The sequence below is a fragment of the Macaca mulatta genome, chromosome 12 (genome assembly GCF_049350105.2).
Source record: "Macaca mulatta isolate MMU2019108-1 chromosome 12, T2T-MMU8v2.0, whole genome shotgun sequence".
NCBI classification, from domain to species: Eukaryota; Metazoa; Chordata; class Mammalia; order Primates; family Cercopithecidae; genus Macaca; species Macaca mulatta.
The window spans coordinates 17,986,382-18,104,578 of record NC_133417.1 but is presented as its reverse complement, the minus strand read 5'-3'; the positions used below and the strand labels follow the sequence as shown (position 1 = coordinate 18,104,578).

Sequence of the window (118,197 nt, the reverse complement as noted above, 5' to 3'; positions counted from 1 at the left end):
CTGCACCCACCTGAGCATCCCCCAGCTGGAAACACCAAAGAACAAAGCAAGACTAGATGTTAGACCTCACGGTTCCTGAAGTCAGGCTAGGCCCTCCCTAGGGCTCCCCTACTGGCCAGATGGATGCAAATTCTGTGGGCTTATACAATCTGGTGGAGTCTCCTTAAAACAGAGGTGTAAAATTATTTATCTCATATTAGGTTTGAAAGCTAATATTTATTTAGAAGAGACCCATTCGAGAAAGAGGTCTTGAAGCTTGAGCCATGCACCTCTCTGGCTCCAAGTCAGCTGTTTTTGAACTGCAGTCTTCTTTCTTAGTCTAATTGTGCTTCTATAACAAAATGCCTGAGACCAGGTAATTTATTAAAAACAAATTTATTTTCTCATAGTTCTTGAGGCTGGGAAGTCCAAGATCAAGGCACCAGCAGGTTCGGTGTCTAGTGAGGGCCTATTCCTCATAGATGGCACTGTCCAGGTGTCCTCATGTGGCAAAAGGAATGAAGGGGAGCAAAGTCTCTCCCTTTGGCCCTTTTTTAAGGACAATAATCTCACCCATGAGGACAGAGCCCTTGTGGCTTAATCACCTCCTAAAGGCCCATCTCTTAATATTGTTGCTCTGGGGATTAAAGTTCAACATGAATTTTGAAGTAGACATGAACATTCAAACCATAGCCCTTCCAGTCCCTCAAAGTGCAGAATATGAGCTGGAAGTGGGAGGGGTCAAGAAATGACCCTTGACTAAGGGAGCTGGATCACCACCACACAAGCAGCAGCAGGGGTGGAGAGCTGGACGTTGGCCTGGGAAGGGGATCCAGGAACATGGCAGGCCCTGGATGCTGGACCTCCAGGGCAGAGCAGGACCAGACGCCCGGCTGACTACCATGGAGGGAGGAATTCCTCCTATTCCCTGTATGAGAAATGGGAATTTTACCATCATCCCTAGAATGCAGAAGCCACATTAGCGACATTAGCGTTAACATTTACACTCTTAATTGTTGTTACTGCATTTGGGACTCCCAGCTCTAGGCGATATGATTGCCAAGCCATTGCCATTTGTTACTCCACTAAGGGACATTTGGGAACATCCTGCCTGCATGGGTTCCAGTGTCACTGCAGCCAGAGGCTGTGTGGGAGATGGGGAGAGACCAGGTGTGCTCCTGCCATAGGGCTCCCCCATCGCTGGGTAAACTGAGGCTCGGCCTGATGTCTTTCTAATTTAAAATCACAAGACCAGGACCCGCACCACTGGGTAAAATGAAAGCACCTGCCCCTGTCCAGGAGACAGTGAGAGAGCTTGGCAGTTGGGATGGGGGTTGGGGGGGGTGGAAATACACAAAAAGATGTACTTAAGAAATGGCTGAAAAACAAATAAAATGAATGCTAACGAATACTGTACAGACTGACTGAGTATATTCCCAGGTACAGTGACCAGTGTGCGCAGCCAAGTCCACATGCTCAGTTTCGATGGTGGTCAACTCCCTAGCGAGCCCCCAGCTTCAACGTGTGGGGCTTTTTTTTCTCCGCTTCAGTTTCAAGTCCCACAGCAAGCTGGTTGGCCCAGTGGGCCTGGATCTAGGAACATAGATCCAGGGTGTGGATCTGAGTGTTCCTCCAGCCTTCTCTCCCTTGGATGTCTCTGTGCCGTGGCCTTGCTCTGTCCTGCTGGGGAGGGACTTTCTTAGGCAGAGAGGAGGGCAGTGGCCGCTGACTGCCCCACCTACGGAGACACCAGAGGAAGAAGGGTATATGTATACACCAGGTGTATACATAATGCCCCAGAACTGTCCCATTTGGGTTGGCCAGGCACCCACCCCTCAGACCCATCCATTACTGTCACCACCCCCAGGCCATGTGCCCCTTGCCACAGCCAGGAATGACAGGCTTCTGAGATTGTGGTTCCGTTGGGAACAGGTAACGTGGGCAAGGGGAGAGGGCCAGTCTCCCCCCAGAGAACAGGGCAGTGCTACCAAAAGAAGGGGGAAAGAGACACGGAGGCACTAAAATCTCTTATGTCTGCAAGATGTGTGTATGTTAGAGGCAGTGGGGTGCCAGACTTGGGTGGGGGAATAAATCGATTCTTTGTCTGTAATGTCAGGCAGAGGCCAGCAGAGGGAGATGTTGGAATGTGTTGGGATTTGAGGGCCCTCTACCCACAGACAGGACTTGGGAAGCCAAGTTTATTCTCGGCTGAGACATTTCTGTGGGTGGTGACCCGGGTGTTTCAATGTACACTAACTTTGTCTTATGTACAAAACTATTTAAAACACTGTATAAAATTACCTTCAGACTACATGTATAAGATGTATATTTAAAAAATGAATTTCATGTTTAGACTTGGGCCCCATCTCCAAGAGATCTCATTCTGTATATACAGATAGTCCAAAATCTGAAGAAAAAAAAAATCCAAAATCCAAGCATTTTGGGTAAAGGACACTCAATCTGCATTGAATTAACAGCACCGCCCAGCCCAGCCAGGCTGCCAGGGGCGTGAGAGCCCTGCATCCACAGTCGCCTGCCAGCTCCAGTCCCCACTTCGATTTTCCCCAGAGGGAGGCATTTCCTGGTGCTTTGCTCACCATCTAGGCAGCTGGCCATTCTGAAAGGTCTCCAGGAAATGCCACTGGGCGCTTTCTGAGACTCTTTAATCAAACCCAGGCCTTCACGGAGCACCCAGGTTGCAAGTGGTGAGTCCAGAGTGCGAGTGTTGTGCTGAGAGTGCTGATCCTGCAGAAAGCCCTGGATTTGAAACCCCAGCTGCAAACGAGCCTGGGTCAGCTGCCTGACTTCCTTGTGCTTCTGTTTCCTCTCCCTAATATGGAGATATAGTACTACCTGCCTATAAAGGTTGATGTGGGCCGGGCGCGGTGGCTCACGCCTGTAATCCCCACACTTTGGGAGGCCGAGGCGGGCGGATCACTAGGTCAAGAGATCGAGACCATCCTGGCCAACATGGTGAAACCCCGTTTCTACTAAAAATACAAAAAGAAATTAGCCAGGCGTGGTGGCAGGCGCCTGTAGTCCTAGCTGCTCGGGAGGCTGAGGCAGGAAAATTGCTTGAACCTGGGAGGCGGAGGTTGCAGCGAGCCAAGATCATGCCACAGAGTGACTCCATCCCCCCCCAAAAAAAAAAAAAAAAAATTCTAGCGTGCCTAGCACAGTATCTAGTGTATCTAGTACACAAGCACGCAACAAATATTATAATAATATTATAATCCCTAACACAGACACATATAGGAATAACCTACTTAACTGGTTGCACGTAAATCTGTCTCAAATATTTGCAGCTGACCCCTTCAGGCAGGAACAGCCCATCACAATGGATAGAAAGCATTTTAAATGCCTGTGGGCTCCCTGCCTTCTTAAGGACACCTGACCCAACTTTTCCAATTAACTTGAGGTCGCAGAACATCAATCAGTATATTATGTATTTTTGTTTTATTTTAATTTTTGTGGGTACATAGTTGTTGTATATAACTATGGGTTACATTGGATGTTTTGATGCAGCATGCAAAGTGTAATAATCACATCAGGGTATATAGGGTATCCATCACCTTAAGCATCTATCTTTTGTGTTTCAAACAATCCAATTATACTCTTTTACTTATTTTTAATGTACAATTATTATTATTATTATTTTTACTATCATCATCTTGTGCTAGCAAATAGTAGGTCTTATTTATTCTTTTTTTTTTTTTTTTTTTGAGACAGAGTCTCACTCTGTCACCCAGTCTCGTCCCAAGTGCAGTGGCACGATCTGGGCTCACTGCAAGCTCCGCCTCCCGGATTCACAGCATTCTCCTGCCTCAGCCTCCCGAGTAGCTGGGACTACAGGCGCCCGCCACCACGCCCCGTTAATTTTGTGTATTTTCAGTAGAGACAGAGTTTCACCCTGTTAGCCAGGATGGTCTCCATCTCCTGACCTTGTGACCTGCCTGCCTCAGCCTCCCAGAGTGCTGGGATTACAGGTGTGAGATACCGCGCCCAGCATATTTATTCTTTCTATTTTTTTGTACCCTTTAATCATCCCTCTTTCACCTCCATCTTCACCCTGCCAAGGTACCTTTCTCAGCCTTTGGTAACTCTTTCTACTCTTCATCTCCATGAGTTCAATTGTTTTAATGTTTACCTCCCACAGATAAGTGAGAACATGTGATGTTTGTCTTTCTGTGCCCAGCTTATTTCACTTCACATAATGACCTCTAGCTCAATCCGTGTTGTTGCAAATGATAGGATTTCATTCTTTTTTAAATAGTTGAATAGTACTCCACTGTGTGTACATATCACATTTTTTTATTTCTTCATCTGTTAATGGACACTCAGGTTGCTTCCAAATCTTGACTATTGTGAACAGTGCTGCAACAAACATGAGAGTGCAGATACTTCTTCAATATACAGATCTCCTTTCTTTTGGGTATACACCTAGGAGTGGGATTGCTGGATCGTATGATAGCTCTATTTTTAGTTTTTTGAGAAACCTCCAAACTGTTCTCCATAGTGATTGTACTAATTTACATTCCTACCAACAGTGAATGAGAATTCCCTTTTCTCCACACCTTGCCAGCATTTATTATTGCCTGTCTTTTGTATAAAAGCCATCTTAACTGGGGTGAGGTGATATTTCATTGTAGTTTTGATTTGCATTTCTCTGATGATCATTGATGCAGAGCACCTTTTCATATACCTGTTTGCCATTTATATGTCTTCTTTTGAGAAATGTCTATTCAGATCTTTTGCCCATTTTAAATCTATTATTATTATTTTTTTCTATAGAGTTGTTGGAGCTCCTTATATGTTCTGGTTACTAATCCCTTTCAGATAGGTAGTTTGCAAAGATTTTCTCCATTCCATGGGTTGTTTCTTCACTTTGTTGTTTCCTTTGCTGTGCAGAAGCTTTTTAACTTGATGTGATCCCATTTGTCCATTTTTGCTTTGGTTGCTGTCCCTGAAAGCAAAAAGAAGTCTTTTCCCACTCCAGTGTCCTGGAGAGTTTCACCATGTTGTTTTTAGTAGTTTCATAGTTTAGGACCTTAGATTTAAGCCTTTAATCCATTGTGATTTGATTTTTGTATATGGAGAGAGATGGGGTCTGGTTTCATTCTTTTGTATACGGATATTCAGTTTTCCCCCAGCACCATTTATTGAAGAAATGGTCTTTTCCCCAATGTATGTTCTTGGAAACTTTGTCAAAAATGAGTTTACTGTAGATGTATGAATTTATTTCTGAGTTCTCTATTCTGTTTCACTGGTCTATGTGTCTGTTTTTAGGCCAGTACCATGCCATTTTGGTTACCATAACTCTGTAGTATAATTAAAGTCAGGTAATGTGATTCCTCCAGTTTTGCTCTTTTTGCTTAGGATAGCTTTGGCTATTCTTGGGTCTTTTGTGGTTCCATATTAATTTTAGATTTTTTTCTATTTCTGTGAAGAATGTCATTGGTATTTTGACAGGGATTGCATTAAATCTATAGATTGCTTTGGGTAGTATAGATATTTTAATGATATCAATTCTTCCAATCCATGAACATGGAATATCCATTTTTTGTGTCCTCCTCAATTTCTTGCATCAATGTTTTGTAATTTTCATTGCAGAGATCTTTCACTTCTTGGTTAATTCCTAAGTATTTTCTTTTTATCTACTGTAAATGGGATTGCTTTCTTGATTTCCTGTCAGATTGTTCGATGTTGACATTTACAAATTTTTTGATTTTTTATGTTGACTTTGTATCCTGCAACTTTACTGAATTTGTTTATCAGTTCTAACAGATTTTTTGATTGGGTCTTTAGGTTTTACCAAATATAAAATTATATCATCTGCAAACAAGGATAAATTTGACTTCTTCCTTTCCAATTTGGATGCCCTTCATGTCTATCTCATCTGATTGGTCTAGCTAGAATTTCCAGTACTACATTGAATAACAGTGGTGACAGTGGGCATCCTTCCAAATCTTAGAGGAAAGGCCTTCAGTTTTTCCCCATTCAGTATAATACTAACTGTGAGTCTGTCATATATACCTTTTATTGTGTTAAGGTATGCTCCTTCTACACCCAGTTTGTTGAGGGTTTTTATCATGAAGGGATATTGAATTTTACCAAATGCTTCTTTAGCATTCATTAAAATTATCATTTTTTTGGTCCCTCACTCTGTAAATATGATGTATTGCATTGATTGATTTGTGTATGTTGAACCACCCTTGCATCCTTGGGATAAATCCCACTTGGTCATGATAAATGATTTTTTTTTTAACATATTGTTGAATTCAATTTGATAGTATTTTGTTGAAGATTTTGGCATCAATGTTCATCAGCTATACTGGCCTATAGTTTTCATTTTCTGATGTGTCTTTGTCTGGTTTTGGGATCAGGGTAATGCTGGCCTTGTAGAATGAGTCTGGAAGTATCACCTCCTCTTCTGTTTTTCAGAGTAGTTTGAGTAGCATTGGTACTAGTGCTTAACTATTTGGTGGAATTCAGCAGTGAAGCCAAATATGCTATGTTAATTCAATACAGGTCGAGTATCCTTTATCTAAAATACTTGGGACAAGAAGTGTTTCAGATTTCAGATTGTTAAAAAGATTTTGGAATGGCTGGGCGCGGTGGCTCAAGCCTGTAATCCCAGCACTTTGGGAGGCCGAGACGGGCGGATCACGAGGTCAGGAGATCGAGACCATCCTGGCTAACACGGTGAAACCCCGTCTCTATTAAGAAATACAAAAAACTAGCCGGGCGAGGTGGCGGGCGCCTGTAGTCCCAGCTACTCGGGAGGCTGAGGCCGGAGAATGGCGTAAACCCGGGAGGCGGAGCTTGCAGTGAGCTGAGATCTGGCCACTGCACTCCAGCCTGGGTGACAGAGCGAGACTCCGTCTCAAAAAAAAAAAAAAAAAAAAAAAAAGATTTTGGAATATTTGCTTATATATAATGAGATGTCTCGGATATGGGGCCCAAGTCTAAACATTAAACTTATTTATGTGTTATATACATCTCATACACATAGTCTAAAGGTAATTTTACACAATTTTTTACAGTAATTTTGTGCATGGAACAAAGTTTGTGTACAGCGAACCATCAGAAAACAAAGGGGTCACAATCGCAGCCACCCACGTGGACAATCTGTGGTTGTTTAGCACCGTCATCACTCCTGACTCGGAATTTATATGCCACCAATAGGCAATCATTTTCTTACCATTATTCACATGTAAGTATTTAAGAGTAAAAAGTCTTACGTATCATTAATAGAGTGAAAAAATAATGTGCTCATGGTAATTAAGCAGCACAGTAGCATCACCAGAACAGCTGCAAAGCAACAGCAACAAACAACGGCAGGCTTTTGTTGCCATTTTTAGTGGGGTTTGTTTTTTGTGTTTTGTGTTTTGTTTGTTTGTTTGTTTCTGAGACAGGGTCTCACTCTGTCACTCAGGCTGGTGTGCAGTGGCATGACCATGGCTCACTGCAGCCTCAACCTCCCCAGGCTCGGGTGATTCTCCTGCCTCTGCCTCCCATGTAGCTGGGACAACAGGCACATGCCACCATGTCCAGCTAATTTTTTTGAATTTTTTGTAGAGATGGTTTTTGCTGTGTTGCCCAAGCTGGTCTCCAGCTCCTGGGTTTGCCATCCTCCCACCACAGCCTCCAAAACTCTGGGATTAAAGGCATGAGTCACCAGGGTCCAGCTAATGTTGTGTTTTGAATACAAAGTTACTGTGTGCTGTACTTTATTTCGTAGGTGAGTAGAAACATCAGAAGCAGTTGAGGGCCCAGGAAGTGGGTCTTGTAGAGATGAGGAGGTATTCTGCTGGATGGTTTCTAGAATATTTCCTCCAGAGTCCTCTGCCTTATTCACAACTGTTTTTGTCTTAAAATCTCTCTTGGATTTTATAAACTGACATGATTTCTTGCTCTGTTAAACTGCTCCAGCCCTTCAATGAGCCCATCACACGTTTTCACCACATGGTCTATAGGCAGTTTTTCTGCAGTGTTGCATTAACGACAACATCTTCATATCTCTGTTATTATAATCAACTTGATTCAGAACCATTTTGGCTTTTTTGCCATCAGTAAATGAATAAACAACTAGAGCCTCCTTATTGATGTTGAAAACTTCTTCAATAGCCACTTCTCCCAGCGTACAGACAGATTCTGGAGGGTTTTTTGTTGTTGTTGTTGTCGTTGTTTTTGTTTTGTTTTTTGTTCTGTTTTGTTTTGTTTTTGCATATGTAAGGCGGTCAGACATTGCTTTTGTCTCACTTGACATACGGAATCCTTCAAAATCACCACCTTGTTCATTGTCATCACTGAACATAGTTGCAGGGCAGATGTTGTTCCAGGCATGCACAAATGTCTTCAGTCACTGTGTTCCAAGCATTTACAACAGCATACATAGCATCCTTCTTGCTAAACTTCTTTTGAAAACCTTTCACACCCACACTTCTCTTCTCATGCTAACAGCAGTTTTTATATTTACTCTTTATTGATTTAAGGACCCTGGTCACATGACTAAATTAATAAAGCCATGTTTGGGGAAAGTACATGGCATAGACATTATTTTTTATGAGAATTTCAGCCAGAGAATGAGCAGAACAGTTGTGAAGAAATAACAAAATCTTGCAGTCAACATCTAGTCCAGCTTCCTGGCAGTGAGCACAAGCCACTGGTACAAAATGTTTGTGAAGACAATCAGAAAAGATGTCCCTAGTGATTCATGCCTTTCTGTTAGCATAATAATAAACTGATCATAAATTATTTTTTATTTTATTTATTTATTTTTTTTTGAGACGGAGTCTCGCTTTGTTGCCCAGGCTGGAGTGCAGTGGCACGATCTCGGCTCACTGCAAGCTCCGCCTCCCAGGTTCATACCATTCTCGTGCCTCAGCCTCCTGAGTAGGTGGGACTACAGGCACCCACCACCACGCCCATCTAATTTTTTGTATTTTTTAGTAGAGACCGGGTTTTCACTTTGTTAGCCAGGATGGTCTCGATCTCCTCACCTTGTGATCTGCCTGCCTCGGCCTCCCAAAGTGCTGGGATTACAGGCGTGAGCCACCGCGCCCGGCCACAAAATTCTTTCCTTGTAAACAGCAAGGATGCAAGCCTTTTCCTATCACAGCAAGTGTACACTTAGCATGCCTGCCGCATCAGCACACCCCAGCACTTATTCTGTCTGTGGCATCCTTAATTCCCGCAAGGTCTGTCTCATTAGCTGTAGTCAGTGTCTTTTGGGGGCAATAATACTAAAACAATGATGCTTCATCAGCATTAGAGACTCATTCTGGCATCAGACTTTCATCAGCAATGACCTTGGCAAACTCATCAGTGAATTCCTCCACTGCTTTGTGATCAGCAGATGTTTAATCACCAGAAATCTTAAAAAATGTAATGTTAGGTCTTTTCTTACATTTCTGCAAACAATCTGTTGAATATTTACAGTTCCCTTTAATTTTTAGTTCGTTGTGACACATTTTTACTTGTTTCATGATCAGCATACCATTAAGGGGCACGTGTTCATGGCAGTGCTGATAGATCCACTCTTTCAATACACAATTGGGATCTTCACTTTTAGCTTTATGTAGGGTTTTTCTATGTTTCATTAACTTCTTCCGTTCATCACTCTCAGTGTAGAGCCTCGACAGTTTATCCCTCTGTTTCTTCAGGTCATATACAATGGCCATTCGAACACTATACTCTTCTGTAAGATGTTGTGCATTTGCACTGCTGTCCAGCTTTTTCAACAGCTTGACTTTCTGTGCTATACATATAAATATTTTCTCTTTTACTTTTGCTCTTACGCATAAACGTATCTGCAGGCCTTTTTAACATTTTTAAGAACATCTCTTCACTACAGAGAAGAGAATTTAAAAAAAGAAAAAACAATGAATAATGCACACACTGTCAGGCCTTGTCCCCATGTTCTGCATTGTGGGAAACCTGCCACTGGCACATCCAAACTGCACACATATCATTTTGTTACCCTTCGTGGGTGTGCTTGTGTGAAGGAATCTGGGCATGGGCAGAAAAGATGCATTGCAGCTGAAGGGAACTGGGACTGTCTTTTTTCCCTTGGGGACTCCAAATAAACAGTGTGTTGTATACCTGCATTTTAACTGTGACCCATCACATGAGGTATAAAATTTTCCACTTGTGGTATCAAGTCAACACTCAAAAGTTTTGGATTTTGAGCAAAGTGTGGTGGTGCATGCCTATAGTCCCAGCTACTCAAGAGGCTGAGGTGGGAGGATACTTGAGCACAGGAGATCAAGGCTGCGGTGAGCTATAATTGCACCACTCACTGCACTCCAGCCTGAGCAACAGAATGAGACCCTGTCTCTAGGAAAATAAAATTGAATAAAATAAAATGTAGAAGTTTTGGGTTTTGGAGCATTTCAGGTTTTGAACTTCTGAATCAGGATTGCTCAACCTGTAATGATTTCAGGGACCCTATTTGATGATAGAGGAACCTTTGGGGTGTTTGTTCCTTGATTCTCATTTGTGATGGACACATGTGAAATTACCAAGTGAGTAGCATGTGGATAAGCAGAATAGCTTCTCTCTCAAGGTACATGTGTAGACTGATGCAGCTACATAGATCTCCAGCACACACACACACACACACACACAGACACACACAGACACACACAGACACAGACAGTCTCTTACTTACCACATTTACCTACAGGAAGAGCAAACCCCAACCCTCCACTTCTGAGCTCATGTTGCTCTGGGGCAATTATAAACCAATAAATGAAACTCCAAGATCAAAACATCTCCTTGGAACCCAGAACAGAAGAAAAGAGTAGAGCAAGAAATTAAGGAAAGCACAAAGCCTTGAGGGCAGAGGTTTGCAACCTCAACTGCAAATTAAAATCGCCTACAGAACTTTAAAAAATGCCCTTGTCCAACCACACCAAAATTCTGAGTTCTTTGGTCTGGGATAGGGGTTTGTTGGTGTTTTCTAAAGCTCCCAAGTGGGCCAGCCATGGTGGGTCACACCTGTAATCCCAGCCCTCTGGGAGGCTTGAGGTGGGAGGATCATTTGAGGCCAGGAATTCAAAACTAGCCTGGGCAATACAACGAGACCTCCTCCCCCATCTCTACAAAAAAAAAAGTTTTAAAAGTTAGCCAGGTGTGGTGGTACACACCTGTAATCCCAGCCACTTGGGAGGCTGAGGCAGGAGGATGGACACCTTGAGCCCAAAAGTTCAAGGCTACAGTGAGCAATGAAATCATGCCACTGCACTGCAGCCTGGATGACAGAGTGAGACTCTATCTCTTAAAAAAACGTAAAAATAAAAACAAAAAAGCTCCCAGGTGATTCTAATGTGTGGTTAGAGTTGGCAACCCTAGCTTAGAGTCTGGCCTCAAAAGTTTCACTTTACTCTCAGAGTAAATTCCCTAGAGGTTCACTTTACATTTCTATACTGCCAAATAGTCTGAGAATTAGAGACCTGTTATTGTTCACCAATATCTTCACATTAAAAGTACTTCCCTCCACTTCTTGGAGGGGAGTAAATCATCCATTTACAACTAAGTGTTCATTAGTTTCTCACTAAATGAGTTCTAGGTCAATGAAGGAAGAAAAGTTGGCAAATGTGGTAAAGGGCACCTGGGTTGATTGTGCCACAGCCACAGCTGAAGAGTCTAGGACAGTGGTTTTTAATCAGCCAGCCCAAACTATTAAATCTGATCCTCTGCAGCAGGGCCCAAGGGTCCAAGCATCACCCTCACCCTCCTCCCCACCTTTTTTTTAAAGAGAGACGGAGTTTTGCTCTTTCGCCCAGGCTGGAGTGCAATGACATGATCATAGCTTACTGTGACCTTGAATTCCTCAGCTTAAGCAATCCTCCCAACTCAGCCTTCCAAGTAACTAGAACTACAGGCATGTGTCACCATGTCTGAAATATATACATACATATATACACACACACACTGGCACGCACACACACACACACACACACACATATATACACATATAGCTTGAGAGAGAGTCTCGCTATGTTGCCAAAGTTAGTCTTGAACTCCTGTCCTCAAGTGATCCTCCCACCTCAGACTCTCAAAGCAAGCACTGGACAGCTTCCATAGTTTTAAAAGCTCCCCGTAGGATTCCACTGAGCAGCCAAGGATGGTGACCACCAATCTAGTGGGTGAAAGTATCAGGAAGCAGAACATTAGTAAAGGAAAGTAGAAGAAAGATATCACCTGTTGTCAGTGTTGAGGCTGACAGCACAATACCCCCAAAATACAGTGCTTTGGCATGCTGAGCACTTTTGAATGAAAGGACACTAGAAGGCCTCAGAAGCTCTCTCAGAACCAAGGATTTTTTAACCTTCTCTTTTTTCTCACCCACCAAACTCCCACTATGAAGCACAGGCAGGAGCTCCCTCTGGAGTTCCCTTATGTGACTAGGGAAACCTTCTTCCAAGAGAAATGCAATTTCTTAAGACCCTCTCCTTAGAATGTCATCAAATATGCAGGAAATACTAATTACCGGAGAAGAGAAAAGACTAAAAGTAGTCACCATGCCCAGGGGAATGTTTTTTGTGTTGTGGTGTGTGTGTGTGTGTGTGTGTGTTTTGAGATGGAGTTTCACTCTTGTTGTCCAGGCTGGCGCGCAGTGGTGCAATCTCAGCTCACCACAACCTCCACCTCCCGGTTCAAGCGATTCTCCTGCCTCAACCTCCCAAGTAGCTGGGATTACAGGCATGCACCTCCACGCCTGGCTAATTTTGTATTTTTAGTAGAGACAGAGTTTCTTCATGTCAGACTGTCTCAAACTCTTGACCTTAGGTGATTCACCTGCCTCAGTCTCCCAAAGTGCTGGAATTACAGTCGTGAGCCACCATGCCTGGCATGGACGTTTTATCTATTTTTCTGAGGGTAGCTCCAAGAGGTTACCAGGGAGACTTTATCTGCATAGTAAGACAACCTTTGTTCACAGTGAGATTCTGCCCCTCACCTTCCCACCATGTGGCCCAGTACCCAGAGGAACTTTGTCCCAGACCATTATCTATCTTCCAGGCCCATTTATTCCCCCTGAAAATCATTTACTAACCTCTCACAATTTCCTGCATTCTCCAATGAAGAGGGCACTATTTAAGCTTCAGCCATCTGGCCCTTCTTTGAGTCTCATGTTATGTATGGCTCCTGTTCTTACACATATCAATACATTTGTATGTTTTTTCTTCTCTTAATCTGTCCATTGTCAGTTTGAAGGAAAATTATCTTTGCCACTACTTTGAGGAGGAAAATTTTTTCCTCTGCTCTCTTAGCTTTGCTGATTGTGGGTCTGCAAATTAAACTGACAAAATACAGCTTAGAAAGAGAAAATGTAGATTTTCATAATATACATACAGAGTTCACAAGAAGAAATGTGCCTCAAGGAGATGGTTAGAATTTGGGGTTTATATACCATCAGAAAAATAAGTGGGCCTTTAGGAGAATAGATGGTAGATATGACAGTCTTGTGGCAACATTTGTTTATATGTAGCGCTGACTTCTAGTCAGTGATTGTAAGAATCAATCTTTACCTGAGTGTAGTGGCTCATGCCTATAATCTCAGCATTTTAGGAGGCTCAGGTTGGAGGATAGCTTGAAGCCAGGAGTTCAAGACCAGCCTGGGCAACATAATGAGGCTCTGTCACTACAAAAAATAAAATAAAATATTAGCCAGACGTAGTAGTACAAGCCTGTGGTCCTAGCTACTCAGGAGGCTAAGGTAGGAGAATTACTTGAGCCCAGGAGTTTGGGGCTACAATGAGCCATAATTATAGTGCTGTACTCCAGCCTGGGTGACAGAGTGAGACCCTGTGTCTTAACAAACAAACAAACAAACAAAAAATCAACCATCCCTGTTATTTCTGGGGGAGTAATTTATGACAATTGAATATGAATAGTAGTAGAACATACCACTCCAAAATGTGCCAGTTTGGCATAGAATTATTTTGACCTGAAGGCAATTGAGAAGAAGCAAATCCAAGAAAAGCTTTCTGCCCTCCCTCTATTTGCCTAAAAGCAGGACAGAAATTTGTAAAGATGTCCTCCCTCCCCTTTCTACCAGGAAAGACAGAAGTTAGTCACCAGAGAGCTGGAGATGACCCTAGATTCTTATCATCCTGGAGATTCCCCAAAGGAACCTACATAGCAAACCTTACTAACTAGCCCTTATGTACCATTAATCTCCCTATATATTTCCCTTCCCACAAATCGCTACTCTAGAAACTCAAAAGTCTTACTCAAAAGTCTTTTTCCTTTGTCTTGTCACTTCTCTAAGAACTTATTGCTCTTTCATTAAGATGCCATTTTAGTCCATCTGTGTTGATATAAAGAGTATCTAGGCTGGCTGCGGTGGCTCACACCTGTAATCCTAGCACTTTGGGAGGCCGAGGTGGGTGGGTCACAGGGTCAGGATATCGAGACCATCCTAGCTAACATGGTGAAACCCCGTCTCTACTAAAAATACAAAAAATTAGCCGGGCATGGTGGCGGGTGCCTGTAGTCCCAGCTACTCAGGAGGCTGAGGCAGGAGAATGGCGTGAACCCGGGAGGCAGAGCTTGCAGTAAGCTGAGATGGAGCCACTGCACTCCAGCCTGGGCAACAGAGCAAGACTTGTCTCAAAAAAAAAAAAAAAGAAAGAAAGAATATCTGAAACTGGGTAATTTGCAAAGAAAAGTTTATTTGGCTTACAGGTCTGCAGACTGTACAAGAAGCATGGTGCCAGCATCTGCTTCTGGTGAGTGCCTTAAGAAGTTTACCTATTGTGGAAGGTGGAGGGGAGCCAGTGTGTGCTGAGATCACATGGTGAAGGAGGAAGGAAGAGTGAGAGGAGAGGGGCTGTCGAGCTCTTTTCAATAACCAGATCTTGCAGGAACTAAGAGTTGGAACGCACTTGCTCTGGTGAGAATGGCACCAAGGCATTCATAAGGGATCTTCCCCCCTCAATCCAAATACCTCCCACCAGCCCCACCTTCAACACTGGGGATCAAATTTCAACAGGAGAGTTGGTGGGGCCAAATAAATCATATCCAAACCATAGCATTCTGCCCCTGGCCCCCCATGTCTCATGTCCTTCTCACATTGCAGAATACAAGTATTCCTTCCAATAGTCCCCAAAAGTCTTAACTCGTTCCAGCACTGACTCAAAAGTCCAAAGTCCCATCTGAGACACAAGGCAAGTTCCTTCCAGCTATGAGACTGTAAAATCAAAAACAAGTTGTTTACTTCCAAGATACAATGGTGAAACAGACATTGAGTAAACATTTCCACTCCAAAAGGGAGAAATCAGCCAAAAGAAAGGAGTAACAGGCCCCACGCAAGTCCAAAACCCAGCAGGGCAGACATTAAATCTTAAGGCTTCAGAATAATCTCCTTTGACTCTGTCACCCTAAAGGAAAAAACTGAGGCAAACTTAATAGAAATAGGGAGTTTATTTGAGCCAAGCTTGAGGATTGCAACCCAGGAGCATAGATTTGCCCTGAATATACACTCTGAGAAGCAGCAGTTACAAGTGGATTTTTAAAGGAAAAGAAAGGCAATTCCTAAGTTGTTTACCAAACATTTGATTAAAATAAGATAAGATATTGATTGGCTGTACAGTGTCTTTTGTATCATGAATTCCAGGAACATGAAGGTAATGAGTGAGACAGCTAGTTAGGAACAAGATGTCTTTCAACAATTGTCCCTGTCAGGCCTCTGAGCCCAAGCCAAGCCATCGCATCCCCGGTGACTTGCACATATACGCCCAGATGGCCTGAAGTAACTGAAGAATCGCAAAAGAAGTGCAAATGCCCTGCCTCGCCTTAACCGATGACGATGACATTCCATCACAAAAGAAGTGAAAATGGCCAGTCCTTGCCTTAAGCGATGATATTATCTTGTGAAATTCCTTTTCCTGGCTCATCCTGGCTCAAAAAGCTCCCCCACTGAGCACCTTGTGACCCCCCACTCCTGCCTGCCAGAGAACAACCCCCCTTTGACTGTAATTTTCCTTTACCTACCCAAATCCTATAAAACAGCCCCACCCTTATCTCCCTTTGCTGACTCTCTTTTCGGACTCAGCCCACCTGCACCCAGGTGAAATAAACAGCCATGTTGCTCACACAAAGCCTGTTTGGTGGTCTCTTCACGTGGACGCACATGACAGTCCCTAGGGATGGGTGCTGGGGAATGAAAGGGAGGTGAGAAGTATGATGGGATGAAAGTCCCATGCTCATGTCTCTCTGTGCCTGATACATTTTGCATACCTCACACAGCTCAGACTGCTCTAAGCTATTTTACTTTTCTCAACTCTATATCCTGCATCCTGGGCACACTGGTGCAAGGGGTGGGCTTCCAAGACTTTGTGTCCATGGCTTTGCTAGGTAAAGCCCATATGGCTGTTCTTACAGGTTGAGGTTTAATACCTGTGGCTTTTCCAGGCTGAGGTTGCAAGCTGCTCTCCTACAACTCCACTAGGGAGTGACCCAATGGGGCTCCTGTGGGGACTCCAACCCCACACTTCCCTTGGCACTGACCTAATAGAGGATTTCTGTAGGGGCTGTGTTCCTGCAGGAGGCTTCTTCCTGGGTACCCAGACTCTCTCATATATCTTCTTAAATCAAGATGGAACCAGCCAAGCCTCTACCACTCTTGCATTCTTCATGCCTGCAGACTTAACACCATGTGGAATCTGTCAAGGTTATAGCTTGTGCTCTTTCAAGTGGTGGCCCAAGCAGTTCCTGGGACCTTTTGAGCCATGGCTGGAGGTGGAGCAGCAGGGATACAGAGAGCACCATCTTGAGATGGTGCAGGGAAGTGGCATCTTGGGCACAGCCCCTGAAACCATTCTGTCCTCCTATGCCTCTGGCCCTGTGATGGAAGAGGTGGCCTCGAAGATTTCTGAAATGTTTTGGGGGACTTTTTCCTATTGCTCTATTACCACCTGGCTTTCTTTTATCCATGCTAATCTCTATAGCAAGTGATTGCTCAGCCAGATTTCTCACCTGAAAATGCTCTTTTTTTCTGTGCCACTGGCCAGGCTATGGATGTTCCCAGTTTTTATGCTCTGCTTCCCCTTTAATTGTAAATTCCAACTTTAAGTCATTCCTTTGCTCTCAAGTTGATTTAAGTTGTTAAAATCAACTTGTCACTAATCAAATACTATGCTGCTTAGAAATTTCTTCTGCCATAAAACCTAGGTCATCACTGTTATATTTAGCCTTCCACAAAGTCCTAGGTCATGAACACAATGTGGCCAAGTTCTTTGTTAAGGCATAACACGGGTGACCTTTGCTCCAGTTCCCAATAAGTTCGTCACTTCCATCTGACACCTCCTCAGCCTAGATTTTGCTATCCATATTTCTATCAGCACTTTGGTGACAACCACTCAATTAGCTGCTAACATTTTAAGTTCTAGATTTCTGTCATCTTCCTGTCTTCTGCTGAGCCCTGCAGACTCTTCCAACCTCTGCCCCTTATCCAGTTCCAAAGCCACTTCCATATTTTCAGGTATCTTTATAGCAATGCCCACTCTCAGAATCAATTTTCTTAGTCTGTTTGTGTTGCTATAAAGGAATACCTGAGGCTGGGTAGTTTATAAAGAAAAAAGGTTTATTTGGCTCATGGTTCTGCAGGCTGTGCAAGAAGCATGGCATCAGCATCTGCTTCTGGTGAGACCTCAGGAAGCTTCCACTCATGGTGGAAGGTGAAGGGGACCTGGTGTCACACTGTGAGAGAGGATGAAAGAGAGGGGAGGAGCTGCCAGGTTCTTTTCAACAACCCGTTCTTGCAGGAACTAAGAATGAGAACTCACTAACTCCCATGAGAATGGCACCAAACCATTCATGAGGGATCTGTCCCCAGGATCCAAACACCTCCCACTAGGCCCACCTTCAACACTGGGGATCGTATTTCAGCATGAGACTTGGAGGAGCCAAACAATCCCTATCCAAATCATAGCCGATGCTGTACAAACCCAAGTTGTATCCACCCTTTTGAGTTTGCCCACTCAAGCGTAATGCACATGTTAATAAACTTTTGTTTGCTTTTCTCTTGTTAATCTTTCTTTTGTCAGTTTAACTTATGGGGGCCCAGACAATGAACCTAAGATGGGTAGAAGGAAAACAGTTTTTCCACCTCTAGAAGTTTTTCTTGGAAAGCTCTGGTTTTAGGCTGATAAAAGGTGTAGGACAAACAAAAACAAAACCATTCTCATATGCCTTCAATTCAAAATAACGTGTATGCCATAGTGGTGTGTTCTGGGCCCCTTCACTATGAAACAGCTGTGGCCAGGCCTACTCTCCTTTGACTGTCAAATAGAGCAAATGTGTGTGTTTACCCTGGGGCACCATCTGTCTGCTGAGCACCCCTTGCTCAAACCTCAACTCTAGGCCCCTGATTCATCTTCAGTGGGGAAGGCTGATGCCACAGGGGAGGACAGAGAAGACATTTGAGCATTATGCACCTGGGACACAAGTCATGCACACCTTCCAGCCCACTTGTACCCTATCCTAAGCATGTTAACACACTCCCTATGTCTTCCCCTGCCTTCCTGCTGCGTGTTTTCAATTGATCTAACACTCCATATGACTCAGGCAGCCTAATTTGCCCTATGAGCCTTTCTATTTTGTGACCTCTGCTTCGGCCTGTCTGGTGCTGTGCTTAGAGGCTTCCATAGCAAAAAGATAATTCTCTACATGACAGAACTTGGACAAAGATATTCATCAGTGTGGTTGGCTGGGGGGGGACTCTGAAGCGACCTAGTTGTTCACCACTAAAATGAACAAATAAAATGCAGTGGATGAATAGCAGGGTAATCACAGCAGTGAGAGGCAATGAACTAGATTATGAGCTTGCAAACTTCTTTTATCATGAGTCACAACATAGAAATACCTTTTATATTGTAACATGGGATCTATCTATCTGTATCTATCTATCTATCTATCTATCTATCTGTCTATCCATCCATCCATCCGTCTTTGAAAAAAATTCGTAAAAATACATTTAATTATGTCTGAGGCACTCTGACATTTTCTATTCCTTTTTGATAAATGCTAGTGATGCTCCTACCAAATTCGTTTCACTAGTCACTAGTGGGGCCTATACTTTCATTTGCAAAGCATTGACTTCAATGTATATCAACAGAGATGGTCTTAAATCATGCTGTTGGGTAAGAAGAGTAGGAAACAGAACAAGATTTATAGCACAATGCAACTCAGGAAACAAAATCCACACACACACACAAGGATACACACTTGGTTACAAATATATATCAAACACATTAGAGGGCGTGCCTCTATAGGGAATGAAAATAGAGTCTGAGGAAGAACATGAAAAACCAATCCTAGAAGGACCTTGAATATGAGGATTCTGTCAATATGCCATGATCTGAGAAGAATGGTTAATGAGCTCTGAACCAGCTAAACAAAAAGATGGGATGGAGGTGGGTCTCCTGCTGGAAAAGAAGTTTGAGAATCACGTAAATATTCACAAAGTACTTAGGAGCTGGAGAATGTTGTGTTTAGAATTCTTTAAATGTATCATTAAAATCAGTTCATAAGGATACAGTATCTTCTGGTGCAAAGTTGGAAGACAGAAGCGTCCCCTGGCCATCAGTGTAGGTGAGACCAGCTGAAAGGAAGTGTCGGCTTAGAAGTTTGCAGTCACAGAACAAGGCTGGCCAGTGTACCTGCCACGTGCTTCGGGGAGAGGGCCTGGGACCAGGGCCACCTGCCCCCAAGGAAGAGCTCTGTGTTGGGTGGACAGCCCTGCCTCAGTGCTGGCCCCTTCTTGTCCATAGTCCCTGTGGCCCCGGAGACCATGCTTCATGCCACATGACCCTGCACCCAGTCCTTGGTCACAGCTTTAGGGGACAGCGTTGGGCCCCTAGCTCTGGAGGAACTGGCTCTCAGACTGCCGGCTTATCATTAAACTGAGCAGCCTAGCTCTACTGGGCTATAGAGATTCTCCCTGAGGAATCTGAGCCGGGAAGTGGAGAGGTCATTTGCCATGAGGGGTGAGGGCTGCTATAGAGCCGCCATGAGCTGGAGTCCAGAGCTGCAGTGGATGGCGAGGTGGGGAGGCAGATGGAGGTGGGATAGCGAGATGCGGATGTTGCAGGTGTGGCTGGGTTATCTCACCAGCACAGCAACAGGGCTGGTCTTACAAGTTCAACTCTTAGAAGGGCCAGCAGGTGACATGGAGGACAGACAGAGCCAGGGGTAAGACTGGTGGGGCCCACAGAGCATAGCCTGTCCATAGGGCAGCCCTGCAGGGCTGTGGCCATTGTTCCCATCTGGCCAAGGGATCCTCAGGGTTCCAGATTGTCTCATTTTCAAAAGAAGTCAGGGTTGGGGCTCAGAAAATGATACCCCAAAATGTGGTGCTTTGACTTGCTGAACTGAAGAAAAAGCCTCTGACCATCCCTCTGATCTTCCCCGGCTCCATCCTTCCTCTCCCAAAGAAAAGCACGAAGTTGTTCTCTGAAGTTTCCTAATCTGCCTAAAGTCTGGACCCACTGAAGAAGAAAACAATGACTCCTGGTCCTTTCCCTAAGTTTTCATTAACCAACTCATATGGCAGGAAGACCGAAGTCTGTCCACATACCTGGGCAGGCTTTTGTCACAAACTATTGTCTGCTCTGCAGGCTCAACAGACTCTGTCCCAGGCCATTGTATGTTCTTCAAGACCATTGAATTCCCCTAAAGATCACTTAGCACCCCTCTGAAATCATTCACACTTCTCCATCTCCCTCTCCCCTAGAAAGAACAGTACAGAGCCATCTGTACCCCATCGTATGGTGGGGCGACCACGCTGTGATTCACCCCCTTGCGTGCTAATACATTTCAGTGCCACAACCTCCTTTTGCAAGTTGACTTTTCAGCAAACCCTCAGAGGGTAAGGGAAGTTTTTCCTTGACCGACCCCTACACCAGAAATCCAGAATTTAGCATAAAATCCTCAACTTTTTCTTTTCTTTTCTTTTTTTTTTTTTTTTTTTTTTTTTTTGAGACGGAGTCTCACTCTGTCGCCCAGGCTGGAGTGCAGCGGCGTGATCTCGGCTTACTGCAAGCTCCGCCTCCCAGGTTCACGCTATTCTCCTGCCTCAGCCTCCCGAGTAGCTGGGACTACAGGTACCCGCCACCACACCTGGCTAATTTTTTGCATTTTTAGTAGAGAGGGGGAATTTTTTTTTTTTTTTTAACTAAAAACACTTTGAGGCCGGGCATGGTGGCTCATGCCCATAATCCCAACACCTTGGTAGACTGAGGTAGGAGAATTGCTTGAGCCCAGGGGGTTGAGGCTGCAGTGAGCCATGATGATGCCACTGCACTACAGCCTGGCCAACAGGGTGAGACCCTGTCTCAAAAAAAAAAAAAAAAAAAGCCACACCCAACACTTTGTGGAAAAAACAATACAGGACTACAGGCTGAGGATGATGGGCAAGTGCTGGCTGAAGGTCCGAAGTCCCTCCCCTTACCCTATTCTCATGGGGAGGCCACCCTGCCCCGAGTAAATTCCCCGAGAGATCCCAGTTTCCCGTATTGCTCCTCCCAGACCCTTTGACCCAGACTGCTTTCCTTATAAACATCTAATCTAACAACCTAAGTGGTGGGGTGTTTCCTGGGTTTCCCCAGAGCTTAGGCAAAGCCCTGTGTAAACCATTTAACTTCCATAGTCATCAGCCCAGTTATGCCCAGTACTCATGCCCACGCTGTTTCTTCTTTGCCCCTCACTGGTCATTCCGTGCTCACCAACCAACTCCTGGTGCCTAACTTTGCTTCTTGGGCATTTTGATCCCAGCAGGGGTACCCCGAAGAGGAAAGAACACAGATCCACTCTGGGGAAGAGATGATCTGGCAGTCTGTGCTGTACAATAACTCTGGGTGCATTTGTTTACTGTCTCCAAGAGACTGAGTGTCCCAGCATATGTCCCAGACATATGCTGATGAGTACAATGTCCAAGTCTGCGAAGAAAAAGTTGATAGAAGTCTCTTCCGTGGGGGTTCGGCGTGTGCCTGGAAATCTGTGGGGTCCTGATGCCTCCATCTGTCTTGAGGGAGGACTTGACTTTGGAAAGGGAGGCCCTACAGAAAGGCCACCCTCAAAGGTCCCATCTACATCATTCTCCCTCTCCCCACCTCTCTGGTACCACCTCTAAATACAGAAACACCTTCAAAAAAACTCACGTGGGGGAAGTTTCCCATATATAGAGACGTTTAGGAGAAAGTTTCCCATATATAGACACATTTAGGAAAGATTCTAGTTCCTCGTTTCATTCATCGCTTCAAGCATAGCCAGCCCACCCCTGCATTCCCCCTTAGAGGTTGGGTGTCCCCGATGAAGCTGCTGACTGACAGGCCCTTTCTTCAGTTGCAGGGTGAACATCATACCTGTGATCCTTCCTCACCCAGGGGAAAGGCAAGAAGGAAAGACTCAGGGCAGGGCGGGGAAACTCTTTGGCTCCCAGCCAGCTCACATTAAAATGCGGTAAACAAGGTCTGTGTTGCAATCAGGCGCCTGAGAGGAGGTCAAGGAGGTTGAATGCTGGGCTGGGGCTCAAGGCAGGGGAGGCAAAGGGCACGGGGTGGCCTGGCTGGAGGGAAAGGAACCAGCCTGGGAAGGTCTGGAATCAGGGAAGCCATGGGGTGGCGGCTGGGAGAAGAGGAAGACCTGGTGGGTAAAGGCGGGGCAGCAGGAGGAGAGGAGAGGGAAGAGGCCATGGGCCACAGACAAGGCAAGACCTGGGGAGGTCAGAAGTACAAGGCACGGGCAGCAGGGAGGGCGGGTCATCCTGGCACCACGCAGCTTGCCCAGTGAGCTTCAAGACACTGCTCCTTGCCGACTCCCTGCTATTACCTCTGGGTGTTTGAAGTGTGTCTGCCCCACCTCGTCCCTCCCACCTTCCAACTCCTCAGAAGAAAAACCTCCAGCGCTGGGAACTACCTCCAAGACTAAATCTCCGCACAGAGGAGTCACCTCTCAGATCTAAGTTTCCCCAGGAGCAGGGACCACCCAAACTTAGAGCCCCTGGAAACCGGATGGTCAAGATCATGAGTTATTCGGACTTATGCATATGCCGGCCAGGACAGTGCACCTGACACCTTATGCACATTGCCTCATGGGATCCTCACGACACCAGGAGGGAGATGCTTCCCAATTGACAGAAAACCGAGAAGCACAGAGGGCAAGTATTTGCTCAGAATGCATTCGAAGCCTGGTTCCTCTGTAAGCAAATCTTACTGACCAACCCCTATTTAGGGACTGGGCATGGAGTGGTGAAAGAGGGAAAAAGTCCCAGCTCTCATGAAGCTCATGATATTTTAGAGAGGGAAAGAGACAATCTAGGAAATAGACAAATAGCCACATTCAGCGAGTGATCAAGAATTTACAAAGGTAAAAGGGTGGCAAGTGGCGGGGGCGGGTGTTATTCTGGCTGGGAAAGTCAAGAGATGTCCCTGAAAAGGCCCTAAGGCCCTGCAGACACCCAGGGGGAGGTCTTGGCAGGAAGGTGGGGGAATGGGAGGCCAGGAACCAAAGCTTCATGAGCCTTGGAAAAGAGGGATGGGAAGATGCTTGAAGGGACAGAGGAAGTGAGAGTGAAGGCTGTTCCACAGGCATCCAGGCTAGAGAGGAGGGGATCTGGGGTGGGCTGAAGTCAAGCAGGCGCTGGAGAGGCAGAGAGGAGAGGATGGAGTATATGGAGGGTGTGAGGGCAAAGAGAGCAGGAGGATGCGGAGCCTGAACTAGGGAGGCCCAGGAGAGAGGAGAAATGGAGAGGTAGGTTTTGACTCTAAAACTCAAGCACTGTTCCATTGACAGGGACTTTGTCTTTTTCTTCTTTGTCCCTCATTGGTCAGGACAGTGGTGACAACACAGTAGGTATTCAATTACTTCATTCATTTAGTCAGTGAATATTTATTGAGAACCTACTACATGCCTGGCTCTGTCATAGGCACCGGGGATACACCGGTGAACAGGACAATGTCCTTGGCCTCTTGGAGCTTACATTAAAAGGGGGAGACAGGACAAGTAAATATGTGTATGTGAGCAGAAGGGAAAAGAGAATGGAGGGGCTGTTTTAGATGTGGGGGTCATGATAAGGTGACATCTGATCCCAGACTTTAAAGAAGTGAGCTGGTGAGTCTTAAATGAGAATCTCGGGGAAGAACATTTCAGGCAGAAGCAACAGCAGGTACAAAGGCCCTGAGATGACGAGTGTTTGTTGACCGAACAACAGATCTAGTGCTTGTTGACTGAATGATCAGGAATTGTGTCCCTACCAATACACTTGAAACTCCCTAAGGAACATGCCTGGGTCTTCCTCATCAGAAAAGAGTGGTCAGAGGGGTAGGAGGGAGCCACTTCCTGCCTTTCTTTACGCAATTCCTCTTTCCCCAGCCCTGGCCAGGCCTAGAAGCAGGGGTCAGGGAGGGTCAGGTGCTAAGTCTGTCACAATCTGGAGAAAGGGCAGAGAAAGTCAAAGAATAGGCAGGCTGTGTGCTGTCCCACGGCCCAGCACTCATGCCCACGCTGTTTCTACTTTTAACACCTGGGGGTCCACCCGGTCATCCAAACCCCACCTCTGCCCCTGCCATGACCCCCCTCACACTAAAACTCCTTACTTCTCTGGTCATTCTCCTGGTGCGTTATTTGTCTCTGCAGGGTTTAAGGGAAAGCTTCTTCACCCTCTGAAGTTTCAATGAAAAATAAACTCACAAAAGGCACATTAAATGGAGAAAAAGGTATATCCATTAATTCAACGTGTATACCCGGGGAGAATGAGAGAGTTGATGCCCACCCCTCAGCAGTGCTCAGAAGCTTCTATACTATCCTGGTAGAACAGGTGATGGGAGAGGGCAGAAGAAGAATTCTGTAGAGGGCTGAATGGATCAGGGAATAGAGATTAACTTGCCGGGTGTGGTCACATTCTTGGTCCTACAGGGAGGAGGAGAAAAACAATTGTTCCTTTTGGTGGGTCTGGATGTTAGGCAGATAAAGGAACTTCAATTTCATCCTGTGTTTTGGGAGAGATGGTGAAGGGAGGGAAGGTCTGAGAGACCTTCAGACTTCTTCGGTTGGGTAAGTCAAAGCGCCACGCTTTGGGACTTCTGACCCCAGTACCTCTCTGGCTATCGCACCAGGATTTGAGAGGGCTGTGGATGCTGTCACTCCCCACACCACCCCAACCCCCTAAGACACAGAGGGACCTAGGAGACTCCAGGTCTTAAAGTCTTAGCTCAGATTCCACCCGGATTCTGGCCATATTCCCAGTCCTCATGTGAGCATAAGATGATCAGAACTGGATAGTCACTTCCTCTTTATTATTCTTAAGTCATTTCTGCTTCTCCAACTATCTTGCTGACAAAGACATGTTGCTCTAAATTCTACTGATTCAAGACTTTTCTATTCTTACCAGCAAAGCATAACAGGCTGCGAGAAACATGCCTGACCACACACAAAATTGGAAAAGGCATGCAGTGGGTGCAGATGACCCGACCTAACTGTTCCTTCTGATTTTAATTCCAGGCACTTCCCTCTTGGCCAGGTGAGATGCTATGATCTAGAAGGTCTCTCCCACAGGGCATTCTTAGGGCTCAGTGAAAGGACCCCCACCCCCAACAGGACAGGTCTTCCTTTCCCATGTGGGCTCTTTACCCAGAACCCACAGCTGCAGAGGGTCTGGCTTCTGGGACCCTTGACTGGGGAGAAAGCAGGTGGGGGCCACGGAGGGAAGGCCCCAGAGCAGAGAGGCACCAGGCTGGCTGAGCCTGGCCAGCTGCCCTTTGCCTTAGCTCAGTGGTTATCAAAGCCTGGCCCCCAGGCCAGCAGCACCAACATCACTTGAGGCCTACTCAGCCAGAAACTCTGCATTGGAGCCTCCCAATCTGTTTCAACAAACCCTCCAGGTGACTCTGGTGCAGAATGGTGGCAAGAACTCAAACCTGGACTAGGCCTGCCGGGTAAGTGGAGTCCCGGCTCTCCGGCAGACTCAAGTGTGGGTGGCCTGGGCCAAGCCCTCCTGTGCCTGGGCCATTTCTCCGTTTGTCAAGCCCTAGGACTGGGGTAAAGGATTTGACAAAGTCTCTTGGGCAGGGATGGAATCAGATGAATATCTAAGTGGAAGATACATAGACAATTGTAACTACTCCTCTTTCTCACATGGCTCTACAGGGGAAAACAGATGAGTGCAGTTGCTTTGTCTTTGGGTAAAGTCACCAGGAGCTGCCTGCCTGAGTGAACCAGACAATTTAATTTATGCCATTTAGTGAAGGGTCTTGCTTTATCACCACATTTGAGGAGGGGCGGCAGGGAAGCCTCTCTGTTGGAATTTGTGACCCTTGGACGCTTCTCCCACCTCCATCCTTTTTGGGCGGTAAAAGCTTTTAGGTGCTGCCTCTTTAAGAACTCAGATCTGGCCGGAGGCCGTGGCTCACACCTGTAATCACAGCACTTTGGGGGGCCGAGGTGGGCGGATCACCCGAGGTCAGGAGGTACAGACCAGCCTGACCAACATGGTGAAACCCCGTCTCTACTAAAAATACAAAAATTAGCAGGGTGTGATAGGGCGCGCTTGTAATCCCAGCTAGGGAGGCTGAGGCAGGAGAATCGCTTGAACGGGTTTGGGGTTTGAACCCGGGAGGCGAAGGTTGCAGTGAGCCGAGATCGCGTCATTGTACTCCAGCCTGGGCGACAAGAGCAAGACAATGTTATAAAAAACAAAAAAAACAAAACAAAACAAACCCCTCAGTTCCTATCGAAGTGGAGAAAAAATAACCACATTTGTTTGGCGTATTTGCACTTTTAATAGTCCCTGAAGAGTTCAGGAGGAAAGCAGAGTTTTACATCCCCTTTGAGGGACGCAAGTAGGATTGCCCAAAAGGTTCCACTCCGTTTACACTTAGCGAGGGCCCGGCAAGAGCCCCACCTTTCACATTCATTTCCCTTACTAACCGAGGCTCCGAGACGCTAAACAAGTAGCCCAAGGTCACCCCGCAGGCAGTAGAGCCCCGGCGTGTGCCTCCTCCCTTCGGACCCTGCCGCGTTCCCAGAGGCTCGACTCAGCAAGCTGGAACAGGAACCGAACCCTCGGGCCCTCTGTCGCCTTCCCGGCCCTCGAGGAATCTGCGTCCCAGGCGAAGCGGTCCTCGGAGGTTCCGGAACGTCGGAGTGACTTCCCGATCCTTTACCCTGGGACCCGAGGGATCCCTCCCCCCGAGTGCCGGGTCCTCCCCGCGGCTCCCCAGGGGCTCCTCCGGCCGCCCTCGCTGACTCAGCGTAATCTGAGCCGCGGAGCCCGCCCGGGGTTAATTGCCGAGCTTTGAACGCCCCCTCCCGCCCCGCCCGCCTCCAGCAGCCGCCCCGCCCCCGCGGAGAGGTCCCGGGCAGGCGCCAGCGGCCACAGCAGAGCAGCTGGAGGGAGCGAGGCTGCAGCGCGGCCGCCGGGCGCAGCATGACTGCCATCGGCGTGCAGGTAGCCGGCCCCCGGCGAGGCGCTGACCCGGGGTGCTGCCCCGCCGTGGGAGGTGGGGGGGTGGCGGGACGGGGGGAGGGGCGTACCCACCGCGAACTTCAGCGTCGGCCCGGGGGTGTGAGCGCCCCCAGTGCCCGCCCCCTGTTGCAAACCTGGGTCCGGAGGAGGCTGGGCGGGGAGCAACCTCGAGGAGCCTGCCTCGCATAGCTGCTCCCGGGGCGCGGACTCTGGCTGCCTCTCTTCGCGGCCTTGCAAGCACCCGAGGCTCCCAAACTTCACTGAGAAATATTTCTTCTCTTTGGGGTCACCGGTGACTTACTGGTCGGTTTACCATAAGGGTTCCCCTTTGTGAGAAATGAGGCACATCTGGGGTGGAGGAACACAATCGATTTGCAAAGTGAGGCTTATGTAACAGGATGCGTCTCTTGGGAAGCTAGACTCTTCTGGGGGTGGAGGTTAGGAAGACCGTCTCCCTCCCCAAAGCTGCTTTTGGGGTGCTGGGCTGGGGGTGGACTCGCTGAGGCGCGAGTCCTCTGAGAAAGGCTCTGGGGAGGGAAGAAGCCCGTGTCTCCGAAGGCTTGGCTTCTCCTTAGCGGAGTGCGAGATGTTTATGTTGGCTAAGAACCTACACATTCCTACCCGCTCCCTCGGGTCTGCTGCTCCCCGAAGGGAAGTCAGTGGGTGGCGGTACCGCTCCCCAGCGGGCGAGCTTCCTTTCCGCGCAGCTCGCCCGCTGCAGAGTCTAGCCGCCGGACTGTCCCCGGGATTACAGAGGCCCGTTGACTTCGTGTAGAAACGCTCAGCCACAACACTGACCTAGTAGATACTGTTCCGCCCAGTTTATACATGAGGTAACCGAGACTCGGAAGTAACGTGCCCTCAGTGGCTGGCCAAGGAACAGAATCAAGATTCAAACCCAGGGCTTTCTGGCTCCAAATCCCACTGGCTCCTCCTGCCTTTACCTAACGGGAGAAACCCTATCCACAGGCCACCCCCAAAACCTCTTCTATAGCCAGAACCTAGGCACCTGGGCGAAGCTGGGCATGGGACGCAGGGAATTCCTCCCCTTTGTTCTGGAGCATGTCTGGAATCCTGGCCAGGCAGCGTGCTGGGACAGACCAGGTGCCGTCCCTCCCCTCCAGGAGCTTACAGCCCTTGTGGGGAGAGAGACTTGGAAACAGGGCATGGAGGGAGCGAATGCTCAATTAAGAGAGGAGGAAGCCTGGTAGCAAGGTGAGAGCTCAGCTGGGGAGGCCACAGGCTCCAGGTGAAGGGTGGGTGCTCCGGCCACTTCTGGGGTAATAACTCTTCATCCCTGCAACCATGACTTGCCAGGGGACAAACACAAGGTAGGAAGCAAGTTCTGGGTCATGCAGGCAGGGGTGGGCCCGGCTGGGGCTGAGAGGAGCAGAGGCAGGCCCGCTCATCAGAGGCTGTGAACTTCCAGGATGTTGATGATGGTGACGGCCTCACCTGGGTGGCGGGGGGAAAGTGGGTGATGAGGGGGAGCAAATACGGGAGACATGTTGGGGATGTGGTGAATGAGTTGGGAGGAGCTTAGGTTGTCTACCTGGGGGTGCTTTGGTTAAGGGGAACACATGAGGCCCTGAGTTATAGGAGGAAGACCATGACACTGGACTCAGTACCCCAGTAGTGTCAGGTGACCCTATTCTATAGGTCACAAGAAATCATTCAGGGTTACAGATGAAAAAGGAAAATGCTTACATTTTTAGCAGAGAAGTTAAGGCTCAGAGAGATTTAAGTGATTGCCTAAAGGTACCCTGCAGGGGTCCTCCAGGTCAGGGGCAGGACTTGACCTCCCCGTCCCTTCTTTTCCACTGCATACCTGTCCAGCTGCCCTCCAGGAGCCGTTTCAGGCCCTGCATCACTGAAAGCTGGCGGAGGTGCGGGGTGGTTAGGAATGAATACTTCAATATGTGTTATTGTTACTAATATTAATAGCTACCATGAGTTGGGAGCAGTCCCTGTACCATGCATCTTTATATGCGGGATCTCATTTGATTCTTGGGAGTTTCAGCGGTGGCCGGAGAGTTTAAGTGAAGCTCTACTTTGGGGCAGGAGGGGGAGGAAACGAGATGAGGTCAGCTGTCTTCACTTTCTGATTCTGACGTGACATCTAAGGGCCTGGAGATTAAAGTCCAGTCTGCCTAGGACAGGTGGGGCTGGGGAAGGGACTGGGGACGTGCCTGTTTTCCAGCCAGCATGCTGTCTAGGGTTAAAAGGTTTCTGGGTCCTTTGACTCGTTCTCTGCATGTGGTGCTCCTCCTTTTTAGGACCACTTATCATTCTCTAGGGACCTTGTAACCTTGTCAGGTGCCTTCGTGGCTACTACGACTTTCCTGCAAGTGTCATTAACTTCATTTTCTAGATGAGAAAACAAGGGCTCAGTAAGTGAAGGAACTGCCCAAGGACAAACACCTCTAATGGTTTGTGGAGTAGACATAGGTTTTCAAATTTTCCTTTGGTTTCTTTCTTACCGGTAGATTTGTTTTGTGTGTGTAATAAAATGCAGTACAGACCCCTGGACCCCCAGTGTCCCGAGCAGGTACAGGGCTCAGTTGAAGTGAGGAAGGGGATGCAGTGCCAGCCTGCTCAGCTTCCCTGCCCACCTGGCTTCAGCACTGGAAGCCCCACCAGGCGCAAGGGGACACAGTTTGAGAAGCACAGCCCATACGCATAGCTCTGTGTTTTTGACTGCACCCAGGCTGCCTTCATCTCAGCACCTGGTCCTAGCTCTGGCATGGCCCTTGAGGCATCCCTCTGCACGCACCTTTTCCTCACCAAGCCGGGCATGGGGCGCAGGGAATTCCTCCCCTTTGTTCTGGGGCATGTCTGGAATCCCCGCCAGGCAGCGTGCTGGCACAGACCAAGTGCAGTCCCTCCCCTCCAGGAGCTTACAGCCCATGTGGGGAGGGCTGTAAGGGCTCAGTACTGAGCCCCTAGCACAAAGGCCCTGTCCTTAGAAGGCCCTAGTCAGTATTTATTCACTGAATGGATTCCACCTCCTGTATATCATACGATTGTCTGGGCAGCCGTAACAAGCTTCATTGCGATTTAGGTGAGTGATCTTGGGCAAGTCACCTGCCCTCTGCATAGTTTCCTTCTCTGTACACCCACCATGGAGCCTCCTACTTTATCAACCTCATAGGTTTGAGAATAAAATAGGATCCTACTTAAGGCAGAGGTGCTAAAAGCAAACTGCATCCTTATTCCTGTACCCCTGAGGTTGAAATTAGTGGTAGCTCCTGTGTCTGGGGCATGTGAGCAGATACCCTTGCCAGGCTCTTTGACCAGGAGTCTCCCAGAAGCAGGGCTTTATTTTATGTCTCACACAGACAGGAGTGGCCCAGACCTGCCTCAGGAAGCCTCCATTCGCCCATGGCATAGGACACACCCTGTGTTCCTCATTGCTCCATTCTCCTGGGTCCTAGCAGTGACCGTCATGCGTGCCTGTTTTGCCTACCTCCCAAATCAAGGTGTAACCTGGCAGCTTCTTCTTCTTTTTTTTTTTTTTTTTTTTTTTTTTTTTGAGACGGAGTCTTGCTCTGTCGCCCAGGCTGGAGTGCAGAGGCGCGATCTCGGCTCACTGCAAGCTCCGCCTCCCGGGTTCATGCCATTCTCCTGCCTCAGCCTCCTGAGTTGCTGGGACTACAGGCGCCTGCCACCACGCCCAGCTAAATTTTTGTATTTTTAGTAGAGACAGGGTTTCACCGTGTTAGCCAGGATGGTCTCCATCTCCTGACCTCGTGATCCGCCCGCCTCGGCCTCCCAAAGTGCTGGGATTACAGGCGTGAGCCACCGCGCCTGGCCAACCTGGCAGCTTCTAAACACACTTCAAAGCAGGTCATTTAATGTATGACTGTGCAGGAGACTCGGTTTAAAGGGAGCTTCAGACGGAAGTGACAGTGGTTGCAAACGACCTTTGACTTATCTCACAGCTCTCCCTTGAGCACCCACTGAATGCCCAGGTATTGGGGACACCGCAGTGCATAAACACAGAATGTGGTGTTGTGGTGGTTGGGGGCTGCCTTCCCAGAGCACATAGTGTTGGAATGAGACAGAAATAATATGTAACTACAAACTGTCCTCAGAATGGTGAAGAATTTGAACAGGTGCCTGACACAGAAATACCAGGAGGGGCCTGACTCTGGGTTGAGGGGGCAGGAAAGCGCTCCCAGTGGAGTAGACTTTAAGCTGAGACATGAAGAATGGAGAAGAGGTGTTGCCCTGGCGGGGTGGCAGGAGCTGCGGAAGAGCCTCTACAGGCTGAAGAGCCAGTCATCTGAGGAAAGAAAGTTCTAGACATGGGGAGAGGGGAGTGTGCAGGGAGTTGAGGTTGGGTGGGGAGGCGGAGCGGATTGTGAGGGGCTTGTGGGCAGTGTAAAGAGTTCCTGAAGTCTTTCATTTGCTTTCTGGGTCAGGGCTTGGGTGCAGTGCCCGGGTGGTAACCTTGAACTGTGAGATGAGACACCTCACTGGACACCTAGCCTGGCTTGCCAGGAGACCGGGGTGGGGGCACCTCCTTCCAGGGCTGAACCGGAAGCGGAGGAGAGCTGCAATGGCCTTCCCATGCCCAGACGCTGCAGGAACAGACAATGGGGCTGGCAAGCTCTGGATAGGGTACGGGCCGCACAAGTCTGAGGGCAAGGTGCAAGCATCACTTTCAGTACCAAGAAAAACAAGGCGATAGCCTTGAGTCCAGGGCTGCACGTGGACAGCTCAGAATGATCAGGTGGGTGGAGGTTAGGACAAAATCGTGTGTCCTGGGCAGATGGAGGGAAACAGAACCGTGTATTGATGTGCTAATGTCTCAGTGCTTGGTACAACCCTGGCAGCTCTGCCAGGCCGTATTCTTGTTTTTCATACAAAGAAACCGAGGCAGGCTGCATGCTCAAGGTCATGGGAGGCAGGCACGACAGGTTTTCTGAACTCAGAACTGACTCAGATTTGTCGGTCGGTTTGGACTTCTCACCCACTCTAAGATCACGAAAGAAAGCAAGCTCAGGGAACTCTTAGTGCCTGGTGAATACTGGATGGCAAATGCTCACAGGTCTAGAAGGGTGGAAGGGTTCCCCAAAATGGTGGGTCTGGTCTGTTCCGGGCTTCACAGGAGACCGGAGCAGAGAAAAGACTGTGGGAAGCGGGAAGGAGGGCGCAGGGGTGTTCCCTGCAGAGGTTCCTGGGGGCATGGCAGGGCTGTGGCTGACAGGGTGCTTCCTATGGTATTTTCCAGGCCCGGAGGCCTTTGGGCCAAAGGCAGCCCCGCCGGTCCTTCTTTGAATCCTTCATCCGGACCCTCATCATCACGTGTGTGGCCCTGACTGTGGTCCTGTCCTCAGTCTCCATTTGTGACGGGCACTGGCTTCTGGCTGAGGACCGCGTCTTCGGGCTCTGGCACTTCTGCATCACCACCAATCTGAGTGCACCCATGTGCTTCAGAGACCTGGGCCAGGCCCACGTGCCCGGGTTGGCTGTGGGCATGGGCCTGGTGCGCAGCGTGGGCGCCTTGGCCGTGGTGGCCGCCATTTTTGGCCTGGAGCTCCTCATGGTGTCCCAGGTGTGCGAGGACAAACACTCACGGCGCAAGTGGGTCCTGGGTTCCATCCTCCTCCTGGTCTCTTTCGTCCTCTCCTCCGGGGGACTCCTGGGTTTTGTGATCCTCCTCAGGAACCAAGTCACACTCATCGGCTTCACCCTGATGTTTTGGTGCGAATTCACTGCCTCCTTCCTCTTCTTCCTGAACGCCATCAGCGGCCTTCACATCAACAGCATCACCCATCCCTGGGAACGACCATGGAAATTTTAGCCCCCTCCAGGGACATCAGATTCTACAAGAAAGTGTGGTCAGGATGGGACTTTTCTAACAGGTGGCCTCTGGTGGGGCTGAGGTGGGACAAGGACCTTGAAACGGCTGCCTCTTTGCCAGTGACTTGTGGGTGATCAGCCAGAAATGGCCGGGGGACCTCTGCAGCTGATGTGCAGGGCCAGAGGCCAGGAGGGCGCCTCAGGGCCACCAGCTGCACAGACCTAGCCAGATGCTGATTTTAGAAGAAGAAAAAAACATTTAAAAACTCCTTCTTGAATTTAATTCCCCGGACTGGAACAGAGTTGGAAGCAGCGGCGTAACTGGTGCCTGAGCTAGCTGCACAGCCAAGGATAGTTCATGCCTGTTTCATTGACACGTGCTGGGATAGGGGCTGCAGAGTCCCTGGGGCTCCCAGGGTCATTAAGAATGGATCGTTCTTCCAGCGAAGGGTCCAATCAGTGCCTAGGACTGTCTTCCACCAGCTCAAAGGGCCTTTGTATGTGTGTCCCTGGCTTTAGCTTTGGTGGTCAGTGCCAAAGAGGCAGAGTTCAGGATTCCCTCAAAATGCCCTGCACACTGTAGGTTTTCAAACCATTTGACTCGGTTTGCCTCCCTGCCCTTTGTTTGAACCTTACAAACCCTGGATAACCCCAGCTTCTAGCAGCTGGCTGTCCCCTCTGGGAGCTCTGCCTATCAGAACCTTACCTTAAGGTGGGCTTCTTTCTGAGAAGAGTTCTTGAGCAAGCCCTCCCAGGAGGACCCACCTGACTGCTAATACACAGCCCTCCTCAAGGCCCGTGTGTGCACGTGTCTGTCTTCTGTGAGGGTCAGACAGCCTTAGGGCACCATTTGTAATCCCAGAACACATTTCACAGAGCAGGTATCTAGATCTGCTGGACTCCACAGGAGGTGAGGGGGAGCAGTGAGAGCCTGGGTAATGATTAGCACCCATGCTGGGGATGCATGGAGGTGAAGGGGGCCAGGAACCAGTGGAGATTTCCATCCTTGCCAGCACATCTTTACTTCTGTTCATGAAAGTGCTCCCTTTCTAGTCCTTTTTCTGCCCAGAAGTAGGTGAGGATATTGAAGTAGGTGAGGTTATTGCCCTCAGCCCATTTCTTTCTACACAGACTCCTTGCCCCTCCCTCACCTGGTGAATTCTGGCTCCCAGCAATTGCATGGGTTTTTGGTCTCTGTCCCGCTCTTGTCACTGCTCCAGGTTCCTTTCCTGGTCTGGGCTGAGCACCTGTACCTACCTCTATTGTGATGTTTTAAAATTCTTATCCCAGGATGCATGGAGTCATGAGGCAGTCTGCTTTGTAGGATGTAAGGCCATGGACTTTAAGGTTGAACTACCAAGATGCCCAGAGTCCACGGAGATCATCCCAGAAAGGTTTCCATGAATTGATCGGTTTTATGGAGTACGGAGCTCACCAACCACACAGGCGGCATCTTAGCCTGGGAAATGGGAACCTGGAGCAATCTACAAGTTTCAAAGGGGATGCGTAACCCCCTTGTCTCTTCACGGGGAGGGGATGTATGGCGGTGGGGAGTCAGGGCCCAGAGAGGGATGCACTTGTCCAGCGTCACCCAAAGCCAGGAGTAGAGCTGACCCACCCACCAGCAGGATGCCTTTTCCTTGACACGGAGGGGAGTTTCTCTACTTCTCTCCAGAACGCTACCCCCTGAGCACTAGTAGGTTTGGTTTTGTAGAAGCATTCAAAAATTGAGTCCTTTTTCATCCTCACATGGGGGCAGGGAGCGCAGATATTCAAAGGAACCGAGAGCAAGAGTGGAGGGTGAGACTGAAGTCCCCAGGAGCTTGGAGGGGCAGCAGGGAGAGCACAGACACAGCCTCGGAGCATGGGCATTTGAAGTCAAAGGCCCTGGACTGAACTTCCGCCATCTCTTTGCTTAGTAGCTTGGGCAAGTCATAGGGCTTTAGTGGACCTGTCTTCTATGAAATGCGATCATGCCCCATTTCCTGCTGTGTCTGCCTCAGGCTGAGGACATCTGTGTGAAAGAGCAGGAAAAACAGGGGTGTGCCCCTCACACCCTGTTGGGGATAGTAAAAGGGACTGGGGGCCCTGGGGCTTCCGTGGCCTCCATGGTGACTTCATCCTATTATTTTAGCTGTTGTCCTGAAGGTTTGGGTGAGAGCTACTAACCAGGTGAGTTACAGTAGGAGACAGACAGAATCTGCTGAGGGCAAACATTTCGTGTTGACTGGGCCTTCTAATCTTGTTCCTGAGTAACTGAGCTGGGGGACCAGCGAGGAGCCCTCCTCCTGCAGGAAGGGGTTGGGAGCAGGCCAGAGCATACACCCTCACCTTGTGTCAAGGCAAAAGGATGGACAAATACAGATCAAATCTCATCCCAGGCACCCTTTATTTCCTTGTCCCTTTCTGGGACCCCTGAACTCTTCCCAGAAACCAAATCCCAGGCCCTTATCCTGCCCCACAGTGCCCCACATCCCTTTGGAAGAGTCCAAGACCTGGGAAGGGGCTTCTACAGCTGAAGCAGGGTATATTATAGGGTGTCTGCTGGGAAGACGCGCCCTCCCGCAGCAGTGCCCAGCCGTCTCAGGACCTGTCTTGGTCTCTGTCCGTAGGTGGCCCTGCCCCAGCCTCTCAGATGATGCTGGTCCTGCAGGTGCCCTGGCTCTGCTCCAAGTGGCTGGCCTTAGTGCTGTTGCTGAAGGAGGAGCTGAGGGCCATGGGGTGCAGTGGGAGCTCACGGAGGTGCCACTGCTGCCACTTCTTCTGAACCTCCAGCTGCACCTGCCCGGGAGACCAGCCATCAGCCCAGGAGGAGAGGACAGTTCTGTGCCTGGATCCCTGCTCACGCCCCCGGGGACTCCACGCAGTGGCAGGACAGCCGCTCCTGCCCAGCTGTCCTGTCCCCTACCCTGCAGGCCACGCAGATTGACTGTTTCCAGCCCCAATGTCCAGTAGTTACTGAGGGTCACCTCTCTCCTGGGCACATGCACCCACAATCTCATTACATTGTGTCCTGAAGAAAGGACTTGTGCACCTTGGAACAAGTGGATACTTATTCCCATGAAGCCACCCAAGCTCAGAACTTACCTGGGACCCAGGGAGTTACTCTAAATTTCCTTCACAAGTGCCAGCTGCAGCAGCTGAACGTTTGAAGCTAGGCTTGATGTTTGATTTTTGGGAAACATCAAAGGTCATTCCCATTCAAGTGCAACAAACCAGATAGATGGTCAGTAGTCACAGAAAGGCTTAGCTCATGTTGACTACATAGCTCTGTATGCCCAGAGCCTGGCGTCCTGACCCAAATGCTCTGTGTGAGGCTCGAGTCCTCAAAGTGAGTATGCAGTCTCCCAAGGAGTCACTGCTCATCTGGAGGTCCCTAAGGATTAAGCTGCAGACAGTTCTGAGTCACCCATTTTACATATGGGCAGACTGAGGCCCAGAGCACGGCAGTGACTGAGATCGCCCATTGAGCAAGCAGCAGGGCAGTCAGGAACCTGGGTTCTGCCGAACTTTCCTCCTGCATTTGCTGAACAGATCAACGTCGGCACCAGGAGTGCTTGTTAAAACACATTTTCTCAGACTCCAGCCCAGACCTATAGAATTTATTTCTGTGGAATGAGAAACTAGGAACAGGGTCCAGCCATGGTTTTAACAAGCCCTCCAGGTGATTCTGTTGCTCCCGTTAAGACTTGTAAAAGAACTGGCCAAGCTCCCTGCCACCATACCCAGGACTCCCTCTGACTCTTTCCATCCCCCTTCCTACCACCCCTCCCAGGTAGCTCCTGACCCGGAATCCAATGGCTAGGAGCTCTCCTGGGTACCTGGGTGACCCGAGACTACTCACCTCCCCGTTGAGGAAGCAGTAGAGGACGGCCACCACCAGTCCCTGCCAGACGAACAGAGGCAGCAGGATTAGCTCAGGTGCTCAGCATGTGACCTGAACCAGCTGACCAGCTGCACCCTCCCCAGGTCTCTTAATCACCAGCTACAGGCTCATTTCCCCACCTCTCTTGCCTCACTGGGAATTAGGCTACCTCTTGTGGGCTGCCCACGGTGCCCCTGGCTGTGCTGGCTCACCCAGCGTAAACTGTGAACTCCTTGCAGCCAAGGGTAGGCTCCCTTTCGAACACATGTGGTATCAGGGACAGGTCAGTAGGGGCTGCTAACCCAGTCAGCCGGGCTCAGGAAGTTCACCTGGGAGCCACAGGGATGGGTGGCACCTGAAGTGTGCCCACTCTGCTGGGAGGGGTGTAGGCGGCCCAGGGTTGCACCCTGGGCCGTGCATGGTCTTGTTTCAAGATAAGCTGGAAATTTGAATATGTTTAAATGTAGATAACTAATTCAAATTGAAAAACAAATGTGTAGGCAGAACAAACTATGTACAGGCCCCAGCCAGCCAGTGGTGAGCAGGGTTGGACCTCCCTGCTTAATGGACAGGTGGCTGCACCTCCATGCTCAGAGTTTTATGTTTCCTGGTGTGGTGAGGTCTATGCCTGTAAGATCCTCCCTCCCTGGTATTTGGAGCTCGCGATTTCCTGATGGTGCCCCCAGGATCCCGGTGTGGAGCTCTGTCAGGGGAGGGACTCCAAGCAGGCTGGGGTGCCTGCTTGGAGCCTAAGAGGCCTACAGGTGAGCAGGAAGCGGTGTCGCTGCGGTGTATTCGCCCTGCTCCTCTCCTTTCTCAGGGACCCACCTCAGGCCACCCTTCTCTCCCTTACGGGCCTGCCCTCCCCACACAGAGGCCTGACCTCAGATGGCCCAACTCCTCCTCCCTAGTCCACCCAGGCCTGCCTGTAGCTACTTACGAGATTGGAAAGGACCTCAAAGGGTGCAGAATCAGCTCATCGATGGTGGGCTTAACATGTACAACTTCTCAGGGATATTGGCATTTTAAAAAGAGTTAGAGGCAAAGCTGGAAGGGTTTGCTTTAGAATTTCAGGTATCAATGACTGCCACATAGACTGGGGACTATTTGAGGGGCAGAAACACTCAGGGCATTGGTTTCCAAGTTTTGCTGCACATTAGAATCACCTGGGACCATTTGTCCATGCTGCACTCCCCAGATCCCAGTAGCTGGGGGCATCAGCAGCTTTTAAAGATCCCCAGACAGTTCCAACAAACAGGCATCATGGTCTGGGAACTACTGTCAGAGAGGCAGTGAAAAGCATTTCAAGGCAGGCTGTGAAATAAAACAGACCTGGATCGGAGCACAGCTAGGCCTGAGTAATTGTAGGTCCCAGGTGCTTCATTTAATTTCACCAAAGCCCTTGGAGGCAGGTGAGAGGATCTTCACCTTACACGTGAGGGAACTGAGGCACGGAGGGGTTTAGGCATGCCTGGAGCTCTGTGTGCTTGGCCCAGAGCCACGAGCAGGCCGACGGTGCTGCCCATTGCGTGGGCTAGGGTTGCCTGGCCTCCGCTGCCCTGGGGTCCAAGGACACATTTTCACTGTTCAGAGGAAGGAGTTAGCTGTGCTCCAGGGTATATAGGGCAGACCGCACATAAGCCAGCAAGTTTACTAATCTCCACTGTGATTCTGCAATCATTAAGAATGAAGACTTTGAAGAATTTTAATGACATGAAGAAATGTTCGTGATGGGCATGATAGAGAATTAAACAAAACAAGCAAGATACAAAACCATACACATCATGATCCCAATTATGTGTGTGTGTGTCTTTGTGAACAGAAAAGAGACGGAAGTAAACACACCAACATTTTAACAGAGGTTATTTCTGGGTTATGAGATTCTAGTTTTTTTTTCTTATTTTTCTTTTTTAAAAAAAATTTCCTTATTTCCCAAATTATTCACAATAAGCAAACATTATTTGTACAACCAGAAAAAGTAAATAAATTTTTTTTTTTTTTTTTTTTGGAGATAGAGTCTCACTCTGTCACCCAGGCTGGAGTGCCATGGCACGATCTCAGCGCACTGCAACCTCCACCTCCCAGGTTCAAGCGATTCTCCTGCTTCAGCCTCCCGAGTAGCTGGGACTACAGGCACACGCCACCATGCCTGGCTAATTTTTTGTATTTTAGTAGAGACAGGGTTTCACCATCTTGACCAGACTGGTCTCGAACTCCTGGGCTCAGGCAATTCGCCCGCCTCAGCCTCCCAAAGTGCTAGGATTACAGGCGTGAGCCACCGTGCCCGGCTGTAAATGTACTTTTAAAGAGTATGTGACAGTGATGGTGTTATTACAGTTGTATGTGTTCTTCTTAAGCCCCGCCTTTTAGAAATGCATACTAAAGTGTTTGCAGATGAAATAACATGATGTTTTGAATTTACTTAAAAAGATGGGGGTAGTAGGTAGGGACAGAGATGAAACCAGACAGGCCATGAGTGGATACTGCTGAGGCTGGGGATAGGTAATGGGATTCACTATCCTACTGTCTTCACTTTCGTATATGAAAGACATTTTTGTGTGTGTATATAAGAATATATATACACACACATATATATTTATAAAACTTTAAAAGATCCTTTTCCTTCAACAACAATCCTATGAGAACATCAGAAAAGTGCTTTTGGTTTTCTCTTGACAAGACATTTTCCCAGGGAGGTAGTCCACAGTCCCAACCATTAGCCCCAACTCTGAGGGACAGGAAGTCTCCATCCATGGCCAGGCAGACCCAGGTGCAAGCTCTCAGCATAGTCCGTTTTCTGAGCCAGGTCAAGTCCTTCCACCCGACTGGTCCTTAGATCCTCTACCTGCTAGATAGGCCATCGTCTGCCCAGCCTCCCTGGACGTTACAAGAGCAGTGGTGGGGAAAGCTAGCTCCCTAGCCCCCAGGCCGAGAGGAAAAGAATCCTGGATTAAGCCAGAGGCTGAGTTCTCTGAAGGTCTGGGGCCCTGACAGGGGCTACTGGGCAGAGAGCCAGCTTAGAGGAGGGTGTGGTCTGAAGGTGTGGGTAGGGCAAGACCTGACTCCACTCGGTGGGTCCCCAGTGACGCATCCTCCCTAGAACCTTTAAGTAACAGGAAGACCCTACCCTGAACAGAGCTCTGGGGATGAGGGGAGGGTTTGAGCCCCTACTCACAGGCCGAGGCCACCCCACTGAAGGCTTGGCTGGACAGTCTCACCCTACTGTGGAAATGTTATTAAGGACTAAGTTCTTTAAAAAAAAACCAACTGGGAGAATTTTGTCTCAGGCCCTAGAGCCTATAATCACTGGCTTCTCCTGGCCATTAGTTTGATTTTGTCTTATGGATATGAGAAATCCTGAAACAATTGTTTCGTCTTTGCTTTGGCTACTGGGAAGCTCCCTACCACACTTACGACCCATCTCTCCCTCCTGTATAGAACTTTATCATATTTGTTTCTGTGTAGCAACCCAGGCAGTTGTATATTCTTTTTCTCACTGATCCTTCATCTGCTTATTTTTTGTCCTTTGTATGTTTTTCCCAAAAGCGACACTGCATTATTTTTGGAAGGAAATAGCTATGAGTAAATAAACAAACGGCATTGTGAAGTTTGGGATTCATGTTCAGGCTCCCTCTGTCCAAACACGTATACTGTTGTTGTTGTTTTTTAACTTCACAACATCTTGTTGAATTAGTAGGTAAGTGATTTTCCACCTCACTTTTTTAAAGTCAGTTTTTAGTTTTAATAATTTGCATATGCACGTGGTTTCAAAGAATCAAAAGGATTCCTGTTACGGAACCAGCAGCCACCTGACACCCTGCCCTCACTTCCTGTTCCTCAGATGCGACTACTCCTTGGAACTCTCTTAACTGCTCCTAGAAATTATGCTGATGTCGCTATTTGAGGAGTTTTCAGTCTAAGGAATTTTCTACGGACTTCCCAGTGTGAAGATGACGACAGTGTTCTCTTCCAAACACCCGCCCCGCACTCTTGCAAGGCTCATCTTCCTGCCTCAGTGTTTGATGACTCAGCCATCGCGGTTACGTTATTTTGACCATGCATATGCTGTTGAGAGTTGTACAATATAGTGTACTGGGGCTACTTTTCCTTTTTATTTTCCCTGAAGTCAGTTTCTCTGTCTCTCTTAGTTTTATCTCCCACTTCCATTTGACTGGTGGGGACTTGTAGCACTGTCAGGTCCGACCCCTTCTTCCCCTGGGTCTCCGCCAGATAAGGCATCTGGCTCGCTGTCTCTACGCCCTCCACTTCTCCCTAAGCACACAGAGAACTCCTCTTTTCGGCAGGCAGCCCCAGTCCCGGAAGCTTACCTGGAATGAGCCAAGGGCCAGTTCAAAAAACAGCTGCATCTCCATGGCGTCCTCTGGGGAGAAGGCGAAGACGATGTAGTGGATGCCAAAGAGGGGGATCAGCAAGAGAGTAGACCTGGCCAGGCGCCTGGGGACACACAGAGACTGCAGCCTCCACTCTGCCTCCCTGTGCCCTTCTCCTCCTGCGGGCACACAGCTGTGCCACTCCCCAGCTCGGGACTGACTGCTGAGGCTGGCTAGCAGTGCCCCACACTTTTTTGTTTTCATTTTTTATTTAGAACATTTCTAACTCCCACGTATCTATCACTCAGATACAACAATTTTTGACTCATGGAAAAGCCCCAAACTTTCTGATCATGCAACTCCATCCGTAAAAAGAAAAAAAAAATCGGTACCTACACCATTAACTTTATCAATTACGTGCCTATATCACTGCTGCTCTATGTCTAACATCATCTAAGCAAAGCCAGGTTTCTCATTTGCTAGATAATAAATATCTATAAGGATAAATTCTTGTATTTGCTTCCCAGGTTAGAGTTGCCAAACTTAGCAAATAAAAATACAGAATCCCCAGTTAAACTTGAATTTCAGATAAACAGTGGACACCGTGTGGGGGTATAAATACTGAAAAACGATTTGTTGTTTATCCATAATTCAAATGTAACTGGGCATCCTGTATTTTACCTGGCAACTTCATCCCAGGCCTCCAGGAATCTGACACCAGGTAATCCAAGCCACTGCCAGATTCTCAAACACAAAACACCATGGAGAAGGTCTCTGGGGGACACTAATTTGTCCTGTTTTTGTTTTGTTTTTTTCTTCATTTTGAGACGAGAGTCTTGCTGTGTTGCGCAGGCTGGAGTGCAGTGGCGCAATCTCAGCTCACTGCAGCTTCTGCCTCCCGGATTCAAGCGATTCCCCTATCTCAGCCTCCTGAGTAGCTGAGATTACAGGCACCCTCCACCATGCCCGTCTAATTTTTCTATTTTTAGTAGAGACGAGGTTTCACCATCTTGACCAGGCTGGTCTCGAACTCCTGACCTCAGGTAATCTGCCCACCTTGGCCTCCCAAAGTGCTGAGATTACAGGTGTGAGCCACCGCGCCTGGCCACTAATTTGTCTTTAATATAATTTATGGGCTGAATTATGTCCACACCCACTGCCAAATTTTTACACTGAAGTCTTAGCCCCCAGTACCTCAGAATGTGACTGCATTTGGAGAAAGGTCTTGAAAGAGGAGGCTAAGTTAAAACGAGGGTGGAGTGGGGCCTAATCAATCAACTGGTGTCCTTAGAAGAGGAAACATGGACACACAAAGGGACATCAGGAATGCCCACACACAGAGCAAAGGCCCTGTGAGGACACAGCCAGAAAGGCCAAAGAGAGAGGCTTCAGAAGAAACCAAACCTGTTGCCACCTTGATCTTGGACTTTCAGCCTCCCGAACTCTGAGAAAATACGTATCTGCGGTTTAAGCCACCTAGTCTGTGATATTTTGTTATAGAAGCCCTAGAAAACAAACATATTTCTCTCTAACATTTGAAAGGTCTTAAGTATTTTTGGATCACACACTTCCCTAAAATCCGATGAAACCGAAGGTCATCCTCCTTTGAAAAATACACATACTGTTCCTACACACATTTGTGTGAATTTCAGTCTTTAATGCACATGTGGAGACTCCCTAGCCTTGCCCTAAGGATAAGATCTCTCTGCCTTCGGGCTTCCTGCCTGAGATTTCTTAGTGTTTCCATCCCCATACAGTGTCTGAAGCTCTACAGTCAGACCATTCCCCCCAACCGCCCCCATGCACCTGGTAAACTTCTTAGGACTAGGTCTGCAACTTTTCCTCCATCTCCAATAGCTAGCACCAGTTGAGTACATAGTAGGTGCTCAGTAAATGCTTGCTGACTGACCATGCCTCAGTCTTCGCCCTTCACTTACTTATAATGGCTGACTTCATTTCCTCTTGTTTCCTGGGTTCTAAGTTTTCTCATCAGGATTCTTAGAATGTTTATAAAAAGGATGAAATTAATCTGCAAAACACAAGGCAGAGGTGGAGCTGAAGGTATCTTGCTTTTCCAGCCACCTCTCCTGGCCCTGTCACCCGGACCTGAGGGCAGAGAAGACATTGCAGACATCACAGCCAGGATGGCTCACCACTGCTGCCCGCCCTTCCCATCCCCAGTCCTGGTGAAACTGTCTAGAGTCCATGGCTGGAGGCAGGACTCCCTCCTACCCTGGGCTGCAGGGGCTCTAAGGTCTGCTCAGTTGCAGGGCAGATCACTCACCCTTGCACAGCATTGGACGCCCCTGGGGATACTGTTAAAATGCAGGTCTGGGGTGGACCTGAGAGTCTGCATTCTAACAAGCTCCCAGGTAATACAATGCCAAAGCTGACTGACTTTACAGCAGTGGTTCTCAAAGTTTAGGGTACCCATTGCTGGGCTCTAACCCCATAGGCTATGGTTCAGTAAGTCTGGCGTGGGGTCCAAGAATTATTATTTTTAACAAGCTCCCAGGTGATGCTGAAGCTGCTGGTGTGAGGACCAGTTTGCAGGTCAGTCGCCAGCTTCAAGAAGCCACCCTTGATTACTTCCCTTTCCTGATTCACTGTATTTAGGGATAATATTACTGTTTAAGAGCACTTAAAATATCTTTTTTTTTCTTACCAACTATGATCGGGAGATAAAAATATCTTAAAAGCTCAAATGCATGTGCCTGTCAAACATGTATGTGCCTACTTATCTGCCAATTCAACTGCCAGTTCCTGAAGGTCAGGAACGCAGTCTTTTTATTCATTTTGGTGTCCCCTCCCCCAACCCCAGTGCCCAGGGCCAACAACATTAGGAAGTTGCCCACGTGGTAGCATCTCTCCCTCCCTCACCCACCTGCTCCATTTTATAGAAACAGGGATCAGTGGAATCACCCAGCCTCACACCCGCATTGTCCACACAAGCAGCCTGGGGCCTGGGAACACTTGCCAAAAGACACAGGATTAGTGGCCATCTAGGACTCCTGGCCCAGCACTGCTTTTCGGGGAACCCTGCTTCTCTGCAACTTGTTGTAAGCTGGCTATGCATGCTGTCAGCTCATTGAGGCTATTTAGTTTAATTTTGTTTGCCTTAGAGTTGTATTTAATTTAATAGGGAGCACTGGAAGGCAAAAAAGAAAGAAAGGAAGAAAGAGAAGGAAGGGAGGGAGGGAGAGAGGGAGGAAGGAAGGAAGGAAGGAAGGAAGGAAGGAAGGAAGGAAGGAAGGAAAAGGAAGGAAGGAGGGAAGGAAAAGGAAGGAAGGAAGGAAGGAAGCAAGGAAGGAAGGAAGGAAGGAAAGAAGAGAAAAGAAAAGAAATCTTTAAGGTCCCAAGAATGAGTCTATTTTGAAATAGTGGAATTCCAGGCCCCATGCTAGGTTGGTAGGGAGATACTTTGCATCAGGAGTGCTCATCCAACATCCTCAATTGCTGAATAAACTACAGTCCTCTGAAACCAGCCCCAGACACTGGAGCTGGCTGTCCTTCATCCAGGGTTGTCCTGGACTGGGCTGTCCAAGTCCCAGAATAACAGCAGGGCTGGCTTAACTAAATGAGGAAACAGCATCCGGCATGAATATTATGAAGCCATGGCAAATCAGTTTCTCAAGGAATTCCACATGAAACAGGAAAGCTCACATCTATTGCTAAATGAAAAACAAACAAACAAAAACCTAATTAAGGCTTTTGAAAAAGAAAAGTATGTCTGCTCAAAGAAAAAGATAGGAAGAAAAACACATGGTCAGAACATATATGTAGCTGGGAGAATGATGAATGATTTTTTTCCTTTTTAAAAAATACATTCTGTGCCCGGCACAGTGGTTCACGCCTGCAATCTCAGCACTTTGGGAGGCTAAGGCAGGCAGATCACTCGAGTCCAGGAGTTCAAGACCAGCCTAGGCAACACAGTGAACGCTCATCTCTACAAAAAATTAGCTGGGTGTGGTGGTGGGAGCCTGTAGTCCCAGCTACTCTGGAGGCTGATGTGGGAGGGTCACCGAGCCCAGGAGGTGGAGGTTGCAGCGAGTCATGATTGCGCCACTGTAGTCCAGCCTGGGTAACAGAGACCTTGTCTCAAAAAGTAAAACCAAAACAAACACTTTGTATTTTGCATTTTTTGCTCAGATTATATAATTATAAAAGAAGGTTGTCATGGAATGGCCCCCTCCTCTCAACCAATCCCAAGATGCTACCCAGGCAGCTACTGGAAGAGAAGGGGCCCTGTCCTGTGCCCTCTCCCCCTACCCCACGCCAGCGAGCCTGGCAGGGCATTTGCTTTCAACTGGTTCTGCAGCCTTGGGCATCCCTGAGCTGTCCGTGTGGTCGTTATTTCCAGCCGAGGCACTGCTTCCATCCACGAGATGATTCCCATGTGTCGCCATGTGCCTTCCCTCATCTGTCCCCGTGCTGAACCATACCCATGGGCTGGGCTACAGGACTCGACCCTGGTACACAGCAGAATCGCCTGGGGACCAGTACCCAGGCCTCTTGCCAGAAAAAGAAATAGAATCACTAGCTATCAGTATTTTTAAAAAACTCCCAGGTGATTCGAAAGGGCACCAGGATTGACACCCGCAAGCTGCTGTCCAAGATGGCCACCCAGCATCTCTTCCCTGGGCCCCCCCCTGCAGGCCTGAACCCACTCGCAGCATTGCAAAGTCCCAAGACCATGGCCCCACTGAGCTTCCCCAATCTGCACTCCCACCCTGTTCAGATCTCAGCTTAGCGACTCATCCCAGGTTAACGAGCAAATCCCTAGAAAAATGCTCAAGGCCCACAGGTCTGAACCAGTGAAGGTGGAATTTCAGGCCAATGGGAGCCAGCCCGTTTAGAACAAGGAGCTCTGCTCACCACACTTGAGCTGCTGCTCGTGGGAAAGAACCAGGTTCGCAGACTCTTGCCTCCAGCCTACCCCTCATCCCACTCCCCGACATTCTGTAGGGGGCAGAGCTTCCACACCCCACGCTGCTTACCAACATCACAAACACTGTGGTTTATCCCTCCTGGCACCTACAGGGAGCCCTGTCCCTCCGCCCTCTGCCCCTGTGGGCTGGTCACCATTTCTGTCTCTCCCACTGATCCCCAGTTCGGGAGAGGAGGGCCACTCACCAGGATGGAGAGGATCACAGGCCCACGAATGATCCACCAGATGGATGCGTTGGCATTGATGTCCCAGCACCTAAGGGAGGGACAGCTGGGCATGGTTACGAGTGGGAGCTGGGCTGACCAGCAAGGACATGTTCCCTGAGGTGGCCCTTGGTATGAAGGACCCATGTTTGTGGCACTGAGCCCCTGCAGTGGTGTGCCCAGTACCATTAGAACCCCGCCCCTCCTGCCACCCAAGAGCACTGCTGGGGCTGAGGGAATGGCCACCTGTCTCCCTGCGAGAACCTGAGAGCCGGGAGACTCCCAGATCCAAAAGTTAGCTCACTGTCAGAATTCCCCAGCGAGCACGGCGGCAAACTCAGCTACCGACAGAGGCCAGGAAAATGACATCAGTAAGGGAAGTGATGGATGGCTGACATGTGACCTCAGGATGCAGGGACATCAGGCCTGGAGAGTACTTAGCAAACTGGGGAGTATGTACCCTGTCCCAGACGGCCACAGCTCTGCTCCAGCTCATTTTTCCACGAGGAAAAATGGAACATGTTAAAGGACCTCTCCATTTTTTTTCTAGACGAACTGAAAATCCAGACCTTTAAAAAAAGTGAGTTCACCCAACACAAAAATTACTTTGAAGCAATGATTTCGGGCTGAATTTGGACTATAGACACTTGGATGTCTCATTTGACCTCATCCACTTATTGGCCTGGTTGTGTCATTATGCTCCTGAGAAATCAACTCTCACGCTGCCCCGCTGCCTCACCGCTGCCCTGCTGCCTCTCCTCTTCCCCAGCTGCTTTCACACTTGCTTCCCATGTACCTACTCCCAGGTGCATCCCCTGGGCTCACTGCCACCCTCAATGCCTGACTTCTTTAGAGCCTGGCTCTGCAGGGCTCCTAAACACCCAGGGGTGGAGAGGCATCCAGGAGGGAGATCCTAGGAGGAAGAAAAAGCTGGGCTGGCCCTTCCTTGAGCTTCCTCCGCGGAGCAACACCTGCCTGGAGCCCCATAGCTCTTGTCTGGCATCTGACCCACACACAGAGCGGACGGGCAGCAAGAAGACAGGACGGCCAGGATGGTGCAGGCATGGCCAAGGCTGCTCAGCCCACCTGGAAACTCACACCTGGGAAGCAGTGGGCATTAGTCCAGGGAACTCATCTGTGGCTTCTATTTTGAGAAAAAGGCCTTTTCTAGATGGCTCCAAATAAGTAACTACGCTGTTTGAAAAGCTGGACGACGTCAGAGACGTTCTTGTTATCCTCCTTCCATTAGCTTACCCAACGTCCTCCAGAAGGTGTCTGGCAATAGCCCACAAAGCAACAAAAATGGCTGGAGAACCTGAGGATTAAAAAAAAAGGGAGGGGCAGAGGAGACAGGACTCAATTTTCAACACACATATGAGAACAGGACAATCGGTTACCCCGGCCCAGCTACTGAGCAGGTGCCAAGATTTGGTTTCCACAGAAACCCCTCTGCCATCTTGTGCCATCTTGTATAAATGTGGCGCCGTGTGCCTCAAGGGTGCCAGGCATGCCCTGGGGATTACGGCAGAATCAAAAGGATCCCAAAGGTCACTTGGTGTTAGGGGTCTCCTGGTAACCCGGGCCAGACTCCAGAGGACCACTGCAAAGTATAGAGGGGCTGGGACTCCTGGGCAGGCTCGTGGACTCATGGAGGCAGCTGGTAGATCCCCCTTCTCATACTGCGATCTGCCTGGCCATGTGCAGCGGGGAGGAGGAAGCGGAGAAGGGGTAGACGCAGCTCATGAAAGAAACGTTGATTTTATTCAAATATTGGCTTGTAAAAAGCTTGGCCATTTAACAGCTAAGGTAAGTCATCACTGTCATGTTTAAACAAAAATATATTTCGGACTAGAGATGAGATCAAGTCCACAAGAATTTAGAAGAGAAAATACAACATTTCCTGACTTCTAGTTAAACATGGCAAACTGAACTTATACATTTATCCCTACTTGCCCTGTAGCCCCTCTAAAATGATAATAAAGAAATAGAAACGGTAAAAGCCTATAAGGACAAAGACTGAGAAGGAAGGGCAGATAGAGGAGAGATGGCAACAGGCTTAGGCACACAGAAGGTTGGCAGAGGAGTGGCAGCTGATGTCCCGAGCAGAGGAAGCTGAAACAGAAGTGTTGTCTGGGGCAATGCTGCTAGAGAAGTACCCAAGGATGCTCTAGGGCCAGGGCACTCGGTACCCAGGAGGCAGGTGGCAGGGTGGGGCTGGGGCAATAGAATGGTTTGAAGTCTGGATAAGAAACAGATAAGCACCCCAGGCGACCAGCACTACCCTCACGAGACTGAATAGTTAACTTCCAATAGAGTTTATTCTCTGCAAAAACTGAGCCAAGGAGAACAGGGCTGCAGCCCAGCAGAGGGCTGGAGGGGGTGCTCAGCCGAGCAGGAATGGAGTGATGGTCTACACCAGCACTCAAGGTGGCGCTTGAGCACCTGGTATGCGGCTGGTCCCTACTGAGTTGTGCACTAAGTGCAAGATAGATACCAGATTTTGAAGACTTAGTACAAATAAAATAATGTAAAATATGGCCAGACGCAGTGGTTCATGCCTGTAATCTCAGCACTTTGGGAGGCCGAGGAGGGGCAGATCACCTGAGGTCAGGAGTTCGAGACCAGCCTGGCCAACTGGGTGAAACCCTGTCTCTATTAAAATAAAAGACAAAAATTAGCCAGGCGTGGTGGCTCATGCCTGTAATCCCAGCTACTCGGGAGGCTGAGGAGGGAGAATCGCTTGAACCCCGGAGGCAGAGATTGCAGTGAATCGAGATTGCACCACTGCACTCCAGCCTGGGTGACGAGAGAGAAACTCCGTCTCAATTAAAAAAAAAAAAAAAAAAAAGTAAAATATGTCATTACCAATTTTTATATTGATTATACATTGAAATGATACTATTTTGGTTGCATTGGGTTAAGCGGAATAGATTATTGACACAAATACCGCCTGTTTCATTTTACTGTGTTGATTGTGGCTACCAGAAAATTTTAAGCTAGATGTATGGCTCAGATTCTGTTTTTTTTTTTAAGCAGAAATACTTAAATCAGATTCTATTTCTAACGGACATGCTCAAGCTGAATGGTAAAAGCCTCAGGTCCGGGGCCGCTCAGTTTTCAGGCCTCTACTGAACAGGCTTCTACGCCTACCCCAACCCTCTACCCTCTGCCCGCCTCCCTGCCACTGCAGGCTGGAGATGAAAGGATTCTCTAGAGGAACTGAACAGCCCCAGACAAAAGGCCTATAGATAGCCATGGGGGGACCCTCCAACACTTCCAGCCCAGTGTCCCTTGAGAGACAAGCCCCACACCCCTGACAGCCATTAGCCGGCTCTGAAGTGATTCATCCTTAAATAGGAACAGACAGCCAAGGTCACCAACATCTTATTACATAAAAGACAAAGACCAAAACAATCAGAGAAAAGGAACTCAGAGGAAACAGACCATACAGGAAGCAGAAGGAACTTGAACAAAACAATTCTAAGGAACTCCGTAGGAGAGATAAATGGAGAGATAAAAGGTCGCATCTACAAGACACAAACAGGATGCTGTCAACAGGGAGTACTCGGAAAACAAGAAAGGGGGCTTAGGAATGGAACATATGATAACCACAACTCAACATGCAATAGATGGGTTGGAAGATAAAGACTAGGAATCTCTCAGCAGAAAAAACAACAGCAGAATGAAAAGCAGGAAAAATAAATTCGAACATTAGAGGTTATTCCAGGATGTACAACATTAGACTAAAGGGAGTTTCAGAAAACAGAGGATAAAAAACAGAAGGAAAGAAATAATTAAATAGATAATGTAAGAACATTTTCAAGAAATGAAAGACATGAATTTTCAGATGAAAGGGACACCGTATGCCAGGAAAAGAGATGAAAAAAGACTTGCATCACAGCACATCCCTGTGACATTTCAGCACACCGAGAGAAGATCCTGCAGTTTATGTAGAAAGGAGTAAAAAGTTCAGGAAGCAAAATGGCATGGCACTCCCAATAATGCTGATGCCAAAACAAAAGACCCTCAAAATTCTGGGGAAAATGATTGTTCAACTTTTCTTTTTTTGAGATGAAGTCTCACTGTTTTGCCCAGGCTGGATTGCAGTGGTCTCAGCTCTCTGCAACCTCTGCTACCAGGGTTCAAGCTATTCTCCTGTCTCAGCCTCTTGAATAGCTGAGATTACAGGCATCCACCATCACGCCTGGCTAATTTTTGTATTTTTGGTAGCAACAGGGTTTCACCAGGTTGGCCATGCTGGTCTCGAACTTCTGACCTCAAGTGATCTGCCCACCTCGGCTTCCCAAATTGCTGGGATTACATGTGGGAGCCACCATGCCTGGCCTTCAACTTGTTTTATGTCCAGCAAAATGATGAATTATGTGTGAAGGTTGAACAAAGATATCTTCAGACGTGCAATTTAAAAAAGATTCCTTCCAGGTGCTCTTGGTTAGACAGATACTGGAGGATGTGCTCCAACACAACTAGAGAGTAAACCAAAGACAGGGAGACGAGAAAGGAGGGAAACAGGATTTGTGGAAGAAGGTGAAAGCTAAGGGAGCTGAGTGAATCTGGAGAACAGCCAGCCCAAGTCAAGCAAGAAGGCAGAAAGCTCTAGAAAAAACACTGGCAAGTATATCAGGTTGAATAGTGTCTCCCCAAAATTCATGTCAACCCAGCACCTCAGACTATAACCTTACTTGAAAATAGAATATTTTCAGATGTAATTGGTTAGGATAAAGTCATACTGGAGTACGGTGGGCCCCTACTCCAATATGACTGGCATCCTTATAAGAAGGCCATGAGAGACACACAGACAGAGAAGACACAGAGGAAGAAGTCCATATAAAGACATAAGCAGGAATGAGGCTGATGCAACTACAAGCCAAGGAATGCCAAGCATTGCCAGCCACCACCAGAAGGTAGGAAAGAGATATGGGACGGATTCTCTATCAGGGCCTCCAGAAGAAACCAACCCTGCCAACCCTTTGATTTCAGACTTCTGGCCTCCAGAACTGTGAGACAGTAAATTTCTGTTGTTTTAAGCCACCAAGTTTGTGGCAATTTGTTAAGATAGCCTTAGGAACTAATATAGCGGAAACAAATAAATAGGAACTGATAGATTTCCTATTGCATCTGATGATTTGGAAAATAAATAGCTTTGGAAGGTTGTCCAGAGAATTTGAGAGAATTGATGCTAGCAATATATTTAAAAAAGAGCAAATGAAAAATGATTCCAGGAAAATAAAAAGTTAAATAAGATTGAAAGTAAAATTATTGTACACCACTTGTCTCAGTAGTAAACACTATTTACATAGATATGATAATGTATACACTGAATCTGATTTAGCCAAAAATTATAAGAAACTGTAATGGAAGAATGGAGGTAGAGGATTAAGAATTTTATATTCTTGGTTGGGTGCAATGGCTTACAACTACAATCCCAGCACTTTGGGAAGCTGATGCAGGAGGATCGTTTGAGCCCAGGAGTTCAAGACCAGTCTGGGAGACATGGCAAGACCCTGTCTCTATAATAAATGTAAAAAATCAGCCAGATGTGGTGGCATGCACCTGTAGTCCTAGCTACTTGGGAGGCTGAGCCAGGAGGATCGCTTGAGCCCAGGAGCTTGAGGTTGTAGTGGGCTATGATTGCACCACTGCACTCCAGCTTGGGCAAGAGAGTGAGAGTCTCTCAGAAAAGAAAAAATAATTTTATATTCTTATCTTCCACCATAAGGAGTCAATAACTAATGCTTCAAACAATCAAGAAATAGTAGTGTATTGTTTAGAAACACGAGAGTCAATCTTAGGAGGAACAAGTTAAAAGGGTGAAAGGGCATTAACTCTGGAGGCTGAGCTCGGGAATAAAAAGTGAAGGCAGGAGATAGCTTTTGTTTATTATAAACCTTGTAGTCTTTTGTTTAATTATTTAAACCAATTACATGAGTGACTTTGATAAAAATAACAATTAAACAAATGCCTTGGGCTGGGTGTGGTGGCTCATGCCTGTAATCCTAGCACTGTGGGAGGCTGAGGCGAGAAGATCACTTGAGGCCAGGTGTTCAAGACCAGCCTGGGCAACATAGTGAGACACTGTCTCTACAAAAAATAAAAATAAGTAAATAAAAATTAGCTAGGTACGGTGGTGCATACGTGTAGTCACAGCTACTCAGAAGGCTGAGGCAGAAGGATCACTTGAGCCCAGGAGGTTGAGGCTGCAGTGAGCCATGATTGAGCAGTTGCACTCCAGCCTGGGTGACAAAGAGAGACCCTATCTTACAAAAAAAAAAAAAAAATCTTGCCTCAATTCTTGGTGCTTTGGGCAAAGAACATGGGTTTTGAGAGGCACTTCTTCATTATCTTCCATCCTTAGTGCCAAGTTGGTGGGAATGTTTGGAAAATTTGTAATGCTTTAAGTCGATGGCTCAGTGTGGCCCCCGGACCAGCAGCATGAGCATCACCTGGGAAAATGTCAGAAATGCAGTCTCTGGCCACCCCAGACCCACTGCTTCAGAGTCTCTGGGCAGCGAGTGCAGCAAGCTGGGTTTGGCAGACCCTCACCCATGCTCTCAGTCACTGAGTGGCAGCCTGGCTCACCAATTTTTTTTTTTTTTTTTTTTTTTTTTTTTGAGACGGAGTCTCGCTCTGTCGCCCAGGCTGGAGTGCAGTGGCCGGATTTCGGTTCACTGCAAGCTCCGCCTCCTGGGTTCATGCCATTCTCCTGCCTCAGCCTCCGGAGTACAGGCGCCCGCCACCTCGCCCAGCTAGTTTTTTTTTTTGTTTTTTTTTTTTTTGTTTTTTTTTTTTTAGTAGAGACAGGGTTTCACCGTGTTAGCCAGAATGGTCTCGATCTCCTGACCTCGTGATCCACCCGTCTCGGCCTCCCAAAGTGCTGGGATTACAGGCATAAGCCACCGCACCCGGCCCTGGCTCATCTATAAAGCCTGCACTATCACTCTTTTCTGGGCACAGAGTCAGACCTCAGCCGCTCTGAAAAAGTCAAAGCTTTGAGTAAGTATTAAAAACCTTAAACGTGCTCACTCCTTTCCACTCAGGAATCCATATCCTGGGATTCTGTCTTACATACAGAAAACGCTTTGCCCATAAAGGTATTCATCACTGTGCTATTTATAATAGTGGGACAACCTAAATGTCCAAACGGTTGGTATGTGGTTAAATGCATCTATATTACATCTATCCATCTATATGGTAGTTTAAAATGTTTATGAAAGAGTTGAAATAATATAGAACATGCTTATGTGTTAATGGGAAGAAGCGAAATTCAAAATTCTTCATAGAGAATGACCACAGCTATGTGAGGAAAAACTGCAAGTAGAAAAAAAGGTTGGGAGGAAATCTCAGAAAAAGTTCAATCTGTGGGACTAGGGTAATTTTTTTTTTCTACTTAAAAAAAATTTTTTTTGCAAGGTTTTACAGTAGGCGTGTACCCATTTAAACAACCTATCTTTGGGGAAGTCAGTATAATTTCAAGCAGGGGTCGTTACCTTCGCATGAAAAAAGCTTCTCACAGATAGAGGGGCTTCAGGCCTTCCAGGGACCCCTTTGGTGTCTCGCAGGCAAACAGGACAGGAGCAAGAGAACCACTGCTGTTTTATATGTTACTCAACTCTCAGCACCCAGCGCAGGGCTGGCGTATAGTAGATGCTCCATAAAGATTTGAAGAAGAAAGGAAGGTTCTTGTTATTTCATTCAAACATCTTAAAATCCCGTGACAGAGATGTTATCACAATGCAGCTTTGTAATAATCTCTGAACACAGGGAGCGCTCAAAGAATGTTGAATAAATTACGATCCTGGTATTATAGATGGGGAAACTGTCCATGTTCATACAGCGGAATCCTGGCATATCTGGGACTTAAAGCTTAGTGAGTTGGGCTCAGCGAGTTGGGTGCTTTTTTTTTGGCAGAGTCAGCTGCATAAGGCAAGTCCCTGGTCCCCAGGCTCTCTGGGATTGCTGACCTCTGGAGACACTGGCATAACCCAGCAACCTCCCGCTGGCCAAGGGTCAGGTGCTAATTGGGCTGCCAAGGTTCAGAAGCAGGAGGGCTCAGCAAGCTCTGCCAGCTCAGGCAGCTTCCCTGATGGGGAGACAGGGCCCTTGCAAATAAGGATTTAGACCAGCAGCAAAGGCAGCAGAAGGCACTCCTGGCAGGGACACTTCTTAAAGGCACTAGGACGAAACCAAAAGAAGCTAATGCCGGGTGTACATGACTATCTCTGTAAGCCTCTGAGTCACTCACAGGAACCTGGCTCTCTGTCTAGAACTCCTTAGGGTAACTTTCACGTTTATCAAATGAACAACTAATGGATGAATGGATACAGGAATGGATGGAAGGGTGGGTGGATGTGTGCATGGGTGGATGGGTGGGTGGATGGATGGATGGATGGACAGATGGATGGATGGATAGATAGATGGATGTTAATGGCAGGGTAAAAGTTACAGGGCTTTGGAAACAGACAAGTGTTGGCTTGAATCCTGAGGTCTGTCTTTGTTTACTGTGTGAGTCGAGTATGTTATGTTATGTCTCTGAGCTGAGGTCTCTGAGAGGCCCCTGGAGATCGCTGCGATGATTAAATGATACATGTAAAGTGCTGAATCCAAGGCCTGGCACACAGCAAGTGCCCTCAAAATGGAAGTTGTTTATCGTCTTCATTGACGGGAAAGGAAAAGGGAGAGAGATGGAATGGGGGCCTGCACTTGGCTGTCTCGCTCTCATTTCCCCTCTTTCCTAGACGATGAATCCTGAGTTTCCTTCGGGAAGTCACGTGGTTTCAGTAGCTTAGGCCAATCAACATATTTCATTCTCTCAGGCCTCTGTGACTAGTTCAAGGGTGTCTATAAGATTTAAGCAGTCCAACCAGAGTGCGCCTTAGAATATTTGCTGTGAATGCTGGACAGAGTCTCTTCTTTCTCTCACTGGAGTTTGGTTCAAGGAAGTCTCTAGCCCAGAAGCTGCTGGCCATTCCACTAGAAACAGCAGCCTAACTATAAAGCCGATGTTACAGAAGGCAAAGTAGAGACAGAAAGAAACAGTGTTAAGCTGCTGGATTCGGCCTCTCCTGAAGTTGGTGATCCCTGGACTTTTCAGTTATATGAGCCAATTGATTTCGTTTATGTTTAAAGCTTGACAGATTTTCTGATGCCAGCAGTCAAAAGCATCGTAATACAGAAAGGAAGCAAGAAAGAGGATGTAGGAATGGACCGTCTGAAGGCAGATGAGGCAACGAGTATTGGGTAGGAACGAACTGTAAAAAGATCTAGATGCCAGAAACTGGGGCTAAATTTGAGCTATGATTTCCCACTTGACAGATAAGTAAACTGAGACCAGAGGGTTAAACATCAAGGAGATTCTCTAAGATTACACAAGTTAGCTGCACGCGGTGGCTCACGCCTGTAATCCCAGCACTTTGGGAGGCCGAGGCAGGTGGATCACCTGAGGTCAGGAGTTCAAGACTAGCCTGACCAACATGGTGAAACCCTATCTCAATTAAAAATACAAAATTAGCTGGGTGTGGTGGCACATGCCTGTAATCCCAGCTACTTGGGAAGCTGAGGTAGGAGAATCACTTGAACCCGGGAGATGAAGCCGAGATCACACCATTGCACTTCAGCATGGGCAACAAGTGCGAAACTCCAACTCAAAAAAAAAAAAAAAAATTCACAAGTTAGTTAATTGTGGAGCTGGAACTAGTAGCCAAACCCTCTGACTCTCGACTCAGCGCCCCTTCCCACATACCATGCAAGTACCAGACCCAGGGAGAAACATACCCCATCCGAGTGCCACAAATGCCTGGAGGTACTTTCTTTCGGAGAAGAAGGAGATGGCGAGGAGTGTGTGAAGGTAGAGGCCTTCCACCAGCAGCCAGGAGTAGTTGGCCATGATGCAGTACTGGAACAGCACCATGACCAGCTTGCAGCCCGCCTGGACAGAGAGAGGCAGCTGAGCCCAGGCCGGGTGGCAGTGGGGCTCCCTCTGGTGAGTGGCCCCAAAGAGAGCAAGAGGGTATTGTAGGGGCAGGAGCCAGGCCACAAGAACAGGCCTCTGGGGTTCAAGGCCATCTTCTGTGGCCTTCCTCCATCAGGCCTGCAGCATTCTCTAGAGAGTGGGAGTCCACAGACCTGGTGGGTTCAGTCAAGCTGGCCAATGAGCCATCACAGGAGCAGGAACTAGGTTCAAATGCTAGCACTGGCTGCCAGGCTAGATGAGGAGACAGTCCTTCAACCACAAAACTGTGCCGGATACTGCCCAATCCCCTCATTTTTTCAGATGAGGAAACCAAGGCCTAGAAAGGGAAGAGATTTCTGAGGAAAGGGTTAAAAAAAATGTTTTCTAAGCTCAGTTCCCTTGCAAACACATAATGATGGGATGTGCCAACTCTGTTAGGAGGCACCACTGATTATGGCAAAAATGGCCCTGGCTGGTACATTGCACTCTCCACATATCTGATGGGAATGTCATAGAGTTGGACTTCCCCGATGCAGTGACTGACTCTTTTAACAGGCATGTCCCCTGCAGGGATCCCTGGAAGTTATGCTGATAGAATTGTGGGGCACCAGGCTTCTACACCAGCACAGCTCCTGTACCTCTGCCATGGTAGGGCCTTTGTCCTTTTCTTTGCATTGAGCTGTCCCCTGAGGATGGGACAGCTCCTGGGATAGCCCTAGGGCTGCCGCAAAGACAAGCCCGAGAAGGAGGAGCACCCAGTGCTGCCTGTGAGACAGTGGTGGTTCCTGCCTTATGGCCTTCCCAGAGGCTCTGACTCCAGGCAAGGCCCATTGTTGACTTGTGAGTCTGATGTTTAGTAAAACTTGAGAAGGTTCCCTGCTGGGGCGTTGCTGGCCTTGTCCACTGCTGGTCAGTAATGAAGCGTGGCTAGGATTTAAGGCTCCTGACTCCCAGCAAGTACTCTTGTTTCATCCTGGAGACCTCCTTGAGAGACATGGATCCTACCTGAAGAACCTCTCAGTCTGAGTCAGAAAACACACACACACGCGCACACACACACACACACACACACACACAACTATGAACAATACAAACAGGTGAGTGGTAGGAAACGGCAGGCAGGCTGGCTGAACTAATCTCAATTTCCAATCTGTTTTCTCCCTTGCTCGCCTCTCCAATAGAGACTGTGACAGTAAAAAACTCAATCACCCTGCTTCCTTTGCAATTAAGTGTGGTTACATGACTCAACTCTAGCCAATGAGATGCAGGATAGGAGTTTCTGGGGAGGGTACCTTTTCTCAATAGAAAGGCAAAGCTGCCCAAAAGAAAAAAAAATGTTTAACCTTTTACCACGTAAAGCATGACATCAAAGGCCTACTCTAAGGATGGCAGTGCAGAAACAGGGAAAAAGACTGTGTCCCTCATGGCATCGCACAGCCATTGCGCCACCTCATCTGTGGACTGTTTCTGTAGGAAACAGTTCCCATTTGTTTAAGACTCCAATATATAGTTTTCTGTTATTTGCAGCAAAGGGAATCCCAATTGACACACAGGGTGATTGCAATGAATTGAGTCATCTGGGCATTTGGAAGGAGAAAGGGGGTTAGATTTAAGAAAACACAACTGCTTTATCGCAAACGCGTTTATACAGACATACTGGCCCGTGCTCACTCTTTTCTTTTTATGACCAACCCCCACCCTCTACAGACCGGGTCATCTTTCTTCAGCTAGGAACTGGCAGAAGTAGGGAGAAGAGGCATCTCCCTCTATACCTAATTCCTAGAGTGGCTAGTTCACTCCTGGACACTGCGAGTTTACGGCAACCCCCACAAGCTTCTCTCCTACGTGACCCAGATTGTGCACATGTGGCTGTGGAATCTCCCTGAACCTCCTGGCCCAGCGTCAGCACTGGCCACTTCATCCTTGGTATTAAGTGCAGCCTCAGCAGGGGCTTGGAGGAAGGATAACTAGGCTACTTCCCTCTCCAAAGTTAGGCTGGGGAAGGTAGGCAGGCCTGGCGACACCCCGGGGCACCCAGGCATATTACCCTGTGGGCATCGCAGTAGGCGATATCATCTGAGGAGAAGAGCACAGCGTCCTTGATGAAGTTGGACAGGGCGCGAAGGATGAAGGACACGAACAGGTGCATGTGGATGTAGTTGCGGGTGCAGTGGAGCCTCCTGCAGGGAGAGAATGTAGGGCCATAGAGGCCAGAGTCCGCTGAGGGGCTGGGACTCAGCCAGGCCCACCTGCCTCTAGTGCACTGGGGAAACTGAGGCCCTAGACTTCAGCTCTTTCTGGGTAACACATTCTGTGAGCATAACCTGAATGAGGACGAGGGTCCCCAGATGGCCAGTCTAATTTGCTACATGCTGTAGTGAAAAAAAAAAAAGGCCAGCCACAGTGTGGCTCACACCTGTAATCCCAGTACTTAGAGAGGCCAAGGCAGGAAGATCACTTGAGGCCATGAGTTCAACATATTGAGACCTCTGTATCTACAAAAAAAAATTTTTTTTTTAAATTAGCTGGACATGGTAGTGCCTGCCTGTATTCCTTGTACAAGAGGCCGAGGTAGGAGGATCGCTTGAGCCCAGGAGTTCGAGGCTGCAGTGAGCTATCATTGCCACTGCACTCCAGCCCCTGCAGCAGAGCAAGACCTTGTCTCTAAATGAATAAATACAAAGCTGGGGCTCTAGGGGCAACATTGTATTCTGCCCTGAACTACCACCATCTCCAGCTCCCAGAATTGTTTTGCGGGAGGGGTGAGGATGGCAACCAGAACGAGAGAGGGCTGGGGGCACAGAAAGAACACAGGCTGCGGGAAGAAAGCAGACCTTGGCTCTGCCACTTAGCAGCTCTGTGACCTTGAGCAAGCCTTTCCACTTCCCAGAGTTTCAGCTTCCTCCTCTGCTGCAGGGGACAGAAGTCAGTTACTTGTTCTGCTTCTTCTGGGACCGGAAACAGGCTTTCTTCTGGGAAACCCATTCCACTCCGGATTGGAAAGGCTCCACCCTTCTCACCCCTCATGACAGACTTGACCAATCAGAGTGCTCCACCGCTGTCCATAGTGATTGGCTCAGAATTGAGCATGTGACCTAAGTCTGGCCTATGAGAACTCGGAGGACTTTTACTGGAACCAAGAGGGAAGAGGCTCTGGTTGGCCCTGGTGTTGCTGAGCTAGCGGTATGAATGCCAGTGACTACTGGTGGTTGTCTCTGCCACTTCTGCAGAAAGACTGCCAGAGGATGAGGCCAACCTAGAGCAGAGGAATGGAGGGAGACAGACCTAGTGCTGCTGATGCCGCTGAACACCTAGATCCAGCCATGCCTACAGCAGATGCCTCTGAACTTGCCACTTATGTGGGTCAGGTCGCCTTTGTTTTTCTTACGCTGTTTCGAGGTGGATTTCTGTCTCTTGCAACAGAATCTCGCTAGTACTCCTGTAAAATGGGGTTCCTGTTATCTATCCCATAGCATTGTGTGAAAATTAGAATAATACATATAAAGCGACCAGCCATAAATTCTCAGTAGTGCTTAGTAAATGTTGAACAAATAAAGGGATCAATGAGGTGACAGGAACATCGATGTTTTGCCATAGGTCAGCTTTAGATCAAGAGATGACAAGGTAGTTTACTCAGACCTTCCTCTTTCTGTCCTGGGTGGCTGAGACCCAAAGTCTGTGCCTGGGGAGGGCTGGGGTATGGAGAGCTGGCAATGTGTTCTCACCGGAAAGCACAGAGGATGCCAAGGGCGACCAGGAGCATGACCAGGGAGGAGCTGTAGCCCACGGTGTACATGACTTTCAGCTTCAGCAGGTAGGAGTGCTGCAGAGAGAGGCACGTGTCAGCCCCGCCGGCCCTCTCCTGGCTAGCTCTGCCCTTCTGTGCCTCACTGCACCCGCTTCAGGCAGCTTGAACCCCACCAACGCTGCTATTCTGTCCATACCCCCAGGACGCCAATACACAGACACATAACACCGTAACATCTTGGCACTGGAAAAGCCCTTAGGGATCATCTGATGCCAATTCAAACTTCCACCTTATGTATAGGGCCCCTTACCAACTCTCTGAATTCAAGCCTTTGCTTGAATACCTCTAGAGACAAAGTGCTCACTGCCCTTTGAGAAAGTTATTTGGTGTAAAACAGCACACAATATTAGATTTTGTTTATGTGAAGTTAAATTGGCCGGGCACGGTGGCTCAAACCTGTAATCCCAGCACTTTGGGAGGCTGAGACGGGCGGATCACGAGGTCAGGAGATCGAGACCATCCTGGCGAACACGGTGAAACCCCGTCTCTACTAAAACATACAAAAAGCTAGCCGGGCGAGGTGGCCGGCGCCTGTAGTCCCAGCTACTCAGGAGGCTGAGGCAGGAGAATGGCGTGAACCCGGGAGGCGGAGCTTGCAGTGAGCTGAGATTCGGCCACTGCACTCTAGCCTGGGCGACAGAGCGAGACTCTGTCTCAAAAAAAATAAAAATAAAAATAAATAATAAGTTAATTACTTGCACCACCTATTGGTCCATTTTGTGTCTTCTGGAGCCACTTAAACTGGATTTGTCTTTTATATAAGGCCGGTTTTATAGAGAAAAGTTACAAAGGTCATACAGGGAGGCCTGCCATTTTTTAACACAGCTGTTCTGCCTATCTGTTTCTCGTTCATTTTCTCTATGTCAAATACTCGTTCATTTTCTCTATGTCAAATACTCCCTGTGTCAGGTCAGGTGCGCTCATACCTGTAATCCCAGCACTTTGGGAGTCTAAGGAGGAAGGATTGCTTGAGCTCAGGAGTTCAAGACCAGCCTGGGCCACATTGTGAAACACTGTCTCTACAAAAAAATTTAAATAGCCAGGCATAGGAGTGCACACATGTGGTCACAGCCACTCAGAGGCTGAAGTAGGAGGATCACTCCAGCCCGGGAGGTCAAGGCTGCAGTGAGCTGTGATCCAGCCACTGCACTCCAGCCTGGGTGACAGAGTAAGACTCTATCTCAAGTAAATAAATACATACATACATACATACATACATGCATACAAAAATATTCCCTGTGTCTTCAACCTCTTTCCACAATCCTTCAACCATTAGTTAAATTAATATGCTCCAGTTTGTTAATGTTCTTCTTCAATAAGACCCCCAGAACCACATAGCTGAAAAGCTCCAGAAGCATTCTCTGACCAGGAAGAGGTAGAAGGGGTCCATCACCTCCCATCTCCCCTGATCTATACATTGCGCGCCTATGCAGCCAAGCAGGCATTCACTTATCCAGCAGCCACTTCACACTATTGGCTCATCTTTGAGTCAAAATGATCTAAGTGGAATATTGGTCAGAAAATTAAAAGATCTGACCAGGCGTGGTGGCTCACACCTGTAATCCCAGCACTTTAGGAGGCCAGAGTGGGTGGATCACTTGAGGTTAGAGTTCGAGACCAGCCTGGACAAAATGGAGAAACCCTGTCTCTACCAAAAATACAAAAATTATCCAGGCATGGTGGCGTGCACCTGTAATCCCACCTACTTGGGAGGCTGAGGCAGGAGGTTTGCTCGAACCCAGGAAGCGGGGGTTGCCGTGAGCTGACATTGCACCACTGTGCTACAGCCTGGGCGACAAAGTGAGACTCTGTTGCATAAAAAAAAAAAAAAAAAAATTAAAAGATCTGCATTTAGGTTCACAAAATAAAGTGGTATCAAAAAGAATCAAGGGAATAAAAATTAAAAGAACAATGTTTACCAACCAAACTAACAAATATTTAAAAGTAATAATTTTCTCTGCAGGTGAGGGTATAGTGGGACTAAAAACTGGTTCGATCTTTCTGGAAGATAATATAGAAATATGTATCAAGAACCTTTGAAATATGACCCTTTGACCTCCCTTCTTCCTCCAGGAATTGATTCTAAGAAATAATCAGAAATTTAAAAGTGTATTTATACATGAAGACGTTTATCACAAAAGTATTAGTGATTTAAAAAACCCAAATGTCCAACAGTAGAATAGTTAAATCCATTATTTTAAATACAAATGACTTTCACGCTAGACCACTAATAAAATGTTGTTTACCAAGAGTTTAAAATAAGTCAGGACATGCTGATACATTATTACATGAAAAGGCAGAATTCAAACTTTACACGTGCAATGTGATTCCAGCTGTATGTAAAAACATATTAGGTTGAATTATATGAAAATGGATTCTGCTGACAATTAAAAAAAAAAAAAAACATTTTAGGCCAGGCGCGGTGGCTTAAGCCTGTAATCCCAGCACTTTGGGAGGCCGAGATGGGCGGATCACGAGGTCAGGAGATCGAGACCATCCTGGCTAACACGGTGAAACCCCGTCTCTACTAAAAAAATACAAAAAAACTAGCCGGGCGAGGTGGCGGGTGCCTGTAGTCCCGGCTACTGGGGAGGCTGAGGCAGGAGAATGGCATAAATCCGGGAGGCGGAGCTTGCAGTGAGCTGAGATCTGGCCACTGCACTCCAGCCTGGGCGACAGAGCGAGACTCCATCTCAAAAAAAAAAAAAAAAAAAAAAAAATACATTTTAAAAAGAACTATATGAAATTACCTTTTTTGTAGATCAAAAATGATTGAATATCAACACAAAAAATAAAGAAAGTAAAAAAATTGAATATCAGCCATCCCATGTGTTTCAATCTCATACGTACAGAGAAACCAGATTGTAAAGAGATATGGTCGATGTTAACAGTGGTTAACTTTGTATTATAGGCTTGCAAATAGACTTGTTATTTTCTTTTATGATTTTTCTATACTTCTACTTTTTCTACAGTAGATAAGGGCTATTTATAACCAAAAGAAAAGAGTAATTAATGTTTTAAGAAGGCACAAGAATAAAATAGGGGAAACCTGGCTGACAGTCTTCATGGGAAGATAACCTTGAGGTTAGAAAGGCCCAAGCTCCATGGTGTCACGCAGTGTACTGTAGAGAAAGAACACAGGCTTCAGAGCCAGGAGACAAGGGTTCCAAACCTGGACTGTGACTCACCAGCTGTGTGACCTTGAGAAAATTATTTAACTCCTTTGAGCTTCATATTCCTCATCTGCAAAATGGGAATAATAGTATCTACCTTGCAGACTTGTTGGAAGAACAAATACGGTGTCAGATAGAGTACCTAGACAATGCCTTGGCATGTAGGAAACACTCAGTATATGGTCATTTTAATTTGTCCCCACCCCACCATCCTCCTTCAAAATGAGTCAGCAGTTTGAGATGGTATGAATTCTGAGGCATGAAATAGCTCAAAAATTAGCTCTATTCTCAGTTACACTGATGGAGTGCTGTGGGCAGCTGGCCACATGGGAAGGTTTGGAGAGGCTGGGCATGTTATTTTAAGAGTCACATTAATAAACTGAAGTATTTCTGGAGGAGGGTGATTGTGTCATCTGAAGAGTACAAGAAAAAACTGGGTCCATGACACCTGGAGGGGAAAAATACACACTTAGAGGAGAAAAGTGTTAGACTGAATGACATGTAGAAGAAGGGCCGGCCGGCCCTCATGTGTGAGCTCCAGTTGGGGGAAATTTCCACAAAGGAGGTAGATTTTTGACTCGGGGTGACTGAAAATTTTCTTTTTTTCTTTTTTTTTTTTTTTTTTTGAGACAGAGTCTGGCTCTGTCGCCCAGGCTGGAGTGCAGTGGCCGGATCTCAGTTCACTGCAAGCTCCACCTCCCGGGTTTACGCCATTCTCCTGCCTCAGCCTCCCGAGTAGCTGGGACTACAGACACCCGCCACCTCGCCCGGCTAGGTTTTTTAAAATTTATTTATTTATTTTTGTATTTTTTAAGTAGAGACGGGGTTTCACTGTGTTAGCCAGGATGGTCTCGATCTCCTGACCTCGTGATCCACCCACCTCGGCCTCCCAAAGTGCTGGGATTACAGGCTTGAGCCACCGCGCCCGGCCAACTGAAAATTTTCTGACAGCGGGAGGTGGCCTTGGATGGGAAGGCTACCATGTGACACTGAGTTCCTCACTGATGTAACTGCTCTCCTGAGAGCCAGGAGTCACCTCTCAAGGATGAGAGGAAGACCCTTGAAGGGCAGTGGGTTGCTTTGAATTAGTGGTTCCTGGGCTTTGGGACATCAAAGACCTGTGAAATGTCAAAAAATTGAGGACCACTGTGTTAACCTATAATCTCGCCATCTACAGATGAGCCGCATTGCGGAGGGCATCAGCCTCACTCCTGGGGATGCCCAGACCAGCCTGCAAGAGCCTGAAAAGGCACAGGGTGACAAGGGTGGGGTCAGGCAGAAGATTCTGCACTGTCCTGCGGCTGTGGCCATTGCCTGCCAGGTGACCAGCCCGCCTCTCATGTAGACCCGTTGCTGCCTTGTAAGGTAGGAACCATAAGGCCTCAGCCATCCAGAAACAGCCTTGCTCCCTGGAGGTTTCATGTGACCTTTGGTCCTTAGTTTTTTGTTTGTTTGTTTGTTTGTTTTTGAGACAGCGTCTCACTCTGTCACCCAGGCTGAAGTACAGTAGCACAGTCATGGCTCACTGCAGCCTCAACCTCCCTCAACCTGATTGCTCCTGAAGCCCATTCTCTGCATTTCCAGTTACGCAAGCCACATGTGCTTATTAAACCAGTTAGAAATGCGTGCTATTTGCAGGACAAAGCCTTCTTACGAACCTTCATCCCGCCACCCATCAAGATACCATTCCTTTTTAGTTTTATGGATTTTACAAATTTGATACAAATAAGTCCCGTCTCTTCATATAAATCGATGATAGAACTGTTCCTCTTCAAGACAGAGCCCACTCACCATCCCTCCAGGACCACAAGTGCCCACTCCTTGTCGAATCTCCTTATTAAATCATCCCACTCTGACCAGATCTGAAGACCTCATGTATGTTCCCAACGGGATGACAAGCCCTGGGAAAGGAGGAACTGCATCCTCTCTCTTGGAGCTCGTCCTTCTTCACGTAGAGCAAGGCTGATGCGCTATAGAGAGAGGGGTCTTTGCAAAATGCAGAAGAAGGTGTGCTCTGCTACCCAACTTCCTCCTTTCTCCTTGAATTCTGCCACTCTCCACCCGTGCCTTCTCCCATAACCTCACCTTACCCTCCCAGGGACAAGCGAAGCTTGCCCATATTCCTTCTAGGAAGTTTAGCTAATGGGACCTGCTGAATGTACTCCTTGGGGGGACACACACCTTATGGGGAGGCATCAGAAGACAGAGGATGGAGCACTGGCGCTTTTGGAGCTAGACTCGGTTTAAATCCTACCTCCACTACTTTATAAGCATGTTCCTTAATCCCTGAGCCTCAGTTTCCTCTTCTGCAAAGTGAGAAAAACAATGAATGTACAGGGTTATTTTGAGGATTTCATACTAGCCACCAGCCAGGAAGGCACTCAGTAGATGTTTAAGTGCACAGCAAATATTTACTGGGCCCCCATAGGTGCCAAGCATTGTGCTGGGCACTGGGACCTGGAAACGAACAAGACTCTGATTTGTCACCATGATTTTGCCCAGACCCAGCCCTGGCTCACAGCAGGTCCTCAGTGAGCAGAGTGAGTGAATGCCTTTAAGGAGCGTGTATTGTAGTGAGGGAGGTGGAGGCGTGTGGCACACGCTGATCATTTTAGTGTAACATGGTAGGTAATAGTTGGAGGCCACCGGCGAGCTCTAAGGGAGCCCTTCCCGTGGGGAGGGGAAGAAAGGGCTGGCACTGATGGGCTCGAGTGGAGTCTCGAAGGATGTATAAGAATCAGGAAGGAAAAGAGAGGAGGAAAGTGCTCTCCAGGCAAGGGGCCCTAACAGGGACAAAGGCCCAGGTGGCAGGCAGGATGGCATGGTGTGTATGAGATTTGAGAGACAGGGCCATCCTGGGAAAGGACAGTGATGCAGAGTGAGCTGAGCCCAGACAGGGCCCTGATGGCCACCCTCAGAGGAAGACTCTGGAGGTCCCCAGAAAAGGTCAGCCGATTGCTGAAGGCAGCATCCTCTCAGCTCGGGTAGCTCTGCAGCCAGACTCCCTCCTTGCTTATCAGCCAGGAGACTCTTTCGAATGCTGTAAACATTTTTTTTTTTTTTTTAAAGAGACAGGGTCTCACTCTGTCCCCCACCGCCCAGGTTAGAGTGCAGCGACACAATCACTGCTCACTGCATCCTCGAACTCCCCAGCTCAGGCGACCCTCCTGCCTCAGCCTCCTGAGTAGCTGGGACTATAGGCACGCACCACCACGCTCAGTTAATTCTTTTTTTTTTTTTTTTTTTTGAGACGGAGTCTTGCTCTGTCGCCTGGGCTGGAGTGCAATGGCCGGATCTCAGCTCACTGCAAGCTCCGCCTCCCAGGTTTTTACACCATTCTCCTGCCTCAGCCTCCCGTGTAGCTGGGACTACAGGTGCCCGCCACCTCGCCCAGCTAGTTTTTTGTATTTTTTAGTAGAGACAGGGTTTCATCGTGTTAGCCAGGATGGTCTCAATCTCCTGACCTCGTGATCCGCCCGTCTCGGCCTCCCAAAGTGCTGGGATTACAGGCTTGAGCCACCGCGCCCGGCCCTAGTTAATTCTTAAACATTTTTTGTAGATACAGGGTCTCACTATGTCACCCCACTATGTTGCCCTGGCCTCAGGCAATCCTCCCACCTCATCCTCCCAAAGTGCTGGGACTACAGGTGTAAGCCACCACACCCAGCCAAAAGCAAACATTTACCGCGCACTTACTGTGACCAGGCACCCATCTCAGCATGCACATATATTAATTCACTTAGTTCTCTTGACAAGCTTACGTTGTCAGCATTATCAACACCATTTCCCAGATGAAGAAACTGAGGCACATTGTGATTAAATCTTCCCCAGCCCCACTAAGGTCAAGGTCGGAATTCAGACGCACCAGCCTGGCTCTGAGCATTTAGCCACCATGTTAGTGTCTCTTTCAGTTGAATGAAACAGCACCTCCAGTCTCGTGGTGGTATGTGACAGTTCCTACCTGTGCCTGGGGTCCTCCTAACCCTCATCTCCGGGTTGATAGACCAGGGCACTGAGGCAGACCCACTGACACCTGTGCGAGTAGGAGGCGGGGGGACAGGGGGCAGCCCTTACATCCTGACCACTGTCCCAGGCCTGTGCCACCCTGTCCTCTCCCAGGGCCTCCTCACCCCACAGGTTCCTGTCCCCGGGTTTGTGGGGTGGAGGTTGACAGGCTTACCCGCTTCTCGTTGGAAGAGTCGTTCACGTTAACACCACAGGCCAGATTAGGCCTGGGGAAGGTTTCTGACCAGCCATCCTGTGTGCAGTTTCGGAACAAGGAACCTGTGGGTGCCAAGAGTCCTGTAGGTGAGCCGTGGGCCCAGGCGCTGTGATTTTCACAGTAACATCTATTGTAACATGGAGCTGCTACAACCACTTTATAGTGTGGAAACCGAGGCACATAGCAGTTCTGGAACTTGCCCCCAAACCACACCCTAGTGAATAGGGGGAAAGTGATTTGAACCCTGGGGCTCGGGCTCCAGAGCCCACGCTCTTAAGCACACACCACGTGCCAATCCCCCTTCTCACCCCAGCCAGGTGCTGCTCCTGACCCCAGACCCTGCCGCCGGTTAACAGGCGGGTCCCCCGGAGAATCTGTGGTGGCTGCCCAGCACCTGACCGCTCCTATCGTGATTTTTTTCTCAGGCTCCTATTTTTACTCATCTTGCTCCACGGAAGTTCTGTTTTAAATGGAACTTCACGCCCTGCTCATGCAGCCATTTGAAACCCACCAGAGTGCCATTGAGATGAACCCCTCCAGGCAGCGCCCCTCACGGAAGGGTGGAGGGTCCTTCAGCCAAGACCTGTAGGCCACCCCTCTGCATTTCTCTGCATAATAGATCGTGAGACCACCACAGTCCTCCAGTTCAGTTGCTCACTGCCCCCCACCCCTGGCACGAGGCCACATGCTGGGCCCTCTCACCACGTGGGCCGTGGTTTCCCCGCCTCCCCAGTGCCTGGCCCAGAGCCTCTGCTTATCAAACGCGGGCTGGCTGGCTGGACAGAAAGGCAAACTGAATGGGGATGAAGAGCCTGCCCTGAACTCTTCTCCTAGGGAAGAGGAGAGCGCTTCCCCACTGGAGCTTTTACAGCAGGAGCCCAGCCTGCGGAAGGGAGCCACCAGCCAGGAAGGAAGTATTGGAAGGCCACCGTGAGGAGTTTCCCTCCTCGGGCGGAATGGCCCGGCTGCATTCTGTACTCTAAGCTGCCAAGGAGGGCTGGGATCTGGCTCCCCAGCTCGGTTCGGTGTAGGCGTTGCAGCGTGCGGGGTGCTGATGGCCGAGTCCTGTGGGTGGGAGCCCTGCCACCCCTTTGCTCTCACTGAGCGTGGCATGCTTCTTTACACAGACCCCAGGGACTGGGCCCCTGGCTCACAGGGTTTAGGGTCTAATCCTCACAGTGCCCCACTGAGGGAGGTGCTGCTGCCCATTTTACAGGCCAGAACATCAGGGCCCAGAATTGAGTTATGGTGCCCAGCCACAGTGTATGCCATCACTGTTCTGCCCTCCCACCGGGCCCTCTTCCTGAAGTCTCAGGGGCAGTGTTAGTACCAGGAAACCATGTCCTCTGAGATCTGGGCATGCCTGCCCTGTGAAGCCTCAGGAGGCCTGGAGCCCAGGTTTAGAAGCAGCCAGATCCGAGTTTGAAACCCAGTGCAGCCTGTTGGTCGCTGTGTGACCTTCGGTGCGTCATTTCTCCGTGCCACAAAATCATCACCCACACTGCAAGAGTGAGCAGGGAACATGAGAGCACACGGAAAATGCCCAGGCTGGTGCCAGGCACAGAGCGGGCACCGAGGCATCATTCCCCTCTCTTTTTGGCCTTTCTAAAATAGGCAGGAGTGGGTGGGGCTTGGAATCTTGGAATTTAGGGGAGGGGTGGGGGAGGTTTCTGGAATTAAATCAAGGGAGTTAGGTTGTCAGATGGGAAACAACGGTGGTCAAATTTAGGCTGGGTGGACGGGAAGGCGATTTAAGGGAACACAAACTCCCCCAAGGCCAGAATCGAAGGTTATCAGACAGTGCATGCCTAGAGGCTGGGCTCCCTGTGGGCTCGCCCAGGGCAGCAGGCCTGCCTGTTTGGGGCCCTCTCCTCACTGACCCAGCAGGACTCCCAAGACAGATGCTGCATGTGACCCAGGCCAGGTGCCCAGAGCTGCTAACAGGGCAGGGCCCCCGCCTTCCACTCTGCAGAGCTGCAAAGGAGCTGCCTCCCCACTTCCCCAGGGCTGAATTCCTAATAGGTAAGGGAATTAACCAGGCACAGGCCAGTGTGCACCGCAGGGGAACCCGAAAGGATGTTTGTGTGTGTGTGTGTATATATATATATATATATGCAGTTTGGGGAAAGCCAGTCCAAAGCTTTTATCTGATTTTCAGAAGGCTCCGGGGCCCTAATTAGGTTGGAAAACATGACCGCTTTAAGGCCAGATCCTCACTAAGTAGGAAGAGAAAGAGGGCCAAGGGGACACCGCTGGGGAAATGTGTCTTTTGATAAGGAACTCTGGAAGACCAGCGTCCTTTTCAGAATCAAAGGAACACACCCTTGAGGGAGCGTTCTAGGCCTGGCATGAACAGAAACATCTGGGGGCAGAATTGGCCTGCGGTTTCTCCAGTCACATGGACCCCACCCCCCCCCCCGTCAGGACCCATGTAGTAGGTGCTCCGAAGGAAAATTAGTTCATTTTCCAGAGCACCTTGTCCTCACTGGTTGCTCCCCCTGGGGTTAGGGTTGGGGGCACCACCTGGGGAAGCCTGCCTTCCTGCCGGGAGATGAAGGGGCAGGGGTCTAATCAGACCCAGAAGTAGATCTATGGGGAGGAAGGTGGGGTGGGTGGGAGTTCTTGGTGACAAATTGAGGCCAGACAGGTGTTGACCTGTGCTCTGGGCCACCCACCCCGAGGCTGGGTATGAACAACGTGGCCCCCACCACCCTGGAGCGAGCCCAGAGCCCAATAGTCAGGCCTTGGGAGTGGCCCTGCAGCCCCACAGCGACACCATGTGGCGACAAGAAGAAACTGCAGCAGAGTCTGCACAGGACCCCAGCTTCCATCCTCACGTTGTGCGGACATATCGGGACCCCCTGAGCTTCCTGCGGTGGACCATGAGCAATCCAAGGGTGGGGGAGCCTCAAGAGGGAGACACTGAGCCTTTACGTAATGAGGCAGGGAGGGGTTCAAGCAATTAATTGAGAAAAAATGTGACAGGACTGGCACCTGGTCCCTTTGCGGCCGAGAGCACCAGCTGTGCCTGTCCCCTCTGCAGAAGGGCAGAAGGGACGGTGCTGGGGGAGGCGGAGGCACTGTGGCTCTGGGAAGGCTGAAAAGGGAGGGCTGTAAAGGAGAAGAGCTTCCAGTCCTTTCCATCAGGAGAAAACCCTGTCAGCTGTGGAGGAGCACTGCATGGGAGTCAGAAAGCCGAGTCTGGACCTGACCAGCCTGGGGCTCCAGGTGCCCCACATCTGGACTCATCTTCTGTGTCCTGAGCTCCCAGGACCCCAGAGGCAGGCATGGAGGGGCCACGCTGGCAGGTAAAGTTGGTAAGCTTGCAGGGGTGTGTGTGGCAGGGGTGAGGGAAGTAAGGTGGGAAGGAGAAAAAGGAAAAGAAGGGAGAGCAGTAGGGGAGAAGGGACAAAATTTATTTCCAAGCACAGCCTTACAGGGCAGGTCTACTTATTTTCCCCATTTTACAGTCAAGAAAACTGAGGCTCAGCAACAGTGAGCAACTTGGATCCTGGGGCTGACTGGCACCCAGCTAAAAGACATTTCCCCAAGTCCCTTGCAGTTAGATGTTGCCATGTAACTGAGTTCTAGCCGAAGGAATGTAGGCAGAGTGGGGTCCTTCCCAGGCCGGCCCCTTATGAACCTCTGCCATGTGGTCCTCAGGGTCCTTTCCCCTCTGCCAGTCAGCCTGGAAACTGTGTGACGCCACAGTTGTGAGGTATGGGGTGCTGGAGTCACCGTGTGGAGGAGAGCTGCATGCTCATCAGGAACACCTGTTTCCTGTTTTGGAGGGTTTTTTTGTTTGTTTCTTGTTTTGTTTTGTTTTGTGTTTTTGAGACAGAGTCACTCTGTCGCCCAGGCTGGAGTGCAGTGGCACGATCTCCACTCACTGCAATCTCAGCCTCCCAGGTTCAAGTGATTCTCTTGCCTCAGCCTCCTGAGTAGCTGGGATTACAGGTGTGCACCACCACGCCTAGCTAATTTTTGTATTTTTAGAAGAGATGGGATTTCACCATGTTGGCCAGGCTAGTCTCGAACTCATGACCTCAGGAGATCCACTCACTTCGGCCTCCCAAAGTGCTGGGATTACAGGCATGAGCCACCGCGCCCGGCCTGTTTTGGACTTTCTGTGGACAAATTTGCATGAAGGCTTTGAGATATGGGGCATTGTCTGTTACAGCAGCCAGCACTACCAAGCCAGGAAGTGGAGGAGCGGGGTTCAAGCCTGTCTACCTCAACCTCCCCAATTCCCATAGCGTAGGGTGTTGAGTGAGGCTTCGAGGGAGCAGCATGTTCCCCAGATATGTGTGTGAGTGTGCACACACGTGCATATGTACAACAGAATTATGGCGAGAAGAATCTGCACTGCCTTCCCACAGTCTCTGGCCCATGGTCATCTTTGCCTTGCCTGACTTTGAAAGGCTGGTGGGTTTTAGTGTTAAATCACCTGTTCTTGTTCAGGCTTCATCAGGCAGCTTTCCTGTCCTGCATGGACCAGGAAAGAGGGGCAGCTGCACAGCTTTTCTAGTTCCTGTTATTATTACTCTTTACCGGATCAAGGGAAAAGGCCTGTGATCTTCAGGGTGGTTTATGGTGACTAAATGAGCCCATGTGTTAATATAAAAATGCCCAGTGCATGGTCGACTTCTAATCAATATGAGTCAACTAGGAAAATTCTTTTTTTTTTTTTTTTTTTTTTTTTTTTTGAGACGGAGTCTCGCTCTGTTGCCCAGCCCAGGCTGGAGTGCAGTGGCGCGATCTCGGCTCACTGCAAGCTCCGCCTCCCGGGTTCACGCCATTCTTCTGCCTCAGCCTCCCGAGTAGCTGGGACTACAGGCGCCCACAACCGCGCCCGGCTAATTTTTTGTATTTTTAGTAGAGACGGGGTCTCACCGTGGTCTCGATCTCCTGACCTTGTGATCCGCCCGCCTTGGCCTCCCAAAGTGCTGGGATTACAGGCGTGAGCCACCGCGCCCGGCAGGAAAATTCTTAAAACTGCAGTTGTTCTCGGGTAAGAGAACCCCCTGCTCCAGGAGGCCAGGGGCTCCCAGGGAGCCAGTTTCTCAGCAGGGCCTGACAGAGGAAGGAAGAATTCGGGAAGGCCAGGCCATTAGGGAGCCTGCCACTGCCAGGAGGGGATCCAGACATGGGGACTGGAACAAGGCCCCTAGTTGCTAAGGGGGCAGAAACATGGAAGGAAGGAAGAGAGCTCCTAACTGAAGGGCCTGGGGAAGACAGAAGCAGGCCCAGGCTGGCTCCCTTACTGCCTTCCCCAGTGCACTGCCTCCCGCCCCCTTGCTTGAGACCCTGAGAATTGAGTCCACCCCACATTCCCAAGCAAGGCTTCCAATTCTTTGCAGTGATCTCCCCCCATCATTGTACCCATACTTGTCCTCAGAGAAGGTTCCTTGGCCTCCTGCCTCTAAGCTGAGGCCCCACCCAGAGGGCCACCCCCCCAGCCTCTCCACCAGGCCCCATGGGCTGAGTGGTTACCATTTCTGCTGGTGAGCATCCGGAGGAATCTCGGGCACTCCACCTCCACCATCCGGCCCGGCACAGAAGAGGGCCAGCAGCTTATGTTGTCCCACATCCCCTCACAACCTGCCAAGAAAAGCAGCATCAGACAAGGATGGGGGATGGACCGAGGGCTGCCCTACCATGCTGTCCACATCACTGACACCCTCGCCTGCCTGGAATTCCCATTAGACTACTTCCAAAGTTCCCAGTAGGTGCTGACTCCTTGGAATCAGGAACCAATAGTGTCTAATGCACCTTTTCCTCTTCGGACCCTTGGACTCTGCCATCTACATGGTAGTGCTCAGTGTTGAAGATAGAAGAGAGTAAGAAAGGGAGGGAGGAAGGGAAGAAGGAAAGAAGGAAGGCACCCTCTCCTATAAGCTTTGCAAGTGAAGGTCTGGATTTCTCTGGAGCAGATGGCACATCTGTTGGCCAATCAGTTTACATTAAATGACTAAGCAGCAGTGGGCGTCCCTCCTAGCTGCATGGTATGACTACCTGGGGAGCTTTAGAAATAGACATAGCCGGTGTGGCACACAGCGATCCTGCACGAATTGGTTTGGGTGGGCCCAGGCATCATGTCCTTTAAAAGCCTTCCAGGTAATTCTAACGTTTGACTGCAGGGTTGAGAACTCTTGTCCCACGGTTCTCAAATTTCAGCTTGCATTAGCATCACCCAGAGGGATTATTAAAACACAGATTGTTCAGTAGGTCTGGGGTGGGGGCTGAGTATCTGCATTTCTAACAAGTTCCCAAGTGATGCTGATGCCGTTTGTCCTGGGACCACACTCAGAGCCACTGCCCTGGCCTATGGACACAGCTCCACAAGGGTCACCACTTATTTGCGGCAAGAATATTATTGAGGATGTTGCTTTCTACATCACTTGAGTTCCCTTGATGAGGCCCCTCCCAGAAGGAGAATCTGGTCTCAGTGCAGTGAGAAGCTGAACTTATTGTGAACAGCTAGTATATATAGACACTGCATTTGAAGCTGGTTTCTTCTTTGATTTGGCTGCTAGGAAGCTCAGAGCTAGATGTGTGGCCCACTTCCGAAAACTAAAAGACTTTAATAAAATTAAGACTGAAAGACTTGAATAAAAAAAAAATCACTAGGTGTTTTCAGTGCAAAACTAGGCATTGTCTAAGTACAGCTTTCTGGATTATCTGATTCAATGGGGTGCCAGGCCTTTTGTTGTCTTCGAGCTTTTCTGCAACTCTGTAACTTCTAGATGATTGGCAGCAATGCAAATGATTCTCGTCCATAGGCACAATCATTATTGTCCAGTTGAAATACGATTAATTTCACTTCCCTCCCTGTGTATTCAGCCAGCTTTGCATCTATTTGTAAATTCATATTACCATTCTGTCTTATAGGTACGGTACTGCATTAGTCTGTTTTCATGCTGCTAATAAAGGCATACCTGAGACTGGGTAATTATAAAGGAAAGAGGTTTAATGGACTCACAGTTCCACATAGCTGAGAGGCCTCACAATCACGGCGGAAGATGAAGAAAGAGCGAAGGGACTTCTTACATGGCCGTGGGCAGGAGGACACGTGCAGGGAAACTCCCCTTTATGAAACCACCAGATCTCATGAGACATATTCACTATCGCAAGAACAGCATGGGAAAAACCTGTCCCCAAGATTCAATTACCTTCCACCAGGTGCCTCCCATGACACATGGGAATTCTGGGAGCTACAATTCAAGATGAGATTTGAGTGGAGACACAGCCAAACCATATCAGGTACTTTGAATTCTATGAACCAGTGATAAGATCTTACTGACTCCCTCACAAATTAAACAAGCTGTTCGGCAGGTATTCTTTTGACATTTGTGTGTGAGCTGTGACTGTACTGTCTTTTAAGACATCATTTCACGTAACCACCCACCAATTCTCCCAAAGTTGATCCGAGGGCAGCCACGCAGGGAAACTGCTTCCTGCGACAGATTTCTGGAACCCGTGCCCTCTGAGAGGTCAAAACTTGGGCCAGGCTTGGAAGGGGCTGGAAATGAGCTGAGGGACACCCATGAGGTGAGCCGCAGTCAGTGGTCCTCCAGTTTGGGGAACATGGCACAGGGCAGAGCCCAAAAAGAAAGAGCCAGGACTCGAGTCGGCTGACCCGGGCTCCAGGCCTGCCCCACCTTGCCAGCTGCCCTGCTCACTTGCTCGTCTCTTCCGGGAGGACCAGCCCCTCCCTCCTGAGGCTATCCAGAGGAAGAGCTCAAAGCCCACCTCAAAAGCCTGCCTGGAGCAGGCACTGGGACTGGCAACCCCTTTCCCACTGGCCTCCCCAGGCCTGTTCCTTTCTCATCTGGACTCAGGAGGTTGGACTAGGCTGGGTCTCCTGAATGGTGGCAATCCTTAGCTCTGGGGACTGGGCGATGGATGCGGTGTGCAGACGTCGCGGGAGTACCCAGATGGCAAACGCTCAGCTTTTTAAGGAGCAAGAATCTATTTTCAGGCATGAATCTGACCAGACCCAGAGCATCCATAGTGTCCTTGACTCCGTCATCCCCTCTAAGTGAAATCTCCCTGGCGACCTGTCCCATTGCAGAAGCGTGAGCCTCCAGTCTACATCAGAATGAGCTGGGTGCCTGTCAGAGATACGCAGACCTCTAGGCCCCAGATCCTCCTTGTGAGGCCAGACCCAGGAATCTGCATTTTAAGAATTCCCCAAAGACGCTGCTGCAGCGGTCCCAGGACTCGCTTTGAGAATTTCCACTCTGAGCCTCCCTGCTCCTCACCGCTGAGCGTTCCTCATTTCTAGGCTCAGCGCTACCGCTGGCTCCCAGGAGTAATTCACAGGCAGTGAGACAGGCGGTCACAGACCCACCAGTGGGGGTCACTGCTAGCTGTGTCTTCACCTTGGTGCCTGGGTACAGATGCCTCCCCCACCACCAGGCAGAGAGCCCAGGAGAGCAGGCTCCTGGGGCTATGATGGGCCAGGCATAGCACAGGTGCTCAGCAAACAGCAGATGAACAAATGAAGGGACGCCAGCTGGAACCGCTGCCTCCCGCACCAGTCCCCGCCAGGCACCCCTCGTAAACGGGCTTTCACCTTGACACCCAGTTGACTTCTACATTCTGCATTCAGGGCCTGCCAGCTCTGGTGTGGTGCCGATGGGGAAGAGCTCTGTGCGTCCCACACTTGAGTTCATGTAATCCCATGGCAGTGCCCCCCAGTTCCCGAGGTGCCTGGCTCTACCCCCACTTCATAAACGCGGCAATCAAGCTGAGCCAGAAGTGGCTTCCCAGGCCACACAGCCAGGGAATGGAGGGGATGAGAGCTATCTTCACCCAGCCCTCCAGCCACCTGACCTGTCTCCAGATGACACTGGCCCCAGCTGCCTAGTGCCCTCCTTGTTCAAGCCAGGCTCTGGGAACTGGAGAGAGGTGGGGGGGTGGGGAAGGGTAGGGTGGGCAGGGCCAGGGCCTGGGTCAGGGAGGATGCTGGCCTAGAGCGGGGAAGCCACAGCAGGTGTGGCCTGTTTCTCCCTGAAGAGAGGCCCAGCCCCCTAGTGGGAGAGGAGAAGTGGGAGGGCCCAGAAAGGAACCCAGTCCTGAAATCAGGATGCCTGTGGGGGCTTTGGAGGTGGGGCAGTCCCAGGAACCACAAGGGCAGCCATGAGCAAGGGCGTGGTAGAATTGGAGAGGGACACAGAAGGCCGTGTGTGGGCGGGGCTTTCATAGGACAGTGGAAGCATTTATGAGGCCAAGGAGCAGGGGTCTGTGTCCTTGGAGGCATATGGGAGATGAGGAACCCCTTGGATATTCCAGAAGCTTCACCTGCAAGAGGAGGAGCGGGAGCTTCTCTCTGCTGCGCACTCCCCAGGGAGGGCTGCGCCACTATCCCGAGGCTGCTTGTTCCCATTCCAGCTGTGGACGCTGCTGGCTGGGCCTGAGCAGGGTCTCGGGAACTCGGCAGGCCTGCCAGGTAACCCTGGGCCTACCCAGATGCCTGTGGGGTGGGGACTCAGTCCTGAGGACCCTTTACGGACAGCCCACTATTTGTCTCCATGCTGACCTAACCTGGCACCTGGAGTTTCGGGGGGCAGAGGCTGACCCAGGGCCCTCTTTCCCTTTGCGGCCATCTCAGGGTGGCAGCAGGATGCGCAGGGCGCCTCGTTTCGAGTTGCAGCTCCCCTGCCGGCTTGGGTCAGCCTCTCTTGCGTTGGAAGCAGCTGGGGCATTTCCAGAGCATGGAAAAAGGCAGGAACCTTTGCCTCACTTGGGGAAAAACAGATTCAGCGCTGGCTGGACTGGCCAGGTCAGCCAGGGCACCAGCCGCAGGCTGGCTGTCTGGCTGGTTGGCCAGACAGATGTGGACGGTGCCAGCACGTCTGAGAGGCTTCCTAACTTGGGTCATGTCAGGCAGGGCCCCCAGGGATGCCTGGGGACAGGCCATGCCAGGCCTGTGCTGGATGCACATCACACGTCCCGGAGCTGAGGTTGACCGCAGCCCAAGGGTCATTAGGGTCACTGCCCCACAGCAGAGATGAGGGAGCTGAGGCTCCAAGAGGGGGAAGTGACAAGTGTGGGTGCCAGAGCTGGTGATAATGGAGCTGGGATCCCACTCAGCCTTCCCATCTCGGCAGCCTGGGACAGGCTGCCTCCTCCAGGCTGGCCTCGGTGGCAAAAGACCTGACTGCCAGCCCCACACAGCATTGCTCATTTCCTGAGAACCAGTGACACTACCTTGCTCTCTTCCAGCCCTGGCTCCACCATCTGGGCACAGAAGGCACAGAACAGACCCGGGGTTTCCCAGCGTGAGGTGAGCTCACCACTCACTGGCGGCCTGTGCTTTTGGCTTGTATATAGTTGAACATTTTTTCATAGTTGCACTTTTTAAAAGAAAATTTAATGTGTATTAGAAACATTATAAAACTAGCATATCACAGCTGTGATTTTATAGCTACTGTTGTTTAGGATGAGGCTAAGTTTTTTAAAAGTCCATTGATTGAAAGGAAAACATGCGAAGGAAACCACAGTACAGGAGGTGTGTGGCTATAGCCGCGCTGCAGGGAATGTGGCTTGGGGGAGCCGGGCAGTCCGTGTGGCCTCCTTGGTGCTTGTGGAGGCTGCCTTGCACTGTCTCCAGGCTTTGAATGCAGCATCTCGGACCCCACTCTTGGACTCCCCAGTCCCCCAAGCCAAGCATGAATGGGAGGCAAGGGAGAGCGCTCCTGGCTTAGCTTCGGATAGCTGTCCTGGCTCTGGCCTTCCCAGGCAGCCATGGCAGGGAAGGGACGCAACCCAGGACTGGGGTCTCCCTGGGCAGTTTTAGTTCCAGAGCAGCACAGTTCACTGCCTGACTCGGGGGTGAGCAGCATTCATTGAGATAGGGGATGGGGGAGCTTTGTCAATAGTGCCACACTTACTGAGCCACGAGGGAGGGGTCACCGCCCCAGGAGAGCCAGGGCTAGAAGAAATATACATTAGCTGTGTGGGCAGGCACATCCAAAGCATGAGAAGAGCAGACCTCCCCACCCCTTGTTGTCTCTGATGGCCACCTCCGCCACCAACTGTCTGGCTGGAGGGGGTGGGATGGAAGGCTGGGAAGTTTCAGTGGGGAACCAAGAGAAGACAATGCCAGCCCACAAACACCGCCTGGGGAGGAGGGGCTGCCTGCCCCAGTGCCCATGGCCCAGGAGGACGGCATGGGATACCAGGTTGAGGGAGGTGGTGTGGTGGAGATAGAATGGGCTTTGGACCCAAGCCTACCTTGGGTATGACACTTAACCTCCGTGAGCCTCAGTTTCCTCATCTGTAAAATGGGCACAGTAATATTTCCCAGGATTTTTGAGAGAATTAAATGATACGTGGGTGCAGTGGAATACTTTCTGATCCATCCATCTCTTCTTTTTTCTTCTCCTGTGTTTTTGTTTGTTTGTTTTTGTTTTTTGGTTTTTTGGTTTTTTTTTTTTTTGCCTTTCCTCTCTCCTTCCTCTTCAGATTGAAGTCACAGAGAAAGGCAGGAAAACTTCCTGGCTTGGGTTTCCGAAGGCCTCTGGGGGATGAAGAGGTGTTCTGGAATAATCAAAGCACTAGGGAAAAACTGAAAAAGAGCAAGAATTCCCACAGGCTGGGCAGAGATGGAGGGGAAGTGATGAGTTGGGACATGGAAGGTTCCAGAAGGGGCGCAAATACCCAGCTGCCCAGCCAGCCCTGAGGAGGTAGGATGGCCCAGAGGAGAAACGGCTGTGGGGGCAGGTCTAGACAGGCAGACCACACACAGCCTTGCCGAGCCCATGTCTCTCGGCAAAGCACAGGAGGGGCCAGTGGCCCAGGATAGATGGCCCTGCCAGTCCCCACCTGTGACTGACAGCATTGTCAGCCGCAGGCGAGATCCCCCTGAACACGGTGGTGCTACGTGAATCTCTAGCCCCCTGGGAAAACTGCAGGGGAAGATTCAGAAATGTCTGCCATCCCAGGAGAATGTAATCAGAATTAAGGTCAGAAAATGGAGAAAGTTCTAGTTTCACCCAAAGGGGTTTATAGGTAAAGATTCGTGGTCTTTATGTTTGTGGAGCCCCTGGTCTGAAGCAGACCCAGCAATGTCAGCTTCTTCTGGCCTGCCCACAGGGATAGAGAGGTGGCCCCAGAGGCAGGTCTGGGTGGGTGGGGGGAAGGCTGAGAGAGGGGAAAGTGCCATCTGAAAGGGCAGGACAGTGCCTGGGAGTTTGCCCTGTGTCTACCCGGCGTGGAGCCTCCATCCTACAGTCCTCTATTTATAAATAAGCTCAGATGGCCTGATAAAAATCTGGGGCTATTTCTGGAGCAATGTGTCAGGCTGCAGTGGCATGGGGCCAGGCCGGGCCATGCTGAACTGGGCCACTCACACCCCTCCATGTCCGTGGTGCTCACTTCATCGGCTGATGGGGTCACCAGGGAAGCCACAGCTGCTCTTTGTCTTGCCCTTGTGTCTGTCCTCTCCTACCTTCTGGTTCCGCTGGTGTTTGCTCTTTCCTCTGCCTACGGACTGCCACATCCATCTCTCAGGCACCTCCACCCCTGCTCACCCCCACTCATCCCTTTCTCCTCCCCAGAATCCACAGTGGCTTAGGACAAGCTCCTGCACAGCGGCCTGTTTCCCAGTTGCATCGTGTCTCCCTTTGCCTCTCTTGGCTCAGCCCTGGCCCCATCCCCAGGCCATCCAAGGGGCAGCCTGGTGAGTTTTCCTCAACTTTGCTAATGGCTTGACCTACAGTCTTAAGTCGAGAAGGTGTCGCTGTCATTTGTGATGGCTGGACACACAGGAGCTGTGGTCACAGGAAAAACAGCTGAAGAGTCTTGGAACCAGGAATCATAAGCTGTTTGATGGGATGAACTCTTTTGAGAGTGATGAGGTGCCCATCACTGAAAGTAGTCAAGCAGAGAGTCATGGAATTAGGAGACTGGGAAGAGCATCAGACACTGAATGAAGTCTGCACTAGATGAGATGAAGAACCCTTCCAGCCCTGAGACCGAGCAGCCACTTCTCTGGAGCAGGCTGGCCCATCTATGTCCAGAAGGCCAGCCCCAGGCCAGCTTCTGAGCACGGGGAGCTAAGTCCTTCCCCTTCCAGAGACTGCACAAAGTGTGTGCCACCCTCACGGAACCCTCCTCATCCACCGAAGAACTCTTCCTCACCTGATCTAAAGCTCTTCATTTCACACCACCTTTCAAGCGAATTAAGGATTAATTGCCAGCAGCAATCTCGTCTTTTTTGTTTGTTTTCTCTAATGGAAAACCCTTAACTCGGGAGGGTAAGGTTATCAGTCATTCACAGCTCAGTTGTGCTGTGTTTGATTAGACTGGATGGCAAAGCTGAGTCCTGTGTCAGCTCTGTGTGATCCTGGGCTGCTTGGAGCCTGTTTTCTCATCTATGAAATGGGAGTAATTATAGTGCTTATTGCACAGCTGTTTTAAGAACTAAAAATTTAAATTGTCTAGAATGTTATACGAACATAAGCTAACATATTTTGGAAAAATGAGCCAAGATCAGTGGTGCCAAGGGAAGAATGGGCAGAGGTGAGCTGTGGGCAGCCGTGGAGGATGGTCCAGGGCGTGGCTGCCAGAGGGCATCGGGGGCCAGGAGACTCCAGAAAGGAGCTAGGAGCTAGGAATGTTAGAGAAAACTGCACTAACAGCCAGCACGCGTGAAGAACTGATTCATGCTACACCGTGGATGAACCTAAAGAACATTATTCTCGGCAAATGCAGACAGACACAAAAAGTCACGTAGCAAATGCTTCCGTTGATATGAAATGTCCAGCATTGGCAAATCCACAGGGACAGAAAGCAGATTAGTAATAGCCAGCAGCTGGGGAGAGGGATGGAGGGGAATGATGATTTAATGGGTACAGGGATTTTATTTTGGGGTGATGAGGAGATTTTGGAATGAGATAGAGCTGGTGGCCGCATACAGCATTATGAATGTGCTAACTGCCATTGAATTATTGACTTTAAAATGGTGAATTTCATGCTATGTGAATTTCACCTCAATAAAAAAGGTACAAAATAAAAAACCTGTTTTCCTGGACCCATGCCCTGGGGAGTGGGCAACCAGCAGGCAGAGACAAGAAGAAAAAGGGGATGGCATGACCCCACTTGAAGGCAAGGACACTAAGGCTCCGAGAGGACCAGCGTCTTGCTCAAGGTCACAGAGCACCTGTGTGACAGAGCAGGACACATGCCCAGGTCTGTCTGACTGTCAAACCCACACCTTTCATGTCACCACATTGTCCTTCTGGAACATTCTTTCCCTGGGGAGAGCCATGGCCCTTCCACCAGCCAGCTCTGAGGGGGTATTGACTTCTGTAAACAAAGTAATAAATAGCCCTGTGGGGCAGGCCATGCAGTTATTAGGGTGACCGTGAAACGTTCCCACAAAATGCCAGTAAGACCTTGGCCACCTAACCCGGAATAGCTGAAGAGTTAATTTTTTATTTGTGATAAGTGTGGCGGGCTCGGTGACAGCTCCTTGAGTGGTGTTTCCTGTAACTCGTCTGGCGTTCAAATATTAACCTCTACCCCAGGGAGCTTAACCATTAACCCTGCACTCTCAACGGAGAGCCCCAGCAGTCCCTTCCTCCACACAGGTGCCAGGATAGAGCCTCGGTGCTGAGAGAGGCCCCCTGGGCACCAGATCTAGGCCTTGGCCATTTTTCCTCTTAGTCTTTTAGGGGATTTTTCCTCAGACATCACACCCGCTCCACAGTCCCAGATGGAGCCCTTGGCCCCGGCTTCTGACCCCCTCAGTGCGGCAGACCTGAAGACTTTTCCAGCAGGCAGAGTCCTTGGACATCTTTAGGGCTTTAAAACCATGTTTTCAAAGTAACAGATCCCCTTTCCTACATGCACACTGCAGAAGACCAATATGCAAAACAGATCCCAGTGACAGCTGTTTGTGATGCAAGGGTCAGCTGAGCCACCCTTTCACCCACCTGCATGCTGGCCCTCCTTGGTTCTGCCACCAGGGCCTGGCCAGACACCGCAGCTCTTGCAAAGCCAGGGGAGCCCTTTTCTCAGGGAGAGTAAGGTCCGGAGGAGAGGGGTGTGGTCAGGGCTTGCCCAGGTGCCCCCAGTGAGTGTGAGGCAGAAGTCAAGCAGGAATCCCCAGTGAGCTTTCTCGGCCCTGGATGCAGTCAGGACCTGGCAGAAAGGGCTGTTGCACTGCATGGGGTGCCTTAGGGAAGAAAGATGACCGACTCTGCTCAGATCAGTCAACCCAGAATTGAGACATGGACGTGGGTGCAACTTCCTGGAGTAATATGGATGTGCACTTGGCATTGGTAAGGTGACTGGGCAAGAGGTTCGCCGAAGAGGCAGCACCCACAGGCAGGGCTGAGCGCCTAACTGGACCCCAGCCGTTCATGGCAGAGGTCAGCCTGGCTGCACCAAAGGGCTGGGACAGAGGCCGTGAGGGGAGCTTCTGCCTTCTTCAGGTAGTAATTCACTTATTCCCCACAACAGCGTCGTGAAGTTGATCCGATTACTTTCCACACTTTAAAATGGGCACATTGAGGAGTGGGGAGAATCCTCTACCCAAGAGCCCCAGAAAGGAAGAGTGGCACCGACTCCAGCTGACTCTGTCTGCTTCCTGCCTGGCATTCAGCCCTGCTCATCTCACCAGATCCAGCCGTGAGTCCCACCCCGGTGGGGAGAGTCTCTTCCTCGAACTGTGACAGCCCAACAGGAATTCCGGGTGCCCAGAGGGGAGCGGGAACCCCAGCCAGCATGGTCACTAGTCAGGGCCTGAGTGAGGCAGGCAGAGCCAGCTCACCACTCCGTAGCGGAGGGCCACAGAAAACAGGGACTCCCCTCTGTCCCCCAAAGCCAGACCCTGGAGAGCATCCCTCCACCGGTGACCAGGACCACATCGCTCGCCTCAGCTAATCTGTGACAAGTTGGGCAGCTGGGGGCATTTGTGTCCTCTGCAGGGGCCTCGCCTGCCTCCAAGGCTCCATCTCATCTCCCACTCTCTCCTTGGGGCTGGCGGTCTTTTGTTTTCTCTTTTCTCCCTGCTCTCTGTCATGTATCTGCCCTCATTCACTCAGTAAGTCAGTCAACAAACACACACTGAATATTCAGTCTGGCAAGACCTGTGTCAAAAACACTGGGGAAGAAGGAAGGCGACACTGTTGCTGCCTCAGGCTGGGGCAGGGACAGTCCAGGAAACACACGTTTACAGTGCAGTGCAGAGGTGCGAGGAGAAAGAAACAGTCTCCTGCAGGAGTCGGGGTGACTCACTTGGCCAGAGGAGCTATGGACACTCAGACATCATTCCTAGAAGAGTCTGAAAAGACGGGTGGTTTCAGAGGGAAGAAGATGGAGAATGGTGTTGTAGCAGAGGGGTCTGCATGTGCAAAAGCTGGAGGCAGGAAAGAAATGGACAGGCAGGAAATTGCAAGCAATTTGGTTGAGAGTTGAGCTGATTGGCAGTGTTTGGGGTGGAGATGTGGACAGGGGCCACGTCAGGAGCTGGGCCTCATCCTGGAACCACTGGAGAACAGTGGGACATTTTAAACACATCTCATGTTAAAATAACCATCCCTTACTTCTCAGTATAAACGAAAGTTCACCATCAGCCCCCAGAGAGGCTCCGCATTCTAGGCCCTATCTCATAGGGCTGCTGTCATCGGAATTTCAGGCATTGTCCTTGGGGAGACGAGGTGGGGGGCACCCACGACTCGGCTGCACCTCAGGCTGGCCTTGTTGGTGCCTTGCTTCTTCCTGTCCCAGACACAGTTGCTGGGGGTAGCAGGAAATCAGAAGGCTCTCTTTGGTGCCCCCATGAATGCCGTAAGACCATGGTCTGGCTCCCCAAGTGCAGTCAGAGCCAGAGGGAAAGTGCAGTCAGGTAGAGGGAAAGCAAAGGCTCACACTATGGGAGAGATGTCTGTCCCTGTCCCTGTCCCTGTCCCTCGCGCAGTGGTCGAGTGCATGGGCTAAAGCACGTTTGCAGCATCCACGTTGCTGCCTCTGCTGATCACACGCCCTCATGTTCCTCTGCTTCCAGCTGCTCCTGACAAATGGGGGCCGGGAGGGCTCCAGACTGGCTCCTGGGTCCTCTTCCCTTCCCGCTCCTGTACTCTCCTGGTGCAACCTCAGCCTCACCTGCGCCTATGCGGAGGTTTATCCCCAGCCCTCATCCCTACTCTGTAGTCTCACCTCTACATGTCTAAAACTACATTTGTGATTTTTAATCTCCTCTCCTCCAAAATACTGATTTTCCTTTACTTCTTCCTCCAGTTGCTCAAGTCAGACACCTGGGGGCCATCCTGGATTCTCTGTCTCTCACCTCATTCCCAATCCAGCTCATCACCATGTGTGGTCAGTGTCTCCCACCCACACAGCTCTGCTATGGGTGTACGCCTCTCCAGCCCTCGCAGCGGAACCTGCTTCTAACTCCTTAGCCTTAACCTTTTCTGGGCATACCCAATCTCACTTTCACCCACTGGCCCAGTATCCCTTTGTCTGGGGGCTTTCTCTATCTACTGGAGGCAATTCTGTCACTAAGCACAGCAGGCTGGCAGTGCAAGGGAATGAAAGCTGCGTGTCCTGAAGCAGCCCCACCTCTGACTGACGGGACACTGGTGGATGCATCCTCCAGCTCCTGTGCGACTTGGAGGCGTGTGTTCCACAAGTGCCCACAGTGATGACGCAACATTTACCAGCTTTCTTCCCTTCCCTGTCTTGGTTCCCAGTCACACTGATCTGGCCTGGAATCACCTGCTTCTGGGGAATCCAAACAATGACATCCTATCCAGTCCCAGTGATCATATCTCTTGCCTAGCCCACCGGGCTCCCAGCGGGTCTCTCTGAACTACTCGTGTCCTTTTCCAGTTCACCTCCCACACTGTGGCAGAGGTGATCTTTCATAATGCAGACAGTCACACCCCTGGCCTCCTAAGACTCTCCTGGGCTTTTGGCCGCCCTTAGGATAGGATGAAAATCTCCCAAGGGCTGATGAGCCCCTGTGTGCTCATCCTGCAGCAGGATCCTTCATGTCCGTGCTCAGTAACCACCAGTCAGGCTCAGGCCTTGGCTCAAACATCATTTCCTCAAGAAAGCCCTCATGGAGGCCCAGGCTAGGTCAAGCTTCCTGATTAGACACTCAGGCAGACCCACATACTGCTTTTATCTCATTTTTTTTTTTGAGACGGAGTCTTGCTCTGTCTCCCAGGCTGGAGTGCAGTGGCCGGATCTCAGCTCACTGCAAGCTCCGCTTCCCGGGTTTTACGCTATTCTCCTGCCTCAGCCTCCCGAGTAGCTGGGACTACAGGTGCCCGCCACCTCGCCCAGCTAGTTTTTTGTATTTTTTAGTAGAGACGGGGTTTCACCGTTATCTCATCATTTTATATGAGTTTCTTTCTTTCTTTCTTTTCTTTCTTTCTTTCTTTCCTTCCTTCCTTTCTTTCTTTCTTTCTTTCTTTCTTTCTTTCTTTCTTTCTTTCTTTCTTTCTTTCTTTCTTTCTTTCTTTCTTTCTTTCTTTCTTTCTTTCTTTCGGCAGACCCACATACTGCTCTTATCTCATCATTTCATATGAGTTTCTTTCCTTCCTTCCTTCCTTCCTTCCTTCCTTCCTTCCTTCCTTCCTTCCTTCCTTCCTTCTTTCTTTTGACAGAGTTTCACTCTTGCTGCCCAGGCTGGAGTGTAATGGCGCGATCTTGGCTCACTGCAACCTCAGCCTCCTGGGTTCAAGTGATCCTCCTGCCACCGTCTCCCGAGTAACTGGGATTACAGGCGCCCACCACCACACACGGCTAATTTTGTATTTTTAGTAGAGACGGGGTTTCACCTTGTTGGCCAGGCTGGTCTCGAACTCCTGACCTCAGGTGATCCACCTGCCTCGGCCTCCCAAAGTGCTGGGATTACAGGCATGAGCCACCGCGCCTGGCCATGAATTTCTAATCACTTGATCCATGTCTCCCTCACCAGGCTGAGTCGTGGTGACAATGGCAAAGCCTGCCCACTGCCATCCTTCTCTTCTTTCTTACGAGGAGGACTTGGTTTTGCTCCAGGTGGTTACATGCACAGCTATAAACTCATCCTGCAGTATCCATTGCAGCTGGGGTGGCCATGCAGTCCTATTCCGGCTGATGCAGTATACGCAGAAGTCACCGGGAGAGTGTCAAGAAAGTCTGGCTTACAGTCTATCTCATCCTTCCTGCTAGTGACTTTCTTCTTCTTCCTGCCAGAAATGCAGGTATTCTCCTCTCCTCCCTGGAGGTACAGCAGCCATTATATGACCATGAGAACAGACGCCACACATTCAGGCAAAAGAGAGGAGGAATCCGGAATATGGCGACATCTTGGAACTTTGCTCCAGCTCTTTTTGTAATATGCAACAAACAAATTGCTATCTGGTGAAGCCAGTGTATCAAGCTCCTGCCACGCACCGCAAAACACATTCCTAAATGATGAGAGCACAGCCGACAATGCTCCTTTGTCACCACTCACCTGACACCACTAAGTGCTAAATAAGCATTCTTTGAATGAATGCTTTTCATTTCACACCAACTCCATAAAATAGATGTGAAAACTGATAAATATAAAATGAATGCTTTTCATTTCACACCAACTCCATAAAATAGATGTGAAAACTGATAAATATAAAATGAATGCTTTTCATTTCACACCAACTCCATAAAATAGATGTGAAATCTTGTTCAAGATCAGTCTGTCTAATTTAAAAGCCTGGGCTCTGTTTTTCTTTCCCTCTCTCTTTTTAAATTGAAGAAAAATCATATAACATAACATTAACCATTAACGATTTAAAGTGCACGATTTAGTGGATTTAGTACCTTCACAATAAAATATTGTGGAAACATCACCTCTATCTAGTTCTAACACATTTTTACCAATTCCAAAAGGAAACCTGTGCCCCTCAAGCAATCACTTCCCATCGTCCGTTCCTTCAGCCCTGGTAAGCACTAATCTGTCTCTATAGGTTTGGCTCATCTGCACATTTTATATTAGTGAAATCATACAGTGTGTTCCTTTATTTTTTTTAATATTTATTTATTTATTTTGAGACAGAGTCTCACTCTGTCACCCAGGCTGCAGTGCAATGACGTGATCTCTGCAACGTCCACCTCCCGTGCTCAAGCGATTCTCCTGCCTCAGCCCAGCTGGAATTACAAGTGCCCGCCACCATGCTGGCTAATTTTTGTATTTTTAGTAGAGATGGGGTTTCGCTATGTTCGCCAGGCTGGTCTTGAACTCCTGACCTCAAATGATCTGCCCACCTCGGATTCCCAAAGTGCTGGGATTACAGGCATGAGCCACCATGCCCACCCACAATGTATGTCCTTTTGTATCTGGCTTGTTTCACTTAGCATTGTTTCAAGGCTTGTCCATGCTGTAGAACGTATCACCACTTCATTCTTTTTAAAAGCTGAATAATACCCACTGGATGGATACACCACATTTTGTTTATCCATTCATCAGTTCATGGGCATTTGGGCTGTTTCCACCTCTTCATCCTTGTGAAGGGGGCTGCTATGAACATCCGTGTACAGATGTTCGTTTGAACCCTGCAGTGGGTTCTTAATGCTATACCCCTCCTTATGCTTAGACGACAGACAGCAAAAACAAGACTTTTAGGAAGGGAATAAAAATAAAGTTAACATTTAAATATAACATTAACTCTTAAAGTGTTGATTAATAATAACAATTAACATTTAAATTAGCAATATTTACAAGGCATCTGTATTTAACACACTTTATCTCATTTATCATTATAATCCTGAAGAAGTTATCACCTCCATTCTTTTTTTTTTTTTTGAGACAGAGTTTTGCTCTTGTTGCCCAGGCTGGAGTGCAATGGCACCATCTTGACTCACTGCAACCTCTGCATCCCGGGTTCAAGCAATTCTCCTGCCTCAGCCTCCCTAGTAGCTGGAATTACAGGCGTGCGCCACCAAGCCTGGCTAATTTTGTATTTTTAGTAGAGGTGGGGTTTCACCATATTGGTCAAGTTGGTCTCGAACTCCTGACCTCAGGTGATCCACTCACCTCAGCCTCTCAGAATGCTGGGATTACAGGCGTGAGCCACCACACCTGGCCACCTCCATTCTATAAATCAGAAAATAGAGACTCCGAGGGCTAAATAATATGCCTGTGTTCACACAGCCAGTGAGTGTCACCCAGTAGGCGGCCCACACTATTGTGGACCCAGGCTGCCTTTCCTACTACCTCACTCATGGAGCTGGCAGGGAGGTGGGAGAATGAATGAGAGGAAAACTGCCTTGCAAAGAAATTCCCACCAAGCTCTTAAGTTGGCCAAGTCAGCACGCAGAAGCTGATGGTAGGAAAACACTGGCTATGTTCACTTGCCCAGGAAAAGAAGAGTAGTAAGGATCTGGCTTTGGGGTCCATGTGATCTGCTCACCAGAACCACTCCAGCCCTGGCCCCCCCAGCTGATTGAGTAAATAAAGCTAGATCAGCCTCCCACATCCAATCCTGGCCCAGGACAAGCTCCTCCTGCCCAGCGGGACTGGACATGCTCCACCCCCAAGAGAGGACATGGGCTGTGGCAAGCCTCATACCTGGCACTGGCTGCTCCGTGCCCAGGTCTCCTGTCTGCTCTCTGGAGAGTTCCTGCAGGCACTGGTCTTGCTCTTCCCACAGCACTTGCAGCACGTCACATAGTCGGGGAAGGGCTCCAGTCTGCAAGTCCAAAACCAGGGATGCTCATCATTGCCACTAATTCAATCCTGTCACACAAGGACTTTTCATGGGGGAGAATGGGGCAAGACAATGGGGATTCAACGGGGATTCGAGTAAAGCAAAGCCCTTGCCTGTAAGGATCTCCTGGTCCGCAGGAAAGGTGGAGGCAGCCACTCCTGGGGAGAATTCAGAACACATCTGGGAAAGCTGGGATGTGTAAATCATCTGTGGCTTGTCCACTGCAAATTTTGCTCTTAAGTTTATCGAGGCTCCTGAGCCCAACAAGCTGTTTGCTTTCTCAGCACCTTACTCTTTGTCTGTGGGACTTACTTTATGCTACTCCAACTGTGTGAGTCTTTTCTTTTTTGAAAGCTTAGTGTTTTTTGTTTTATTTGGTCTTGTTTTCTGTTTTTCTAGAGACAGGGTCTTTGTCACTCAGGCTGGAGTGTCGTGGTGTGATCATAGCTCACTGCAGCCTTGATCTCCTGAGCTCAAGCAATCCTCCCACCTCAGTGTCCCCAATAGCTAGAACTACAGGCCAGGTATGTGCCACCACACCTGGATAATTTACACACACACACAAATGCACACACACACACATATGTACACACACACACGCATACATAATAGAGAAGGGGGTCTGACTATGTTGCCCAGACTGGTATCAAACTCCTGGGATTATAGGCATGAGCCACTGTGTCCAGCCTGAAAACCTACTTATGATTCAGACAAGTTCTTTGAAACGTACACTTAACCATCTTCTCGTCCCACAGAAGACAGCATACATCCCTCCGAGAACAGCGACTGCAGGGAGGAGTTGGACAGGAGGATGAGGGAGGGACTGGCACTCAGCTGTGACTTCCTCACTCTTTCCAGTGGCACACAGCTCACGCACTACTGCTCTTGTCCTCTTCCTTTTGGGGTCTCACCTGGTTCTTGCTGAAGCCCATAGTCTCTGGAAATTCCAACATAATGGAGCAGGGAGAGAAGTCCTTGGAGACAAAGCCACCCTCCAAATTGGCCCACGTAAACAAAAGCTCTGAGCCAGAGAAGGGCAGCTAAGGTAGCACTATGGTCAAAAGGCTAGAGGCAAACAGAAGTCATTCACTACTCTTTCCAGAGTAGGCTTCCTATCATGGCTCCATTATTTGGTGCCTGAGACTTGGGAAGTATAATGAATGAATATATGAATGCACAACTGAACAGATGAATACACTGCACTCCTACTTTCCTTACAAAGTACAGATGTGGCATTTTAATATTAGAGTCCTTTTACAGACACTAACTTAATCAGGTCTCAAAATAATACAATAAAAAAAGAAAAGGAAGGAAACTGAGACCCATGGTGTTAGGGGATATGACCAGGGTCATCCACCCAGCCTTCCAAGAGGTTGAGGGCCAGGTCTTATACCCCCTTGTCAATCCTCCACTAGCGATTTGCAGATGGAAATTCCAACATAATGGAGCAGGGAGAGAAGTTTCTGGAGACAAAGCCACACTCCAAATTGGCCCAAGTAAACAAAAGCTCTGGACCAGAGAAGGATAGCTAAGGTAGCACTATGGTCAAATGGCTCAGAGGCAAACTGAAATCATCCTCTGTTTAGTTCCTATTCCGGATCTTTCACGTTACCACCCTTCACTAGTGCTGTCGGAAAGGATCTACCAACTGTCAGCAACTGCTCCTTTCCCCAGCTCCCTGACACCAACTGACCAGGGTTTATGTTCCCCATGAAAAACACACATCACCTCCCCTGGCCCAGAGCTTGTGATCAGTCATGGCCGGCTGCTGCAGAAACATCCGGGCCCAGCCAGCTCTAGGATCATAGAACGCTCATTCTTTCCCCAACTTTCAGCCCTAAGTTTCCATTTTACTCCCAACACAATACAGCAAATGTGTTAATCACGTTGTTTGTCATTTAGACTCTTGATCAAAACAAGTAGTTTCCCTAAGAATATAGCAATTGTTAAGAGAGCTGGCATTGGCACACAGCTCATGCACTCCTGCTCTTGTCCTCTTCCTTGTGGGGTCTCACCTGGTGCTTGCTGAAGCCCATAGTCTCTGACACCCTCTGGCTTCTCAGTGGAGGAAGTGGAAGAGCTTGAATGGAAAAATCCACCTAGAGATGGCCAGGCACTGCCTGTTAGTTCACTGGTCGGCACACATTCTGTTCAGAGCCACTTAGAAATTAACATGACTCTCAACAGGAGAGAAAGTGCTGGAGGTAGTGAGACCAGGTATAATCTTTTAAGGAATCGTAAGTGTCACAGTAAATAAGTAAGTATAAAGAAATTAACATGACTCTCAACAGGAGAGAAAGTGCTGGAGGTGATGAGACCAGGTATAATCTTTTAAGGAATCGTATAAAAGAAGCAGTGACCCAGAAGACAGAACAATAGAAATTACACAACCTGAACAACAGAGATAAAATAAACTGAAAATAAAAATTAAGAAACCTTGAGGAACCTGATGGGGACTATAACAAAATATCTAGCATTCATTTCTTAGGAGTTTCAGAAGGAGAGGAGAAAGAGGGTGGAGCTGAAAAAAGTACTCCAAAAAATAATGGCTGAAAACTTCCCAAATTTGGCAAGAGACATACACTTGTAGACTGAAGAACACAAACCAGCCTTGAAGAAGATAAAACCTTAAAAGTCCACACCAAGGCACATTATTTTTGAAAACTAAAGAAAAAATCTAGAAAGCAGCCAGAGAAAAACTACACTTTATCTAGAGGGGGAAAACAGTTAAGATGACAACTGATTTTCCATCAGAAGTTAGAGGAAGATGGCACAATATTTTTAAATATTTTTAAAGTGCTGAAAGAAAAGTATTGTCAACCATGAATCCTATACCCAGTAAAAATACCCTCCAGGAATGAAGGGGAAATCAAGATATTCTCAAATAAGAAAAAGTAAAAGAATTTGTTGGCAGTAGACTCACCCTAAAAGAATGGCTAAAAGAACTTCTCTAAATATGAAGAAAAAGTTAAAGAAGGAAAATTGGAACATGAGCAAGGAAGAACACAGTAAGCAAAAATGTGGGTAAATGTGATAGGTTTTCCTTCTCTTCAGTTTTCTAAATTATGTTAATTATTGAAGCAAAAATTACAACACTGTCTGATTTTGTTCTAAATGTATATCAACTACATATTTAAGACAAGTATATTACAAATGTGGAATGATAAAGAGACAAAAATAGAGGTAAGATTCTATAGTATCCTTGAACTGGGAGTATGAGAACACCAGTAGACTATTATAAGTTGTGTATATATAATGGAATATCTATGAGCAACTTAAAAAACTGCTTAAAGAGATACACTCAAAAGCACTGTAGAGGAATCAAAATAGAATTTTAAAAGTTGTTCAACTAACCCACAAGAAGGCACAGAAAAGTAAACTAAGAAATAAAAAACTTAGAGAACAAATATAAAACAAAAAATAAAAAGGCAGACTGAAGCCCTCACATATCAATAGTGACATTAAATGTAAATGGTCTAAACACACCAATTTAAAAAGAGATTGGCATATTGGATTTTAAAACATGATTATACACTGTCTATAAGAAACTCACTTTAAATATAATCTAGGCAGGTTGAAAGGATGGAACAATATGTATTATGTAAATATTAATCAAAGAAAGCAGGAGTGACTATATTAATGTAAGATAGATTGTAGAGCAAAAACAATAACCAGAAACAGAAAGACACATTACATAATGATAAAAAAGGCAAGCTATCAAAAATACATAGCAATCCTAAATGTGTATGCATGAAACAATTATGCTGTAAAATATGTGAAACAAAAACTGATAGAACTGAAAGGAGAAATAGGCAAATCTACAATTTTAGTTGGATTCTACACAACCTTCTCTTAACAATGGATAGAATAACTAAACAGAAAATCAGCAAAGATGTAGGAAAATACCATTATCAAGACAATCTAATTAATATTTATAGAACATTTCACCCAACAACAGCAGAATACACATTTTAATCAAGTATTCGTGGAACATACATCAAGGAAATCACATTGTGGGCTATAAAACAAAACACAACAAATTTAAAATAACTGAAATCATATATAATGTGTTCTCTGACCACAACAAAAACAAATTAAAAATAAATAACAGAAAGAAAAATGGAAACTCTCCAAACACTTGGAAATGAAGCAACACACTTCTAAACAATCCATGAGTTTAATATTGAAAATCAATCAGTGTAATTCATCATATTAACAGCTGAATAAAAATCACATGATCATATCAATAGAGGCAGAAAAATTATTTGAAAAAATTCAATACCCATTAATGATAAAAACTCACAGAAAAATAGGAACAGAGGGGAACTCCTCCAACTTGATAAAGAGCATCTACAAAAAACCTACAGCTAAAACCATACTTAATGTTGATATTTCTTGCCTTAAGGATGGCAAGATGTCTACTCTCACAATTCTTATTTAACACAATATTGGAAGTCCTAGCCAATGCAATAAGACAAGAAAAAGAAATAAAGGCATACAGATAAGAAGGAGGAACATACATATATATATGAGACACTCAGACAACTCATAGCAAAAATAAATATATAATTCAATTTTAAAATGGGCAAAAGGACTAAATAGACATTTCTCAAAAGAAGACATACAAATGGCAGCAGGTATATGAAAAAATGCTCAACATCACTAATCATCAGAAAAATGAAAATCAAAACCATAATGAGAATTATTTCACCCCAGTTAGGAGGGCTACTATTGAAAAGACAAAAAATGATAAATGCTGGCAAGGATGAGAAGAAGGGAATGCTTGTATACTGCTGATGGGATGTATTGTAGTATAGCTATTATGGAAAACAGTATGGAAGTTTCTCAAAAAACTAAAAATAGAACTATCATATGATCCAGGAATTCCACTTCTGGATATATATCCAAAAGAAAGGAAATCAGTATGTCAAAGAGATATATGCAGTCCCATGTTTATTGCAGCACTACTCACAATAGTCAAGATATGGAATCAACCTAAGTACCCATCAGCAGATGAGTAGATAAAGAAAATGTGGTATATATACACAGTGGAATATTATTCAGCCATAAAATCAATGAAATCCTGTCATTTGTGGCAACACAGTTGGAAATGGAGGTCATTATGCTAAGTGAAATATCCAAGCACAAAGAGACAAAAAAAACACATGTTCTCACTCATATGTGGGAGCTAAAAAGGTGGATCCCATGAAGATAGAGACTAGATGGGTTGTTACCAGAGGCTGGGAAGGGTAGGGGAGAGAAGGGGTTGAAGAGAGGTTGAATAATGGGTACAAATATAGTTTTGATAGAAGAAATATGACTCAGTGTTTGATAGATCAGTAGGGTGACTATAGCTTAAAATAATCTATTGTATGTTTCAAAATAGCTAGAAGACAATAATTTCAATGTTTCTAGCATAAAGAAAAGACAAATATTTAAGGTGATGGCTATGCCAATTACATTGATTTGATCTTTACAAATTATATGAATGTGTACGATTATCATATGAACCCCAAAAATATGTATATTATATGTGCCAATTAAAAATAATTAAATTTATAATAAAAGGTTGAAAAAGAAAAGAAATAAGCCAGGCCACAAAAAGACAAATATTGCATGTTCTCACTAGCATGTAGGAGCCTAAAAAGTGGATCTCATGGAGGTAGAAAATAGAATGGTGTTTACCACCTGCTGGGAAGGGTTGCAGGGAGGAAGGGATGAAGAGATGTTGGTTAATGGGTACAAAAATACAGTTAGGTAAAAGGAATAAGTTCTAGCCTTTGATAGTATAGTAGGGAGATGATAGTTAGCAATAATTTATTATACATTTCAAAATAGCTAGAAGAATTGTAATTTTCCAACACAAAGATAAATGTTTGAGGAGATGGATATCCCAATTACCCTGACATGATCATAGCATATTGTATACATGCATCAAAATATCACAATTACCTCCAAAATATGTAAAACTATGATACACCAATCAAAAATACAAAGAAGAAGAAGAAAAACCTATTTGTAGATAACATGACTGTCTACATAGACAATCCCAAGGAATCTGCCAAAAAATTCCTAGAACTAGTAAGTATGTTCAGCAAGGTCTCAGGATGAACACTAAACACTGACAAATGAATTGTATTTCTATATACTTGCAGTAAGCACATGCACAGTGAATTAAAAAAAAAAAAAAAAAAACCAGTGGCCAGGCATAGTGGCTCATGCCTATAATCACAGCACTTTGGGAGGCCAAGGTAGGTGGATTTCTTGAGTCCAGGAGTTCAAGACCAGCCTGGGCAAGATGTCAAAACCCCATTTCTACAAAAAATACATGAATTCGTTGGGTGTGGTGGCATGAGCCTGTAGCTCGAGATACTTGGGAGGCTGAGACAGGAGGCTTAAACCCATGAGGTTGAGGCTGCAGTGAGCAGAGATTGCACCACTGCTCTCCAGACTCAGTGAGAGAGTGAGACCCTGTCTCAAAAAAAAAAAAAAAAAAGAAAGAAAAGAAAAGAAAATACAGTGTCGCCGGGCACGGTGGCTCAAGCCCGTAATCCCAGCACTTTGGGAGGCCGAGAGGGGCGGATCACAAGGTCAGAAGATTGAGACCATCCTGGCTAACATGGTGAAACCCCGTCTCTACTAAAAAAATACAAAAAACTAGCCAAGTGAGGTGGCGGGCGCCAGTAGTCCCAGCTACTCGGGAGGCTGAGGCAGGAGAATGGCATAAACCCAGGAGATGGAGCTTGCAGTGAGCTGAGATCCGGCCACTGCACTCCAGCCTGGGCGACAGAGCGAGACTCCATCTCACAAAAAAAAAAAAAAAAAAAAGAAAGAAAGAAAATACAGTGTCACTCAGAATCAATTAAAAAAAGAGGTGCTTAGGCATAAATCCAGCAAAACATGTACAGAATTTATATGCTGAGAATGACATAATGCTGGTAAAAGAAATCAAAGGTCTAAATAAATGAAGAGACATACCATGTTCATGGATTAGAAGACTTAACATAGTAAAGATATCAGTTCCTTCCAAACCATGTTTAGCACAATTCCTATCAAAATCTCAGCAAGTGTTTTGGAGATATAAAGAAGATTATTCTAAAATTTATGTAGAAAAGCAAAAGAATGAGAATACCTAAAAGAGATGCTTTTTTTAAAGAAATGAAACAATTTATTTATAAGTGCTAAAACCAGGAATCAACTAGGACTTCCTTCAATAGGTCAGTGGATAAACAGATCATAATACAGACATATAATTGATGATTATCCAGTGATTAAAAAAAAGGACTGAGCTGCTGGGCACTGTGGCTCACACTTGTAATCCCAGTGCTTTGAGAGGCTGAGGCCAGAGGATTGCTTGAGTCCAGGAGTTCAAGACCAACCTGGGCGACAGAGTGAGACCTCTTCAAAAAAAAAAAAAAGAGAGAGAAAGAAAAAAAGAAATGAGCCATTAAGCCACAAAAAGACACAGAGTAATCTTAAATACAGATTGCTAAGTGAAAGAAGTCAATCTAAAAAGGTTACAGGCTGGCAGTGGTGGCTTACACTTGTAATCTCAGCACTTTAGGAGGCTGAGGCAAGAGGCTTGCTTGAGTCCAGGAGTTCAAGACCAGCCTGGCAACACAGTGAGATTCCATTGCTTAAAAAAGTTGATTTAAAAATTAGCCTGGCATGGTGGCATGCATAGGATTGCTTGAGCCTGGGAGGTGGTGGCTGCAGTGAGCCATGATAGCACTACTGCACTCCCGTCTGGGGGACAGAGTGAGAAATAAATAAATAAATAAATAAATAAATAAATAAATAAATAAGTTACATACTATATAATCTCAACTGTATGGAAAAGGCAAAAACTTTGGTGACAGTAAAAAAAAAATCAGTGGTTGCCAGGGGACAATAGGAAGGGAGATGGGCTAAGTCAGGAAGGAAGAATAGGTGGAACATGGGACTTTTAGGACAGTGAATCAATTCTGCATGATACTGTAATCATGGATACATGTCATTATACATTTGTCAAAACTCATAGAATATACAACACAAAGTTTATTGTAAACTATGAACTTTAGTTAGTAATATTGTATCAACATAAGCTCAGCAATTGTAATAAATAAACCACATTGATGCAAGACGTAAGTAATAGGGAAAACTGGAGAGGAGGAATTGAAAGGGTATATGGGAACTCTTTGTACTTTCCACTCAATTTTCCTGTATACCTAATTCTCTTCAACAAAATTAATTCTGTTAATTTTAAGAAAAGTGGAAAGAATCGGTTTACCTGATTTTCAGAGGTATTATATAGGTACAACCATCAAAACAGCATATCAATGGAAGAATAGAAAAGTAGATCAACAGAAACAATAGAAAACCTAGGAATAGACCTACATAAACATGCACAACCAATTACTGACAAAGGTACAAAGGGATTCAATGAAAGGATCGTCTTTTCAACAAATGGTGTTGAAGCAACCAAACATCTGTAGACAACAAAATGAACCTTGAGCTAAGTCTCACACTTAACACAAAAAGTAACTCAAAATGGATCATGGGCTTAAATTCAAACTATCACACTTTTATTTTAAAGCACAGGAGCTTGGGTGCAGTGGCACATGCCTATAATCTCAGCACTTTGGGAGGCTGAGGCAGGCGGATCACATGGGATCGGGAATTCGAGATCAGCGTGGCCAACATGGTGAAACCCCATCTCTACTAAAAATACAAAAATTAGCTGGGCATGGTGGCGCATGCCTATAATCCCAGCTACTAGGGAGGCTGAGGCAGGAGAATCGCTTGAACCCGGGAGATGGAGGTTGCCGTGAGTCAAGATTGTGCCACAACACTCCAGGCTGGACGACAGAGTAAGACTCTGTCTCAAAAAATAAAAACTAAAAATAAATAAATAAGTAAATAAAAGCATAGGAGAAAATCTTCAAATCTAAAGTTATACAGAGTTCTTACGCTTGGCACCAAAAGCAGGATCCATATAAGGAAAAATTGACAAATTAGACACAATAAAAATTAAAACTTTGCTCCATGAAAAGCCATGTTAAGAAGATGAAAAGACAAGCTACAGAATTGGAGAAAATATTTACAAACTACATATTCAAGAAAGGAATAATATCTAGAATATACAAAGAATGCTCGAAACTCAACAGTAAACAAGCAAAAAATCTAATTAGAACATAAGCAAAAGACACGAAGAGATAGTTTACAGAAGATATACAGATGGCAAACAAGCACATGAACATGTATTCAACGTTGTTAGCTATCAGGTAAATCAAAATTAAAACCTTTATATGGTATCACTCCATATCTATCGGAATGGCTAAAATACTAAAGTATCAACACCCAATGCTGGCAAGGTCATAGGGAAATGGGATCACTCAGACATTGCTGGTGGGAATGTAAAATGGTACACTCACTGTAGAAAACAAGTTGGCAGTGTCTTGAAAACCAACCAGGCAACTAAACATTCAACTACGACAGTCCTGGGCATTTATCCCAAAGGAATGAAAACCTACGTTCACAGAAAAACCTGTCCATAAATATTTATAGCAGCTTTCTTCATAATGGCCCCCAAACTTCAACAATCCAGATGTTTTCCAATGGGTAAGAAGTTAAGTAAACTGTGGTATATTCATACTATGGAACTCTACTCAGCAGCAAAAAAGAGCAAACTTATTATTGATTTTTGCACCAACCTAGATGAATTGCCAGAGAAATATGCTGAATGAAAAGAAGCTAACGTAAAGAAATTACATACTATATGATTCCATCTTTCCATTTGTATAGCATTTCTTATTTTATTTTATAACTTTTTTTTTTTTTTTTTTTAGAGACAGAGTCTCTCTTAGTCACCCAGGCACTGGAGTGCAGTGGTGCAATCATAGTTTACCACAGCCTTGAACCCCCGGGCTCAAGAATCCTCCTGCCTTAGCTTCCTGCACAGGTAGGGCTACACATGTGCCGCCATAGGCGGGCTAATTTTTTAAACATATTTTTTTGTAGAAATAAGGTCTCTGTTGCTAGGCTGATCTTGAACTCCTGGCCTCAAGCAATCCTCCTGCCTCAGCCTCTCAAAGTCTTGGGATTACAGACATGAGCCACCATGTCTGGCCTATATAATGCTCTTGAAATGACAAAATTATATAAATGGAGAAGAGATTCGTGTTGTCAGGAGTTAAGGAAGGAGTGGGCACGGGAAGGAAGTGGAAATAACTATAGCAGGGCACCATGGAGGGCCCTTGTGATGCCAGAAAAATTCTATATCTTGACGGTAGCAATGTCAATATCATGGTTGTAATCTTATACTATATATATATGTGTATAAAACTATACACACACACACACACACACAGTTTTGCAAGATGTTACCATTGGGAGAAACTGGGCAAAAGTTACAAGAGATCTCTCTGTATTATTTCTTACAACTGCATGTTAATTTACAACTATTTCAAAATAAAAAGTTGAATTACAAAAAAAAAGACAACTTAATTATCTGAGTATAAAGAGAACATCTAGCTGGGTAAATTATGGTGAGTCCATTTAACAGGGTATGTTCAGGCATTACACAAGATTATTTAAAGAAAGTATTTAGCAGTACAGAGTATTAACAGTAATACTATGATGTTAAACAGAAAAATCAAGACACAAAATTATATGTACAGTATGATTGTAATTATGCTAAATGTACCAATGTTTGAGAGAAAAATCGGGAAGAAAATGTATGAAAATATTATAAGAATTATTTTTTAAACCTTTTAAAATAATGTTTAAATATGCAGAGGAAGGTAGACAACCAATGTGTGCACAGCCCTGCTATCACTACGTGAGCATGTCAACCGAGCTGCCGTTAGTCAGGGGAACAGGAGAAGAACGTGTCCTGTGGCTGTCACTAGTAAGGCAGGCTGGGGGCTCAGCAGCAGTTACTTTATTAGTTTAAAGAAAGAAATTATTTCTTTAAATCAAGGTTTCTGAACTGAGAGCCAAATTTGCTATGGGTGTCACATATGAAATGCAAGTTTGCATTCCACCTCCTCGTTCTCGTTCTTTTTTTTTATTTTTGAGACGGAGCCTCGCTCCGTCGCCCAGGCTGGAGTGCAGTGGCGAGATCTTGGCTCACTGCAACCTTCACCTCTGGGGTTCAAGTGACTCTCCTGCCTCAGTCTCCCGAGTAGCTGGGACTACAGGCACGTGCCACCACACCCCGCTAATTTTTGTATTTTTAGTAGAGACGGGGTTTCACCATGTTGGCTAGGATGATCTCAATCTCTTGACCTCGTGATCTTTGGCCTCCCAAAGTGCTGGTTCGTTCTCGTTGTTACCACCAGTGATAACCTCTTTTGCCAGAGACTGCTTCCCCGATAAACATTCTTCCCTTTCTCTAGTATAATCAAAACTTAACTGGGCAATTGTTTACCCACCACAGTTACCAATTTGCTTGCAACTAAGGTGTGCCCATGAGATTACATTCTAGCAATAGATTGGAGTGAAAAACACATGAGCAAATTCTGTCTCATGCCCCTGAAGGAAAGGGACGTGCCTCCCTCTTCCATATGTGGATATCACGGTGAACCATATTCAACCACGGGGATGAGAGCAACAGCCCTAAGGCTGATTGTTCTGCTGGACTCAGAGGACTAAATCCATCCTGGACTTGGCTTCTGAACCTCCGCATTCCATCACATTCTCTTTTTAACATTTTTCTTTTTCTTTCTTTCTTTCTCTTTCTTTCTTTCTTTCTTTCTTTCTTTCTTTCTTTCTTTCTTTCTTTCTTTCTTTCTTTCTTTCCTTTCTCTCCTTCCTTCCTTCCTTTCCCTTTCATTCTTTCTCTTACTTTTTCTTTTCCTTTTCTTTTTTCTTTTTTTTTTTTTTTCCTTTGAGACAATCTCGCTCTGTTGCCCAGGCTGGAGTGTACTGGTACAATCATCCTCACTGCAGCCTCAACCTCCCAAACTCCCAGGTGCAAGCCATCCTCCCACCTCAGCCTCTTGAGTAGCTGGGACAATAGGTGCACACCACCAAATTCGGCTAGTTTTTGTATTTTTTTGGTGGAGACAAGGTTTTGCCATGTTGCTCAGGCTGGTTTCGAACTTCTGAGGCTCAAGTGACCCTCCTGCCTCAGCCTCCTAAAGTGCTGGGATTACAGGTGTGAGTCACCATGCCTGACCTAAATAAATTTTTTTCATTGATAAATAAAAAGTGTATAGATTTATTATGCACATGTTGTTTTGGAATATGTATACATTGTAGAAAGGCTTTAATTGAGCTAATTGACATAGGCATTATTTCACTTTTATGTGTGTGGTGAGGACACTTAAAAACTACTCTCTAAGCAATTTTCAAAAACAATATATTGTTATTAACTTTAGTCATCATGTTGTACATCCATTGCATCCTCTTGATGTTAATATACAGGAAGTAACTCAGACTTAGGAAATGTACTGCCAGGGACAGGAAAGAAGTATGCTGTAGTTGGAAGTACTGGTCTCAACTCCCTATGGGGTTTATACATATGACTCCTATCATGGTGGGCGAGGTGTACTTCTTTGCTTGGCCTTGGTCATGTGACCATGGTCAATGGGACATTAGTGATTTGATGTGAGCAGAGGTTTGAAATACATTTGCACACTTGTCCTTGCTCACCTGCATTTTGGAACCTGGGGTAGCCTGCTCATCTTAGAATGAATGATAGGTGTAGCAGACTGAACCTAATCCAGGGGATGGAAGCAAGCCAGGAGAGCCCAGCCCGGATTAATCATACCCTAGCTCAACTGTAAATGCCAAGAGGGAAATGAACACTTATTGCTGCAAGGCACCGAGATGTGTGCAATTGTTATGCAGCCTAGCTGACTGATACAGGGTGGGAAATAAACTCTAGGGCAGCATCAATGTGTGTGGCTAGTGAATGAGGTTTCCCAAAAGTAGGTGGCAATTTCCACTGTGAGAGTTTAAAGAAAGGGATCCTCTGGCAAAGAGGACTCTCTTGAGAGCAACAGAGCAAGGTTAGAAATGGGATAACATATCTATAATGGGAAGCCCCGTGCAAGAAAAGTTCAACTTCCTTGGTGATTTTCCTTTGCACTATAGAAACAGTAATAATGGAGGATAGTTTAACTTTTTCTTCTCATCCAACATTTCTTTTTTTAAAACTGTGGTAAAATATACATAACATAAAATTTACCATTTTAACCATTTAACGTGTGCAATGCAATAGTATTAGGTACCCTCACAATGTTGTGCAACCATCCCCGGTATCCATTTGCATTACCCCAAACAGAAGCTCTGAACTCATCATTTAGCAATAACTCCACATCCCCCCATTCTCCCAGCCCCTGGTAACCTCTATTCTACTTCTGACTCTAAGAATTTGCCTGTTCTAGGTACTTCATATAAATGAATCACACAATATTGGTTTTTTGGCACCTCGCTTGTTTCACTCAGCACATTTTCAGGGTTAATCTATGTTGCAACATGTATCATAATTTCCTTCTTTTTTTATTATGCTTTAAGTTCTAGGGTACATGTGCACAATATGCAGGTTTGTTACACAGGTATACATGTGCCATGTTGGTGTGCTGCACTCATCAACCCATCATCTACATGAGGTATTTCTTCCCATGCTATCCCTGCCCCAGCCCCCCACAACCCAACAGGCTCCTGTGTGTTATGTTCCCCACCCTGTGTCCATGTGTTCTCATTGTTCAACTCCCACTTATGAGGACAGAAAACCAGAATTTCCTTCTTTTTAAGGCTGAATAATATTTCATTGTATAGATAGACCACATTTTGTTTATCTGCTTATCTGTTGATAGACGCCTGGTTTGCTTCCATCTTTTGTCTATTGTGAATAATGCTGCTATGAACATGGGCGTACAAATATCTGTTGAGTCCCTGCTTTCAGTTCTTTGGGGTATATACCCAGAGGCTGAATTGCTGGATCATACGATAATTATATTTTTAACTTTTTCAGGAACTGCACAACTGTTTTCTATAGGGGCTACCCCACTAGCCAGGTACAAGGGTGCCTATTTCTCCACATCCTCACCAACACTTGTTCTTTTTCTATTGCTATTGTTTTATGATGGCTATCCTCGTGGGTGTGAAGTGGAGCATCCCACATTTCTTTTGCCCTTGATCCTTCCTCTAAAAGGTAACAAGCCAAGATAATGTGGTGGTGGGGGGGCGGGTATCCAACTAAAGAAATGCGTGGTGTCCACCAGCATCTGACAGGAATGTCATTCTGCTGAGAGGACTGAGTCCATGTTTCCTGGTGGTGACCAGCAAGGAGGAACTGGAGTCCCCAGGGTTGCTGGGAGTGGCTGGGAAGAGCACGTGGCTCCATGGAGCAACCACCCAGAAGATGTGGGACATGAGAAACAAGCCCTCTTACTATCTCCATCAACCTAGAGAAGACGGGGAGAGGCTGATAGTTAGTAACTATATGCATGTGTATATGTACACATATTGTATATACTCATTAAATTTAAAAGTATTAAATACAATTTTACTTGTAATTCACAGGAGGGACAAACGAAGATGAAAGAACTGCTGAACTTTATGTAAAATTTTCCTCAAAACAAGAGCTATTCATTTTTTTTTTTAATCCCTTTAAATTTTTGTAATTGAGTTTGTATAACCACATTGAGCTTTTTTTTTTTGTACTAGTACCAAAGAGTATAATGACAAATAGTAGTTCCCTTCCATAACCTTTACCTGCTCTCCAGGCAACCGTTTTCAACTTTTTTTAGTTGTTTATTTTCATTTTTGTCTGCATGTTTCAAAATTATATTCTTGGCCGGGAGCAGTGGCTCACACCTGTAATCTCAGCACTTTGGGAGGCCGAGGCAGGCGGATCACGAGGTCAGGAGATCGAGACCATCCTGGCTAACACGGTGAAACCCCGTCTCTACTAAAAATACAAAAAATTAGCCAGGCGAGGTGGCGGCGCCTGTAGTCCCAGTTACTCGGGAGGCTGAGGCAGGAGAATGGCGGGAACCTGGGAGGCGGAGCTTGCAGTGAGCCGAGATCGGGCCACTGCACTCCAGCCTGGGTGAAGGAGCCAGACCCCGTCTCAAAAAAAAAAAAAAAAAAAAAAAAATTACGTTCTTATATTGTTGTTATTTCTTGTTTTTTAAATCCGAGACAGTCAAAACATCCTATTAGGGAAGATAAAGATGAGATGTTTTAAAATCTTCCTACATATACTTCTCTCCCCATATATTACATATACTAATCTTCATTTCATTTTTAGTGAAGAATGGTCTATATTTATAATGACTTATTTTGACTATGAAATATTGTCCGCTGCTGAGTCAAATTATGTAAAATGATTATGTGTCTTTCTTGTACATTTTGTTTTTCCTGAGGTCAATCATTACTGTTTTTTCATTGGATTAGTTTTCCATGTACATATGGCTAATTTTTCCAAGTGCTCCCACAGCTCTGTTACACATCTATCCACAGTCCTATTGGTTTTTCCTCTGGAGATTTCTGTCTCAGAGTTCCCCTTTCTCTTACTCCATGCAGGCCTGCTACCTGGCTGTGGTTTGGGGTGCCCTCTCCCTGTCTCCTGGCTGCAGTCTCATTTCCCAGGTATCGAGGCTTTTTCCTTGGTTTGCTCTCATTTTGAAAAAGCACAGAATTCTCTAGTAACCTCCTAAGAAAAAGGGATAACTTTTTGAATCTTTGCAGAAGTGAAAATGGTTTTATTAATTTAATTAATTATTAAACTAACAATTTGGGTAGAAAACACTAGGGTGAAATAATTTTCCTTCACAATTTTGAAGACATTTCTCCTCTTCCTGTATTGTTAATAAGAAATCCAATTCTGATTCTAAATCTTTTGAATGCAACTTTTTTGTTTTGGCCCTAGAAATATGTAAGATTTTTCTTTGTTTTTAGGTATTTTGAAATTCCTTGAGGAAATGGGTCATTTTAAATTTATTGATTGGATACTCAGTGGGCATTTCAATCTGAAGACTTGTGTTCATTTCTGGGAATTTAAAAAAATTATGTTTTTAATTTATTATTTCCTCCCTTCATATGCATGCTGTCTGTCTGGAATTTCTATTAGCAGAGTATTCGACGAGGTGCACTGATCCTCCGATCTTTTCATCCTTCTCTACTATTCTACCACTTTGTCTTTGTGATCTTCTTTTTTTTTTTTTTTTTTTTTTTTTTTTTTTTTTTTTTTTTTTGAGATGGAGTCCCACTCTGTTTCCCAGGCTGGAGTGCCGTGGCACAATCTCAGCTCACTACATCCTCTGCCTCCCAGGCTCAACTGATTCTCCTGCCTCAGCTTCCCGAGTAGCTGGGATTACAGGTGCATGCCACCAAACCCAGCTAATTTTTGTATTTTCAGTAGAGACGGGGTTTCACCATGTTGGTCAGACTGGTCTCCAACTCCTGACATCAGGTGATCAACCCTCCTCAGCCTCCCAAAGTGCTGGGATTACAGGTGTGAGCCACCGCGCCCAGCCTTTGTGATTTTCTTGATAGAAGATTTCCTTGACATTATCTGTAGAGTTTTTTATGAGTGTTTTGTTTCATACATTTAACTTCCAAGAATCGTTTCTTATTCTCAGATGATTCCTTTTCCATAGCATCCTTTTCTGGTTTTGTGGCTCAGGCATCCTTTTCACAAAGGATTTCCAAATATTAGTTGTATGTCTTGTCTCCTCTTGTCTGCATGATCTGTTTCCTCAAGGCACCTTTCTCATGGCTGTTTGCTTCCATATTGGAGGCCCTCCTCAATGTCCAATCTAAGCTTGAGACAGTAACACGGTCCCTGGAACCACTGTGGACCTAAACAGCTTCTTGCCTGCTGGCCTTCACTGTAACATAACCAGGCCAAGAGGGAGCCCACTGCTGGGGTCTATGGGTGGACTCTCCTCAGGGTCTGGGGCCTTTCCAGGGTGCCACAGGGTGACTTGACAGTTTCTCTTCTGCCCGCTACAGGCATTGAGGTTATTTTTTTCCATACAGCTATCACTTCATCCACTTTTCATTTTCCAAAGATTTCTGGAAATTTCTGCCTCATCTCTGTCTCTTGTTTTGTTCTCTTTGTATGGGTTTATCCCTTTTCTATTCCTTTACTGTCATTTTAAAAGTGTTTCCAGAGGCAGAGCAGATAAACACATGTGGTCAATCTGTCATCTTATACTGAAAGCCCTAAGCATATTAAAAAAAAAAATTCCTCATAAATTTAATAAGAGACTGTCAGAGAAAAATCACTAAATGGTACTTTTCTATATTATTTTATTTTTTTTTTTATTAACTAAACAAAAACCTACATTACATATTCTTTCCTCTTTGGTTTCAGAGCCTGAGTCTCAGCCATCATTACATGGAGTTTTGGAAATACTGCTAAAATCACGTCGAAGTTTGGCTTTTAAAATATTTAGACCACAAATGCTTTGTATAACTTTGTCTCTTCCTAGAATTTTAAATCCACTTTCTTTTTTCTTGTTCATCACAAAACTCACAGGCCTTCACCTCGTTAATTACACGTCAGAGTTGTACTTCAAGGTTCTGAAGAGAGCAGCTTTGTGTGACGTTGCCTATTATCTTCTCTGGGGTGTTCTTCGAGGAGCCCTTTGATTTGCTGAACTGAATCTTTTCTAGGGTCTTTTGCAGAACCGTGGAACTGGTGCCCATCCATTGCTTTCCTGGGTAAATTCCACTTTTTGGTATCCTATATTTTACATTGAGTTTTGGTTTTGCTACATATAACTATGGTAATTTTTTAAAGAAGAGGTGCTTAAGTTGTAAACTATGTGAGTCTTTGCACATCTAACAGCATCTCTGCAGGGAGTATCACCCTTTGTTTCACTCAACACATAGTCATGTTGGTCCCACTGTGGTGTAAAAGTTCACCTCTTGCTTGATGCTTCCGTGATGAACGTCCACCATCTCTTTCTTTGAGGTATTTTTCCAGATGGTAGACATGTTTTGAGGTGTCTGCGAAGCCTCTGAGCCAACACTTCTTCCTGGGAAGAACCCTTTCATGCCTAGGCTGAGTGGTTTATGCTGTGTGATCCTATCCCACTGATTAGACCAAAGGAGACCTAACTAGGCGTGGGACAATCTGCCTTCCTTGGGTATTTGGTGTTGGCATGGGGAGAAAGCCAACCTCTCCCATTCCCAAAGCATGCAAACTTGGAGGCCATGGAGCAGCCATATTCTATCCCGTAGAAAGCAACAGAAAAATCCAGTCTGCAGAGAGAAAGAATAACAAAGCCGAACCAATAAGAGAGAAAAGGTGTCAAGGGGGTTCTGTTAGCTATTTTGGAGTTTAATTTTGGGCTCTTAAGTCTGAGATGGTAAAATATGGCAGGATATATAATAGAAATCTTTTAAATTCTGAATAAGGGCTGGGCACGGTGGCTCACTCCTGTAATCCCAACACTTTGGGAGGCCGAGGTGGGTGGATCACGAGGTCAGGAGACAGAGACCATCCTGGCCAACATGGTGAAACCCCGTCTCTACTAAAAATACAAAAATCAGCTGGGCGTGGCGGCACGTGCCTGTAATCCCAGCTACTTAGGAGGCTGAGGCAGGAGAATCGCCTGAACCTGGGAGGTGGAGGTTGCAGTAAGCTGAGATCATGCCACTGCACTCCAGCCAGGCAACAGAGCTAGACTCCGTCTCAAAAAAGAAAAAAAAAAAAATCTGAATAAGGTAAAGAGACTCAACATCATTTCTCTTCTCATACTTTATAATTACTTGCCTATCAACCAGAGACTGGGAAGAAATCGCTTCAAGAGTGGAAAGGGAAGTAGTAGTCTAGTTTATACAGTGAGAAATAAGAACAGGAAAGTCATCATTGTATAACCTGTTCAAAACTCAAAATTTTAGCAAACATTTATTGGGCACCTACTATATGCTCAGCAGTCTGCCCATCACTGGTGACATGAAGGTGAATGGGACATAGATTCTGTCCTTGAAGCTCGTGGTCTCCAGCAAGGGCCAAAGAAGTCAATGGCCAGATAACCCACGCCCAGCTAAATTTTGTATTTTTAGTAGAGACGGGATTTCACCATGTTGGCCAGGATGGTCTCTGTGGTGAGTGCTGTGAGGAATTGTAAATGGGAGTCGCATTGCCAAGTCTGCCATTTTGAGAAGGAAGGAGGATGAGGTCAGAGTAGTAGTAAAGAACCCCTATGAGATGGCTCTACCATTTAAGCAAGAAGTGAGGATTGTCTTTGAAATGGTTAATTTTCAGTGTCAACTTGACTAGATTAAGGGCTAACTGCTTACTTGGTAAAACACTATATCTGGGTGTTTCTGGAGGAGATTGGCTCAGGAGTTGGTAGACTGAGTAGGGAAAATCTGCCTTCAATGTGGGCAGGCACCATCCAATCGGCTGGGCCCTGAATACAACAAAAAAGGCAGAGAAAGGTAAATTCTCTCTCTCTCTCTCTCTCTCTCTCTCTCCTGGAACTGGGACACCCTTCTCCTGTCCTTGAACATCCGAACCCCAGGTTCTCCAGCCTTGGATTTCAGAACTTGCACCCGTGGTCCCCCCATGGTTCCCAGGACTCTGGCTTCTGACTGAGTTCCACCATCAGCTTCCCTGGTTCTGAGGCCGTCAGACTCAGAACCACGTTGGACTGAGCCATGTTGCTGGAAAGATGGAAGGGAACGAGGTGCCCAGTACTGCATGCCTCTAAGATACGTTGGGTATTTCCTAGTGTCTCAGTGTAACTATTTATGGTATCCCTTCTCTCTCAAAAATTGCATGGATCACCCCCGGTAGCATCAGGACTGGAAAGTATCTAGTGCATACAAATGGCCAACAGATAAATTAAAAGCTGCTCAGCATCACCAGTCATGAAGGAAATGCAAATCAAAGCCACAATGAGCCATCATCTCACACCTGTTAGGGTGGCTCATGAGGAGTGAGAAAAGTGCTAACAATGATGTGGAGAAAAAGGGGACTCTTACATACTATTAGAAGAAACGTAAACTGGCTTAGCCATATGGAAGACAGTATGGAGGTTCCTCAAAACATTCAAAATAGGACTAACATATGATTCAGGAATCAGACTTCTGGTCATAAACCCAAAGGAAATGAAATCAGCACCTCGTAGGGGTACCTGCACCCCCATGCTCACTGCAGCACTATTCACCATGGCCAAGATGTGGGAGCAACGTACGTGTCTATCAACAGATGAATGGATAAAGAAACATGCTGCATATATACAATGGAATGCCAGTCAGCTTTAAAAAAGGAGATCCTATCATTAGTGACAACATGAATAAACTTGAAAGACATGGTGCTAAGTGAAATAAGCCGGTCACAGAAAGGAAAATACTGCATGATCTCACTTATATGTGGAATATTACAAAGTTGAATACGAAGCAGCAGGGAGTCGAATGATGGTTGCCAGGGCCTGGGAGGGGTTGAGAATGGAGAGATACAGGTCAAAGGGTATGAAGTTGCAGTTACACCAGGATGAATAAGTCTAGAGATCTAATGTACAGCATGAGGACTATAGTTAATAATACTGTATCGGGCTTGGTGTGGTGGCTCACGCCTATAATCCCAGCACTTTGGGAGGCTGAGGCGGGTGGGTCACCTGAGGTCAGGAGTTCAAGAATCGCCTGGCCAATGGGTTGGGAAGCCCTGTCCCCACTAAAAATACACAATTAGCCAGGCATGGTGGTGCATGCCTCTAATCCCAGCTACTCGGTAGGCTGAGGCGGGAGGATCACTTGAACCTCTTGAATCTGGGAGGCAGAGGTTGCAGTGAGCAGAGATCGATCGCACCATTGCACTCTGGGCTGGGCAAAAAGAGCGAAATTCTGTCTCAAAACTAATAACAATAATAATAATACTGTATCATACACTGGAATTTTACCAAAAGAGTAGAAGAAACATATGTTAATTTGCTTGACTATAGTAATCATTTCACTGTGTATTTCAAAATATCATGTCGTACACTTTAAATACTGTTTTTTGTTGTTGTTGTTTTTTGGTTTTTGTTTTTTGTTTTGAGACAGGGTCTCACTCTTTCACCCAGGCTGGAGTGCAGTGGCACAATCATGGCTCATTGCAGCCTCTACTTCCTGGGCTCAAGTGTTCCTCCCGCCTTAACCTCCTGAGCAGCTGGGACCACAGGCACACACCACCACACCCAGCTAATTTTAAAAATTTTTTGTAGAGACAGGGCCTCCTATGTTGCCCAGGCTGGTCTTGAACTCCTGGGCTCAAGCCATCCACCTGCCTCAGCCTCCCAAAGTGCTAGGATTACAGGAGTGAACCACCGTGCTTAGTCTACAATTTTTATTTTTTAAAAAAGATTATAAGAACGAATCCAGTGAATGTGGCAGATCAAAGGCCCCTGGTGAGGCTCGTTTCTGTGGTTGGAGCGTGGGAGCCAGGTTGCAGTGTGAGAGTGAGTGGAAGTGGAGGCGATGAAGGTGGACGCGTCTTACAGGAAACTGGCCACCAGGGGGCAGACAGCAGAGAGCTGTTGACTGCCTGGGCTGGATAGACGGGAAAGTTAACCAGCTGATGAGAAAAGTCAGTGGAGAGGAAGAGGGTGAAGGTTGGGTGAGATGGCTGTCATTGTGTCCTCTTGGGAAGGAAGTCGGTAGGGATAGGAGTATGGACAGGCCGTCGTCTGGGGGACAGCCTCTCTTCCACTTGGATGCTGTTATGGACTAAATGTGTCCCCACTAAATTCACATGTTGAAGCCCTACCCCCAGGGTGGCTGTATTTGGAGGTAGGGCCTATAAGGAGATAATTAAGGTTAAATGGCATTGTAGTAATAGGTCCTGATCCTATAGGATTGGTGTCCTTACAAGAAGAAACACCAGAAAGGGCCTTCCCCTCCCCTGCATCCACACACTCATTGGCAATGCCACATGAGGACAAAGTGACCGTGTGTAAGCCAGGAAGAGGGCCCCCACCAGAGACCAAACCCTGCAGGATCTTGATCTCACACTTCCAAACTCCAGAACCGCAAGATCAATTTCTTTAGTTTAAGCCCCCAAGTCTATGGTATTTTGTTACGATAACACAGCTGACTAAGACAGACAGGAAGGAAGGGGACAGAGGGTACAATTTCGACACATCTGCAAGGGCAAGATGTTGGTTAGAAGTTCATCCAGGTAGTCTCAACTCTTGGGAAATGGAAGGCAATCCATCTGTTGAACATGAGAGGGAGGCGGGAGGTGAGAAATTTGAAAGACACGGGGCCATCAGGAGCACGCCTGAGAGCCTCTGGTGAGGGAAGTAGGGTGGAACATGGTGGGATCTGGAGATGACTCTGGGAACCTCAGGAGCCTGCAGCACAGTGGGCTAAGACTCTGGGACACGATAAACCAGGGATGGCCCTCTCCAAATGCCATCCTTGGAACAGACACACCATGTAGAGGCTGGGTGGGCCCAGGAGTCCACAGGAATGCTGAGAAGCCTTCTGTTTGTAATGTAAGCAAGTAGATAGTATCTGAGTATTGTGGTTTTACCTTGAGCAGGAGGTTGTCCCGAAGCCTGAGTGAAGGTCAGTGGTGAGAACCCACAGCTTGCTAAGAGCAGGGATGCAGGGACCAAACTGGGGCTCACTGCAAGAGGCTGTTCTGGTGGTGGAGCTCGAATCCCAGATATTAAATCTAGGCTTTCAACAAGGGGGTACCAGGAAGAGGGGCTATGTCCTCCCTTGGCATGGTAGGAAATCTGGGGCCCTCCCAACCTGGATGGGGATCATGAGGACAGGGTGAGGGTGGGAAGCTCTGCGGGAACTCCAAAGGGTGATAATGCCAAAGCAGGTGGACTCCTCTTTTTCTGTTGCCTTTTTTTCTTTTCTTTTTTTTTTTTTTTTTTTTTTTTTTTTGAGATGGAGTTTTGCTCTTCCTGCCCATGCTGGAGTACAGTGGCACGATCTCCGCTCACTGCAACCTCTGCCTCCTGGGTTCAAGCGATTCTCCTGCCTCAGCCTCCTGAGTAGCTGGGATTACAGGCATGTGCCACCATGCCTGGCTAATTTTTCTGTATTTTTAGTAGAGACGGGGTTTCTCCATGTTGGTCAGGCTGGTCTCAAACTCCTGACCTCAGGTGATCCACTTGCCTCGGCCTGCCAAAGTGCTGAGATTGCAGGTGTGGGCCACCGTGCCCCGCCTAGGTGGACTCCCCTAAAGAGTTTGGGAAATGATGCCTCCTCCTGTTGGATTTTATGACCCCATGATCATTTCTGGGCCCCTCAATAAACGCTGTGTGTAACTCAGTTTTTTTTTTATGTTTCACAAATTGATTAGTTTAAATGAAAAATTAATGCTATTTTGAAGTTTGGGAATTTTATGACAGCCCCTTGGGCACCAGAAACCCGGAGCAGGCCTCTCTTTTGGAGCAGATGCATGTGCTGGTTAAGAAGCTCTGCGGCAGCTCACACCTGTAATCCCAGCACTTTGGGAGGCCAAGGCGGGAGGATCAAGAGGTCAGGAGTTCAAGACCAGCGTGACCAATATAGTGAAACCCTATCTCTACTAAAAAATACAAAAATTAGCCAGATATTGTGGCGCACACCTGTAGTCCCAGCTACTCAGGAGGCTGAGGCAGGAGAATCGCTTCAACCTGGGAGATGGAGGTTGCAGTGAGCCAAGATCTCGCCACTGCACTCCAGCCTGGGTGACAGAGTGAGACTCTGTCTCTAAAAAAAAAAAAAAAAAAGAAAGAATAGAAAAGAAAAAGAAAAAAGAAAAGAAAACAAAGGTTTTGGTTTCTTCTTTCAGGTTTAGGTTTAAGGTCTCATGTCACCATGTCCAGCTAGGTGGTGTTAAGCAAATGGCCTCACGTCTCTCCAAGCATCCGTTTCCTCATTTGCACCATGGGGCTATTAACTGTTGATGTGAGTGTTAGTGTTAGGAGGGACTCAGCAGACTCTCTGGTGGAAAGTAAGAGTCAATTAAAAGAGCCTTCATCATCATCATCATCATCCTTCACTTATTAACTTCAGGGATAATAAACATTTAAAAAGAAATCTGCAAATACTTCTTCAGAAAACTAGAAAGTGTTTTTCCAGGTACACAAAAAAAATCCCCATTGACCCTCCTCTGAAAAGTCATCAATAATCAGCTCCCAGGCTGGGCATGGTGGCTCATACCTATAATACCAACAGTTTGGGAGTCTAAGGCAGGAGGATCACTTGAGCCCGGGAGTTCAGGACCAACCTGGGAGACATGGTGAGACCCATCTCTCAAAAAAAAAAAAATAATTAGACGGGGATGGTGGCAGGTGTCTGTAGTTCCAGCTACTTGGGAGGCTGAGGTGGGAAGATCACTTGAGTCAGGAAGTTAAAGGCTGCAGTGAACCATAATTGCACCATTGCACTGCAGCCCGGGTAACAGGGCAATTACCAGCTCTGCAGGCAATGCTTGCAGGCCTTTCTAAGGTTCTGCTCACTGTGCAGCCACAGGGCTTGTCAGCCTCTGGGTCCAGATGCATGACAGGACAGGGCAGTGACCACCATGTACCGAAGGCTTCCATGTGCCAGGTCCCGTACTTGGAATTGTTATACTTCTTAGCCATCAACTGAGGAGGGATGGAGACAGGAGGGGGAAAGAAGGGAAGGGAGGGTGGAATAGATCAAGGAACCCATTCTCTGCAGAAGTCCTTTGTCCAGTTTGGAGACTGGTTTTCATCAGGCACACCTGTTTCCATTCTCTGACTCAGATGCCCTATCACCAACCCCACTGCCCCAAACCCAATGTGAAATGAATACCTATTGTTAGTCCTATCTGTATATCTGACCTGAAACATGACAACCTTTAAGGCAGTGGTTCTCAAGCAGGGGCAATTTTGCCCTCCCTATCCCCAGAAAAAATTTGGCAGTGTCTACAGATACATTTTCTGTTGTTACGGTTTTAGAGAGATCATGAGCTCCTACAGGGTAGCGGTCCATGATGCTGCTAGACATTGTACAATGCAAGGACAGTTCTCACAATAGAGAATTATCTGGCTCCAAATGTCAATAGTGTTAAGAAACTCCGCTTGAAGGAAAAACCAGCCCCACACACCTCACTTAACTCACTAAGGTTAACAAATGGGCAGTTTGCCAAATGCCATGGATTAAAAAGCGCTACCTTGAGTGACTCTTTTTCTACGGCCCGACACATTTCTGTACAATTTAGCAAGTAAAGAGTCCTTTCAAGAAATGATTCTTCGTTATTTGTTGCTGGATCATCATCATTTCATTCAGTCATCCACGCATTCATTCAACACACACTCACTGAGCTCCCTCTTACACTGGTGACAGACTCCAGGGATAGAAGATGAACAAGATGAGGCTCCATCCATGCTCAAGTTTAAAGTGTGTGTATTAGGGTTTGGGGGACAGATGTGTTAGTAAATAATTACAGTGATGTTCCAGGTAAAAAGTTCTCATGAGATGCATGGGGGTGGGGCCGCAGAGCGGGGGTGTGCTCAGTATTTCTTATGGGAGGCCTCAGAAAACTGCCCTATTTGGCCATCACCACTTTTTGGGTTCCACTTACAAGGGTCACTTCTGACGCCTCCCTATATGGAGTAGAGGGAGAGTGGTAATAAGCAATTTGCCCTCAGTGACCTCCCTCCATTAGGAAGATGCCTATAATTCCCCTCGAGGGGGAGCTTCTAATGAATAAAAAATTATTTGAACACACTTAGATTTCAGAATCAAATGTCTGACCACCCAGAGTCAAACAGAAGGAAAGCAGGGCTCCAGAGGCTGGGAAATATTCCAACCAAAGTAGGTCAGTTTCACTCCTATTTATTACAGGCGTTCTCAGCCAAGAAGTGTGAGATATAAGGTCTACAGAAGCCATAAAGTAATCCAAGGGCCACAACTTATACACAGAAAACCATCTTATGATTATGTAAGACAGTAATGTGCCATGGCTCATGCCTCTAATCCCAGCACTTTGGGAGGCAGAGGCAGGCGGATCACCTGAGGCCAGGAGTTTGAGACCAGTCTGACCAACATGGAGAAACCCCATCTCTACTAAAAATACAAAAAACTAGCTAGGCATGGTGGTGTATGCCTGTAATCCCAGCTACTCAGGAGACTGAGGCAGGAGACTCACTTGAACCTGGGATGCGGAGGTTGCAGTGAGCTGAGATCGCGCCATCGCAGTCCAGCCTGGGCAACAAGAATGAATTCCGTCTCAAAAAAAAAAAAAAAAAGAAAAGAAAAAAGAAAGAAAGAAAGAAAAAGAAAAAAAGGAAAAAGAAGGGGCATAACAGACAGAGCCCTGGATGGTTGGGAATCAAGAGACCTGGGTGCTAACCTTAGTGGGTTAAGTGGGGTGTGTGGGGCTAGTAGAGCTGCTAGTCCTGGCTCTGCTACTAACTTGCTGATGTCGGGCAGCTCCCTTCTCTCTGAGGGTCTCAGTGTGCTCATTTTTAAAATAAGGGATTGGGGCCAGAGCCTAATGAAGCATCCTTCCAAGGTACACTGAAGACTTAAACCAAGGGAAGCCTCTCATTTTCCCCTTCCACTTATTCCTGTGATAATCCAGGAATTTTCTTGAGACAAGAATGCAGACTGAACCTCAGTCCTGCACTTGAGGTACCAGTTATGACAGTCTCAGAGTCACTGCAAATACTTAAGAAGGAGGCTGGGAGGGTCCCAAGGAAGGAGCTATTGCCTCTCCTACCCCTAGCCACGGAATAACACACCTCCAGGCTCTACCTGGCTTGACACTGTCCCCAGTATCCCAGTTGGCATTTCTCCAAACTGGGAGTCGAAACTCATGAGTGCATGCTGTTGCTCTAGCATCTTCCAAGGCCAGCACTGCCACTGAAGAGAGGAGGCTCCACCGTGGAAAGGGAGTTCCAAGCAAGCTCCAAATTGCACTCATCCCAACTACTGCTGCTGAAAGTCTTGGGGCTACCAGAAAAATGAGCATCTCCTGAGTGTCAACATTGGGAGCATTGATTTTCCTTATAATCCAACCGGAGGGGACTACGGGAAGACAAGGAGGTTGGACACCAGGAGACTTGCCCAGGACAGAGATCAGAGACTCAACTGGGTCCCCAAGCACTTTCCCTAGGAGCTTCTTGGAACAGACACCTTGGGGACCAGTTTGGAATGCTAGTGGGAAGGGATGATTCTGGAATCTGGCCCCCACCTCTAACCCCCACTCCCTCCCCATTCCTTCCTTTCTGCTGGTCTGGGTGGGGCCACTCTCTTTATCACAGATCCCAGAGCTCCGAGAGGCCGGAGACTCCCAGGAATTTCTGTAGGAAAGAAAAACAAACCACCCATCCTGCCGCTATTATTATTAGTAGTAGTATTTTCCTCCTCCAGCCGCTTGCCAGGACCTGGCTTTGGGGAACAGCAGCACCCAGCAGCCACCAGACACGCAGACATTAGGGAGCCGCGTCCCACACGAGAGGGTGTGGGGAGAGTGGCAGACGGTCCCATCGCAGACCCGGAAGCTCTTGCCGGAGCTCCCTTCAGGTTTTCCCATCTGCAGCCCGTGAGTGTGAAAATGTCAAGGTTTGGGGGCAGACTGATACTGATGTGGGTTGCAATCCTCTTCTTCTGACTTGGAGCAAGAATTGTTATTCCCCCTCTCATTTCCTTTCCTTGTCTATAAAGTGAGGATGGTAATAGCAGCCTCGAAAGGTGATTGAGAGGTTTCAAGGAAAGATTGGAGGCAAAGCGCCCAGGACACAATAGGCACTGCCCGGGGCGGCTCCAGAATTTCCGTCTAGGAGTGTCTCAGAAGCCAGGCTAGAGGAAGGGGTGGGTGGGGGGCACGGGGATTCATCTTGGAGCTGCCTTCGCGTGGCGCGCACAAGGTTTTTCTTTGGGAAGGGGTCCCTGCGGAGAAGAGCTGGGAGAGATTAATGTTGGGAGGATTGACAGGGAAGAGTCCCCATTCCTCAGCGGAAGATCTGCTAGTCCCCTCCACCCGCATCCTGCCAAGGCCGGAGAAGCGGCGAGACTGTCGCTCCCTGGGTCCCCTAGCCTTCAGAAGGGGGCAGTACTCACCGAGTGCGCGGCGCAGACGAGCAGCACCCGCAGTAGTAGCTGCTGCAGCGGCGGCGACAGGTGGGGACGCATCGTGCCCGCACGTTCCCCGAGGGCGCCCCGACGTCCACCCGCCCGTGCCCTTTGCCCACTCGGGAGTTCAGCGCCCCGCGCACGATCCCGGGCTCCGGCCGGCCGCTGCGCCCAGAGGAGCCATGGCTGAGCCACCCGACCTGCGGCGGGCCCGGGGACTGCTCCTCCTCGGACCAGGTGGCCGCGCGCGCTCAGCAGCCCAGCCCATTGATTAGGACGCGGCGGCTCCGGCGCGCTTCCTCCACCCGGCGGGGGACTGGCTGGGGGCCGGCGCGGAGGCCAGCAGGGGAGGAGGCAGAGGGAGGGCGCGGGGGCCGGAGTAGGCTCCCGCAGTCTGGGCCCAAGCTGGAGGAGGCCAGGAGAGGGCACGCTGGCTTAGTCTACCACGCGGCAATCCCGCACTACCCCAGGTCCAGAAAGAGCACTGTTTCTGGAGTCCACGGACCGAAGGCGCAAGCTCGCTAGGGGGTCGGTGGGCAACTTAGGTCACCTTTGTAAGCCTCGGCTTTCTCAGCCCTAACAACACATCTGAGAATACCCACTCTCAGACTGAAAGTTGTGACACAGTCAAGGCCCATTGCATCTATTCTCCCCAGACAGCTACTTGCACTTTATTTCCGATTTTCTGTATTTTTTTCTTAATTATTGAAGTCATTAGCTCCCATTCCATGAAGTTTCACTC

General features: G+C 47.5%; 2 protein-coding genes and 1 long non-coding RNA gene across 8 annotated transcripts; 2 read left to right on the top strand and 1 right to left on the bottom strand.

The window, feature by feature from the left end:
• The first annotated feature begins 22,506 nt into the window (after positions 1–22,506).
• Positions 22,507–34,054, top strand: TMEM37 (transmembrane protein 37). Of its 3 annotated transcripts, none has more exons than XM_015109929.3 (2): positions 22,507–23,187; positions 32,688–34,054. In XM_015109929.3, the coding sequence occupies exons 1-2, from the start codon at positions 23,164–23,166 to the stop codon at positions 33,258–33,260; spliced, it is 597 nt and encodes a 198-aa protein (XP_014965415.2). In that variant the 5' UTR covers positions 22,507–23,163; the 3' UTR covers positions 33,261–34,054. The 3 variants fall into 3 exon arrangements, with proteins under 3 accessions (XP_014965415.2, XP_077812985.1, XP_001083482.1); XM_077956859.1 differs by having other exon boundaries at positions 22,585–23,146; XM_001083482.5 differs by lacking the exon at positions 22,507–23,187 and adding an exon at positions 26,957–27,433.
• A 1,575-nt stretch (positions 34,055–35,629) lies between these two features.
• SCTR (secretin receptor) lies at positions 35,630–117,818 on the bottom strand. 4 transcript variants are annotated; one of them, XM_001083803.5, is made up of 13 exons: positions 117,444–117,818; positions 89,333–89,453; positions 73,270–73,377; positions 67,735–67,838; positions 60,299–60,396; positions 58,621–58,753; positions 56,396–56,549; positions 47,861–47,921; positions 46,589–46,658; positions 43,393–43,484; positions 41,453–41,579; positions 37,104–37,145; positions 35,630–36,040 (listed from the first exon to the last, which is right to left on the bottom strand). In XM_001083803.5, the coding sequence occupies exons 1-13, from the start codon at positions 117,513–117,515 to the stop codon at positions 35,891–35,893; spliced, it is 1,332 nt and encodes a 443-aa protein (XP_001083803.3). In that variant the 5' UTR covers positions 117,516–117,818; the 3' UTR covers positions 35,630–35,890. The 4 variants fall into 4 exon arrangements, with proteins under 4 accessions (XP_001083803.3, XP_077812983.1, XP_077812984.1 ...); XM_077956857.1 differs by having other exon boundaries at positions 46,589–46,673; positions 117,444–117,771; XM_077956858.1 differs by lacking the exon at positions 43,393–43,484 and having other exon boundaries at positions 41,453–41,505; positions 46,589–46,673; positions 117,444–117,782.
• LOC144333365 (uncharacterized) lies at positions 69,745–79,126 on the top strand. The gene is made up of 2 exons (XR_013401951.1): positions 69,745–71,084; positions 74,668–79,126. It is a non-coding gene; the product is annotated as an uncharacterized LOC144333365 (long non-coding RNA).
• Positions 117,819–118,197: the final 379 nt, after the last annotated feature.

What these genes read in the sequence shown, in the direction of transcription:
- SCTR (XM_077956858.1), bottom strand. Translation starts at nt 117,515, where the DNA reads ATGCGTCCCCACCTGTCGCCGCCGCTGCAGCAGCTACTACTGCGGGTG. An exon ending in CACGGAGCAGCCAGTGCCAG is followed by an intron (nt 73,378 to 89,332) that starts GTATGAGGCTTG and finishes TTTTCTTGGCAG; the next exon opens with GTTGTGAGGGGATGTGGGAC. An exon ending in ATTTGTGGCACTCGGATGGG is followed by an intron (nt 47,922 to 56,395) that starts GTATGTTTCTCC and finishes TTTAATCCTCAG; the next exon opens with GTTCTCCAGCCATTTTTGTT.
- TMEM37 (XM_077956859.1), top strand. Translation starts at nt 23,030, where the DNA reads ATGCATATGCCGGCCAGGACAGTGCACCTGACACCTTATGCACATTGC. An exon ending in AAAACCGAGAAGCACAGAGG is followed by an intron (nt 23,147 to 32,687) that starts GCAAGTATTTGC and finishes GGTATTTTCCAG; the next exon opens with GCCCGGAGGCCTTTGGGCCA.